Source organism: Carassius auratus, chromosome 29 (assembly GCF_003368295.1).
Source record: "Carassius auratus strain Wakin chromosome 29, ASM336829v1, whole genome shotgun sequence".
Classification (NCBI taxonomy): Eukaryota; Metazoa; Chordata; class Actinopteri; order Cypriniformes; family Cyprinidae; genus Carassius; species Carassius auratus.
Genome location: NC_039271.1, coordinates 441141 through 583913, shown reverse-complemented (window position 1 = coordinate 583913; position 142773 = coordinate 441141). Strand labels below are relative to the sequence as shown.

General features: G+C 36.7%; 12 protein-coding genes, 1 long non-coding RNA gene and 1 pseudogene across 19 annotated transcripts in view; 7 read left to right on the top strand and 7 right to left on the bottom strand.

The window, feature by feature from the left end:
* Positions 1 to 15180, top strand: part of LOC113047779 (protein shisa-like-1a) — a 17757-nt gene extending 2577 nt beyond the window's left edge. The window contains exons 1-3 of one of the 3 annotated variants that reach the window (XM_026209068.1): positions 3037 to 3521; positions 6441 to 6737; positions 13778 to 15180. In XM_026209068.1, coding sequence (XP_026064853.1) covers positions 3127 to 3521; positions 6441 to 6737; position 13778 — 693 coding nt within the window. In that variant the 5' untranslated portion in view covers positions 3037 to 3126 and the 3' untranslated portion in view covers positions 13779 to 15180. Of the gene's footprint in view, positions 1 to 3033; positions 3522 to 6440; positions 6742 to 13777 lie in introns of those variants that run through there. The other 2 variants (XM_026209069.1, XM_026209066.1) reach the window with 2 other exon arrangements.
* Positions 15181 to 21220: 6040 nt separating this feature from the next.
* Positions 21221 to 22208, bottom strand: LOC113048586 (zinc finger protein 879-like; annotated as a pseudogene).
* Positions 22209 to 24308: 2100 nt separating this feature from the next.
* LOC113047778 (aldose reductase-like) lies at positions 24309 to 28816 on the top strand. Its single transcript, XM_026209065.1, has 10 exons — positions 24309 to 24469; positions 24690 to 24857; positions 26792 to 26908; positions 27125 to 27202; positions 27320 to 27442; positions 27532 to 27638; positions 27727 to 27808; positions 28007 to 28090; positions 28214 to 28296; positions 28380 to 28816. Exons 1-10 carry the CDS (start codon positions 24407 to 24409, stop codon positions 28420 to 28422), a joined length of 948 nt encoding a protein of 315 aa, XP_026064850.1. The 5' UTR covers positions 24309 to 24406; the 3' UTR covers positions 28423 to 28816.
* On the bottom strand, positions 28605 to 33313 carry LOC113047777 (aldose reductase-like). Its single transcript, XM_026209064.1, has 10 exons — positions 33104 to 33313; positions 32169 to 32336; positions 31932 to 32048; positions 31709 to 31786; positions 31408 to 31530; positions 30511 to 30617; positions 30297 to 30378; positions 30133 to 30216; positions 29924 to 30006; positions 28605 to 29214 (listed from the first exon to the last, which is right to left on the bottom strand). The coding sequence occupies exons 1-10, from the start codon at positions 33167 to 33169 to the stop codon at positions 29172 to 29174; spliced, it is 951 nt and encodes a 316-aa protein (XP_026064849.1). The 5' UTR covers positions 33170 to 33313; the 3' UTR covers positions 28605 to 29171.
* A 103-nt stretch (positions 33314 to 33416) lies between these two features.
* LOC113047776 (PR domain zinc finger protein 4-like) lies at positions 33417 to 39932 on the bottom strand. 4 transcript variants are annotated; one of them, XM_026209061.1, is made up of 12 exons: positions 39845 to 39932; positions 39457 to 39507; positions 39250 to 39365; positions 38948 to 39136; positions 37411 to 38178; positions 37187 to 37336; positions 36486 to 36604; positions 35838 to 35923; positions 35602 to 35729; positions 35080 to 35508; positions 34600 to 34768; positions 33417 to 34108 (listed from the first exon to the last, which is right to left on the bottom strand). In XM_026209061.1, exons 3-12 carry the CDS (start codon positions 39362 to 39364, stop codon positions 33772 to 33774), a joined length of 2490 nt encoding a protein of 829 aa, XP_026064846.1. In that variant the 5' UTR covers position 39365; positions 39457 to 39507; positions 39845 to 39932; the 3' UTR covers positions 33417 to 33771. The 4 variants fall into 4 exon arrangements, with proteins under 4 accessions (XP_026064846.1, XP_026064847.1, XP_026064845.1 ...); XM_026209062.1 differs by having other exon boundaries at positions 33772 to 34108; positions 39457 to 39528; XM_026209060.1 differs by having other exon boundaries at positions 33772 to 34108; positions 39849 to 39932.
* A 2410-nt stretch (positions 39933 to 42342) lies between these two features.
* Positions 42343 to 45650, top strand: LOC113047774 (26S proteasome regulatory subunit 7). The gene is made up of 12 exons (XM_026209057.1): positions 42343 to 42508; positions 42780 to 42817; positions 42937 to 43018; positions 43114 to 43213; positions 43657 to 43788; positions 43884 to 43956; positions 44041 to 44136; positions 44246 to 44410; positions 44493 to 44580; positions 44884 to 45086; positions 45192 to 45288; positions 45387 to 45650. Exons 1-12 carry the CDS (start codon positions 42439 to 42441, stop codon positions 45542 to 45544), a joined length of 1302 nt encoding a protein of 433 aa, XP_026064842.1. The 5' UTR covers positions 42343 to 42438; the 3' UTR covers positions 45545 to 45650.
* A 309-nt stretch (positions 45651 to 45959) lies between these two features.
* On the bottom strand, positions 45960 to 58503 carry LOC113047773 (prestin-like). The gene is made up of 19 exons (XM_026209056.1): positions 58372 to 58503; positions 56559 to 56822; positions 55664 to 55803; positions 55346 to 55456; positions 53821 to 53993; positions 53094 to 53258; positions 51444 to 51596; positions 51267 to 51349; positions 51045 to 51192; positions 49934 to 50047; positions 49645 to 49722; positions 49323 to 49418; positions 49027 to 49133; positions 48659 to 48728; positions 48383 to 48475; positions 48090 to 48218; positions 47657 to 47869; positions 47233 to 47287; positions 45960 to 46648 (listed from the first exon to the last, which is right to left on the bottom strand). The coding sequence occupies exons 2-19, from the start codon at positions 56711 to 56713 to the stop codon at positions 46527 to 46529; spliced, it is 2205 nt and encodes a 734-aa protein (XP_026064841.1). The 5' UTR covers positions 56714 to 56822; positions 58372 to 58503; the 3' UTR covers positions 45960 to 46526.
* Positions 58504 to 60024: 1521 nt separating this feature from the next.
* On the top strand, positions 60025 to 64809 carry LOC113047775 (tetraspanin-33-like). The gene is made up of 8 exons (XM_026209059.1): positions 60025 to 60329; positions 62052 to 62106; positions 62640 to 62767; positions 63030 to 63104; positions 63600 to 63695; positions 63779 to 63907; positions 64137 to 64298; positions 64471 to 64809. The coding sequence occupies exons 1-8, from the start codon at positions 60246 to 60248 to the stop codon at positions 64570 to 64572; spliced, it is 831 nt and encodes a 276-aa protein (XP_026064844.1). The 5' UTR covers positions 60025 to 60245; the 3' UTR covers positions 64573 to 64809.
* Positions 64810 to 66789: 1980 nt separating this feature from the next.
* On the top strand, positions 66790 to 72561 carry LOC113047772 (smoothened homolog). The gene is made up of 12 exons (XM_026209055.1): positions 66790 to 67629; positions 68255 to 68463; positions 68539 to 68748; positions 68884 to 69056; positions 69233 to 69452; positions 69538 to 69661; positions 69756 to 69848; positions 70275 to 70383; positions 70536 to 70721; positions 70855 to 71003; positions 71154 to 71288; positions 71445 to 72561. The coding sequence occupies exons 1-12, from the start codon at positions 67365 to 67367 to the stop codon at positions 72035 to 72037; spliced, it is 2466 nt and encodes an 821-aa protein (XP_026064840.1). The 5' UTR covers positions 66790 to 67364; the 3' UTR covers positions 72038 to 72561.
* A 6788-nt stretch (positions 72562 to 79349) lies between these two features.
* On the bottom strand, positions 79350 to 88778 carry LOC113047771 (kelch domain-containing protein 10-like). 2 transcript variants are annotated; one of them, XM_026209053.1, is made up of 10 exons: positions 88489 to 88778; positions 85292 to 85384; positions 83368 to 83589; positions 82529 to 82683; positions 82296 to 82444; positions 82076 to 82160; positions 81810 to 81876; positions 81677 to 81724; positions 81455 to 81594; positions 79350 to 81306 (listed from the first exon to the last, which is right to left on the bottom strand). In XM_026209053.1, the coding sequence occupies exons 1-10, from the start codon at positions 88571 to 88573 to the stop codon at positions 81097 to 81099; spliced, it is 1254 nt and encodes a 417-aa protein (XP_026064838.1). In that variant the 5' UTR covers positions 88574 to 88778; the 3' UTR covers positions 79350 to 81096. The 2 variants fall into 2 exon arrangements, with proteins under 2 accessions (XP_026064838.1, XP_026064839.1); XM_026209054.1 differs by lacking the exon at positions 85292 to 85384.
* A 1520-nt stretch (positions 88779 to 90298) lies between these two features.
* LOC113047769 (nuclear-interacting partner of ALK-like) lies at positions 90299 to 94983 on the top strand. The gene is made up of 11 exons (XM_026209051.1): positions 90299 to 90475; positions 91112 to 91214; positions 91591 to 91741; positions 92415 to 92498; positions 92573 to 92700; positions 92781 to 92929; positions 93022 to 93274; positions 93430 to 93633; positions 93856 to 94068; positions 94159 to 94226; positions 94363 to 94983. The coding sequence occupies exons 1-11, from the start codon at positions 90342 to 90344 to the stop codon at positions 94379 to 94381; spliced, it is 1506 nt and encodes a 501-aa protein (XP_026064836.1). The 5' UTR covers positions 90299 to 90341; the 3' UTR covers positions 94382 to 94983.
* Positions 94984 to 95252: 269 nt separating this feature from the next.
* On the top strand, positions 95253 to 121735 carry LOC113047770 (ubiquitin-conjugating enzyme E2 H). Its single transcript, XM_026209052.1, has 7 exons — positions 95253 to 95563; positions 114665 to 114741; positions 115782 to 115856; positions 116272 to 116311; positions 117109 to 117161; positions 117532 to 117660; positions 118439 to 121735. The coding sequence occupies exons 1-7, from the start codon at positions 95511 to 95513 to the stop codon at positions 118561 to 118563; spliced, it is 552 nt and encodes a 183-aa protein (XP_026064837.1). The 5' UTR covers positions 95253 to 95510; the 3' UTR covers positions 118564 to 121735.
* A 4465-nt stretch (positions 121736 to 126200) lies between these two features.
* Positions 126201 to 127046, bottom strand: LOC113048588 (uncharacterized). Its single transcript, XR_003276509.1, has 3 exons — positions 127009 to 127046; positions 126629 to 126721; positions 126201 to 126356 (listed from the first exon to the last, which is right to left on the bottom strand). It is a non-coding gene; the product is annotated as an uncharacterized LOC113048588 (long non-coding RNA).
* Positions 127047 to 137076: 10030 nt separating this feature from the next.
* The window catches only part of LOC113047768 (nuclear respiratory factor 1-like), a 13662-nt gene continuing 7965 nt past the window's right edge, over positions 137077 to 142773 (bottom strand). Inside the window, exons 10-11 of the mRNA XM_026209049.1 lie at positions 142325 to 142449; positions 137077 to 138590 (exon numbers count right to left, since the gene is read on the bottom strand). Coding sequence (XP_026064834.1) covers positions 138430 to 138590; positions 142325 to 142449 — 286 coding nt within the window. The 3' untranslated portion in view covers positions 137077 to 138429. The remainder of the gene's footprint in view (positions 138591 to 142324; positions 142450 to 142773) is intronic.

Genomic DNA, 142773 nt, shown 5'->3' with positions numbered 1-142773 from the left:
TTAATGGTTTATTAGGATCGGATGATATTTGGCTGACATACACAACTATTTGAAAATCTGGAATATAAGGGTGCAAAAAAAAAAATCTAAATACTGAGAAAATCACCTTTGAATTTGTCCAAATAAATTCTTAGTAATATATATTAGTAAACAAAAATTAAGTTTTGATATATTTATGGTAGGAATTTACAAAATATCTTCACTGAACATGATATTTGGTTTTCGGCTAATGCTAAGAATATACCCCAGTGATTTAAGACTGGTTTTGTGGTCCAGGGTCACATATAGGACCAATTCATATATTGCATCAACACACATTGTGCTGAATTAAAATAATAAAAATGCTATAAATAAATAACCATGGTGTTGCTTTTTACATGCTAAAAATTGCATTAGATTTATTCATGTTTTGCTATATCGGTTTCGTTGAAGACTAATATGTTCTCATCATTTGTCATCAGACTGCTGAGGGCAGTAATTACATCACTGAATGTAATGAATATTTCACTAATGAAACTAGCACCAAACCATCATTAAGCTGGAAGCCTGTTTGCACCTTAGACTACAAAATAAAAAAGGTAATCATGAGATACAGTTAAAAAATAATAAAGTCACAACTAAGAGATAGAACGTCAAATTGCAACACAATGCCACATAAACTGAGACACTATTAAAATGCATTAAAAACAGTAATATTGTGAAATATTATTACAATTTAATTTAATTGTTTTCTATATATAATTTATTCCTGTGATTATAAAGCTGAATTTTCAGCATCATTACGCCGTCTTCAGTGGCACATGATCCTTCAGAAATCATTCAAATGTTGATTTGACGCTCAAGAAACATTTCTTTTTATTACCACTGTTGAAAACAATATTTTTGATCAAAAGATCAGCATTTACTTGAAATAGAATTTGTTTGTAACATTATAAGTATCATTACTGTCATTACTTTTGTTCAATTTAATGCATTCTCCTTACTGATGTTTTAGTGTACACACCGAAAATGGATTTTGTGGTCATATATGATTTCAAGGGTTGATGTTATGGTTTCAGATCTGTCAGATAGGTGTAGACGTCGCACATACATTCACATTTCATTCTCACTTTACTTCTGGTGAAATGAGCATGAACCAAGGTGTTGCCCATCAGCGCAGAAAGCCATATGGGTGTTGATCATGTGACATACCAAAATAAAAATAAAAAACACTTAAATATTCCTGCTGCCATGGTGGAAAATAAAAAATAAATCGCCAACAGGTGGCTTTCATTTCACACCCCGGGTTTTTCTTTTGTTCTTTATTCCCCCTTTCGAAATATTAAAGACGTGCTTATTGCCTGACTTTTTGCCTGTTTGGTTGATGGATACATAACCTGAGCACTGCCAAATAACTTCCCCTGTAATACTGGGCTCTTTATGGGGTGAAAGGTGGCACTGGAGGGCTCTTTGGCCCACGTTGCTGTCAGCGCTGATTTATTCCGATCATTACCAGTCTCTCTGTATGCTTGCATGCTCACGTAATTAGACGTTTTGGTCATTAGCGAGGGGTCAAATGTGGCAAACATTAAATAGTTTCCTGTGTCATAATATTTTTGCCTCTCTTATTCAACTTTCGATTCATAGCAGTTAACATTAAAGTTATTGTTTCTATTCCAGTTCTTGCGAGTCTTTTCCAGGCCTAAACCCCTTCTTTGCTCATTTATTGTCCTCATGTGAATCAGAATAATTGCCTTGAAATAACTGGAAGACTTAAAGAAATAGCTGAAAAATAGCTGAATATGTATTCACCCACAGCAAGATATAGACGAGTTTGTTTCTTCATCAGAACAGATTTGGAGAAATTACATTGCCTGCCATCACTTGCCAATGGATCCTCTACAGTGAATGGGTGCCGTCAGAATGAGATTTCAAACATCTGATAAAAACATTACAATAATCCAAAAGTAATCTACACAATCGATTAACATCTTGTGGAGTAAAAGCTGCATATTTGTAAAAAAAAAAAAAAAAAAAAAAAAAAGTCTATCAAAAAAGTATCATCTGAATCAGGAGAGAAATATGCACTTACAAGTTAAAAGAGTCAAAAATGGTTCTGCTGTTTGTTTGTTTTTTCACTAGGGATGCACGATATTGGATTTTGGCCGATATTCGATATGCCGATATTTTCAAAATAATTTTGGCCGATGCCGATACCGATATATATACAAATATATACTGATATATTTAAACTTTAATTTTACTGAAGAGAAATCCATGTATCTCTTCTGTACTGATTCTACCATAAATTTATTATTTTTACAAATGTAGACAGACATTCACATCTGAAAAACAGGTCAATTATTTCACTTGGAGAATATCGGTTTGGCTCATCGGCAGAAATATTCATATCGGCCGATACCGATAATGGTCATTTTAAGCTTTTATCGGCCGATACCGATATTGTGCCGATATTATCGTGCATCCCTATTTTTCACAGATATATAAATATATCACAGTGCATAAAATCTCAGCAATTTCTCCCACAACAGTACTGACACTCGGGTGTACAGTTCAGAGCAACAACACCTCTGGCACAAATATTAATACTGAAAAAACTGAAAGTGAGGTCCATCAAATTCACTGAGATCCAACTCTAGTGTTCCTGTCCATTCCACTCACCAATAGTGCATTCTCAGACTGCTCTCATCTATATGCAAATGATAGCACAGTGCTTTCTTCTTTTCCATAAAGCTCTATATGAAGCTTTAGAGAGGAGCAGGTGCACTTTAGAATCAAGTCAATGGACACTGCTGATGAGCACAGCATTTTTCATAGAAAAAAAAAAGAGGAATGGCCAAGATACTTGCTCATTTATTTGCCTTGACATTAAAATGTTTCCAAGATTCTGCAAACTTCATTATCTGAGCATTTACTGCTGCCAGGATTGTTTGACAGTGAGTAAGTTCATGAGTTGAGAGTCTGCACGAGACGAACATGTTGTTATGTCACTTATGATATTATAAACTGTCACTTTTGCAGTGCATGTGGTTCTGGAGTTGAAATCTGCCACGTGACAGACTTCTGAAAGTCAGAAAGGACGTATTAAATGAATCTGGCAGCATTTAGCAGCCAGTTACTAAAGACATGAAAGATCTGCTCTGTAAATCTCTCCCTCTGTTCCACCCCAATAAGCTCTATCTAGCACAAATCAGAAGTCATTCATCCTACCTTGAATCAGATCACGAGCTGTTTGAAATCACCCAGCTCTATCGACCCATGAATGACTTGCTTTATTCCCTCATCCTCATGTTTTATCTCTCTGCAGCTCTCTCAGCACATTTCAGAGTCTGTGAACCTTACTCCGACCACAAGGGGCGCTATCACTTTGGTTTCCACTGCCCTCGACTCTCGGACAACAAGACCTACATGTTCTGCTGTCACCATAACAACACAGCCTTCAAGTATTGCTGCAACGAAACTGAATTTCAGAGCGTGATGCAGGTCAACCTCACCACCAATTCAGACGGCTTTGCTCACAAGTGAGTAATTGTTCAGAAATAAAAGTATTTTGCTAACATGCACCTTGCTTTGGTTGAGCTTTGAACCAATTTCCCACAACCAGCATGAGGGTCCACAGACAAGCACAATTTTCTTGTAAACACATTTTAATTATTTTTGTTTTGATCAAAACCAAGGCTGACCAAAAATAAAAAAGGCAAAAATAAAATGAATCAAATGTATGAAACAAATAACTATATAAATACATTAAAAAAATATACTGTTGGCATAACATATAATGAGAAATAATTATTTTAATAGAATAAAATAATAAATAAATTCAGGAGTGTTCACATTTCATTAAATACTGATACTTGATTAAATTAATATGAAATTAATGATTATTTGGTTCAATTTACAAGGCTAATATTAGATGCCATTTGAGTAAAGCTGACTAAATGAATAAATGACATGATAAAAATATTGTCAATTACAAGGATATTTTAAAATAGATTATGAACATATTTTCTGGAAAATATTTTATATTAAGTATAACATGATTGTAAAACATGAATATCATACATGAGAGTAAAGTAAAATAATCATGATTTAATCTCTAGATTTCTAATAAAAAGAGAAGTAAAAATACTGCATTTAGCATATTCAGGTAATATATAAAAAGTTGTTAAATTGTTAAAAGTAAAGTTTAAGTTTGTCGTAATATATACTTTTTGTAAATCCCTGAATTAAATGACATTTATAGCCTCAGGTATAACTAACAACCTCTGATGCTGCTAGTGATAATCTGAGATTCTCTGAACATTTCTCATTCATATGCACTTTCTCTGGCACTTTTTATTTTATTAATTGGTAAGAGATCAAATTTAGACAGTGTAATCTACCCTCAGCACACACTTCTAAAAATGGGCCTCGATTAATCCTTCCTGCATATTCATTTGTAGCCGGTCCATCCATCCAAACCCTACCACAGCCAGTCTGCCTCGACTAAAACTTCCTCTGACAGGGTTCTGACCTGTACACTGTTTTGTGAAAGCCCTTCCTGTGCTATAACGGCCACAGAAGGTTAGCAGTGCTGTTCAGATTTTCCCACTGGCTGTTAAAATAACTGAGTCTGAAAACTGACTCCCGGTCTCCGGTGCAGTGAGCCAGACCCGAGATCAGTAGAGTGACGCCTTTCTTCTGAATATCATCACGGCTTGTTTATCCCTCCAGCTGACTGAGAGGGAGGTTAGAAAAATGGGACAATCAGATGGACTTGCTTTTTTGCGGTAGGCCTGATTTTGTCTGCCATCCTCACACATATGCAAACACCGTTCAAAATGCATTTGCAGCAGATACAAAACCACTTGCATGAGACAGAGAAAAAGAGACAGAAGAGATTAAATTCAGGTTAATTTAGGACATTTTTCATTAAATCAGGGGTTTACAAACTTTTTTAAGTCAAGGACCTTCATATATGATGACCCAATTGTGAGGGACCCACTACCTAAAATATAGAGGCAGCTATTTATTTTTGTATATAAAGATCCATTTATACTGTGTGAGAAAAATATGTGATATTATAAAAAAAATCCAATATTCAGTAATTGTAATTGACCAAAAAGACAAGAAAAAATAAATAATGCAAATAAATTATTAAGTATATTATTAAGTAAATATGAATTAAAATATTTACTTGTGATAAATATATATCATATCATATAGGAGAGATAACTTAGAAATAAGAATTTTAACAAAACATATTCATCTTTAATTCAAGTAAAAAATTATGATTTCAATAAAATAATTTGTATTATTCTACATACATACACACACACACACATACACATATATATATATTGAAAGTTGTAAATAAAAAAGATTATAATAAAAAGTTAAATACTTTGCATTGTTATAGCATATTAATATAAAATATTAATATAATAGAAATATTATAATGTATAACAGAAGGTGAGATTAATTTTTTATTCATTTTTTATTCAAGTTAAAAACTATGGTTTCGATAAAAAAAATCATTCTATAACACTAATGTCATTAAAAAATAAAGTGTGTGTGTGCGTGTGTAATCGCACTATAAAAACTGATTTTCCAAATTTGTAAATAAAAAAAGTGTATTAAAGCATGTTTTACAAGAAAACACTCTTATTTAATAAATAGTTTCTAAGTTGATAATATAATTAATTAGAAATACAAAGTATAAGTACATTTATTATGTTCTAATATATAAATTTGGTAAAATATTTTGTAAATATTAAGTGAATTAATTTTTTTCAATGACCTCCTAATCTTGAATATTTTAGCATATTCATGTCTGTAGGAAGTGACATGAATGCATTTTCAAATTATTTAAAAATAGCAGCACAATATCTTGATAAAAACAAAAGTGATGTATGATTGTATTGTTGCTGTCTGCATCAGCAGTTTCCGAAACGTCTCTGTTGATGCCTGCTGTGTGTGCAACTTCCTAATCGTTATTCCCAAGTGAACCGCGCATCCAGATCAAATTGTCTGTTCCGACGATGAAAGAATTCCTCTGACATTAAGCCTTCACAAAAGATACTGCAATATCTCACTCTGTGACAGCCTCAGGAGTACGTATAAAAAACCAAGCCCTGTTGTTTCAGTCAAGCATCTCTGTGAGAAATATCATAGTACTAATCCAAAACAAATCAATTAAACTTCAGCTCTATGATGGGAAGCAGTGACATGAAAGCAAGTCTATCACCATGCACTGATTCTGGAGAAGCATGAAAATATTATTTCAAATTGATCCCTCTATAGAATCTTTTCTTTGCATCGGTTGATTTAAATGGAGAGAAAATCAGGCCCATTCTTCCTTGTAATTGTATGATTATTCCAGTTTTCTATTACTATTATTATTATTTCTTCTTGTGGAGCAACGTCACTAACTTCCATCATTATCCTTTCTTTCACTTTAGTAACTACACCGCCCTCATCGGTGTGTGGATTTACGGATTTTTCGTCATGGTCCTCTTGGCTTTGGACTTCCTGTACTACTCGGCTATGAACTATGAGTTGTGCCGGGTCTACCTGGAGAAATGGGGGCTTGGAGGACGGTGGCTCAAACAGGCCAGGAGTCAATGGCACAGCGCGGCGGCTCAGGAGGGCGAACACAACATGGGATCAGGCCTGAGTCACCACCAACATGCACGGCACAGTTTGAGAGGAGAAGCACAGAGCCCTACACGCTTGACCTTCCAGACCTCAACAGCCTGGTGAGTCAACCAAACTAATGAATGCGAATCGACAATGAGTCGGACTTAATTCATGTCACTTCTGCATCATTTTTTTTTTTGGTTTGCATGTGATTTCTGTACTTCACATAGGAGGAAATGTGTAGAAACTGTGCAGCAGATGTCTCAACAGCTGGTAGATATTCCTAGTTCACAGTGAGCAAAGGTGATTTTCAAGTAGACTGATGTCTGATAGACACCAGGATCCACTTAAAAGACAGAATTCACCGGCTGGGCTTACATGGATAATAAAAGAATGATGTAGAGCTGACCTTTTAAAAGCCTGCAAATTCTTGGCTCAGGCAGAGGAACTATTCAGACAACACAGAAACCGTTTCAGATGAGACTGAGGGGAAGCTTCTACTAACTGCAGGTGTTGGCCACATGAGTCTCTGCTGGTTAATCTGACTCAGTATGAGGTAGCATTTGCTCTGCCATCTGTTGCATCTGTCGCTCAGTGTTTCCTGACATGACCTTGAAACGGTGACCCTTGGCATCCAACTCAAAGCCCTGCCAAACAACGCCTTTGCACCTTTGCCCATGCAATATTGTAAAAACATGACTAACACATTTGTCAAATTTAACACATTTTAAAATGTGATTTTAGCTGAAAAGCTGAAATTTCAGTGGTCATAACTTCTCTTATTATTTTATCAATGTTAAAAACAGTTTAAAAGAACAGCATTTATTTAATATAAATATTTTGTAACATTATGTTTTTAACCTCTCTCTTAATTAATGTAATGCAACCCAGATTAAATTATTAATTGCTTTTAAAAAAATTACTGACCCCAAATTTAACTGTAGTGTGTACTGTACATCATACAGTCAGAGAAAAGATATAACTGATGTCTTGTCTTAGTATTTTACCCAAGATGTCTCCTAGATCAGATTGCACAATCTGACAGAAAAGAAACATAAAAGCCCGAAGAAATTACAGCACACATCCAAATCTGGAGTTATTTTTGAAGCTAGTTAATTATTATTTTTTTTGGCCAGTCATTTTGAAATGCAAACTGAATGAGCCAATGAGCTTTCAATTCTCTCATTCTCGCCCCTCCCCTTCCACACCCGTCCTGTCATCTGAGAGCAAAACGTCTGGAGGCAGGCGAGCGGAATTTAGCGTGTAATATGATGATGATGCGTCTCGCACTTTGAAGATGCTGGAGAAAAAGAGCTCTTGCAGATAAGACAGATGGATTCATCTGTCTTTTTGACTCCAAGAGAATTTCCAAGGATAAGGTTAATTGAATATTGGCATACTTGAGATGTAATTCACATCAAAGCATTTGAATCACAGCTTCTCTCGTGACTGCGTTCATGATCGCTGTGCTAATGTGCACTTTTATTAACACCTTCAACGTGTATAACAAAATGACGGGACAAACTCAATACTCGCAAATAGTTCGATTTAAATGTTTTTCTTTCCTTTGTTGAACTGCTGAACTTCTTTAATTTTTTTTTACACCATACAATTATGTCAGTGGGGTCCAGTCTAGTTTTGGACAACACTGACTTTTATTGTATGAACAAAAACAGAAAATAACAAAAAACAAATAACAGAAATACAAACATTGCATTTGGGATCATATAGGCAGTAATAACAGTCTAAAGGAATCTAATACAAGTGGTCATCAACTTTGATAATACTGTAAAACTATGACTTAGTCATTAATGTCACAGTTTGTGATGGAACGTGATTCTGAGTGGTCAGATTAATTCTGATAGTAAGAGACAACAGTAACCGAATATCCCAGCAGGACCTGCAGACTCTGGACTACAGTTGCCAGCAAACGAAATAGCATCACTGAATAAAATGCAATTTTTTCATAGAATCGCATAAGAGATCATCCATCTGATAATAATTAAACAATTTCCCAACCAGTGAGTGAAGATAGCGGTTTCCTGTAGCTTTCCTGATAGAATTGCTTGTCTGTTTTGGAGTTTTCTAATCATGGTTCCAGATGGCATTGGAATTACGTTGGCAGATTCCATGAAAAATTAAGAAAAAAATTGGTATATTTTGAATACCCTAAAGGCTATAATGAAATTACAGACAATCATTGGGTTATGGCAAATGCATCATTACATCTTCTACAGGCATTTAATAAGAATAATGAGGCGGTAAGCTACATTAGGAGCTAGAGCCTGCACTTCTACTTTAAACACAAGCCTTTAAGCCAATTAAAAAGCCTAAAAGGCTGAGAATTTGACACACTATGCAAAGCCGACACTCAATTTTCATTATGTAATGGAGTGTAGCAGCAAGCATTGTTTTAAAATCACCAGTCAATCTGCCCTTGATATTGAGAGCCATAGTCTTCTGAAATGCAAACATATTAATTTAGCTATTTCTCTCTGTAAGGGCTACAGTTGCACAAAACTGATATTTTCATTTGAATGTCACCAACTTGGAGCACTTCCCATCAGAACGCCTCTGCCTCATCTCCCAAAACAATCATTTCTCAGGGGTTGTGGAGTGGAGGCAGGCCCAGAGGGGGCAGTTGATATTTCTATTGCACACAAAGGGCTGTGCTCATCTTGTGTAAATATCTCAGCACGAAGACTCAGCTCTCGTACGCACAGGGTTTGATTTGGATTTAGACCTTGTGTTTGGTTTAGAAGTACTGCCTTTCTTTCACATCTGTAGACATAATCAGCTGCTTCTGTCTGCCTTTCAGATCAACTTTAAAAAACTATTTTTACTATTACTGTCACAGGACTAAACAATAATGATGGCTCGGTGACATTAGGCCATTGTGAGAGAGTTTTGAGGCGAATTAATATTTTATATTAATTGATTTATTTCCATTTCCATGCCTGGCAGCTTACTCTTCTCCTGATATTATTAGCTAGTATAGATGAGGTTTTGACCAAATTTTGGCTTGCAGTGGTCTTAGAAGAAGCAGTAAGAATGGGTGGAAACCCACATAAATCCATAATGGAGTTGCAAGCAGCATCATAGCGGTATAATTTACTGGTAATTTTCTGCCAGGACATTTATTTAACAGGCATTTCCATTACCTCTAAAACAACACAAAGAAGTACATTGTCCCCTATTTTTATGAATATATTGTAACAATATATCCAGTATGTTACATTCACATTTTCTTTATTCAAATGAATAAATGTTTTTTAATGTATGCATGTGTGTGTGTGTTTTGTTTTTGTGACATATCAGGACACAACTTTGTATAATGACATGGGTATGACACCAGTATTACAAGGAGAGGGTGACTTCTCATGTCCCCATTTTTTTAAAACACTTTTAAACCATACAGAATTAATTTTTTTGAGAAAGTAAAAATGCACAAAGTTTCCTGTGAGGGTTAGGGTTAGGGTTGGTGTAGGGGCATAGAATATACAGTTTGTACAGAATAAAAACCTTTACGCTTATGGGTTGTCCCCACTTTACACAAAAACAAACGCGTGTGTGTGATTACATTAAACATCATCGTAATGCTCAAATAAGAATTTAATAATGTCTTCAACTAGCAATTAATGAAGCTGTTGACAGAACACGAAAAAAAAATGCTCCTTGAATACTTTCTAGGACGGCTGTGGTGTAAGGGAAGACCTGTGTGTGACATTTCAACTGCATGTACAGTGGTGTGTTCCTCAGAGGTGTGTTCTCCAGGACCAACAAACCTGTCTGCGCTCCTGGCCTACATTGCTTAAAAGCGTTCTGTAATGCATTATAAATGAGCATGGCGCTCTTTGCAAACACCCTCTTCTCTAAAGTAGGCACATTTGCCAAGACTAAATTTAAAAATCTGACCACGTCCAGAGGAGTGCAAGGATCAGCCAGTCGAATGGAGTCAGGCATTCATCATTACAAACAGGATTAGTTTGTGGGAACGGGTTGACGAAATGTTCTTTCTTTATCTGACATTTCCATTTATGAAGCTCACAAGTCTCACTCAAGTGGCAGTGGGACCCAAATGTTTATTCTCTTTCGAAGTAACTCAAGTCAAGTGTACCAGCAGTCAAGTGTGCGTTCATGCTCTGCCAAGAAGATGGAGGTTTGCTAAGCATCACTTCAAGAGAAAACATTTTGTTAGTTACATTTATGCATTTAGCCTTTATCCAAACCGACTAACAAAAGCAAGAAACCAACAACATTCATTCATATTATATATATATATATATATATATATATATATATATATATATTGTCACGGGAGGAGCACAAGACAGACACAGTGGGCGTGGCGTCAGGCCTCGGAGAGGCTTTTATTAACAGAAATCATAAAACAAAGGGAATAAAAGTGGCCAAAGGGGGAAAGTGTCCAAAATAACAGGGGATCTGGTGTCCTCGTCGTGCTGCAGGGCTTGTGTAGGTTGGGCAGTGTTCATTGAGGAAGGGTCCAGGCAAGGGGCGGAGTCCGGCGGCCGCACGCGCTCCCCCTCCTAGGTCCGGGGCGCGAGGGGCGGCGGCTTCTCCTAGCGGCCGCGTCTCTCTCGTTGGCCGCGGCGCTGGTAGGGGATGGACGGCCCGGCATCCTGGCCCGTCGGCCGTGTATACGGGTGCGGCTCCCATCCGGATCGCGGGTCCGGCAGCTCACGTCTTGGTGGCGCGGGAGTCCCTCAACGCACCCTTCCTGGACCCACGAGGACACCAGTGTGCATGCACGGGGAAGAGACCGGTCTCCTGAGGAGAGGCGCGTTGGGCTTTTAAACAGCGGCGGTAATGAGGCTCCACTTCCTTCAGGTGTGCCCCATCACACGCCGCCAGCCCTGACTCGTCCAGCGCCCCTCCTCTCACACACCCACTCCAGTCGGGAGCCTGGTGAAGGGCGGCGATTTAGGACGGGGTGCCGGTGACAATCAGGGAGGAGGCAGCTGACTCGTCACATTCCCCCTCCCAAGCGACATCCCCGTCCCCAGGGCGCCACCCACACGGGAGTGCTACCATCCTCAACCAGGCTCCAAACGGTCGGAGTGGGCGGGGCTTCCTCTCCGGGCGGTCCTCCCTCTCGCAGCGCACCAGAACAGGGACAGAGAAACCGGGTTTTAGTGACAGCCTCAACCAACCACAGGGTAAAATGACAATGGAACAGTCACTTACCCCTTGTGTGGCTGGGAGGCTGTCCCCAGTTTTCCTCCGTCCCAGTCTGGGTTCTCACGAACGTTTGCAAGCGAGAGGGGGTGACGTCACCAGACGTTTCCCAACTGCGCTGTCTAGGCTCCGCCTGCCCGCATTCTCCACCAGTGTCACGGGAGGAGCACAAGACAGACACAGTGGGCGTGGCGTCAGGCCTCGGAGAGGCTTTTATTAACAGAAATCATCAAACAAAGGGAATAAAAGTGGCCAAAGGGGGAAAGTGTCCAAAATAACAGGGGATCTGGTGTCCTCGTCGTGCTGCAGGGCTTGTGTAGGTTGGGCAGTGTTCATTGAGGAAGGGTCCAGGCAAGGGGCGGAGTCCGGCGGCCGCACGCGCTCCCCCTCCTAGGTCCGGGGCGCGAGGGGCGGCGGCTTCTCCTAGCGGCCGCGTCTCTCTCGTTGGCCGCGGCGCTGGTAGGGGATGGACGGCCCGGCATCCTGGCCCGTCGGCCGTGTATACGGGTGCGGCTCCCATCCGGATCGCGGGTCCGGCAGCTCACGTCTTGGTGGCGCGGGAGTCCCTCAACGCACCCTTCCTGGACCCACGAGGACACCAGTGTGCATGCACGGGGAAGAGACCGGTCTCCTGAGGAGAGGCGCGTTGGGCTTTTAAACAGCGGCGGTAATGAGGCTCCACTTCCTTCAGGTGTGCCCCATCACACGCCGCCAGCCCTGACTCGTCCAGCGCCCCTCCTCTCACACACCCACTCCAGTCGGGAGCCTGGTGAAGGGCGGCGATTTAGGACGGGGTGCCGGTGACAATCAGGGAGGAGGCAGCTGACTCGTCACAATATATATATATATATATATCAAAATGTGTCCTCCTCGGTTGATTTCTTGCTTATTTGTGTTATCAGCTTATCGGTTAACAGCTAGCCTTTTTGTTGCCCACACATATTGAGGTTTCAATGTTTTTGACAACCTGACGAAGACCGAAATTTTTATTAAACATTTTTAGAGGGCACTGTGGAGGTGTACTGTCCTTTTCTTCTTTTATCATATAAAGCAAAAATCAAGATTACAACGATGCACTTACAATGGAACTATTTGATAAAAGCATTAACATAAATTAGTGTTATTAAATAGTTTGCATTACTTGAGCTGTAAAGCTGTTCTCATCATATTAGGTTAATTTTAGAGTTTTGCTGGTTATGTTGCCATGGCAGCAAGGTGTAAAATTAGATGACTTTACAAGGAAAAGGTTAGAACGTGAGTTTTCATGCTAAAATCATGGTAACATGCATATTGTTTATGTCTTGTGGTTATACTTTTGACTTGGTAAGTATTTTAATTTACAGATTGGACACTTGAATAAGTGGCACAATCTATCCAAGATTTTAGATGAAAATAAGAAACAACATTAAATTCATTTTTGTTGCAATCAACAATATTCCACAAATGCTGTCACTTGAGATGCACTTGTATTGAAACCGCACAAGTGTGTCACATAAGCTCGTAGCTGAGGTTCCCAAAATACATTCATTTTGTTGATGAAAGTGTTGGTAAGGATCTGTGTTGTGTCAGTCTGACTTCTGTTTTGGGCATTATTAGCAATCCAAAATCTTTCAGTGTGAGGATGCTGTCTCTCTGTACAATGATGTACATCAGCGTGTAAACAGGTTGAGATTGTGAACGCAAGGCTCAATCGTGCTCGGGCTTGCCCATGGCTACAGAGCTGCTGTCTGATTATAATAAAGCATCCACAGGGCTTAATCAACACATCCGTTCCACTGGGAGATCCTGTTCTCCCTTTAAAGATCATCATACATCACTGACAGAGAATACACACTTGTATTCTAAAATTCTGCATGAATTTAATACTCTCAATAAAACCTCAAATATGGGTGTCAACAGATAAATCTTTATAATAAGATTATTTAAATGTTAATCTTGATCTCATCTCTCTACATTTCTCTAGATATCCAGCTTTGATCCCAAGGATATACTTAGTATTACAAAAGGAGGGACAGCCAGGAAATGGAGATTTTATATTCAGAGACTCTTCTGCTGGTCCCATCTACATTTAGGACACGGACTGTGCCGGCTACCTCCTGCAGCTCTGCTGGATGGCATTCTCTCCACATGCAGACGCTGATGCTGACACTGAAAGCTGCAAATGAGTTTCTCTGCCCAATCAAAAGAGGCTTGTTAAGCTGGATCTACTTTTCGACAGCTGTTGAAGGACTTTAATGAGACTGTTGTCTTTGACACCCACTATCTTGCCTTGTCATGACAGATGTTAGGACTTAGATGCAGGGAATAGGACTTTGCTAAAAGATAGAGAAGAGGCCGCTGTGTCCATAAATATCTACAGTATATGTTTGCACTGCTCTGAAGCTATTGGTTGGCTTTTCTTGAAGTAGCGAAAAAATTATCATTTGGATTTGACCCAACAGGATCAAACAAGACATTTTAAACTGCAGTTAATATAAAAAAATATATATTTCATACAGTGTGTTAAGGCACGGTCACATTTACCATTGTTCTGTGAACTTTTGTGGGCGAAATATCATGAGGGCAAGAAATATGAGTTAGGTGGATTCGCCATGTTGAAAGCACTTGACTATCGCTGAAGTACAATAGAAAGTTGTCCGCAAAATTTTACTGAAATTTCGCTGAAGTGACCGAAACATTTAGACAATTAAATATGATTTGGAATTTTCTAATTCTGGTTCCAAGAAGTGACATCACCATTTTAGAATACTTTGTTACTTCAGAAATTTTAAGCCGGGGAAATAATTTAAAAAAAAACAATAGATAAAGAAGAAGAACGTTCATTTATTGACCATAAGACCCTGAAACTTGACTTCATGGAGTGTAGATCTGAAAAGTCAAATGTCTGTGAGTTCACTTCATTGTAGAAATACAGCAACATTTTTTTTATCCCTATGTGCACTGAGTTGAAACCCACTAGACATAAGTAAAAGTATCCACTGTTAGGCTGTGAGTATTCACCTGCAATAACACACAGCGTTGTGCTGAGATGTGTTGTGTATAGAGGAGAAATTCTTGTGATCTTGTTTATATATTTAAGGTGAAACTAATAGTTTTTCTCAATGTGGAGGGAAGAGAGATGTGTTATGTTTTGGAGAAAAAGTTATAATGGTTAAAAACTGCCTTACGGTAAATCTGTAGTACATGCCTAGCACCTTGTTCTGTGATAGTGGTTGGTACCTCAGTTGAAGTGTGATATGGCCGTCCACCTGTTAAACTCTCTCTGTTTTTATTATAGGGTCAGTAGGCGGGTGGGAGTCAGCGGAGTTCTAATTGCACTTGTTAACTTTTTACTGTTATAATCTGGGAGAAATAAAGATTTATCTTTTGCAGTGTTTTTGAACGTCTATCGGATCTCTCGCTTTCTCTTCCTGATCCTAGTCAAAAGGTCATTTATACACTACTGTTCAAAAGTTTGCCATCAGTAGGATTTTCTTAAAAACCTAATGAATACTTTCATTCATTCAAGTAAATACATTTAGAATATTGCAAAAAACTTCGATTTCAAATACTGAAGTGCTGTTCTTTTGAAATTTCCATTCATAAAGGAATGCTGAAAAAATGTATTGTGATTTCCACAAATATAATACAAGCAGCATAACTGTTTTCAACACTGATAATAAGAAGAAAAATTTCATGAACACCAAATCAGAATATTAGAATAATTATGAAGGATCATGTGACTCTGAATACCTGACTAATGGCTGCTGAAAATTCCACTTTGCATAACAGGAATAAATTATATTTTAAAGTATATTAAAATAGAAAACAGTTATTTTAAATTTCCATAATATTTCACAATATTTGTGGGGTTTTTTTGTATTTTGGTGAGCATAAGACTTCTTTCATAAACGTCATCTCGACCATAAACTTGAGTAGTGCATCTATTTTATTTTATTCATATTTTATATTTTTATATCTGTCTATATATTTATATCCTTCTTTAAATTGTACATATCACTCATTTTTAAATTGGTAACTTTACAGTAAGTTACATTTCTTAAAATTAGTGTATGCATTATGTTATGCATCATTAACAAACCATGAACAAAATAATTTATGAATCTAGGTTAATATTCTTTTACTAATTAATTTATACTACTAATACATTTTAAACATTTCAAGTAAAGTATAAATGGACATGAATGTATTGTCAATGGGCACAAACTAATTAATTAAAATGCAAACAATACCATATTTATAAATTCGCTTTAAACTAGATTAATAAATCCTGTAAATATATTCAGTGTTAAGTTCATGAATACTACTGCATTAACAAATGTCAAATTTACCCTTATTGTAAAGTGTTAATTTTACTTGCATTATAAGTCTATTTATAATATTAGTTAAGACTAGAAAATTACAAACTGTCCATTTTACATCCGCTCTCTGTCTCTTAAATCCATTTTTGCTTCTGTGCCTTTAAGACAAATATGATAATGTCCTCCGAAACCTCAGAAATAGCTCAAAGGAGAATTCTGAGACTTCTTTACATTTCGTTCACAAGCCAGTCTGTCAGACAAGTGTGACTCAGCACTCTCCAAAGTTTTCCATCTCACCTTAGAACAGAGGTGCTGTTGATTACTTCTCCAGAGTGGCACCTGCCTCGGTCTCCATACCCAAAGTGTGTCTGGTGGACTTGTGGAGGGGCTCCTCCTGCTCTAATTGGTTCCAGGGCTGGAAGTTTGTCTCTGAGGGTATAACACAGCTCAAATGAGTTTGTGCAACCGGCTATTTCTGAGGCTCCCATCTGAACACAGAACCCCAGGATACTGAAGTGACACAGCCGCCACTTGCCGATTTTGGTAGTTCGGCCCTGTCTGTGTGTTTGAAAGTGAAAGGCTTATCATTAAAGCCAGAGTGATGCCAAGTGCAGAGAAACACAGGTGTGAAACTACAAAAAAAAAAAAGAGAGAGCCAAAGATAGAGAGTAAAAGAGAAACAAGGGAAGGAAGTGAGATTGAGAAAGAGCAACAGATAAACACCTTCATTTCTCACTAGTCGCCTCAGATCCGACCTCAACAACAAATCACAGAAACTGCATTAATCTATTAAAGGTCTATTTATAGTCTTGCCACCGTCTTTCGTGTCTAAAGGGGAGACTGGAAGCGATTCTTTGGTGGGTGTGAAGTTAGCATTAAACGGATTAGCTCATTTAGCAGAGGCAGGGCTCTTTATGTATGCATTCTAACTTCATCATGGTCTCAGAAGAGCTATTAAATAACACAATGGCCACTAGACACACACCAAAGTTACATTCATCTAAAATAGGCAACGACCCACATGGGACCGTGTTTGATCGTATGTGAATCCTTTCATAAACAAATGACTTCCTAAAACCGAAATGCACTGTCTGCCCCAGTTTGAGTGTCATTAAAGTGTCTTTCAGTGGTGCCCTTTAACAGCATGTCTCTATATCTTTTCTAATACAAATTTCCACAAATGGTTGTTTTGCTTTTCACAAAGGGTATTCGCTGTACCACTGCACACCTGTTCAAATGTATTTAGGATGCTCTCTGAACAAATGCAACTAGGGGTAACAATACATGTCAGAGCAACCTGATTTGAGGTGTAAAAAATACATTGATCTGATGATTAAAATTCAATGTCATAAGTTAAATAATCAATTATAAGGAAGTTAATGCTGCTTTATTTAAACTGCCTCATTTTAAAAACAATTTCCCAAACTGTGAATTCTTCAGCGTATTTTGGAATTTTTGGAGAACATAGAAATGTGTTTATTATTATAATTCTATAACACCATTTGATTTTAACATTTATATTCGCCTTGTAACACTAGTAACTGTAAGTAGCTTTGAATCAAAAATAGGATCCAGTATGGAAATCTAAATTTTTTTCATGCAACTCAATAATATCTTAATTTCCTAAAAATTAATTTATAAATATTACATAACACATACTGTACACAGATTGACTGATTCAAAGCATGTACTTAAAGGTGAAGATTACTAGTTATACTAGTGCTTGAAGAATTCGATCTCATACACACACACACCTTCTCTTCTGTCCTCACTTCTTTAGAAACAAATCCCCAGAATACCAGGTTCCATGGTAATCCGTTCTCTGAAACAAAGCAAAAACACAAACAGAGACACAGTTCGTGAGCTGTTCACACAGATTCATCGGCTGAATGCGGCAGGAGTTTGGCAGATGAGGGTCTCAGCTCTATGGAATTCGATCACCACTGGCTAATCTTGTTTATTTGGGCTTTCATGGGCGCAAAGGCAATTTCCAGCTTACTTCAGCCAGGTAATTGATTGTTTGAGATGAGAGGGTAAGAGGGTGAGAGGATAACACATATGGAGGGAGAGGAAAACCGTGCCCTTGTGTTGGCTAAAGTTCTGTAGTTAAGCTAATGAGGAGAAAACTCAAAGCAAAGTTACGGATGAGTGTCAAATTAAATTGGACAAACATTTAAATAGCCTTTCTGTCAGTTAAAAATTGGTGCCCCTTTCACTCACATCTTTAATTAAACTCATTACACTTTCAAAGAGAACTGAAGGCCTTCCGGAATTAAATCACATATAAGTTGTATCTCTCACAGTCTTGTGTTTAATTAAAGGAAAAGGGCACTTAAAAACTAAAACTTGCTTACATTTTACTCACCCCTCAGGCCATCCAAGATGTATATTTGTTAGTTTGTTTGTGGTTTGATTCTTCATCAGAACAGATTTGGAGCCTAACATCACTTGCTACATCTTGTAAAGTGAAAAGCTGCATGTTTGTAATTAATTCACCACTTAGATGTCTACACTCTGTTCATTATATTTATTTCCACATGAAGAAGTCATCTTGTCTGAAACGGGAGAGAAATATGCACAGATCAGGCACCGTTCACAAGCGAAAACAGTTCTAAATAAATATATAGGTGGATTTTGAGGACAAAAGGGCTTGGACTTTGTCACTGGAGGAAAAGTTAGTATGGATTTTTGCCAGAAGCAATGATTAAAAGTTCAAATGCATTAATGATGGATTTGTTTCCAACAAACATGCAGCTTTTCCCTGCGCAAGACATAATTGATTGACTAGATGTGTGGATTACTGTAATGTTTTTATCAGCTGTTTAGACTCTCTCATTCTGGCGGCACCCATTCACTGCAGAGGATCCTTTGGTGAGCAAGTGATGGAATGCTAAATTTGCCCATCAAGAAACAAACTCATATACACCTTGGAGCCTGATTTATAGGTTGATTTGAAAACTGCCTCTTGCAAACTAGACACTCATCAAAAAAGTATTTCAAAGTCATTTGGATCCTTATGCTTCTTTTATTAGTAAATGACTCTGTCCCTCCCGCTGTAAGAGGAAGGTCAGTGAGCAGCAGCTGGGCAGGCACCGGCCTCTCCCATCACAGCTGGACGCACTTACAGAATGAATGGACCAAGGGACTCCAAACAACCACCCACAAGTGTCTGCCCTTTGCTGCTTTGTGTTCTAATACAGCAGTATTGATTTTATGGTTTGCTGTCAGGGAAAAAATAAATAAAGGCAGGAATCTTACTTTTTGTCCATTAATGATAACTGTAGAAACCTAAAGAAAAAATAAAAATAAAAAATGGAGGGGTACTGGAGCTTTCAACTTTCAAGCTTGTAAAAGGATGCAAAAGCACCATTCAAGCATTCTCTAAATCAGTCCATGACACTCATGCACTATATTCCAAGTCTTCAAAAGCCAAGTCTTGAGGAACCAAAATGACAAGATTTTCAGATATAACGTTCAGTTAACAACTCACTGGAGGGAAAGATTAACATTAATATTACGTTAACATTCAAATTAATGACAAAGCTGGCATATGAACTCAGAAGAATTCAAATATTATTAATCATTATTACAATTTAAACATGACAACATTTCAGAAGCCATCAAATGAAAAGCACTGCTGGCATTTCTTCTGATTGGGGTCTCTGAATCACAGGGTTCACTGGGCACCGAAATGCTTTTAAGACCTAAGTTTGTTTTATTAAAGAAAACCATGCCAAATGCAACCACTGTACAACTGCACAGTTGTCTATTTAGTTTGATTATATTTTCAGCAATGCTTCTTTGCTGATCGACCACAGACATGACAGCTGAACCCAAATTAGATTTGCTGATTAGTAGGCTGTGGTTTGAGTATAACTTTTGAGTTTCAAAATCATCACATCTGCTGTTAACAATATCTAGAGCCAGAAAGTAAATAAAAATAAATAATGTTTTCGTACCAATTCCTACCTTTTTCGTTATTATTATTGAGAGCTGCTGGTGCTGCTGTACACACTGACGCAACAGGGAACACCTGGAACACATTTAAATGGCGTTGTGTTGGTGTCACCTGGCGGACAGTACAGGTAGTGCAGTGGATAAAAGGTTAATAGGCACATTAATTATATTTTTATCTTAATTTTGTTAAAAAAAATGTTTATGTATATAATGTGATTTAAACTTGTAAAACTAAATAAGACAATGGAAAGCTTTCAAGTTTACCTTCGATGCACAGTCGAGGTTCGTCTTTTATTACGTTATGTCACATTTGAGTTTGGTTGTAAGGTAATTTAACACTTATAATACATAAATAAAAGTTATAATGTGAAACGCTTAGGTAGTTACTGTTGTATGTGACCCTGGACCACAAAACCAGTCTTAATTCGCTGGGGTATAATTTTAGCAATAAAAAAAAACACATCGTGTGGGTCAAAATTATAGATTTTTCTTTTATGCCAAAAATACATTAGCATAAAGATCATGTTCCATTAAGAAAGTGTGTACATTTCCTACTGTAAATATATCAAAACCTAATTTTTATGCATTGATATGCACTGCTAAGAATAAATTTGGACAACTTTAAAGGCGATTTTTTTTTCAGTATTTAGATTTTTTTGCACCCTCATTCAGATTTTCAAATAGTTGCCAAATACTGACAGATTCTAATAAACCATACATTCATGTGTGGAAAGCTTGTTTTTTTCAGCTTTCAGATGATGTATAAATCTCAGTTTCGAAAAATGTACACTTTACTTTTGTGGTCCAGGGTCACAGATATGTAAAATTAAAATGTTTAGCATGTGCTTTTTAAGAAAACCCAACAGTTTTTTGTTATAAATCAAAAACGCATTTTTTATTGCCCTAAGATGCAACACTAAAATAAATAAACATTCATTGGACAGTCTGAACGTGTTCCTTATTACATAATTTTTACTTCTGAAAAATGGAATTAAGTACATACTCCGACTAAGGTATATTTTCACTTAATGTTGATATAAAACATAATTTGACCTACATTACAGGTTCCTGTGTGTGTATGAGAACAAATATAAAATAAATGAAAAACAATTAACGATGTGTGTCTAAACACTTATCCTTACAATACTTTATATTCCTTTTCCCCAAGTTAATCCCATCAATGAAGCATTAGACGTCCTGCTTTCAGATCTCTTTTCTACATGAGTCTGGAAGTGAACTTTAAGATAATATGACTGTTGAAATCTTTTCCCACAGTTCAAGCACTGGAAGGTTTTCTCTCCCGTGTAAATCCGCAGGTGCCTCTTAAGGCAGGAGGAACTGAAGAAGAAACTCTTGTTACACTGAGAACACGAATAAGGCCGTATACCTGTGTGGTGCCTCATGTCGACCTGCAAGTAGCAGGCTTGTTTAAAAAGAATTTTGCAGTCTGTCCGTTGGAAAGGTTAATGTCCTGTGTGGTAACGCTGGTGCTTGAGCAACTCTCCGAAGGTGAAAAAGGCCTTTCCGCAGTCTGCACAAAGGAATAGTCTTTCTCTGGTGTGTGTGAGTTTACGCCAGGTCAAGCTGACCTTGAATACGAATGGCACAAGGTGCATTGAAAAGTTTTCTCAGTGCTGTGGCTATTCGAATGCAAATAAAGAGAGTGCTCTATTTATTAGAGTTCTTCCCACAATGTGCACAAAGGCATGGTTTCTCATTGGAGTTGGTGGTCTGGTGTCACGCCAAAGTCCCTGGGAACAAAAACCCCTTCCTGAAATCCATGCAACATAATGTTTTCTTCTCCAAATGGATGTGCTGTTGAAACCAAAAGAGCACTGTGGAATGTGAACCCCTTCCCACAGGTGCAAAGGAATGGTCTCTCCGGCTGATGGATCAGCATGTGTTGCTTGCATGAGGTTGAGAAAATTAAGGTAGACTGACATTTGGTATACTTATAGGGTCATTCCTCTGTGTGGATCTGCTTGTGTCTGAGATTAGAGCTATCTTACATCTAAGGTGCTTTCCACATGCATTGCAGCGATGCACTGTTTCTTCAGGGTGATAAGAACTGCTTTTAGAACAGCCTTTTTTCTGTATTGTGGACACTATTATTTGCCACTGACCCATGTAAGTCATCAATATCCAGATATGAATTTCAATAATCTGTAGTATAATAAACAATTTTTGCTCTCTGTACCAAGTTTGTTTTAATGAAGACACTTTAGGAGTCGTACATATGTTCAAGAATATGTTCTTATATACTCTTTTGTTATATCTTATGACTGCGAGCATACTGCAACAACAATAAGCAAATCATGAGCTCGCTTGTTTTCTGAGGTACATTTGGTATCTAGATGTCCAAGGTTTTTGTAGTGCTCATGCAGTCTTTAGGTGATCTGACTGACTACTGAACTCCTGAAACAGGCAACAGTGGATCAAGCCAGGCCTAAATCTGAAACCTGACGGTTAGCAATAGCAAACTCAGGACAAATGCAATTATGTTTTGACCTAATTTAATAGAATTTTTTTTATAATTATTGTGTGGTAAAAATGTTTAATATTTAGTCATATAAAAGTGATATAAAAATGACTAAAAATGAAACTAAAATATAAAAAATAAAAGCAAATTACTAAAACAAGTCTAATAAAACTATAAAAGTTTCACACAAAAAAAAACTAAAATTACACTGTTGAAATCACAGTAATCAAAATATTCATAATATATTCCTTAAAGGTCTCCTCAGAATCAATCTAGGATAGTTTCTCACAATATTGTTTTATAATATTATACGAGATGATAAAATGGTGTTTGTGCAGGTTCAGATTGAATAATAAATAATAGATTGTAGTTCTCAAACACAATTTCTAGGAATCTGGATCAACCATGACACCCCACCTGCTGGGAGTCAGGGATTGGCAGGAAGCGCTCCAGCCTAGACCTAGAATTGAACTCCAAGTCTGCGGCTAACCAATTAAACTGCCTCTGACACCGATGAAACTAAATCTGCCAGCATCCCATACTGCATCACATCCTTCTGCTGCACTATTCTCCACATGAAGGCAGACATGAGGTGTACAGAAGGGACCAAGAAGTGCAGGCAGGACAGATGGAGAGGAATTCTGTCTGGAATTTAATCTTAAACCATTGTCAAAATAGAATAACAACCATGCACAAATCAGTCGAGTTTGGTTGAGTTTTTAGACTAAATATTAAAATAAGCAATTTTTTTGTGGCAGGCTTGGTTACACATCTAAAGATTTTAACTGTAAATAAAGAAAATTAGATGATAAATGACTTGCAGCATCCTCTCACCAAAGTGCTCTTGTTTGGGGAATTTAATGTCCATGTTCTTGAAGTTAAGAATCTCATAAGTTGCATCTCATCACTTTTTTTCAGTGTTTGGCAGATTTACCAAGATTACAATTTAGTCACTGAACGTTTCAGATTTTTGTAAACAGTGATGTGAACTCAGCTCTGACAACACTACAAAATAAAATTTCTAAATAAAAATAAAACAAAAAATGAAAAAAGTTAATTGTGCATTCATATTTTAAGTTGCTTAAGAGAAATCAAGGAGTTTATACGTTTTATTCAGTCTTTATACTGTAGACATGTAGAACATATCTGCGTTTGTGCATCAGTGTCTGTAATTTGTGCTTTTTAATTCGTATCTGACATAAAGGATCCACCACAAACACCATTAACTTAAGTGAATTATATGGCAATAATCAACAATACGCTTTTACACAAATAACTTTATTTTTGTAATGTTTCAATATGTGTTGACACAAACTACTTATTTGAATTTTTCATTGAGTTGCTAGAAAATGTTTTTTTTTTTTTTTTTTTTTGGGGGGGGGGGCTTTTTTTATTGCAAAACTTGTACAAACATACAAAAACAGGGAAGCGAGACATAAAAACACTCCAACAAGAGGCAATCATAAAAAAAATTAAATCCAAATAAATATTCTGGATTTGCATGTCAAATGTGCAAAAATAAACTATTATTATTATAAACTATTATTACTATTTAACTTTTAATTATTATTATTATTACTTTTACGTTTTAAAATTTGTACTTTTTAAACAAATAAACTCATTTTCTTTCTAAATCTCTCAGAACAACAAGCAAGCAGCTTGATGCTGGAATGATGCACCGCCTCCTTCCAAGGGGTGTTTCCAGACCTGACCAATCAAATCCACTTACAAGCCCATATAATCACACAGCTCCATAAGAATAGGCTGCTGCAGAGTGCGAAGGCTGTTGAAGTGTGCAGACTAACAAGTGGTTTATTTTTTTCTATCTAATAATTGCTTTATATTAAAATTTGCCATGTCCTTTGTAACTCTCAATAATGGAGCTAAAATGCCAATTGTAGGACTGGGAACATGGAGGGTGAGTATTCACTTTCTCTCTGTCTTTTTTCTTCAGTAGAGTATCATTCTTAATGGTTTTATTTTTTTTTCCTTAGCTGTTGCTTCTTTTGTTGTTTACCATTGAAACACTAGTCGTTGTTGTAATTAAATAATGTTTTTCAGGTTTATTTTTCATTTTAGAGATTTTATAATAATTGCAAAGTCTATCAAGATTTCATAAATGTTGAAACCTGCTCCAGTCTGCTCCAGGTGAGGTTACAGAGGCCGTGAAGGCAGCCATTCTGGCTGGCTACCGCCACATCGACGGGGCCCATGTCTATGAAAATGAGAATGAAGTTGGGGACGGAGTCGATGCCATGATTAACCAAGGAGTGGTGAAGAGAGAGGACCTATTCATAGTCAGCAAGGTACAAGCACATGTAAAGATTTGTATCTGAGGCACATGACAGGAGTTATGGTCTCACAAGGAAAATCATGTGAAATAGAATTTCACACAGCATCAAATCATGTCACAGATCATACACAGGGCATTTTTATAACATACATTATGTGTGTTGTAACGCACTGTTACATCATGCTCTGAAATTCAAGTCAAGTTACTGAAATGCAAGTCGTGGTTTACAGTATTGTTCAAAATAATAGCAGTACAATGTGACTAACCAGAATAATCAGGTTTTTAGTATATTTTTTATTGCTACGTGGCAAACAAGTTACCAGTAGGTTCAGTAGATTGTCAGAAAACAAACGAGACCCAGCATTCATGATATGCACGCTCTTAAGGCTGTGCAATTGGGCAATTAGTTGAAAGGGGTGTGTTCAAAAAAATAGCAGTGTCTACCTTTGACTGTACAAACTCAAAACTATTTTGTACAAACATTTTTTTTTTCTGGGATTTAGCAATCCTGTGAATCACTAAACTAATATTTAGTTGTATGACCACAGTTTTTTAAAACTGGCTTGACATCTGTGTGGCATGGAGTCAACCAACGTGTGGCACCTCTCAGCTGTTATTCCACTCCATGATTCTTTAACAACATTCCACAATTCATTCACATTTCTTGGTTTTGCTTCAGAAACAGCATTTTTGATATCACCCCACAAGTTCTCAATTGGATTAAGGTCTGGAGATTGGGCTGGCCACTCCATAACATTAATTTTGTTGGTTTGGAACCAAGACTTTGCCCGTTTACTAGTGTGTTTTGGGTCATTGTCTTGTTGAAACAACCATTTCAAGGGCATGTCCTCTTCAGCATAGGGCAACATGACCTCTTCAAGTATTTTAACATATGCAGACTGATCCATGATCCCTGGTATGCGATAAATAGGCCCAACACCATAGTAGGAGAAACATGCCCATATCATGATGCTTGCACCTCCATGCTTCACTGTCTTCACTGTGTACTGTGGCTTGAATTCAGAGTTTGGGGGTCGTCTCACAAACTGCCTGTGGCCCTTGGACCCAAAAAGAACAATTTTACTCTCATCAGTCCACAAAATGTTCCTCCATTTCTCTTTAGGCCAGTTGATGTGTTCTTTGGCAAATTGTAACCTCTTCTGCACATGCCTTTTTTTTAACAGAGGGACTTTGCGGGGGATTCTTGAAAATAGATTAGCTTCACACAGACGTCTTCTAACTGTCACAGTACTTACAGGTAACTCCAGACTGTCTTTGATCATCCTGGAGGTGATCATTGGCTGAGCCTTTGCCATTCTGGTTATTCTTCTATCCATTTTGATGGTTGTCTTCCGTTTTCTTCCACGTCTCTCTGGTTTTGCTCTCCATTTTAAGGCATTGGAGATCATTTTAGCTGAACAGCCTATCATTTTTTGCACCTCTTTATAGGTTTTCCCCTCTCTAATCAACTTTTTAATCAAAGTACGCTGTTCTTCTGAACAATGTCTTGAACGACCCATTTTCCTCAGCTTTCAAATGCATGTTCAACAAGTGTTGGCTTCATCCTTAAATAGGGGCCACCTGATTCACACCTGTTTCTTCACAAAATTGATGACCTCAGTGATTGAATGCCACACTGCTATTTTTTTGAACACACCCCTTTCAACTAATTCAACTAATTGCCCAATTGCACAGCCTTAAGTGCGTGCATATCATGAATGCTGGGGTCTCATTTGTTTTCTGAGAATCTACTGAACCTACTGGTAACTTGTTTGCCACGTAGCAATAAAAAAATATACGAAAAACCTTGATTATTCTGGTTAGTCACATTGTACTGCTATTATTTTGAAACAATACTGTAACTATTGAACTTGTAGAAATGTGCTTAACAAATACATCATTTGAAAGGGGCTTTGGCTGTAATTTAAAATCCTGCATTTTTTAAAGCTGTGGTGCACTTACCATGAGAAACACTTGGTAAGAGGAGCCTGTGAGAAGACCCTAAGTGACCTAAAACTGGACTACATTGATCTCTACCTAATGCACTTTCCCATGGGAACTAAGGTAGTACTAATAAGTATATAATAGTATAAAACTAATAACAGTATGATAATTGCTTGTATTTTCTGTGCTATATATATATATATATATATATGTATATATATATATATATATATATATGTATATATATATATATATATGTATATATATATATATGTATATATATATATATTATATATATATATATATATATATGTATATGTGTATCAAAATTGGCAGCCTGGAAAGGAGTTTTTCCCATTTGATAAGGATGGCAAAGTGATTCCAGACAACAGCAACTTTCTAGAAACATGGGAGGTAATATACAGTATAATAAAAACAAAATTAATTTGATACTTGTGTAACTTAAATTTGATCATGATAAAAGAAAAATTACTAATTATTAAATGTTAGTGTTCATTTCTACTCACAAAGGCAATGGAAGAGTTAGTGGATGCTGGCTTGGTCAAGGCCATCGGTGTGTCCAACTTCAACCGGGATCAGATCGAGAGAATCCTGAATAAACCAGGACTCAAATACAAACCTGCCAATAATCAGGTATTGTGTCGCTTGCAATAAATCTTGAAACAGATTAAGACTTTGTAGTTCGTTGGTGCCAAAATCTTTCTGCTGCTTCTCACGTCCAGATCGAGTGCCATCCATATCTGACTCAGGAGAAGCTGATTAGCTATTGTCAGTCCAATGGCATTACAGTCACTGCATACAGTCCTCTGGGTTCCCCAACCAGACCATGGTAAGTATTCCCATTCGATTGTTAATTAACATATATAGATATAGTGAGATGGCTATACAATATTTCATATAGATTTGACTCTCTTTAGGGCACAGGCAGGTGAGCCATCACTGCTGGAGGACCCAAAGATCAAAGCCATTGCAGATAAGCATGGTAAAACCACAGCACAGGTAGGTATAAACTTGCGTTTTTTATTAGTTAGGATTGCTGACTAAGTCCATGTTATGTATCCATCAACTTTGATGTACAATGCTTAACCTGTCGGCTGAATGCAAGATGACCCTTGTAATATTAGCTAGCTTTCATAACACACTTTTACACGCGTTCCTCCATAATGTGACATGCTAAGCATTGAACTTTCTTTCCAGGTTCTAATCCGCTTCCACATGCAGAGGAATGTTGTGGTCATTCCCAAATCTGTAAACCCTAAGAGAATCAAGGAGAATTTTGAGGTATTTCCATTTTAATTAAACCAAGTGTGTTCTACATGTTGCACAAGCTCTCCAGATAAGCTATTTTCAGATATGGTCAATATATACATATATTATTAAGATTTAGGTATTTTGTCCTTACAGGTCTTTGATTTTGAGCTGAGTAAAGAAGAGATGAACACCATACTAAGTTTTAACAGAAACTGGAGAGCTTTTATGCTGGAATGGTGAGTCACTGTTATGCAAATTTGCAGTGGACTTTGTATGCATTTATGTAATGTTTGATATCTAAATTGCCTTTTTATTGCAGGGCCTCCAATCATAAGGATTATCCATTAAATGCAGAATACTAAAGCTTTAATAAATCCAGTTTTTAACTGCAGTTTGAAGTAAATTTGATTTTCATTCAGGCATTTATTCAAGTGTAATACAGCCATTTGAGGGACTGAATGTGGTTAAATGTTTAAGTAAAGGTTAGGTGAGTTGTTAAAGACATGAGAAAGACTTTCCACACATTCAAAAACCTAAGCCAGAGTGCTGTTTGACAGAGCTTTATTTGGATTCTTAAAGCATACATCAATACAATAAACATGAGCTGCCCTTGCGAACTGGAAGTGCTTCTGTTGTCATATTATGAAAATAAGGAGTGTGTGTGTGTGTGTGTAACATTCTCAGGACCAATACTTTCTCATATTATCTGCCTAATTGTGCAAAGTATGTGACATTGTTCAAATAAAATGTTACTAGTGCATATGTTTCTCAATTTTTTTTTTTAGGATTGATTGTGTTTTGTCATTTAATGCAAGTCTTTTCACATTTGCACTGAAGAAGGAATAGCTTGAAACAGTCAAAGCATTAACAAATACTTCCATGTTTATGGGCAAAAAAAAATGAAGATTAATTTGAAGTATAGCTTCTGCTGTAACAAGACTTGCTTTACAATCCAAACCAGCAAGCCACATATCAGTTGCAGGACGTTTCTCAGTAACTGATTCATAATTGAAAATGAAGAGCCTTTTTCACATTGATCAATGGCAAAAACAACATCCTGGGAACAAGGGATTTGTTTTCTTTAAACAGCATTTTTCGTGATGTCTTCTTTTTAATACTCTTTATTAAATGGGTAGTCCTTGTGCTTCAAACCCCTGCATTGATAGAACAAAACATTACGTTAAAAGATTAATAAATTATAATTTCATAAAAATAACTTTTTTAGTAAAACCAGGGTTCCCACTCCATTTTCCAGTTGTTTGTGATTATTCTATAGAGACTGCACACAGTATCAGCTATTTCTAGTACATTAGACGAAGTAAAGAGGATTGAAGGAAATCGAGACATAAGGTTAAAGGAATGAAGTGAGTTTATGATTAAAATAAGAATATATTCAGGTGGGCACAGAAAAAAACAACTTAATTCAAATGGAAAAAAGTTTTAATACCCCATTGACAGATATCTGTTCTTGTTTCAGGCATTAACTTTATTGAATAATTTATTATTTAATACGGTTTAATTTTGTTCATGTTGTATATTTAATTTGCACCTCAAGTACATGCATCTTGCTTAAGGCTGTTTAGATATTTTTATTGGAAAAAAAAAAATACTGAAGATATTAATTTTTTCCAGTGCATGCAACTTTTAATGGCATGACGTCATCAATTTAAATCTTTCTGCTCTGATTTAAGTCATTTTAATCCTTAATTTGAGAAAGTGCAAAGTGAAAGAAAGACCTGGGAAACTCTCATTTATACTGACTATATTTCTCTGACTTTATTTTTCCAAGCATTTATTAAATTCCATAACACCTCTAAAATGCCATGCTGGCCATAACCTGGGAAGCCTGTGAAACTAACTCACCAATGCATTGGACAAGCCCTGTAGTCCTTGTTGAAGCCCAAAATGGTCTTCATGTCCTCCTCGCTCAATTCAAAATCGAAGACCTTTTGGTGTAGAAAAAATATAAAGAAAATAAATAAATAATTAATAGTTCAACATATTTAGACAGTACTAGAAACACTATGATTCCAAGACCTTACAAACAGCAAGACTTCTGCAGATGAACTTACTTGAAAGTTCTCTTGAATACGTTGAGGTGTGACAGACTTAGGGATGACGATCACATTCCTCTGAATGGGGAAGCGGATGAGGACCTGTACATTGGATGTCAAACAGACATTTTTCTATGGCTCATTAACAAGCTTTGACATATGCAGGGCAGCAGTTTCCTCACCTGGGCGGAAGTCTTTTTGTACTTCTCTGCAATGGCCTTGATGTTTGGGTCATCAAGCAGTGAGGGATCTTCAGGTTTAGCCCTAGGTTTGAGACAAGGTTCCAAGGTTGTTCATTGAAACCATATATAAAAAGTCACCAGCTGCACCTTGAACCTTCATAGCAAATAAATGTCAAATGCAACAAAGCTACAGCATGTGGGAACAGCAGCCTACCATGGTCTGTCAGGAGAACCCAGAGGACTGTATGCAGTGACCGTAATGGCTTTGGACTGACAGTAGCTAACCAGCTTCTCCTGAGTCAGATAGGGGTGGCACTCAATCTGATGAAGAAAACAACAAAAACATTCATATTTTTTCTAACTTGTTTATACACACAGAGATTAGAAATAATTGTAATGTTTTTAATGAATTGCTTATGCTCACCAAGGCTGCATTTATTTAATCAAAATATCTGAACAAAAATACAGTAAATAATAATAATTTGTAAAAAAATTATTATAATCAGTAACCGGCAAAAAAAAAAAAAAAAATGATGATCTGTCCAAAAATCCTGATTTCGTGCTCAAGAAATATTTCTTATTATTATTTATATTGAAAACAGTTGTTCTACTTATATACTTAATATTTTTGGATTTTACTTTAAATTTAAATCTTCTGTAACAATGAAAGGCCTTACAGTCACTTATGATCAATTTAATATGTCCTTGCCTTGCTGAATAAAAGTATTCATTGCTTTTCAAAACTCTTTCAGACCCCAAATAGTTATTTTACAGTAATTAAAAAAATACATTGATATAATATTTACATTTTTATTATATATAATTTCCATTCCATATTTCAGATTATTCAAACGTAAAACAAACTGCACAGCACTTCCTGTTACAAAGCATTAAGCCTGCAGATCACAATGCAAGCAGTGTCCTAATGACATTTTAATCCGACATTCAGGCGAATAAATGCATCTACTCTTGACAAGTAGCAGGAAATTAAAGGAGCAATTGAATTACATGGTTGTTGGAGGCAAAATGCTGGTCATTAGATAAATATTGACCTTTCTTGGTCCATTTGTAATTGTTAAATGAAACCACACTGATGTTATACCATTCAGACCTGATTGTTGGCTGGTTTGTACTTGAGTCCTGGTTTATTCAGGATGGCTTCGATTTGTTCTCGATTGAAGTTGGATATACCAATGGCCTTGACCAAGCCAGCATCCACTAACTCCTCCATGGCCTGCAGCACAAATATTCTGACATAATTATAGTTACTTAATTAGAGCTAAAACTATTAGCAAATATAAACTGGAATTGCAATGGAAAGCTATTATAATTCGTGCAGTAATATGTAAAACAAATTAATTAAAAAGATTATTGTGAATGCTAACTTCACAATCAAATCCATGTCCTCATACCTCCCAGGTGTCCAAGAAATTGGTGTCATCACCAATGGCTAACCCTTCACTGTCCAATGGGAACTGATCAGGCCCAGACTGAAAAGCAATGACGAATAATACATCAATGAATACAATGAGATCTAAGCTTTCATTGTGGATATCAACACTGAATGCTACCCATGAATGACAAGACAGACAAGACTTTAGAGTAGATGTTTCTAAGAAATGTCTAATAAATCACCTTAAAGCCCATTGGCCAGTGAACCAGGTAAAGATCAAGGTAGTCCAGTTTCAGGTCACTTAAAGTCTTCTGACAAGCTCCTTTCACTAAGGCCTTCTCGTGAAAGGTGCACCAGAGCTGTGAAACAAAAATACAAGCCATTCATTTGTTTTCATTCATCACAAAACTACTAAATCTGCACTTGGTCTTCCACTTCTTAAATACAAATCTTGAGCTTAATGGTGCCAGCTGACACACCTTGCTGACCACAAAGAGTTCTTCTCTTTTAACCACACCATCTTTTATCATGGCCTGAATTCCCTCTCCGACCTCGGTTTCATTGTTGTACACCGCGGCACCATCGATGTGTCTGTACCCCGCAGCGATGGCTGCCTTCACAGCCTCTGCCACTTTACCTGGAGGAGACTGGAGGGAAAACAACAGAGTATAACCACCAAAAGGGATAGGACAACAATTTGAGTGGAAAGGAAAACAGAAATGATAGGAAAGGAAAATAGGAAAAACAAGGGAAAGTAAAATAATGGAAAGATAAAAAGCACAAAAAAAAACTGAAATCAAGAGGGAAATGAAATGACAGGAAAAGAGAAGAAAATCAAAATAAATCAAATAGTTAACTGCTGAAGACAAAAACAGCTGATTTTGTGTTTTAATTTTTGCCCCACTATGATTCTACTACATATGGAAAAGAACAAAGTTCGTTCTTCATTAGTCACTTTAGTATAAATTCTCCTCTCAGAATCTCATCTTATAGATCAAACAAAGGACGTAGTGAATGTTATCAATTAATTGCCACCCTAAAGTTTGCTTACTCAGTCACTATGACCAAACTACTTAATCTAGTTTATAAATTTTTATTTATTGTTAAATAGTTTATTTATAATCAATTTAAATCGTTAAACAGCCTTTCAACTGTTCATATCCGTCTCTGCAACTTCTCTCCTCTGTCTGAACTACACCCCATGTTTCATTTCGCACTTTTTGCAGCCTCATTATTACTGTGCAACTTGAATTCACTATTTTGATAGTGTATTTTCCTTTCCTTTTACTCCTTATTTAACTTCTGTATGCATTTTAAAAACTTTTGTACAAGAATTCTCCATGCAACGTGCTAGCTAAATTAATGCACTTATGTAATATAACACGCTCACAGAAGTTACGAGACCATACGTTACCTTCCACGTGCCCAGTCCGACTATGGGCATATCTGCCCCGGTATTGAGCTTTACAGACGTTGCCATGGTGAAAGAGAGATTAAGCACGAGCTATTTCAACACAACAGTTCCAAACTCTAGTGCCTGTGTGCAGAGAATGAGGTGAAGGAGTTCACACAGGTGCTGCTCTGGATCGATTGCTCTGGCCTGAACGACGTAGCGAGTCAGCGAGTAGCGACGTATGCTGACGTCATTGAACATGTAAGAAGTGTAGCGCTTTATGACATATTAATATTTATTTAGAAGTAATTATTTACAATAAAATGATTGCGTGTAAAATGTAACATTCATTTATTTACAATATAATTACAGAGTACAGAATAGTCCTGGCTGCTGTGAACTAATAAACTGAACAAACAGGTTAAACAAAGAAGCAGCACTGTAAACAATAAATACAAAAAGGCAATGACTAATTTATAAATTTAACCGTGTATAGTGACACTTGACTTGAAAATATGTAATGCATTAATTTAAATCTAATAACATTTCTGTTGGCCCTTTGATGTAGGTATACACAAATTTTGGCTACAGGAATTAAAGTCTGAGGGGTAGAACAAGAACACACAAAAAAGGACAAATAAATAGGCTAGATTGAGTTTAACTTCATCCTGTTACATTTAAGAGTGAAGTTACATTGTTTTTTCTGAAGTATATCCTCTCATGCCTATTCCACAGTCCTCCTCGTTGGCTGGATTGATCTGTCCTTCAGCTTCCCTCTCTTCCTCTTCATCCTCTTCCTCCTCATCTTCCTCCTCCTCCCCTTCCTCACCCTGCGATGCCCCTCGACCAATCTTAGGACCCTTGCAGATTTTGAGGTGGCGTGTGAGGTGGTATTTAGTGAGAAAGCCCTTGTTGCACTTTTCACAGATGAAGTCCCGTTTCCCGTCGTGAGAGTTCAAGTGTTTTTTCAGATGGTCGGTCTTTAAGAATTGTTTGTCACACTTTGGACAAGTTATCTGGCGGTCTCTGGAATAGACGAAAGATAAGCAAAATATTTGGAGGACATGCTCTGAAAGTTAAAATTCTCAATGCATTTTATATTCATATATTACGTAAGTTATATTAAATTTAACATATTACATTTAAATAAATCTATTACATTTAAAAAAACAAATTCAATAGAAAAAAGTAGGGTTTCATTGGACTATGAAATGCTAGAATTTTATCAATAGTTACTATTATTATTTATATTAATAACATTTTCTGTTATTAGTTATATGTTATATTACATATTGTAAAATATATTAGCATATAATTTAATCATACATTTAATAAAAAAATATATATTTATTATATATATTATAAATAGTAGACTGTATTAATAATATTTATAGCAGTACTATTTTCTATTATTAGTTAATTATAATATTATATAATATAATTATTCATAGCATTTATTTATAAATTTGTAAGTAATATTTAAAATGAATTTGAATAAATATGAAATACAGCCTTACAGTGAATGTGAATACATGTGCTGTTTGAGATCTTGTTTCCTCACAAACATCTTGTCACAATGGTCACATTTAATGTTCTTGGCACCAGTGTGTATAACCATATGAGATTCCACATGTGCTTTCTGAGTAAAAGACTTCCCACATACTGTACACCTGAAGTTCTTCTGACCTGCGGAAAAAGAAAACACATGTAATTCATGAACAGACCAGTAATGATGACAGCATATTCTCTCTGGCCAATAAAGAAAGTTAATAGCAGTCCTATACTGAAAGTTCTTTCACTGAAAACAAATTAACTTCAGGTCATACACCACTTGATTTCCATAATGTAATGCATTTCCAAACAGGGTCGATTTGATCATAATGGATATGTTTAATAGATCTTAAAAAAGTAAGATCCATTTATATTTCATATGGACTTTGGAAACAGAATCAAATGCAGTTTTCACAAAAGTAAGTATGTACAACTTGCGCATTTACCTGTGTGGATTCTCAGGTGTTTTCTGAGATTGCTGGGATCACTGAAGGCTTTGCTGCAGTAGCTGCACTTATGTGGTCTCATGCCCATGTGCCCCATGAAATGCACATTTAGCTTAGTGGATGTAGTGAACGCTCGTGTGCACATGCTGCATTTAAACTTCCTCTCGCGACCGTGTCCGTGGCTGCTACTGCTGCTGGAATGTTCATGCACATCGGAGTGGCACTGCCACTGTGGGGAGGAAGCAGACTGGGACGGCTCGTTGGTCACCTTCTCCTGCGACTGGGATTGGTTGTGTGTAGCATGAGCAGGGTGGTCTTGGGTGGGGCTGTGGCTCTGGGCATGGCTGTTGAGGTGAGATTTCAGCTCTGTGAAGGAGGCACACTCTTTTCCACAATGACATATCTGGCCCTCTGGCACTCTGGGCACACCTGAAGAGACACAGCAACAGAATAATATATACGGATATACGGTACAATTATCTTCTTACAGGTTAGGGCAGATCCATGCAAGAGGAAGCCCACCCAGCTGTCTGCTGTAGTCCCTGCTGTAATAGAACAACAGCTCCTGATCTGGTAGAATCTCTCTGGACGTGCAGAAGTACAGCTTCCCGTTGCCAATATATGCCACAAGATTCTGCTCCTCACTAGTCCTGCAAACAGTGTTGATTTTAGTGTGATTGTTTTCATACATTGCATGCTTTCAATATAGATTTAACTGGCATGAAAACGTTTTTTTAAGGATAAAGTGATGTGGTTACCTTGCTTTCCGTACAAACATCATCCAGTTGCATTCATGCTCATCTGTCGTCACAATACAGAACTCTTGGATGTCATTGTGAAACATCTACATTAGATTAAATACACAGTGAATGTGACTAAAGCCATTCTTAGGATTACAACATGACATGTCAGTGTTATAGTGAATAAAATGATAGATGGTAGATTATGCCATTTATTATATGCTACCTTGAATAGTTTGGTCTGTAAAATGTTTGTATATTGTGAAATATTATTACAATTTAAAATAGCTGTTTTCTATTTGAATATATTTTTAAGATGTAATTATTCAATGTTGAAAACATTTGTAAATGAAATAAATGAAAATTGAAAACATTGCTTTATGTTTTTGTGGAAACTTCATATTTTTGTGTATTTTTTATGAATAAAAATTCAAAAGAACAGAATTTATTTGGGAAAAAAGTTGTATTCATTTTATCTTATTTAACTGTCTTTACTGTCACTTTTTAATCAATTTAATGCATCCTAGCTAAATACATATTAAGACATTAATTTTTTTTTTTTTTAAAGACTCAAAACTTCAGAACTGTGTAAGTTTTGAATGCACATTGTATATAAAAACAATAGTATGGCTGTATATCACTTGTATTAAAATATTTTTCAAGTACCTTCCATATTTGAGGAGTATCTTTATCAGACCAGTCTGTAAGTTCTACACTGCTACAGTGCTGTCCGACCATCGGCCCGAAGCAGGTCCTGGAGGGTATGGTCTCTCTAGCAAACACACCTGAAGGAAACCAAAAGTAGCTTCAGCAATCCCAACACAACAAAATCCTCCATTTTCAAAAGCAAATGGACTTTACTTCCCATTAACTACATTTAACAAGCTAACTGGTGAAGTCACTCACCCAAACAACAGTTAGACTTTGTTTTAAGATGCCCCTGTACCCTACTTACATAAGATTACTTATACCCCTACATTTAAAACTATTTATTTTATTTCTTAGTTTAAATGTATTTATTTCTTAAAATAAATATCAACAAAACCTTAATATAAATGTGTCCATAACATATAATAATAAACTATAACAACTACAGGCCACCCTTTGTTTTATGGTGTCATTATAACAGTACAATTATACAAATTAATACTATTAATATGAATTAACAATATGTACTTACTAGAAAGTTAGGGTTAGGATTAGGGTTTGGTTTAGGGTTAATTACTTGTATTTATGATATTGGATCATTAATACGAGCATAATTTAATGTTATACATTTAGTAAGTAAATGTAAAATGTTAAAAAAGGACACTGCAAAATAAAGTGTTATTTAACTATATTGTGAGAATTGTATACAATGCATTTACCAATGGGTTCATCAGCTACAGAAATGCGGAGGCACAGGGGGCGGGGCAGAGAGAGGCGGGCTCTGCTCTGAATGGGTGTGTCTGGGATGAATGTGACAGGTCCATGCTCAGGGCAGTCCGACGGATATGACCGTTCACATAAAGTGCACCCTAAAAGATGTAATAGAATACATTAGATTGGACTAAAATACTTCCACTACACAAAATCAGCATGCAAAACTTACATATGTTGAAGGCACTGGCCATGTTTTCCTTGTTAGATGTTGAGTCTTCTAGTTGCAAGGTAGAGTTCACCAGCACCAGACTGTTGTCTGGTCCAAGAGACACTTCTGCAGTGATGGGTGACACGTTAACAGACTCAAGTCCCATTCCTGAAGGTCCATGTAGAGATACTGCTTCTAGTTGAGCCTGTGATGGCATGGTCCCTGTGAGCACCACACTAACCACCCCAGAGCTCAGTTCTCCAGTGGAGTGCAAGGCTTCACTCAGCGTCCCTGGACCGCCGGCTCCTGTACTGCTGGTTCCTACTCTGCCGCCCATGTGCTCCTGCTCCATCACCACCGGGAGCTCGAGACCTGCTCCATGCAGGGGCATAACACCTCCTGAGGAGTCCACACCTGCCAAACCCTCATGAGGCTGAGGTCTGGTACCCAGCTGCTGCTGGGTTTCTGCCACCACGACACCCTCCATTGTGGCCAAATCTTCTTCCATTCCATCAGGAGACATCGGACTACTTACACGTGACTCCATGGTTAACCCGGTGGTGTCCAGCTGCACTTCGTGAGAGCCTCCCTGGTGGAGACCAGCCTGGCCTCCTACCTGTCTTGTGTCTAGAGTCACCAGGCCTTGTTCTAGAGGGCCGCCGTGGCCGCTATACGGGTCTAAGCCAGATGGGTTGTTGTTGTTGGACACGGAAAGAGTCCCATCCATGTTAAGGCTGCTGGGATGAATGTACTGGGGAGGAGGACGATCTGCCAGATATGACAGAATACCTAAAGATATAAAAACAAAACAAAAACAACAAGATATGTTTAAGGATATGTTGAAATATGTTTAAGCAGAAATTAAATATTTTATATGATATATTGTTTCTGCCAACAATACAATTAATGCTTTAGAGCTAATTAAGCAAATATTCATGTAATTTTGTATTTAAAGATTTAAATTAAATCTACATGTAAAAATTTATATGAGTGCATTAATATGAGTGCATATACTATTTTTAAAAATAAACTGAATTATTTAAAAATGTATTTAAACATTGATAAATGCTTAATTTGCTCTAAAGCTTTGATTAAATAAAATAATATATTCTATAAAAAAAAATTGTTTCTACCAAAAAAAAAATTATGAAAATGAATTTGCTCTAAAGCTTTACTTAAAATGTATTTTGACAGAAATAAAATATTTTTTTAAATATAAGATTTCTACCAATAATACATTTAACACAAATAATCTACATATCTTTTTTGTTGTTGATATGTTAATAAATTTTTATATTTTAAAATGGGTTTGAATGTTGAATGTTTCATAACATTTAATCTTGCGTGATTAATCAAACACAAATCTCTCTCTGTTTGACAATAAAGTGGAACAGTGCATCCAGGATCATTGCAAAAATATGTTTGTTATTAATATAAGATACTACACTGTATTATTAAGAAATTCTAGATTTGTGTTACATTATGGGAATCCTTGGGTTCAAAAAGATTGTAAGCCCCTGGTTTGAAGTACACCTTAACAGTTTTCCTGCAACATTACCTGGAAGGATATGTCGGAAGTAGCTGCTCTCCAGGTGAGGGTATGGAGGAGGTGGTAATGTATAATTTCTCTCTGGAAGGCCACACATAACACCTCTGTCCCCTAAATGTCCCATTGGTAACATCAGGGACAGTGCAGAAGGAAGAGGCCCAAGTGATGGACCCAAGCTGGGTATAGCGACTGGCATGCCTGAAATAAAGCCAGATAGTGTTACATATCCATAAATTAAAGTTCCCACATCATAACAAACAAACATCATGCCAACATATGTATACATATCTAAGAGGTATTCGAGTCCTGACCTGGAGTGGTGATGGGATTGTGTGTTGGAGATGTGGGGAGGCAGAGATGACTTGCACTCACAGGCGGCACACTGAGCTGGTCCATGCCCACTGGGCTGAGGTTCATATCATTCATGCTGGACAGAAGAAATGTTATTGCATTTGAAATACAACTCATATAGTGCTTGTGCTGAAACAGAAGTGAATAAATGATATGTTTTTTTTTACCTGACAGCACAGATCACTTAAGGCATTGATGTGATGGATGCATTCTAGGATCTGGAAAAGGGAAGGATTCATCTTTTAGGAATTAAAACGTATAGTTTAGATCACAATATTATGTCATCAGCCTCTTTAAGACAGTTTTTATACTCATTCTGGCTATTAATTGAATTGACAAGCTGTTTTAGTGACTTAACTGATAACGAAATTATAATAACTCATAAATATCTACAAAATATTTAAAGAAATATGTATGTGTAACAGACATCGACAAGAAAGAGCCAGTGTTTGAAGCTACTGAGTTAGCCACTTAACTCGCCTAAGAAAAATGCAATAACAGAAGGTGCTAATCTCAATGTGTTTATATTATTTAAAAGACAAACAATTAATTTACCTACAATAAAGGACCGATGTTAAACCTTCCGTGGAAGATTTGTGGTATGAAAACAAAAACATGTCTAAAGGCAAACAATGTGTGACTCTTCTTCTTCTTCTTCTTCTTCTAGTGTTTAATGGCGGTTTGGCAGACCAACTTAAATGGTGCATTTCCGCCACCTACTGATCTGGAGTGTGGAGTGTACTTGGCTTTGGAAGGAAATATATATATATAAAAAAAAAATAATAATAATAAAAAAAAAAAAAAAAAAAAAAAAAAAAATTAAATTCTTTTTACTATTCCTGTTTTATTTAGATATTTAAATAATAATTCATGAATTCTTGATTGTCTTGTCCCATTTCCTAGTAATACTTTTATTGAAATTGTATCAACTCCCATCCTTCCTAACTCTTGACTTAACTGTTGTCTCTCCCTTTCATATGCAGCACATTCTAAAAGAATATGCTGCACTGTTTCTAACTCCCCGCAATTATCACAGTTTCCTGTATCATGCTTCCCTATTTTATAAAGACTATAATTTAATGCAGTGTGACCAATTCTTAACCTTGTGATAATGACATCTTTTTTCCTATTTCCACATCTTTTCCTCTCATTTCCAACCTGTTCCTGAATTTGATAAAGATGTCTTCCTTTAGAGTCATTATTCCATATCTTTTGCCATTTTTTACTAATTTCAATTGCTATTAATCTCTTGATTTCTGATTTACTTAATGATACATTAATTTCTATTTGTGGATGCTTTAATGCTTTCTTTGCCAACTTGTCTACCTCCTCATTACCATCCACACCCACATGTGCTGGCACCCAGAGGAAGAATACCAATAGCCCTAACTGCCTTGCTCTAAATAAACCTTGCAAAACTTCAAATATTAAATCTTGCCGAGATTCCGATTTTCCACTCATAAGACTAGTGAGAGCAGCCATTGAATCCGTACATATCACAATTCTTGATGGTTGAACTTCTTCAATCCACTGTAGTGCTAATATGATAGCTAGTAATTCAGTAGTAAATACTGACACATGATCTGATAATCTTTTTGCAATTTTTATATTAAATGTAGGAATGAATACTGCTGCTGCTGTTCTACAAGACTCTGGTTCCTTTGACCCATCTGTAAATACCTGTAATACTGAATAATATTCTCGATTTACATACTGTTTAACTACTAACTTAGTTGGTATGCTTATTTGATTATTTATTTCTTTATGTATTTGTAAGTCAATTAATGGCATAGGATACATCCAAGGGGGAATTGCTGGTATTGGAACAGAAGGGGCTATTAAATATTCTTTCAATCCCAAGCTATTTGCCTCCTTCCCTACTACCCAACCAAAGCTTGCTATTTCTTTGTATTCATACTCCCAACATTCCTTCAAAAGTATTTTTACTGGATGACTTTCCAGATGTCCACATACACCAGACCAGTATCTCATCCTCAATTGAAGTCTGCGTTGTTCCAACGATAATTCTCCTAATTCAACTTGTAATGATACTACCGGAGAAGATCTAAATGCTCCACAACAAATTCGCAATGCCTGACTTTGTATTACTTGTATTTTTTTAAGTAAAGTTTTATTCGCAGAACTGTATACCATACTTCCATAGTCTATATTTGATCTAATCACTGCATAATAAATTCTTTTCAGTGACTGGCAACTTGCTCCCCAATCCGTACCTGATAAGCATCTTAAGACATTTATTCCTTTTTTACACTTTTCTATCATTTTCTGAATATGAACTCCTAAGTTTAATTTATAATCCATCCACATACCCAGAAATCTCACTACTTTGACTTGTTCCAGCTGATTACCATACATTTTAATATTTAACATAGGATTATTTTTCTTATTTGAAAAACAAATTACTTGTGTTTTTACCACAGAAAATCGAAAACCCCAGCTATTTGCCCATTTCTCCACCTCCTTCACTGCTTTTTGCATTTTATTCTCTACAAATATCCTATTACGCCCCCTTTTCCACAATGCCCCGTCGTCTGCATACAATGATCTTCCTATTCCAGTCTCAATATTACTAAATATATCATTAATCATTAAGTTGAAAAGAATAGGGCAATGTGTGACTCACAGCGGGGTTATGTTTTAAAATAAGAGTCCCTTAACATGTTCCGTCAAGCCAGACTAATTAATTGATTGATTTATGTTTGTATATATTTATTTAATGAACAATATAAACTACCATAGATAACCAATAATAGTGTAGGGAAAAAATGTAGAACGGATTAAAATACACAAATAGGTCAAATGCACTGATCTATGTAAAAATGCCAAAATTACGTACACAAAATTTCAAATAATTATTTAAAAGAAAATATATATCTATTTAATTTGTTTTATGAAAAGTTCAAATAATTTGTAAGGGTAGACATGCCTCTCTTTCCGACTGTATGACCACAAAGGCAATTTAAATCATTTTTGGGGGAACCTAACTTTTGGTTTGAAATATAATCCCAGTTTCCGGTGACCTTGCGCACAGGAACAGAAAATCGCTGTGTTCCTCTCTGAAAACCTGCTGTGTAATCTCGCTTCTATAGTCTCTAACCGAATTTACTACAAAGAAAAAAAAAGCAGTCATGCCTGATTATTTAGGAACCGAGCAACGCAAAGTAAAAGAAGAGGAGAAAGAAGACAAACCAATCCGATGTAATTTCTTCTTTGCAAGGCCGTTTGGGATTTTAAATTAGATGAATTAGCAGACAGATTAGCATTTAGTGACTAGCCGCTCTGCAGTCGGAATTTGTTTACAAAAGCCTAACCAACTTGACTAAACTTATTGTTTTCAGACTTTATTTTAACTTATTTACCCTACTGTTCATTATATGAGTAGTCAGATGTCTCAGTATTAGTTATGTCAGTGTGTAACTTATGCATATCTCATTTATTTATCTGTCTTGATCTGTGTTTTATTTCTCAGCGTTGGATGAAGGAGATATTGCACTGCTGAAAACCTATGTAAGTATTAGTACTCAAAAGATATTGGTAGTCAAAAGATGTTTTGACATGGAGTTCATTTAGTATAAATTATAGCGCAATGTTATTGTAATGAATTCACTGTTTTTTATTGTGAATAGGGTCAAAGCACGTATTCTAGGCAGATTAAACAAGTGGAAGATGATATTCAACAGCTTCTGAAGAAGATAAATGAGCTCACAGGTAAATGTGCTGTCATTGCGTTGTGGGGAATTAATGTTATGGATCACTGCTTTGTAAATCCCATGCATTGATGCTGTATTTTTTGTGTCTTGTAGGTATTAAGGAGTCTGATACAGGTCTGGCTCCTCCAGCACTATGGGATCTGGCTGCAGACAAACAGACTTTACAAAGTGAACAGCCACTGCAGGTGGCCAGGTATGAGAGGATGAGAACATTTGTTGTTAAGGGTTACCCTTAAAGGAATGGATTATTTGATTATAATATACAACCTTTTTAAAAGAAACAATGCCTTTTTTCAGAAGTGATGCATTAAATTGATTAAAAGTGGCACTAAAACATTTAGTTTTATGTTTCCACAAACAAATTAAGCCGCACAACTAGTTTCAACATTTATAATATTTAGAAATGTTTCTTGAGCAACTGTAATAAATTGTAATATTTCACAATGCTAGCTCTTCCTGTGTTTATAATTAAATAAAAGCATCCTTTGTAAGCATAAGAAAACATGAAAACATTTTTTTTTTAAAGAAATCTTACCAACACCAGACTTTTCAATGGTATTGTCGTATATTATAAAGTGGTTAAATGATATGTAGATCAGTATCAGCCATTAAAAAACTCTTTTTATTTGTTTATAGATGCACCAAGATAATCAACTCTGACTCTGAGGATCCAAAGTACATTATTAATGTGAAACAGTTTGCCAAGTTTGTGGTGGACCTGAGCGATCAGGTCGCTCCAACTGACATTGAGGAAGGAATGAGGGTTGGGTAAGCAGGAAATAAAGGATCAGACATTTCTATATTTACTCTATTAAACTTTTCAGCTTGTATCTAAAAGAGTTACATTCTGTATCTGTCGACAGGGTTGACAGGAATAAATATCAGATCCATATTCCTCTGCCACCCAAAATCGATCCTACTGTGACTATGATGCAGGTACGAAAAAGCTTAGACTGCTTGGGATCATGAATGTAAGGCGAGGCCAAACTGCAGGAATAATTATGCACTGTACATAAATAGGTGGAGGAGAAGCCTGATGTGACCTACAGTGATGTTGGAGGCTGCAAAGAGCAGATCGAGAAGCTGAGAGAAGTGGTTGAGACCCCTCTGCTCCATGTGAGTCACAACTACATCCAAAAGTACCTATTAAAAATAAACTGTAGATATTATGTGTATGAAATACTACCTCTACTTTTAAAATCAATCTCTATCTTGCTAATTCCAGCCTGAGCGCTTTGTGAACCTGGGTATTGAGCCTCCAAAGGGAGTGCTGCTGTTTGGACCCCCTGGTACAGGGAAGACCTTGTGTGCACGAGCTGTGGCTAACCGTACTGATGCCTGCTTCATCAGAGTCATCGGATCCGAGCTGGTTCAGAAGTATGTTGGAGAGGTACGTGCCTTTTCTATCAAGCTGTTAAAAAATAGTGCATTGGAAAAGTCTGTATAACAACATGTTTTTGTGTCAAATCCAGGGTGCAAGGATGGTTCGTGAACTGTTTGAGATGGCAAGGACCAAGAAAGCCTGTCTGATCTTCTTTGATGAAATTGATGCCATTGGAGGTAAAATGAATCTGGTGCTAGTCAGGGTCAGAGGATTCAGGCTTCTTTTGGCCATCTCAAACGGTGTTGCCTGAAAAGTAGGACAAAGTAGTGCAGTTCTGTGTGAATAGCCCATTATTATATTTAAAGGGGTAGTAAAGTCTAAAATGAATATTCTAGAATCATTTACTCACCCTCATATTGTTTCAAATTTGTTCTTCTGCTTAATGTTGGTAACCAACCAGATTTGTTTCACATGTGTCCCTTTTAAATGTTAGCTTTTGTTTTTGTCTAAGATTTATTATGCTTGTGCTCCTCCTACAGGTGCCCGTTTTGATGATGGAGCTGGAGGAGATAATGAAGTGCAGAGAACTATGCTGGAGCTGATCAACCAGCTGGATGGATTCGATCCCAGAGGAAACATTAAAGTCCTGATGGCCACCAACAGACCAGACACCCTGGATCCCGCTCTGATGAGACCCGGCCGGCTGGACAGAAAGATTGAGTTCAGCCTGCCTGACTTGGAAGTGAGTGTTTGCTACAGTAGCTATTTTGTCTCTAAAGATAGACATTGTATAATATCACATCCTGATAGATATTGAGATGCAAGTAACGATTTGTGCCGTTTCTAGGGACGTACTCACATCTTCAAGATCCATGCCCGCTCTATGAGTGTGGAAAGAGATATCCGCTTTGAACTTCTTGCACGTCTCTGTCCTAACAGCACAGGTGAGTTCACACAATTTAAAGAATATTTGCATTAGCCTAAACGTGGAGGCCTTTCAAGCTATAGGTTAACATCGCTCACTGTGTTTTTCTTCTCTCAGGTGCTGAGATTCGCAGCGTGTGCACAGAGGCAGGAATGTTTGCCATCAGAGCTCGTAGAAAAATCGCTACAGAGAAAGATTTTCTGGAGGCTGTGAACAAAGTCATCAAATCCTACGCTAAATTCAGCGCCACCCCTCGCTACATGACTTACAACTAAATGTTTTTCTCCACTTAAATGTTTTCTGCCTGATAATTCAAGGATTCCCATGTGTCTCGTCACTTTTCTTGTGAGATCAATGATTAAATAAAAACATTTATCCTTAGTACATGTCCTCTTTTTATTGCTTAAAAAATATTTTCCCTTCAGGTTTGGTATACTGGTATTCAATATGTAATAAACTAGTGGTAAATATAGAAAAATATATAAATGGGCACTTTAAGGAATAAACATTTAATAATTTAGAGTATTGAATTGATTTACATTTATTACACAATATCTGAAATCCACACAAATTAAAAAGACAAACTGCACCAAATTATATTCAGTTTCAACTAGGAACTTTGGGGATGTGGCGGGGGGGCATTTCTGGCGAACATTTCCTCAGAAACATCAGATTAAAGTATTCCACGAAACCGAAAGCAGCATGCTCGCCAACAGTGCAATTATGTGATCAGGTCTAAAATATATTTAACATATTAGTTCTTTTATTTACAAAATACTACAGCCAGAAAAAGTAGATTTTAAAAATATATAAAATACAGAGGAAAGAAATACTAGCACATGGTCAACAATCGTAAAACTTAATTTCTATCATAAAAATAAGTTGTAATGTCAATAAAATATTTAGACCAGTGCTAAAAAAAATAAACACTGGGCAAGAATCCATCTACAATAATTGCACTTAAAAGAACTGAACGTACAGAGTGTTTTACAGGCGTCAGTAACAAATTGTGGTGGAGCTTATGATTATGGCTACTGTAATAATACATCATATTGAGCTCAACATTTGATGGTATATTCACATTAAATAGTGTTTCCATCAAATACATTTTGGCTTGCTCACTGTTTTCCAGTCTACTCTCATTATCATGATTTCCAAAAGTGATATCCATTACAAAAGTGACTAAGGAGTAACAGTACTTGTGCTTGTTTTAGCACGACACGATCCATATTCTGCCACCTAGTTTGGTCTTTGTGCTCACTGGACGTCCTTCGAGTGCCTACAATGCAACACTGCGTCATGAATGGTGGGAAAAATGAGGTCAGGGGTCACGGGCTCACAGAAGAATTTAAGTGTCCTGAGATCAGAGAGAAGGGTCCCTGCACAACATAAACATATCAAATACGTTACAAGGACCTTAGGAAAGAATTAATAAGTTAAATGAATATATATTAACATTATAGTAAAATTATGTATTATGTATTCGTTTGACATGTCAACATGACCATTTATTAGTTCCAACTCTAGGTGGAGATGTTTCCCACATTAACCAGATATATCAGAATGAACTTTAACCTACATTATTAAGCATAGGAACTCTGGTGGAGTTTAATCATATTATAAAATGTTATATTACAGAAATGTATACATGTATAAATTAAATTAATTACTCACTACTACATCACTATTCGGTAAAAAAATATTATATTAGACACCAGCCAAATTACCTGAATAAAACCTCAGAAATAACAACAATAATAAAAATAATAATAATAACTCAAACACATGATGTGGGAAAAAATATCTATTATATTATAGGAATGTATATTATAGAATATATTATGCGTAACTTATATACATGTAAAAATTTAATTGATTACTGCTACATCCAGCAAGTCACAACTCTGATGTTCAAAAATAATTGTAAATATGTATCCATGTAAAAATGAAAGCATTTACTTACTGCTACATCCAGCAAGCACAACTTTCACGTCAACTGTTGCAAACTCCTTTATCACCTGCAGAAAAACAGAGGAGAACCCTTTCAAAACTTAGGGTGCTTTTAGGTCACTGGATCTATGGTTTTTTGTATTCATTGAGCAAATATCATGAATCAGATCACTTAAGTAATAGCACACCATTTCTCAACAAGCCATATCAAATCAATAGTGCAAAAAATAAGGGAAATTTAACATGTTGAAGTTTAATATTACAAGTTAGAAGTTTATTCAAACATCTAACCCCAAAATATGAGAAACCGTAAAAACTGAAAAAAAGCTGCTCAATTTACAACAGCACAGCATGTATTAATAATAATTATGTATTAAGCCAGATTTCCCTATTCAGTCTCTAAGTGCCTCATTTGAGAATAAATGCTGTTGACTTACTGATTTAATGGTTTTGGCTCCTACAGAGTCAATAAAGTTGACAGGAGTAAAGTCCAGTACGATGGTGTGAACGGGGGTCAGACGCTGCAGAAAGAGGTCATCCTCAGATTCAGACTCAGCGTGGTTCTCAGTCATCTGGCCATTGGTATACACATGATCCATCTGCTTTTCCGCCCCAGCCACCACCTCACGAGTGACGCCCAGCTCCACATCCTGTTGGGACACCACAGAACATCACATTGCATGGAAAGATTTCACAGAATCAACTTTAAGCTACAGTGTTTTGTTCTGAAATTTTGAGATAGCTTGCAAACTCCCAACATTGGAAATCCATGCTGAGGTTCAAATATTTGTGTAAAGGATAAAAAGACTTCACTGACAAGGTCACAGATAAAATACATTTAGATTAAAAACAACAACAACAACAACATACCAATAAGACAACTGCATTTTTCTTTACTGGAGAGCAGTGGTTTTCAGTCTTCCTCTTCCCATTGTCTTTTTTTGCATATTTTAGCTGTGATTTCCTAGCAGCGAGCAGTTGTGCAGGGTCAATTCCAGTCTGTAGTCATAAAAAGTAAAATATAAAAGCACTTTATGAAGCCAAATGCCTGCTGCTTATGGTTATCTCTCTACACAATGTATGGTTCAATAAATACTGAAGGACAGAACCATAAAACACAAAAATATTTTAAGTGAATAATAACTTTAAGCATTTGGTCTCACCTTTGCCTTGAGGGCGCTGACATATAGGTCACTGTTTGCAAAGTATATGGAAGCATTGGACTGAAAAATCTTGATCCCCGAGCATTCCTCAGCCTTGAGAAAGAGAAAAAGGGCAGATAAGAGGAAAATTAGGATTAAATCAGGCATAATTGGATGCCCGTGACTACGAAAAGCTTGTGAACAGCACATTTGGAATGGAGCAAGCTCATGTTAAGGATCTAGGTTATCGGTGATAATGTTTCGATGGTTTAATGTATTTTAAAAGAAATGTCTGACCTCTTCATACTCATTCACGTCAAAGTAAAGTCCCGTGCCTGGGATTTGTCCAAGAAGAGCATTCTTAGGGCTTAAAATAAAACAATAAGGTCTGAATTAGACATTTCCTTTGGCAAATATGAACGTAATAACAAGGTCAAAGTAATTCAAAGATGATCCATAATTCAAAAATGCATTGAATAAGAAATATGTATATAAAGAAATAAATGTATAATATGTTTCTTATTATATAGTAAAAATACTACTTTTTCAGATTTATCAATTGCCAGTAAAGTAGAACGAATGAAACACATTTGTAAATTATTTAATTGCTACTTTACTAATTATGTATTTATTTATTATCAGAGCAGTAAGAGCAGTAAGATTACCACTGTGTTCTGTAAATGACTGTGAGTATGGCAAAGCCCATGGCAACCACCAGACCATAATCCAGACCCAGGAAAACTGATGCGAAAAAGGACACCAGCCAAATTGCCTAAAGAAAACATGTCAGACATTAACAACAACAAAACCAAATTTCACTATGTCCCAAAAAATAACACAAACATATGAAGTTTTAAAAGAGAAATTTGAAGAAAGGAGATTTAATGTAATAGTTTAAAAAGATAGTAATTGGTAAAAGAAGTATGATGAACACATCAAATGAAGCGCCTCTGACACTCACCAGTTCAATCTTGCTGGTTCTCCATAATGCAGGAATGTCTTTTATTTGCCTAAACATCCCCAGGAGATTGACAAAAATGATAGCAGCCAGCACGGTCTAATGACAACACAAAGATGACCGTAATAAACACCATCTGATCTCTGACCTCTGTCGTTATGCATTAAGAATGCGTCTGTTCTGCTATGAGGGCTTGGGGTAACAAATCAGACTGTCCTTTGTGCTTTCCAAAAAAGACCAAACATTTAAAGTCAATTTATTTTATTCATTTTTGCACAAAATCAATGAGCTCCATGACAAGCATATCAGATAGCATGTCACTTACTGTAGGTAATGGCTGAAAGACAAATCCAATGGCCACCACCACCAGTAGCACAAGTAGGGACGCCAAGAGTCCTGCAATCTGCAGACAAACATTAACAATTAAATTGAGTCTTTCAGGAGGCAAGACGGTCTTATCTTATCGTTATGTTTTTATGCCGGGGATATAGCCACTAAAATGAGGACATTATGAAAGGGACACTTTCAGGAAAAGTAGTTTTGCAATCACCAACTGCATTCATATGCACATAATGTCACCAATATGGCATCTAACACAAATAAATCCCACTTACTTCAGTATGTCCTCCCGTGCTCTCCTGTACCAGGCTGCGAGACATTGAGGCGGTAACCACAAACGTGTGGAAGAATGAACTCAGAAAATTACAAAGTCCCAGAGCGATGAGCTCCTACAGTCACGATAAACACAAAATGAATTAATTAGACCATGTAGTTAGATTTCAGGTTTATAAAAAATATTAAAACTATAGTATAATTGCTGTGGCCTCAAAAACTTCGGTCCATGCAATCTGTAACCATAATAGCTCACACTGTATAGTTTATTTTACATACTCTAAATTTTAATAATAATATATTATAATATTTTAATAATATTTCACAATAGAGCTGTTTTTACAATATTTTTGATCAAATAAATGAGATTAAAAAGACTTAAAAAAATAAAAAACTTTAAACTTTAAAAAAACATTTTTAAAAAATTATTAACCAACCTTTGAAAGGTAGTGTACATGTAAATATACTGTAGATATATTTATAGGATTATGTCAGCATGCTATTCCGAACATAGCACAGATTTTTTTATATATATATAAATGGAAGGTCAAGTACTGTTGGTGTGCTCATTGAGGAACTTGGCTCCTCACACAAACGTTTGGTCCTAAACATGCAAACTAGTGAGTTAATGAGGTCACAATCCATCTCTATTACTGTTGTTCACTTAAGCATGTCACTTTACATAATGTTGTCCCATGTGAACTTTCCCTGCAATTAGTGTACTACACGTTACATTGGACAAAGGGGTCTACTAAATGGCAAGTAACTAAGTAACTGCCGGTTCTGGCTAATTTGGGCATTCAGCTGCAACTTAAAGACATAGAAACCAAAATAAAGGGCAGCAAACGAAATGTCCCTTACTCTAAAAAAAACACAGAATCAAATCACTATGACAATGAATAATGGCACGACTGAATTAGATACAGCTTAACAGCATATCTTAAGTTATATCACTTCAAAACTAACAAACTCTGTTTTGTACATTTGTTGCTTCAAAGTAAATGCCTCTTGGTTTGATTTTTTGCCTTTTAACGCAATTCATATGCAATTTTTAAGTAGGGCCAATATACAAGGTGGAACTATGACATTTGCAGAGTATATTTTATTCTCTACCTGATTTCCATCCACACTGTAGCCATGCTTAAAAGCAAAGATTTTGGCTAATGATATTGCAATTGAGAAGCCAACAACAGCTATAGCAAAGGCGTCTGGGAAGAGGTTAGGAAAGACCGAGAAGTCCGGAATCTTGGGTGGCAGCAACCTTAAAACAAAACATTAAGGAAGATGTATTAAAATGTAAACCATTTTAGTTTGAGTAAGTTTGCATGATCTTACCCAGTGGGAATTTTACCCACGACTTCAACTCCATAATTTTCAGACATAACCATCCCATATGAGATTCCAGTGGACACGATCACCTTCAAAGAACAAGAACATCCGACATTCACTCAAAGGGATTTTGAATTCATGTATTCGCACAATGTTTCTTAGGAAGGGCGTTTAAAGATTTACCACTATGATTTCTCCAGGGATGGGGATAGGTAGCTTCTTTTTGAAGCGCTCATTGAGATCTTTGATGAAGTACAGGAACACTATACACACCAGTCCAATAATAAGAGTGACAACATTAGTGCTTGCAATGTTTCTGAAGACAGCATCAAGACTCTGGGGAAAAACAAAGTAAACAAAACATAAAGCTTTACAACCACAAAAGAACGATATCACAGTATAAAGCAGTGGTCTGCAACCTATGGTTATCATTGGCCTATAATCAGTGGCATGCAAGCAATAGGGAAAACTTCATAAAGACGTAGATTTTGAGGCAATGATTTCTCATAGTCACACAGCCTGTTAGGAGCTATAAATACTATTAAAAGTGTGAGAAATAACCTGTGCTAATCTATAGATGCATGTGGCTGAAGCAAATAAATCATGCATCTACAGCTTAAATGATGCGCAATACTAGTGATCTTTTGAAAGGAGTAACTAGTATAGAATAATATTTTTTTTTTTAAGTAACAAGCTCAACACTGTTTTTAGCAATAAATAAATTACCATTATAAACACTGGGTATTTTTTAAGTCGTTGTAAAACACAATGACAGTGTGAACAACACTTCAACTTAAATATTTTATTTCAGTTTTTTGCCAAAGCCACATATGTAATTTTCATTCAAGTGTTTTAAAGGTGACATATCATGAAAACACAAGACTTTTTCCAGTTTAAAGTGCTTTGATCACAGCGCCGCCATTCTGTTTTCGCAAGCAACAGCTGTTTACCAGTCCTAACACCATGGCAAAAGTTCGAGCAAAGCATGCATCACTGGATGCACAGGCGAGAACACTTTTTAGAGTCCCAGCCTCAGACGAGACAGCAGTGGATTCATTTATTTACTATATATTACCCTGCTGCCACACAGATCTTATATAAACATGCAATCTCTTTCCCAGGTGTTTACCTTCACAGACATAACTCATGTGTTTTTAACAAAACCTCTTGTGTATTTGACAGTTTAAGCGCAATAAGACATGAAAGAGAACTTAGTATAGTACTCACATGCTTTTTGACAGCTGCTTTCTGTGCGCATGCTTCGGAAAAGACAGAAAACACTAACTTACATCAGAAGTTTAAATTAATATGACTTTAAAACGCATGATTTCAGCACGATAGACATGGTAACGATTTTTATATAAGAGTATCTGTATGAGCTGTAAAGGCACAGCCCTATTCTGGAAAAGGGGACGGGTAGCATCAGCTCATTTGCATTTAAAGATACATGCATGAAAACAGCATGTTTCTGCTTCCTCTCAAAACAGCCATTTTCAAAAATGATATGATAAATTATCCGTGGGGTGTTTTGAGCTAAAACTTGATAGACACACTCTGGGGACACCTGAGACTTATATAACATTGTAGAAAGGGGCATAATAGGTCACCTTTAAACAATTTAGTAATTTAAAGTAATTCATCAAATATTTAGTTAAAATCCAAGTAAAAAAAAAACTGGTCTTCAAAAAACCTTTATTCTTTTATGATTTAATCAATACCTTAAAACACCAATGAGAAAAAGTGAATAAGTGTTCATGAAGTAATGTGAAACATGTTTATAGGTGCAATGATAATAAACACCCTAAGGTTTCCCCAGGGTCAAAGGTTACTCACATGCACTACAGAGAGAGGCCCATTGAAGCGCGCAGTGTGCACTCCCAGCAGGTACTTGATCTGCGACACTGAGACGTGCACAGCGGCAGCCGTGGTGAAACCTCGCACCAGCGGCTCAGTCAGGTAAATCGCCAGGAAGCCAAATCTCAGCAGACCCAGAACAAACTATAGTAAGTCAGAACATAATTATGTTTCCAAACATCAACTTTGAGGAGAATCACATGAATTCATCAGCCTGAGCAGGTTTACGGTTTTCCATGAAAGGTGTCCATTATAAACAGGCCTGGAGGCCGGTTTAATATGTCTGTAATGTTTAACCTCAACCTGTTTTAATTGGTTTATGATAACATTGCAGTGCACTTCTTTCTCATAAAGTGTTTCAGTATAAAGCTGGCCATTTTAGCTGACAATATGAGCTGAATGACAGAGAAAAAGAGAACACTCTTGCACAAGAGTTTTATCTACAAAATATGGTGGTGATTACAATGATGCAATGTAACATCTGCCCATGTTGCAAAAATTAACTTGTATTCCAACCACAGACACTGGAGAATGCAGTAGATTTGATCTACTATAGTTCTAACGTGACAAACACATAATATCAGGAGAGAAATAATTAATTTTTTTCTTTAATTTCAGAAATTATGTCACCCCTAATAAAATTAAGTAAGAATTTGACTAGATTCTATGCTCATTTTGATGTGGGTATGACCAGATGGCAGCCCACCTGTATGATTCCTACTAGGGTTGTCAAAGCTACAACCACCTCCACTCTTCTGGCATCACGAGCCTCAAAATCCACAACCTGTGATGCATTAGTCCCATGGACTGCAAACATGGAGTCCGGGGCCTCCCTTACAGCAACCCCACCGATCATCAGACTGATAACTGCAAAAGTACCTAAAAAAAATAATTAATAAATTCAATAAAACTTGTCTTTTAAAGAACAAAAAACATTTAAGGAAACTGTGCTGAAGGTAAGTATGGATCACAAATTATTTTTGTGATTATGTTATAAGCTATAAGTCTTACTGGACTTATATTACTTTTTCTTTTTTTCTTCTTTTTTACAATAGCTATTGTTTTATTCAAAACCTCACAACTTTTTTGTGAAACGCTCTGCTTGAAAGGTGTGATTGGGCTACATTATATTATAATAAATGCAACTAAAAATATTAATCGGTATTTACAATCTATTATTATTGTTAACTTTTACTGCAGAATAATAATAATAAATATATCTTCAAGCACTTTAAGACCTTTAAGTGTATGCATAAAAAGATACAACATTATTTAGCAAGCCTGTTGCCACCCAAATCAGTGATGAAAAAATTACTTTTAGCATTTTCAGGTAATTTACCATAAAAAAACTGGGTTGAATAAGTCTGTATTATTATAATATAATTTATTTAATGCAATGGGATTGTTTTTACTCTTACAAAAAACTGTTTGAGAGACTAACAGGTGGTGTAAACATTCTTAGGTACACATTCAGTGTCTAAGTGTTGTTGTCCCAGGAACAGGAACTCAATCATGTGAGAAAGTAGGTCTGCCATCTAGATAAAGCCCTCTGCAACTGGGTCTGTTTGACATTGCCATTACACCTCAGAGGGACAGAGCGTGAGTGTTGTTTAAACAGGAGGCTGCATGTCTCTGTGCAGCAGAACCCTGCCAAATGTTTGGACTAGCACCAATTCTCTCGCTCTCAAGTGTAGCCACAGGGGCGGAGAAAACAACATATTGAAGCAACAATTCTGGTTTGGGTAACCTTATGACTTTTGAACCTTTAATCTACATTATTGGTGGTGTTTTTAGTATCCAGCAGGGATTTCTGAGGATTTGAAGATCCCCACATTAAACAGGAGGAAAACAACACTTCAGGGCATCTACCCACCCATAAAACAGTGATGATGTCTGCACCAAAACTAATAAGGTTCTTAGGAACACCTGCTTTTCATTTCCAGCTTACGAAAGTCATTGCAATCAGAGCAGCTTGGGAACTGCTAACCTGTACAATGGGCAGGGACAATGAAAAACTGACTTTCTGATGAGACATCACGAGAGTTCAGGAAGTGCTGCGAAAAACAGACTAGATCTAGGATTTTAGATCTTATCGAATGGAACTTGTTTAGTCTGCCAGTAATGCTTTGCTTATTAACTCTGACTTAGCAAAACTGTATAGAGGAATGTCACGTCAGGTAGTCGCACGAACATGTTAATAAAAGCCTGGAATGCATGCCAATGAGTCTCACCTATTGATATATGTTTGGAGGTACCAAAGAATGTGTATAATAGCACGGGATAAAATGATGAATATAAACCAAACACTGGAGGAATAGCTGCCAGCATTGCATAAGCAAGACCTGTTGAATGTGACAAATCAAGAAAAAGAGAAATTATCAAATAAATATGAACAACAATAATAATATTACTAATATATAGTAACATTTATTTACTATCTTTATAATAATTATTATTATGACTATTCAAATGAACAAAATTACTACTCGACTACTATTAAACATACACATTTAATTAGTAATATTAACCAGTTTTCAATAACATCTGACCTTGGGGTAGTTGCATTACACCTGTGCTGATGCCAGAAACTATGTCTCCAAACAGGTATTGCTTTAGTGGATATGATGGCAGCCATGTTAAAATGGGCAGGAAACCAAATACAACAGATCTGGCTTTCTTAGACGAACACCTGAAGAGAGAGAGAGAAAAAAAAGAGAGATTGCTATGAATGTCATATTCCCCTTCACTGTAGTTTTACATTTTAATGTGTGATTTTAATGAGCAAATAAAAATTCTGCAAACAAAATTTCTAATCCATTTTAATCATATATATATTTGATACAGACCATATTTGAATACAGGTGAACAAGAGGTAAAAGCAAAGGAGAAGACTATCAGTTAATGACCACTTAAATGATAGTCTGCCTTTGTCCATTAAAGGAAACTGAATCATCAGTTAATCCAGCTCAGGCTGGGATAAGCAGGTTCAACAAATGTAATGTCACTATTGTTGTGTAATACTAGTAGTCCTGTAATATTATATGGAGGATGTGATAAAATAAGACCATCATAAATAACAAACGGTTCTTTACTAAGTCTAATAGTTGCTTTATCAGTCCAAACTGATTTTCTGAAGTTCATATAACACTCGATCCTGATCAAATGATTATAGTTTAAGATCACAGTCACAATAATGTGAAATAGAACAACTGAAACCAGTTTACATATTTAGAGGGGTCCAAAGACCCCTTATCATCACTCTCAAAAGAACATCTTATCTAATAATTTTATCTAATTAAACAAGCTTGTATGATTTGTTCCCTATAATACAGTCCAGAATATTTCTCAATACAATCACAGACATTTGGACTCTAATATAGCTCAGAAAAAAAAACAGACATATCATAAGGAGCAAAGAAAGAGGAATGCTTTGAACTGCCCTACCGGAGATGTTCAGCTATTCTCAGTTGAATGGACTTGGGTGTCCTCTTCTTCCTATGCAAAAGCTTTGAGTCAATATAGCCTTCATTGAACACAGGACGTTCCACCTGGTACATCAGTGTAGCAGACGGTTCCTCACTAGCAGTTACGTGCTCCATAGCAGCGGTGGAAACACAGGCATGTCAGAATATGATGACCCCTGAATGCAATCGTGCTCTCGCTATACTTCCTCTTCGGGTTTTCAATGAATGGTGGAAAGAGAGGTCTCTGTGAAGAAAGAAATGGTTTAAGAATCATCTTTTAAATAATCACAAGCAACGGTGATTTAATTCAATCATGATCAGCTATTAAGTATCATAACATTTTACGTCATACTGACAGCCCCCTTAGTTTGATTTGGAGACATGCAGTGGTCAAACTCAGCTGCATGTCAAACCCCCCCCCCCAGCATTAAAACCCTAACCCTTTATTAAAACCATAACAATAATAATAATAATAAAACATTTAATATAATCAGACCAAAAAAAAGTTCACTGGAAAGTAATATGGTTTTATGAATTAATCCACACACCAGTGTCTAAAACACACAACCTGTCCTGAGGACACAGTGTGCAGCTTGAGCAATAACAACATATCCATTGATCCAGTCCATTTTATAGCACTGTCCTCTGCAAATCACAAGAGCCTAGTAAAATGAAATGCACTGGATGTGAGTGATGTCAGTGGTGTAAGCCAATGTTGACAAAGCAGTGGTATAAACATTACAAGCAACACAAGATAAACCCATGACATACAAGGGTCATTCCATGATACATCTGTGTGTAATGTAACTTTTAGGCGACTTTTTCTAAAAACTTCAAAATATTTGGTCACAAACAAAGGATTTAAGTGTTAATAAATGAGTGTGTCTTCTCAACCTGAATGTAAAAAATACAACATTAATAATGTGTTGTATGACGTCACAGGGATGACAGTATCGGAGATGGCAGTTTTACAGTTCATTTAGCCATTACTAGGCTACAAGCCATTTATTGGAAAGAAAGTTTAATGGTGAAATTTCTACAAAAGTCATGTTTACTGCTAATCAGTTGCTGACTGTACAAAATCATGGTAAAAGAACATTAGATTAAAACATTAAATTTGACCTTTTTTTTTTAAATCAAATTTATCTTATGTTTTGTTTGGTTTGTCAGGAGACGTTAACTTGTCTTTGAAATATTCACATTTATCCTGAATGGATAACATTACTATTCCATTATATTATTAATGAAATTTACACCATCTTTTTATTATTATTATTATTATTTTGTATTTAGTGCAAATTCAGAAAACGTGCATTTTTGCTTAGAAGCCTACATCCAGAAAAAAAGCAGGATTTACAGGGCTTGGGACAGACTAAATAAAATGCATTTACATAAAGCATTGTACATGGAAAAAAAAAGTTACAGGATGTGTAAAAAATGCCTATAATAAAACACAGTAAACGCTGCTTTAGCTATTCCTCGTTAAAGTCATTGTTTACATATATGTTTATGAGGAAACATGAAAACCAACCAGCATCTGACATATGCATATGTCAACAGAAGTCGTGATGTAATGACTTCCAACATCGTACGTGTCTTTCTGCCACACTCTGTGTGCCCTCACACTTTTTAAAACCAACCACAAGTAAAAAATTAAAATAATAATTGGAGAGAGTCCTCGTTCTTTTCAACTCTACGACTTAAACCTGTTAACAGGTACACTAGGTTGTAATTAAGGGGTTTTGCCCAATTATTGTAGTTTAAAGGAGGAGAAAACAGTCTAAGCATCTTACCTCTCGTCGCCTCCGTCCTGAAAATGAACCAAGGTCGGTGAACTGAGCCCATGAGCCAAGAAGAGCGCGAGCATCGACAGTCCTGTTACTGTGTAACATTAAAGCCGTCATCTGCTGCACTGATAAGGAGAGTTCTACGTACCCCATGCGTCACTAGAAGAGCAACATGGGACCTGTAGTTCTTTACTAACCCAACCGTATCAGATAAAGGAGATAAATACCGTACACAACACATAATACCATTTGATTGAAGATAGATTGCTAAACGCGTAATTTGTTTTCAAAGTTATTATGATTGGAGCAAAATTACTTTCCCAAGTACACCGGTGCTTCTCGCAAGTGCAATGTTATTCTGCCATCCTGTGTCACACATATGCAACAACAAGTTAATGTCAAGGTATCATATGGGTAATTTGACCATTAGTAGCTGGTTAAAGATAGTTATATAAATAATACACACACACAAAATATTTTTAAAAATGTAATGTGTTTTAAAATTAACTTTTAAAATGCTGCAAATGGCCTAGCACCTCACACTATAGCCTACAAATCTAGTTCACATCGACAAGAAAAATAGGAAAGGAAAGGAAAAGAAAGGAAAGGAAAGGAAAGGAAAGGAAAGGAAAGGAAAGGAAAGGAAAACATTAAAATGAAAGAATTTCAGTAATATCTGATTTCTACTGTAACTTAAAAAAAATCAATTAGTCACAATGTATCCTGAAATAATATCATGACTGGTGTCTTTTTTAGTCATTCTATGCTAGTTCAGGATGAACTTATTGATTATTTTAAGTTATATACAACATCATCATCCTCATCATCATAAAGGTGATTACGTCCCTAGCAGCCTTCAGGCTAGCCTAGAGCTTTAAACAGACAGAATCATTTGACACTTTTAAAAGTAGAAATATTATAATTGTCTTACCTTTAAAGAAAATAAAAAATATATCAGTATTTAGCCTACTGTCTTTACAGGTATATCATTACCCTGGCAACATAAAACATGAAAACAGAAATAAAACGGTGGTGCACACAAAGTATTCGTGACAAATGACAGTACATCAGTTACTCACACAAACTGCACACCCTGGAGCTTTGAAATGCCTTTTAATGGTTAGCTGTACAAGCCCACTGAATTTATTGCACGGAAATATGGAATTGCAATACTGATTATGTATTGTGTAATCGTTGTGCAGGGAGGATGCCATGCCATAAAACTTGCTCTGTCTCCTTTCCAATCCTAAAATACATTCCATTTCGATTACCAAAACTGTGACATCACTCTTAAAAATATATATGGGGTGTTCTCTGTTTTAATACAGTCTATGGGTATTCCTAATTGAACAGTTTTTAAAAGAATCGTTTGTTCTTACTGTAAATAACACTTTAATAATCTGAACCGTTTGACACTTTTATGCAAATGCTTTTATGCAATGCAAAGGTTCTATGGATGTTAAAGGTTCTTCATGGAACCGCAGACGCCGGTGATCATTTTAAAGGGTATTGGTGAGTTGTAAGGGGTCTCCAGGAGGGGTCAGCACCTGCACATCCATGTTTTGCTAAGTCTCACCTAAAAAAATATTGAAAGGCTCTCACAGGTGACTCGCATAGAAGAAAAGAAGAAAGGAAACGCCCACGTGTGCCCCTGGCGAACATGCGAGCTCATTGACTGCTAAATCAGGAAATGCCTTTTAAAACCACAAGCCCAGATTCAATTCGATGCGTTCTTTTGATTCTAGTGGTTCGAGGGTGTTTAATAATCATCGAGAGACTTGACGAGTCGTTTTAGAAAGAGCCAAACGAATGATTTGATTCTGCAGAATGAACATCTAGACAGATAAAGTTAGGTGAACGCTGAAAGTAGGTGAGACATCATGCCAAGAACGAAAAGCGACGAGTACACTTTTGTCAGTCCAGCTGTGAAATATTTACTTTTCTTCTTCAACATGATATTTTGGGTAAGTGTTGCTCATTATATTATTTTATTATATGATACATTTAATAAACAGTCATTTTAGTTTGTGTGTTTTTAAAATATAACTTTATATATAATTTACACACACACACATATATATAAGAAACAAGATAAATTATCATTTTTAACACTTTTTTTAATATACACCCTATATATTCTATTACACTATATACAATACATAAAATATAATATAATTTTTATACACTTGAGTATATATATATATATATATATATATATATATATATATATATATATATATATATATATATATAAGAACAAATAGATTAAATGCTGTTTATGTACAGTTGTTTTTGTCTCCTCTTCAGATGATGTGGTTTAATAATTAACGGTTTACCAAATGACTTTTGAAACTTCTACTTTTTAATGCAAAACCATGAAGCAAGCTTTGCATATATACAAACAGCATTAATGTACTTAGTTGTCTTCCATACTGTATGGTGGTCAAATGAGTCTAACGGTGTTCTAAAAGCAACTTGACCTGTATTCATAAAGACTGACATGCTTTCATTGAGTTTACTATGAGCAAACACTGAAAGCATCACCTATGGGCATGTCTCAACACAGATGTGTATTACTGCACCACAGGCTAGATTCTCAGAGTACCTCGAAAAACTGTGACACACAGTACAGGAAGCGAACATGTTTGATCTTGACTTGATATACAGTATATTAGAGAAACACTTGAGGAACTATATATTGGCCTGCTGTGTGATAAGATCTTGCTAGAATAACAATGAGTTTATATTAGACCTCATCAACAAAACCCTCTTTTGTGAAGTTCTTGATGCTGCCAGTTTACGTTCCCAAATTTTTTAAAACTTGTGGCTGTTGCTTAGCAGCAGGTCTCATTGATTCATATGCTGATAGAGCGATGCAGGATGTTTGGATGAGTGGGGGCCCCATGCTTGCTTTATTTGTTGCCCTGTGGCATTTACTGAATAATAGACCTAAATGAATAATGTCTCTTTAGAGGGAGAATCAGATACCCAAAATATTTAAAACACGCTTTGATACTCCAGTTGTTTGCAGAAAGGCTTCAAAATGACTGTGAACTTTCTAACAATTTATATGGACACCGAGTTGATTTAGGTTAAGGTAAGTTGATTAGAGTGCATAGCATACTTGCTGGTGCAAATATGCACATGCAAATACCTAAGGAGATTTCCTGCTGAAAGCCTCAAGAACAACTCCGTTTTAACAATAATGCAGTGCAATACTGAGCATTTGACTACTGGGTCTCAGTGCACTGTACAACAGTGTGTTGATGCACATTTGCGCTCCTTTTAGTGGTACAAAACTATATAGAAAAGCAATTTACCTTTGTGAAACTGAAAAGTAATGCGGTATTGTAGTCATTTGAATACAGGAAATGTTTAAACAAATGCAAACTTGCCCTTTAGATCAGCATACAGGAGAGATTGTTTCCTTCCTCTTATAGTGTATAGGACAGTTTGGGTTCAGAAATCATTAACGATGGAAATAAAATGATGTGGAGTTTCATAGGAACCCGATAGCTGTGTCAGTAAAAGGGGGCTACATTGTGTCAGAGTTTCCTATACTCTGTTCTTCTCATGAACTTTCACAAATACTGATGCTGTATATACTTTAAGTACATACAAACTTGGCCTTTGTTAGGTTTTTTCTGTTTTCACATACAGACTCATGGCTCATCTTTGTGTTATAGGTAATTGCACTTATCCTCATATCTATTGGAGTTTATTCCAGGATTGTTAAACATGGTAAGTGTGTTTACTTGAAAGACCACCTCAGATATCTGTATTTATATAATTTTCATCCTAGACGTTGAAGCTACTCCATATGGTGATGCTGCTAACACAGTTTTTCCACAAAGCATAAAAGAAGCAAGTAAGCTACAGAAAATGAGCTTATAAAGGTTGTATCATAGACTATCTTCATCTAATGAATATAAAAGCAAAGATTTTGTAACTTGCTTCAAGTTGAACCCATATCATCAAAGATATCCACTTGACAAATGAAGATTCAGGAAGTCTGTTATGGCAGTCACCTGGGACTCATACGGACATCTAGTGGTTGTAAAAGAGCATTATGTAAAAGCAGTTTTCAGTAACCAGTGCTTTTTTAGAGAGTCAGCCATTAATAATTTAATCCACAGTTAATATAGGGATTAAATAAATTTAATCTTTAATTGATCAAATTGTGTATATCCTGTGCTATATATATAACGATCATCTATCCATAGTGCTACAAAAACTGTCCATCTATCTGATATGTCTTTTTTGTTACTCTACAGAGACAGCGCTGGCCTGTCTGACGGTGGATCCTGCTCTGTTATTGATGATAGTGGGCATTCTCATGTTCTTCATCACGTTCTGCGGCTGTGTGGGTTCTCTGAGGGAGAACATATGCTTACTGCAGACAGTAAGTCAATAATAAAGCCAGCTGCCTGATCAGAATTGTTACATCAGGACAGGACCGTTCCAGATCATATGTGTCATTTGTGTTTTTGAATCAGCAAAGTATCTAGAATGTACCCGCTATAACAGTCCTGGTACAATTTTAGTCAGGACTGAAATGGCTCTCAGTAGAGATAAACTACAAACAGCATCACACAAGGTGCATTTTACATAGAAAATGTGAAGTACACAGCAAATCCTAATAGCAACCTTTAATTCCCTTGCAGTTCTGCATCATCTTGACTATCATCTTTCTGCTGCAGCTAGTGGCTGGTGTTCTGGGTTTTGTCTTCTCAGACAAGGTAAAAATCATCATGAATTAGATGATTCAGTATGCTAACACCAATGCTACAAGCCAAATTCTATTCATTTTGTAGAGCTAATGTGAACTTGGGTTGTATTTACTCAAGTAACCAATGCTAATTTTAATTCTAAATTCGTATTTAATTCTATAATTTGTTTTATTTATAGTATAGTGCAGGGATCCTCAAATCTGGCTCGCGAGATCCAGTTTCCTGCAGAGTTTAGCTCCGACTCTAATTAAACACGCATGAGTTTGCTAATCTCTCGCAAGCCAGATTTGAGGATCACTGGTATAGTATTTTAGTGTACTATTAATTCCCCCAGTCTTTGTGAAGGCTTTGTATAGACAGCCATAAGTAAAGAGTCTGGACATGCTGTAACAAAACGAGCAGTCACAAACTTTCTGGATTTCTAGTTGTCACTGTGCGCCCTCTACAGTCTGTCACCTGATCATTTTAATAAACCAACTTTTCAATTCAATTTGTCCTCTACAGGCACTTGGCAAAGTAACAAAAATGGTTAACAACGCCATCAAGCATTACAGGGATGATATAGATCTTCAGAACCTCATTGACTATGGCCAAAAACAGGTCAGGCTTATGTATAAATGTATAATACATCATAATATTGTGAAATAGTTGATAATGGTGTTTTTCATTTATAAAATGTTCAGTTTAACTGCTGTGGGGGGATCTCTTACTTGGATTGGTCTCAGAACATGTACTTCAACTGTTCAAAAGAGAACCCAAGCACAGAGCGCTGTTCTGTGCCCTTCTCCTGCTGCCTGATCTCCAAAGAGGAGGTGAGAAAATTCTCACATTTTTATTTTATCATGTATGTAATCTATTTAAATATCTGAAAATGTAATTGAATCATTAAATAAATAAATAATAATATTTTACTATAATGTTATAAATTATTAATTCATATATTAAATCTAATTAATAATGCCATAATTTATTATAAATATATTATTAATTTATTAAATGTCCCTTCCCCTAATACCACTTTAATTTTTTCTGTTTTGTCAGGCTGTTATAAATACCATGTGTGGTCATGGAGTGCAGCGGCTGGAATATCTCGCAGCTGGTGCCTTCATTAACACCAATGGCTGTATTGATAAAATGGTGAACTGGATCCACAGTAACCTGTTTCTATTGGGAGGCATCGCTTTGGCCTTGGCCATCCCACAGGTACCTCTTGACATGGAATAATAAGACAATCTGCTTAAAATGATGTTACACGATCTAAATAATATAAAAGGTCATTGTGGGTGACCTCAGATTTCGTCCGATCTTAAACTGGCTACTTTAAGCATCTAAATTTAGATTTAGTTTGAACAGCTTGATCTATTCTCTTTTTCAGTTGGTTGGGATCATTCTCTCTCAGATCCTTATTAATCAAATCCAGGATCAGATTAAACTACAGAATTATAACCAACAGCATCGCTCAGACCCCTGGAGCTGAAACAGTTGAGAAACAAAACTCAAAGCGGTTTTATAGAAAGCTTGGGAACTCGTTGCTGCCTGCAAGTGACTGACATGGACTGAATTCTGAATAAGAAGAACTGGTCTGAAGAACGGGCAACCAAGACACATTTTCATATGTAAGGTCATTTGTATGATATTTTAGAAACCAGAATGTTTGTAGGAATTGTGTAAGAAAAACTGAAGATCAAGAGGTCAATAAAACTATTTTGGGATATTTAATGAGGATAGAATGTGTTTTTTTTTTTTGTTTTTTGTTTTTTGCAGGATGGTGCAAACAAGTTTAATGTGATATTTATTGATTTCCAGTATGGACATTTTTAGAAACAAACTTTGTGTTGGTAGATATAACAGAATAAAGGAGAAATAATAGAATAATAGAAATAAAAGTGTTTTTATTCACCATGTATTTGCCTAAAGACATTTCACTCTAACAAATCTAAAGAGTCATGTGTGCTTCTTAATTTCCAGATTATTTCATATCAAATTATTAAGTATTATTTCAAAGAATATATTTTTTAATAGGCACAAAACATTCAAAGAGCGTTGGTTTTATTAGAAACATAACTCACTCCATGGCATTTGGCTGTCATCAACAAAACCTGATGTGTTTACTTTGCAGTTTATACTCAGACAGTGGTGAGTGTCTTCCTTCCGTTCGGACAATATCATGTTCATTAAGTGGATCTCAATGGATACAAACATAAATGGATTTGACTGTTTCTGTTGTGTTTTATTCATCCCTTTTTATAAATTTTTTAAAAATTAATAAAAATATTTTCAATATATAACTATTTGTCATTCTCATTATTATTATTATTATTAATAAATATTTATCTTTTATTTTAACAAAACAATTATGCCTATATCCAGAACCCATTTGGAAATCCAAACAGAGAGTGGCTGACACCTTTAGTTTGTAAATATTATTAAATAGCCAGAATGACAAAAAAAAATTTAAAAATTTTTTGGAGATAGATATGTATGATGAATTTTATTAACACCACAGCAGATGTAATTTATGTCAATGTATAGGAAAGCAATAGACTGTGTGTGTGTGTGTGTGCGCTTGAGTGTGTGTGTGTGTGTGTGTGTGTAGAGAGAGTGAGGGAGGTAGATGTTTTGGGCAAGGCCCCATTTAGAGCTTGAGTGTATTTGTGTGTGGTCCCTGGTCTGTGCCTCTCTCTCTCAGACTCATGTTAGACTGGCTTTTTAAGAAGCCCCTGTGTTGGGAACACACAGCATAGCTTACCAACCACATCGACACCAACAAGTGCTGCTGTCTTAATGTGATACACCAAACTATTCAAAGTTTATTCCCCTTCATTGAGAATTAGTTTCCATGGCAACAGCACTGTACTCATGGGAATAAGATTTGAAAGGATTAAATGAGATAAACTCAGTCATGAAGCACAATCACTGTAAACACGATTCAAAGTGTGCTAAAGGTCTCACCAAAACAACAGTTCAGTTTTCTGAGTTAACATGACACCACAAGGTTTTATTCCGATTGACACTGTGATATTGATTAAAGTATATTTTGCATTACTGTGCATTATTTTAAATATTGCATGCTATTTTATATTGTGCATTTTCATTACATGACTGTAGACTTTTTTTTTTTTTTTTACCATCATTACATTTGTGTATACAGTACAATGAATTGCCAACATCCTGTTCCTCTCCTCAAGCACGGGGCCCAGTTGCACCAATTGCACCCGCTGAGGACAGCCCTGCTTATGAGATAAGTCATATTTAGATGAAAAGTTAAATTATGACATAGTGTAATCAAATAATTGTGATATAAAACATGAGATGAATATATGGCATTGATATGGTTTAATTATGACTTTTTATATTATGATGCAGAAAAGGCAAACTGCCCCAAAATATCAAGAAGCGAAAGCTATATAGTAATTATGTAATTATATATTTTTTAATTAGAACATTTTTCTCATGTAGAAGAAATAAAGGCAAATATCAAAATGCAGAGGGTACATACATAAGATAAGACATGAGGGGAAGTATGAGTGAAGCATGTAAATATTCTGTACGCTGGCATGGGTTGCTTTTCCACAGCATGAGGGGGATGGGATGGGAGCAGAAGATTTTGTTATTTGTATGTGTGTGTGTGTATGTGTGTGTGTGTGCACCCCCTCCTTGTGCATACCAGAGTTTGAAAAAAAAAACTGATCCTTGTGAGAGTGAAAGACATTTTAGGATCACTGGATCTCAGGTGGTTCGATGAGCAGATAAGTTTTGAACAAATCTATTGCACTCTGGTTTTGCTGCAAACTACTACTGAATAAACTGGGGGACGCGGGGGCGCGCTCAAGGGGGACGGAGCGCGCAGCCCCGGGATCAAGTTACAGTCCCAGACTTTTCAAGGCAACATTTCTTCCTCCATCACAAAAGTGGGGGATGGTGGACAGTATTTCTTTTCTTCAAACTTTTTTAAAGTAACGAAAAAGGGAGCCGGGGTAAACTTTGTGCTGGAATTTAAAACGCAACTTTTGTTTACAACTTGTACGCAGCGCATTTGTACGATGAAGAGATTTTCAACAGTATGTGAGAGAGAAAGGAGGCATAAAAAACTTTGGAATCGGAAGAAAATACATTTCTTTTAAAGAGGAAACATGTCGAATCGGGAATCTAGGAAATATCCACACTTTGACTTGGTTTGAAACCGTCAAGCGCATCGCGAACAAGTGGAGATCGACAGTTTATTTGGAAACTTTTGATGAAACATCGCGACATTGTTGGGTCTCCAAGATGTCCTCCAAGCGACTCTGCTCCATTGTTGGAGGCTTTTGGATGCTTTGTATCTGGGCAACAACCTCTATAATCACTCAGGCGGTTATCTTGCACCCAAATGAAACGGTATTCAGCGACTTTTGTAAAAAACCGACAACTTGTGAAGTACTAAAATACAATACGTGCCTTGGTTCACCTTTGCCGTACACGCACACGTCTCTCATTCTGGCTGAAGACTCAGAAACTCAAGAGGAAGCCTTGGAGAAATTGGCCATGTGGTCTGGTATGTTTCTATTTCATTATGTAATGTATAATTATTAATAGTATTTTTGCATGTTCCCCTTTAGAGACAATTACATTATTTTAGTTACTGTAAGCCTGAATAAAATCATTGTTTTTTTTTTGTTTGTATGTTTTGTATTGTTGAATATTGCTGAATACATTATGTTTCCAATGCAATTCACATGCAAATTGGCTGGAATAAAATAAATGTTATATTGCCCTAATAATTTTGGCATTAATATTAATCAAAGTTAATTATTTATTATATGACAAAATACAGTTTTACATTACTTTTGTGTAAGTTATTGATGCCATCATGTTCTTAATTGTCACAACAGCCCCATAATGAGCAATTCTCCTCCTTTCTCTCACATTCACACATCATTCTCAAAGATTTTTGTATTGTTCCTGAAAGTCCATTGCCCATGTGCCGTTTTCTATATATATATACTACTACTGTGCAAAGTCTTTAAAAAGCCACTGGATGTAGTTTAACTTTTTAATCTGATTTAATTATATAAATATTTTTTTTACATACTTTGAGGACATTAACCAGACAGCCAATGAGAACTGGGTACTATTTTCCCAGATAATTAGTCTCTAATCTCCCAACCTCTTGCACTCAGGGTTGAGAAATGCTCCCCGCTGTTGGGCCGTCATTCAGCCGTTGTTGTGTGCTGTTTACATGCCAAAATGCGAGAATGGGAAGGTCGAACTGCCCAGCCAGCACCTGTGCCAAGCTACACGCAAACCTTGCAGTATTGTGGAGCGGGAAAGGGGCTGGCCCAACTTCCTCAAGTGTGAAAACAAGGAGCAGTTCCCTAAGGGTTGCCAGGTTAGTCATCCATTTGCATATACACCCAAAAAGTTTGGTCTGGATTGCACACGATGTGACCAATTTGACTTTCAGAATGAGGTCCAGAAGATCAAATTCAACACTTCAGGACAGTGTGAGGCTCCCTTGGTCAAAACCGACATCCAGGCAAGTTGGTACAAGGACGTGGAAGGTTGTGGGATCCAGTGCAACAATCCCCTGTTCACGGATGAGGAGCACTCAAACATGCATAACTACATTGCCATCTTCGGCTCCATCACTCTCTTATGTACCTTCTTTACGCTGGTAGGTGAACCGGTGAAGACAGGATTTCATAGTCTCAGACTGGCTGACTTCCTGGTGCGCAGTATTTCTGACAGGAAGTTGTTTATGCTGCAGTCTTTAATTTTAGATGTTATTCCTGCTTACAATTTCCCACAGGCCACGTTTCTTGCCGACTGGAAGAATTCCAACCGTTACCCCGCTGTGATCCTCTTTTACATCAACGCATGTTTCTTTATCGGGAGTATTGGATGGCTCGCTCAGTTCATGGATGGAGCCCGCAAGGAGATTGTGTGCAAAAGCGACGACACTATGCGGCTTGGAGAACCATCGTAAGTGTGAAGCCAGTAGAAAATCCACCTTGGATTATAGTAAATTAGAGTTATGCTGCATATTACAAATACAGACTGTCAGGAATATTTGATAGCCAAGAAAATTATTTGGACCAAAAAAATAATACTTTTTCAGTATGAATAATGCAGATTTTCCATGACTTATTTTTCTCTAGATCCACCGAGACGCTGTCATGCGTGATTATCTTCGTCATGGTATATTATTCTCTAATGTCTGGGGTCATTTGGTTTGTTATGCTCACTTATGCCTGGCACTCGTCGTTTAAAGCCCTGGGCACCACCCATCAGCCTCTGTCTGGAAAAACATCCTATTTTCATCTGGTCACATGGTCTATCCCTTTCATACTGACAGTTGCTATACTGGCCATTGCAGAGGTGAGTCTGCTTTTTTATTATTTGTTTGTACAGTTAATATCAGCATATTCACAGCGGTTTATGTTGACACTGAAATATTCCACAGGTGGATGGAGATTCGGTTAGCGGCATTTGCTTTGTTGGCTATAAGAACTACAGATACCGTGCAGGGTTTGTTCTGGCTCCTATCGGGGTGGTCCTTGTCGTTGGCGGTTATTTCCTGATACGAGGTGAGAGAGATATTTTCATTCTGTTTGACAGTAGCTCATGGCATGAAGAGATGGTTTTAACAGTATGGATTTATACAATCATCTTGTTTTCCAGGAGTTATGACATTGTTTTCCATTAAAAGTAACCATCCGGGGCTGCTCAGTGAAAAAGCTGCTAGTAAAATCAATGAAACCATGCTGAGGCTTGGTAAGTTTTGGATTGCTCTTTAAAATCTTTGCAAATTATTTAGCATGAAAAGCTTTTATTTACAACTAAATGAAATCCCCCCCCAACTACTGAAGTTTTTAAAATTTAAAATAAGACTCATCTGACAATAGAAATGTCAATAATAATGGTGCACAAGTACTAATACTGCAGATTTTGTAATAACATGCTATTTTATTATGATATATAGTTAATACAGTAGAAATATAGAAATACAGTATATTAATATATAAAGGTAAACATTCTCCACCAATGCATTACACGTATTAAACATCCACTAAATATAATATAGTTTGGTTGCAAATAATATTTTAAGAGATTATTCACTCTTAAAGTAAATTCTGTGAATCTTTAACTTGTTCATTTACTTAAGAATGAGCAAATTCAATGTATTTTTCAATTTCACAGGTATATTTGGATTCTTAGCCTTTGGTTTTGTTTTCATCACTTTCGGCTGCCATTTCTATGACTTTTTCAACCAAGCTGAGTGGGAAAAAAGCTTCAGGGAATATGTCCTGTGAGTCTTTTCTTCTACCATCTAGCTTTTCTAGACATTTTATGGAAATGGGGGATATGTGAGCTCACTTATCTACCATAGATTGTGTTATGGTTGTAATACTGTAGAGGGCTACCTGGACTGTCATGTAACAAATCTCGTTTTTAATACAGATGTGAGGCTAATGTCACCATAGCTCACCAGACCAACAAGCCGATCCCAGAGTGTGCCATCAAGAACAGGCCTAGTCTTCTGGTGGAGAAGATCAACCTCTTCTCCATGTTCGGTACAGGCATTGCAATGAGCACATGGGTCTGGACAAAAGCCACCATCCTTATCTGGAAACGCACCTGGTTCAGGTAGGTTACAAACATACACGTTTTTGATCAATTAAAATAATGCTATATTTTATGACATTTTATGTAGTACATAATACAAATGTAATACAAATCTATTATTAACTATTTATATAACTATTTTTCTCAATCTAAGAATCATTGGAAGAAGTGACGATGAGCCGAAACGAATTAAGAAGAGTAAAATGATTGCCAAGGCATTCTCAAAGCGAAAAGAACTGCAGAAGGATCCAGAGAAAGAGCTGTCCTTCAGCATGCACACTGTTTCTCATGAAGGACCTGTAGGTAAGCACCTCCTTCTATATTCTTAAGAACATTTTCTCAACACATAGATGGCCTCAAAGCTAAAAGGGCAATCAGTCACATTTGAAAGGGTTTTTGCTCCCTATATTAGACACAAATAACTAAAATTCTATTTTTTAACCCTTTGCACAGCGGGTATCAACTTTGACCTGAATGAGCCATCAATGGAAATGTCTTCTGCGTGGGCCCAACATGTGACCAAGATGGTAGCTAGAAGAGGGGCAATTTTACCACAGGATATCTCAGTGACGCCCACCGGAACACCTGGTTAGTACTCTAGTTCTTAAATAATAATTGATGAATATATAATCAATTGTTAACTGTACCTGATGACCAATAGTAGCAGTTCTGTATAATTTAACAACAACAATAGTAATATTAATAAACAATTTACTATAATAATTTAATGCATTTTCCCTACAGTTCCACCTCCAGAGGAAAGGAACAAACTTTGGATGGTTGAAGCAGAAATTTCTCCTGAAATGATGAAAAGAAAGAAGAAGAAAAAGAGAAGGAAGGAATTACAGCCAACGGGTCCTGCAGCGGACGAAGGGAAGACTGCCTACAGCCGGAGGGAGTTTGGCCCCAGCTCAGTCCCCCGTCTCCCAAAACTTCCAGGCCGCCAGAGTCTGGTGGCTAACCAGTGGGAGCAGCAGCGACAGCGGCAGGAGGAACAGGATATGCTACCTGGAGCCTTCCCTGAATTCAGGCCTTCGTGTCCTCTTCCTTACCAGGAGAGATATGGTGGTTTGGGATATTTACACAATAAACCCTCCAGCCTCCCTCTTGCTAATCCCCTGACGCTAAGAGATAGCATGCAAGATGATTCAGATGGCTTCCAGCAATCATCATGGCACCCTAATTGGGTTTTCCGGCACCTTGGGCAGGAGGCTTCCGTGATGGATGCTGGCAGGACTGCGGTTGTGCCACGGGCCGATGGCAGGAGGGGTATACCAATACACTCCAGAACAAATCTTATGGAGGCCGAGCTATTGGATGCTGACTCAGATTTTTAAATCTTTGGAGTTGTTGGTGCTCATTCTGCGCAGTGAAAAGTGCTGGATACTCATGCCAAACAATGAAGCAGAAGTGGGTTCCGGCCGCTGTGCCAGCTCTGCTTGTCTAAAGAATAATACTTTTTTTATGCACCTCTCATGATAATGAGACTTATGAACTGGATATATGAAACATTATTAAATAGTCATAAAGACATTTGTGCCTTGAACTTGGATTTTAAATCATCCCACATGTGACTGTGGAGACAATGCATATTGTTCAGTTTGCTAGCAGGGCTAAAATGACATAATTTAGATTCCTTTCTTTGTTTGGAACAGGTTCTTGTGTTAAGGGGCTTTATTTAAGAATGCCACATAATTCGGATCTTAGCTTAAAGGGGAATTGTGTGATTTCTGCAGCACTGGAGTTACCAAACGAAATCTGCCCATCTGTCATTGGTCAGTAAAATAGATAGCCCCACCCACAACACATGCCATTGACTGAGCCAGTGTTGCTGTGTTGGCATAATCAAAAATAAACATTTTTAAAGGGTTATTCCACCCCAAAATGAAAATTTTGTCATTAATCGCTTACCCCCATGTTGTTCCAAACCCAGAAAAGCTCCATTCGTCTTCGGAACACAATTTAAGATATTTTGGAAGAAAACCGGGAGGCTTGAGACTGTCCCATAGACTGCCAAGTAAATAACAGTTTAAAGGTCCATAAAAAGTACAACAGTCTGCATATGCTCTTCTGTGTCATCTGAGCCACAACGGTGCACTGTTTTATTTCAAATCGAAGCTAAATCCATAGAAACAGTGCATCCTTGTGGCGCGGGGGACACAGAAGAGCATACACAGCACGGTGATGGAGTGACACAGAGGAGACCGTGGACAAAGTAATTATTGAATAAAGTCGTTATTTTTGCTTTCTTAGCTTACAAAAAGTGTTCCCATCACTTCATATAACCCAGATTGCACGTCTGATGGCAGATGGAGTATTCTGATGACAACTTTTCATACCTTTTATGGACCTTTTTTTTTTATGGACCTTTTATGGGACAGTCTCAAGCCTCCAGGTTTTCATCCAAAATATCTAAAATTGTGTGCCGAAGATGAACTGAGCTTTTACGGGTTTGGATCGACATGGGGTTAAGTGAATAATGACAACATTTTCATTTTAGGGTATCCCTTTAAGATCTCTTGATCTGTAGATGGCGCTGTAACCAAATTTGGCATTTGCCTTCAGATCACCAATGAAGGGTACCAAGTTTTGTCAGTCCAATTTTGGTATGAATATTGACTGTTTTCAAACAGGTTTCCCCATCTGCTATTTGGACAGTCAAACAGACATGCCATTGATTGAGCCAATTATGCTGTGTTGGCGTTCAAACAAGCATAGTGTACGAATCAGTGTGTGAATGGCTTATTTAAAGTTGTCCCGACATATTAAACTGGGATAGGTAAAAGTATGGAGTTACATTTGCTTGTGGTGGGCCAATAGTCTATAGTATTTCCATTAGTATTGAAAGGAATTGACAAAGTCCTATTTCTTCAGAAAAATAGAATTTATTGAGCTATTATTGTTACTTTTTTGTTTGGAAAATTGCCTGGTGCAATCACAAACGAGTCCACTTCTGTCATTCAAAGAGTGAGAGAAAATAAAGGGCATTGTTTTTGTTTGTTTAAAAATTGTAGCTCAAAATGCCAGTGGTTATGTTGACAGTTCTCTCTGTACAGTGCTATTACAAAAACTATTTTTGTACTTAATTTTTTTTTCTCATCTATTTTATTTTATATTATTTTAAACTGTACATACTTTAGATCACATTTTTGTTTCTTACACCCATTGGAGTGATTTTTACTTCATACACATTTGGATTTGCTTGAATTTTGTTTGAAATGTTAAGTTTATTTACACTTTTTATTATTTTTCTTTTTTTTTTTACTTGGACCATTGATAGTATATGTGGCAATATGAACAAAAAAGCAGCTGTGCCACATTTTTCTGACAATTTGAAACTGTCCTTCAAGAATGTATTTTCAGAAAAAAAAAGTGTTTAATGAAGATGCTTGCGATCTGTGACTGCGATGGTATATGTATGTTTTTTCCATCACCGTTGCTGGTATTCCCTCACAAGAGCTGGTCTGTCCTTATCAATACTATTTTATGCCAGTATTTTCATGTGTGTTAGTGATCTTTGCTGTTTTCCTGCCAGAGTCTCATTCCATTGTATAGCCTATTTATTTTTTAATATTGACATGCCATTAATAAATAAAATCTACTGAAACTTAGAAGATTCTGATTATGTTGAAAGCTTCAATGTTATTTTCATTACACAAAAAAGAAAATAATGTTAAGTGTTACTGATAAAATTAATATGTTTCTTCGTAGAGAAACACCTCTACCCAGCACTATATGAAAAATTGTATCTTTATGTAGTAGTACATAAACAAATATTGGCCCGTATATTTTGCCCTCATTGATATTCTTGTACTCAGATTTTCTCCAGATTTGTATGAGTTTGTATGAAGCTGAATCACCGGTCACTTGACAGATGGCAGTGCTTAAAAAATATATTTAATATTTTTATGTAATTTATACGTAATTTACATAACACAAAATACATTTAATTGTGTTTGTGTTACTGTTCATTCTCCAACCAGTTAAGTCAGAACACATTTTTGTGAGATAATACATTGATTATCACTCTATATAAAATATAGTCTGACTGAGCAAGAGCAAGTTTTTCTGCTTGCGAGTATATTTACTTTTATACCACAGTTCAATATACAAGAAGCAATGATGAGTGAACTGCATTTTAGAGGCTGAAAGTCATTAAGTCTGATTTGCTCCAACAACGAAGTTTCTGAACCCAGAGCCTTATACAGTGAAAATAGTGAAAATAACCACCGAATCGCCTTCTAAGAGAATAGTCCTGTTAAGAGTTTTAATTTGAAATTCGCATTCCATTTAAATATCACATTACTGGGGTTGTTTCAACCCGTGGTAAACACATTGAAAATATATCGGTATTATTTCAATAGATAAAAAATTGTTAAACAAAGTTAAAAAAAATATAGTCTGTTAACTGTAATGCTTAACTCTCTTTTGCTCCTAGGATCACTCATCACTGCTGGTAATGTAATATATGCATTGATCTTTGGCTTGTGGATATCCCTATTTTACTTCTTGGTTAGTCTGCTGATGTTTTGCACTATTGCTAGAATCCCATATGGTATGTCAGGGTTCTTTTGGGATTCATTTTTGTTACTAGACAATTTCATTTGCACTTTGGGACTTCATTGCCATTTGAGTCTGTTCTCTCATATTCTGTGATAGGAAAAATCTGTTTGCAGCTGTTGGTTATTTCTTATGGCCATTTGGAAAGGCATTACAGAAAGTAAGTCTAAAATACATACATCTGTAGAAGTTTCCTCAAAGACATATAAGTAGCCAATTTATGTATTTTTAAAAATTCTGTCTGATTTGATCTGCAAAGCCTAGTAAAATAAGCCATTACAAACTCTGCTGTTTTCCATGTTATAATCAATTTAGGCTTCCAATAACTAATTTTCCCTGACATTTTTGTGAAATACAACAGCACTGATTTCAAATCTGAATGTAAATTCTTTTTTCAGAGCAGCAGCCTGGTGAGGAAATGTTGTGTGAAATTCCCACATTGTAGGGCCATTCCTGGTGGATGAGGTAAAGTAGTCTTCGGAGGTGAGAGTCTACACCTCTGCTGTGCTGTGTTCCCACAGAAATCCCTGTGTCAACACCGCCTCTGAAACAGGTGCGTTACTGGGTGAGACTGTTTATCTAGCTGATTGGCCATCATTATACTGTAAATCATTCTCGGGGTTTAGTCTGTGGTTGGTAAAGTTGAGGATTGTTAACCAGAATATTGTTTAGCTGTGTTGGGATACCCCCTGCTGGCTGTGGGTCACTTCCTGGCCATCTGTCCTGGATAATGGTTTTCACCATCCCTGTGTCAAAGATGAACATCAGGACCTTGAGCATCACCCTGCGTTTATGCCACCAGAGGAGGTCAATGTTCGGACTGTGAAGAAGGTTAGGACTATAGTATTTGCCATTTACATTAGTAGATCATCTCATTTAATGTTTTAATACTAATGATTGCCATGTCTTTTTTTTTCGCCACAAGGTTGTGAGACCAGAGTTGTGCTGTGCTGTTACCATGCCTTCAACTGGTAGTACTACAAATACACTGTGGATGGGATCAATGTGTTTCAATGCTGTCAGTATCCTTCATGCCTATGGCTGTTTATAAACCACTCTCATATGAAATGGTACCTTTTTCATTATTTATGGCCTATTTATATTTTTATGAGAGATACAGAGCGGAAGAAGGAAAATAATGATAAAATGGAGGCAATAATGAAAATATAATAAGATATGAAAACAAATATATAGTATAAATATAAATATATATACATTAAATAGAAGACTATAATATTTAATAAAACAAAGATTATTGGAGTACAATTTGTTTGTTTTTTTTTTGGGGGGGGGGCATTTAATTCATTGTTAATTGCTGTTTCTTTGTACTTGTTTGTGAAATTGTCTAACAATTTCTAAATGAAAATGTTTCCCCACCTTTTTTTTGGGGGGGGGGGGGGGGGTGTAAATAATACTGAAATTGAACCTTTGTTGATAATACCTTTTGTTAGCATTATTGTAGAAAAATGTTTTCTCTTTGATATGCACCATTAATTGACATTAATATCTTTAAAAAAACTTTATTCAGACCTGTTGCCGCTGGTTATTTTCTCTCTGGTGATTAGCGTGGACAGAGATAATTATTATGAGTCAGCTCTGCTCTGCTTTTCATATCAGTAGGAGGTGAGAGAACTAAATATGAACTGTTTCTAAGTAGAAAGAATTCTTTTTGACCTTTCACCTCTGTCTGACCCAGAGTTTCCGCTAGAAAAAAATGGTGCCGGAGAGGTTTCCTTTTCCGGACATTTTGATGATATGCCGGTCAAGTATCGCCTCTTAATTAGTCAAGGTGAGGAAAACTGGAGGCAGGCTATTTAACGTAAAAAATGACATAATCAGGCCGCCGAATGCAACATGTTTATTAGCCTAACTTTCAAATAGACGGAAAAAAAAAACATTTTCTACTATGGTTCATTTCTTCATTCGGATCTATTTGCGATCCATTCCATTCTAAACAAACAAAGCATATGTTTCGTCCTTGTTTCATTATAGATTAAGATAATAATTCATAAATGCACGCATAATTATCAGTGAACTTGATAAAAGTTGCAGATATGTTTTACATGCATGCACAAACAAATGCCTTTCAACTTATGTGTGCAAAATTCAGAATGAAATGAAAGTGCAGCAATTTGTACAAATAGAGATTCTAGGTCTACTATACATGTTGTAGCCATTAAATAAGCTAATTTAGTTTAATATTTGTTAAAATATTATAATGTTATTTTTTAATTTATGTTGATTATGAAAAGTGAACCGCACGAGTAAGATAAGATGCGCAATATCGAGAGACATGGAGCGGGTCAGACATGATTTTGACCACTTAATTAAGTTTTGTTTAGTAGAAATACTTTTTTGAAGTGAATTTCGTTTTGTATAAATTGTATCTTAATTTTAATAATTTTTTTTATCAACCAATTGCTTGGATTTAATACATAAGAAGCAAATATAGCAGACGACAGGCCTAATCATGCAGGCGCCCTCGCGGCCACTTAGAGCTGTAATCGGGCCTTAAAAGTTAGGCCCGACAGGACCCGAGCCCGACAGGTTTCGGCCCGAGCCCGACATTTTGATTGACAGCTTTTTTAAAGCCCGAACCCGTTTACAGCCCGACATTTTTCGAATGTGCGCACGCACACAGCTCGTTTGCCTTTTGTCAACAATGAGTAATTTATTCATGTTTTAACATAATTTACTCATAACTAACGTAGACTAGACCACTTGGAAGTTAGAATAAAGAATAAAATAAGTCCTGTGTCACATCGTAACATCTCAGCATTCTAAACATAGGCTCATTTAACCTACTATAAATAGACCAACGCACCAATAAAAACGAGTCATTTAAAAAAAAATTAAGATAAATGTTAAATTAAGATGGGTATTTGGCAATAACGAAATTAAGATAAAGGCTCCGCCGGATTTGCTTTATTTAATAAAATAATAATGCCAACATTAGCGTAAATACTCTGTCAACATTATGCATTTAAGACTCGATGAATATTTAGTTATCATTTGAAAAACCTTTACTCACAGAGATTAGGCTAGGTCTACATGTTTTTGTGGAGGATAATGATTGAATCCACTGTAGATGTCTTCAGCGCGCTCCTGCGCTCACTGATGGTGCGTCATTATTCACTCATTATTCTCATTATAAACATGGTCAAAACTTTTCCACACCTCAGAGTTTGCTTTAGTTGCTGGTGCAACCAAAACGTAATCACCAGAGGCAAGCCTCCGTTACACCTGCTCAGCATTCATTTTCGCATCTTTCTCACGCTAATCGAAACACATCACATGACCGCTCGTTTACCGCGCAAACCGGAGCGCAAGCCCGAGCCCGGCCCGAGCCCGAGCCCGAGTAAGATGATAGAAATTATTAGCCCGAAGTGAACCCGCAAAGATCTTCAGCTCTACGGCCGCATTGCTAGTGAACTGGAGTGCATCTCATCCTAATTTAACGAAACTCAGCGTAGGCCTCACAGACATGAAATATATCTTAAGAAAGCTTGAAATGTCTTTTTAACAATTTAAAGCGAATTTTTTTTTTTACCTATGCTAATTACACATTAAATTCAAGTAGGCTAATGAGTCGCTGTCCTCAGTGCCCAGAAAAGCGCTGAAACGGAGATGAAAGGGGAACCCGTTTTTATTTGGCTTATTTTAACTGGCCCATCCAGTTTTCTGGAGGCCCACCTACAATCAAAATCCTGGCGCCGCTAGTGCTTCGCAGCGGTCTGATATCAAGAAATAACAGACCGCATTCCACATTGGAATTCAACCAAGCCATGTAATAATATTTAATAACTTTCAAACGAGCCTGTTCCTTCATAACATAGCTAAAGTTCGGTGTATTTTTGCTTTATACATTTTAGGCTTAATCTCAAATTCAGATTGTGTTAGGGGGGCGGGATTATTAGGCAATTTTATTCGGACAATTTGACCGGAGAGATTTCATTTTGTCGGACATTTCATTTTTTTTCCGGCCAATGTCCGGCAATTACCGGACAACGGAAACCCTGGTCTGACCACAGTTGTTTTCGCATATTTTACATTCACACACACACAAAGTGAAAGAAATGGATGTAGCAATGAATCACAATACATTTTTTATTCCCTTCCAGTGTAAACACTAGAGATTCAACACCGCCAGTTTGAAGTTTATTAATTATTCAACAGTAAAACCCAAAACTGTTACAGGTAACCAGTAAGTACCTTGAACATTTGCTGGACAACTGAGGAATCGAAGTCCAGCGAGACCCCTCATCTCAAAAAACAAAACAAAAACACAATTGTAGGGACTCTCGTCACTCCATCCAGACTGAGTGAAAATTTTCACTGTGCTGCTGAAATCATTTCTAAAAATAAATGTGGAGTTGTCAGTCTGCACGTCGCCTGTATGACAAAGCACCACTTAAATCCTGACCCACGCAAATAGAAATCCAGTCATGCAGAAAGAAGATGGCAGAAGGTGGATGGATAGGCATATATTATGGGCATGTATGTGACCTAATACCAGAAAGAAGCTACTTTGTCAACATAAATTAAATTTAACTGGGTTTAATGGCAATTGTTAACCTTTCAACATTTTACTCAACTACATCAATTGCTGGTGCAAAAGAATTGTAACCGGTTACATAACCCAACAAGGCAAAACGCATTAACTCTGAATTCAAGATGCTGTATTTGTCATTGCGACCAGATATGTTTTGAATTCAGAGATTTTTTTTTTTTAGGTCAGCAAAGTAAAAGATGCTCCGCTACATTATTGCTAAATGACAGGAAGGTTATCTCTCCAAAATATCATTAGCATTGTGCTGACCAAACAGTTTGACATTTAAATAGTTTTATTTTTGGTAAATGCATCAAGTGCTAGAAAGCTTGAAGCTAAGTGTGCATTTTTTGCATTATAAATTCAGGTCAGCTTGTTCTAGAATAGAATTTGAGATAACTAATAATAATAAAGTGCTTTTAGCAAGGCTTTGTTAAATTTAGCACATCATGTCATGGTCAGTAAAGGCACTGTCAATGTGTCTGTTTGAACATATGAGGGATGATTTACAGAAAAACATTTTTTATTTCAGTAAAACCATTAAAAGTCATTTTAGGAGCACCTTATTCACAGTGATGTAACGATTGGTTTACAAAACTGAGTGAAACATGGGAACAGCTCTGCCGAAACATTACTTGGTCTTGGTGTTTGTGCCTTAACTGCAAATCTGAGCAACAGCATCCAACCTAAAAATCAACATTCTCTGTCAAATCCCATTTTGTTAAAACATTTAATTTTAATCAGACATCAAGAGTTCTGCGTAAGTCTGTTCAGATATCCAAACAGTTGCCTGGAAACTCAAGCTAATCGAACCCTGGTCACATCTCTGCTGATTTAATATTCACGCCGTGATGTGGTGAATCATAAAACTTAAATAATTATTTGACAGGAGAGGAAATTGAATTAAGATACATCATTAAAATCTACTCGACGTGTCCCCCAGGTCACTACTGAAGGTCAATAAATAACAATATTACAATCTCAAGAAAGAAAAAAAAAGAGTTACTTTCAGGTCACTGACCCATAGGTCTTTCTCTCTAATGGATATTTATGTTTTGTATTGATTTTCAAATCATTAAAAGGTGCATAGCAAAACAAAAAAGGCCTTCTACAGTTTTTGGTTTTAAGGCGGGCTTTGTTAGGATGGGGTTCCTTAGTTGATCCTGTTTTTGTAATCATCCACACACTGGTTTCAAGTGCTGCCCATGATCAGCTGCAAAAAAAAAAAAAGGTACACGCACAGTACGTACACAGTCTGTCTCTCACACTCACAGTCCCCTCGCCTCTTTATTTCAAGCGTTCAATGAGTTCCTGGGTGAGGCCCAAGTTTAGCAGCTGTATCGGGGTAAGTTGGGCCAGGTGTGGGAAGGCTTTGAGCAGACGCTCCCAGCACAGCTCCAGCAGACTGGGCACTACCAGCCAGATCTTAAATAAGGAACCAGTCCGCTTATTCTCATGGATGTTCACCACACCACCATGGATGTACATGCAGCCGGCCTGAGAGAAAAAGAAAAAAAAACATCTTAGATTTTTAAGTGTTAAAGATACTTTTGGAAAATTGTTAACCACAGATTAAACATGAAAAATAAATACTTAATATAAACACATAATTCAAAATATTAAAATGAACTAAGTGTGAACTGACCGGGGTAACAGCAGCACAGTGGAAGTACGCAGGTTCAGGCATCACTGCAGGTAGTTTATTCCACTGAAACGTCAGCAGGTTGATTTTCCACAGGTCGTCTAGTATTACTTCACCATTGTAACCTCCACATATAAATACATCTGCCACAAAGAACAACAGCAAATCACACACTGAGCCCTACAATGGATCATAAACTCAGCATTTACATTATTAACCCCTTACCATTTTTAATCTGCACACAACTATGACATCTCCGAGGGGCTGGGAATCCTGAAAAAAAATGCACTGATTAAGCATGTACTTTTACAGTAGGCTTTCCATTGTCAGATGTTAAGTCAAGAATTGCATTACGAACCTATTCTTTCATGAGGCTTAGTTGTGATTTCCTCCCAGGAATTTGTTTCAAGGTTATATGCATGTATCTGATACAAACATTTGTGAAAACTGTCATTACAATTTCTGAACAAAATCATTAAGACTGCAACTGATAAATTTAAGTATGAACTACATGAATGTTTTCATATTTCTTGAGCAAGGCCCATTAGCTCCAGTAAACAAACAGATGTCATGTAACACAATGAACACTGCCTTAAAAATTGCAATTGATGGAAACATTTGTACCTTGTCTAATGGGTAGGAAGTCCAGGAAGTTCCCCCTCCTAGAATATAGATCCTCTGTCTATCGTGGGCTATCTCATGCCTATATCTATACAAAACAAATTTAGAACAAAGTTTGGCATATCTGTTCACAGACTGACATTTTAGCATCAGACAAAAAGTGGTGGCATGCATAAATGTGTTCAGTGACCCTAGCTTGGTTTAAAAGGAAATCAAAGGTTACCGCTCCTCCGGCAGGTCATCTGGAGGGTTGTTGGGTTTCAGATGAATCCACTCACGTGTTGTCAGATCCAGTCTGTGAAGATCTGTGCTGTAGATGTAGCCTGTCGTACCTCCAAATACATATAGGAAGCCGTTGATTATGGCCATCGCCTTCAAACAAATTAGGGATCACTCAATTAATCAATACAAGTTAGTATGTTTACTAGTAAACATCAGAATTTAAGGCTTTTGTACCTGTCCATATATTCGATTGGGTTTCTTGCCCCTGCAGTTGAGGAGGGACCAACGTTTGTATTTAACGTTGCAGACGTGAACATCATTTCCGTTGTTTTCCCCAAACGGGATTCCGGTCCCGCCAAAAACAAGCAGGTTGTTTCCGTGCAAAACAGCTGTGTGATGTACAAATATGACGGTCAAGTGAGCGACGAGGTTTAAAATACCTGACTTACTGTTAACAGATTTGTGGCCTTTCGGCACATCCTCAAAACACAACAAAATCACGTATCAAACAACCAATAACAAGACAAAAACAAAGCCAATAAATTATTATTATTATACACATACATGTATTCATATAGCGAATCAAAATGGCTTGATAGTTTCAGTTAACATTTTTATCATTGTAGGGTGGTTGTGTCCAACCATATAAAAGTGCATTTTGCATTCAATGTCGCCTTTCAATAACACTGAATTAAGTTTTTATAATAATACAGTTCCAATACTAACTTTAAAAATCACATAAATAAAGACATTTAAATGATGGCTGTCATAAAAACCTGACGGATTCACTAATAAATAACTGATGCGCTACAGCGATCAGTCACTCCACATTAAACCGCGCCAAAATGGTTTTAATTGTTTGAATATTGTGAGAAAAATGGTCCGAATTTGAAATATGAGACTTCTATGTCAAAAGTAACAAATCACAAAGCTAATTGTGATTTACTGGAGGGAGGCGCACAATGTTCCATTCATTAACTTAAAACAGGCTAGAGTAATCGATTCTTGGGATTTAAGAATCAATATAATTTCTTAAAAAAAGAAACGATTAAGAAAGATAGAACACATTTTACCTGACATTGAAGCCAGTTCAGTAGGCATGAAACCCTCTGTGCGGATCTGTTGCCATGTTCCTGTGGCGAAGTGGAACCTCCACAGCTCCCTGAACAGAGGGTAGTCTTCATTCTCTGAGCCACCCGATTCGTCGTAGTCGGGGTTATACCCTCCAAACACATAGAGGTTGGTGTTGTCAGCCACACAGCGATGGCCGCTCCGGGCCGGGGGGGCTCTGTGACCTACAATAACAGATAGCAGCATATAGATGACAAGACCAAAGATAAACTACTACACACCTCAGTTAGTGGCGATTATGAGAGGTCCTCACTGATTCTTTTTCTTAAAAGGTAGAAGGAATGATTTAAGATGCGGAGAAAAAAAAAAAAAACGAGATCCAGTGTTTGCTGCTGGATTTGGAATGTACGGCAACAAATTATTCTGAGAAACCACAATACAATGTCAACGGGACAATTCTGGAAAGCGGGAAGGAGGTATACACATTTGAGATAGTTCTTCACAAAGTCACCTGTGAAACAAAATGACAACTGTTTTATTAGTTTATAGTTACAATAACAGTAACATATTAGCCATTCTAGTTTTATTAAAAGGTAAGCAGTTGGAAAACAAACAAACACATTTTTTTTAACTACATTTCAAACACAAACGAGTAGATCAACACTCATTTTTAATTAGTTCAGCAATAAAGTGAGCAAATCCAACCACATCAATCCTACATGAAATGCATACTTCAGGCTGCAAATAAAAACCCGAGTAAGCTCCATAATCCCCAACCAGATATATTCAGAATTTTATAACAGGATACAGATATGGAATCGACTAGATTCAGGAATCAGAGATTTAGATGAACTTCCTTCCCTTAGACAAAGCTCTAGGTCTAGTTAATTAAATGTTCATGTCAAAGAAGCTATAGCCACTCTCCCCCAAACACAATTCACTGAAACACAATCAGGAGTTCAGCTGAAACAACTCCATTTCTAAATAAATGCTATTATTTATTAATATAATAATAAAATCTGTTGTTATTATTACAAATATATATATAAATATATATATATATGTGTGTGTGTGTGTGTATTTATATATGTATGTATGTATATATATATATATTATATATAATATACACACACACACATTATTTTTTGTTTACCATGATTGTTATTTTAACAATAAAAACTTAATGTTTCATCTATAGTATTACTCCAATCAATAATACAAATACATTGATATATTGTTACTATTATTAAACATTATTAAAATGAAAACAATACATTTTTAAATATATTAATACAATTTTGAGAGTGAGAGAGAGATATTTCGAATTGAGGAATACAATTTTATAAAATGGCAATTCACAAAATATGCATACACCTTTTCTTTTCTTTTCTTTTTGTGTCCCAGTGTACAAAACTTTGATAAGGTGACACCCAACATGGTTAATTCATTCTTTGAATCTCTGAAAAGAACTGATCTGAACAGTCCAAAGGTAAACTATGATCACGGCACGTGCAAGCTAGCAACCACACCCTGGCAAATTTCCTGGCAGTGAAACCCGGATGCAGCACCTGAGTGGGATGAGCTAATAAGGATGGGAGGGAACTAAAAACAAAACTGACGCAATCAATAAAAATAAAAAGGACCAATACACATCCCTCACACACAACCAGACAAACACTTTGACCTTTCCCGTTTTTTTTTCTTTAACACCAAAGCCATCCTGCCCCAGCTTTGCCCCCACTGAAAGCGAAGCAGAAAGAGCCCTGGTCTTTTTATTTCTTTTCTTTTTTTTTCTTAACACCACAGTGATTAAGAGCAGTTTTGAAGAGAGGTAGGGTGGGGACAGCATGGGAGAAGCCTCCAGATTTGTCATGTGGGTTTTCTTTTTTGAAGTTCAGTAAAAGGCGGTCATCGCCTATTACCCACCTTCTCTTAAAAACCTGTTAGGGATCCGTAGAGTGGGGCAGGGCTGGCCAAGGAGTCTTCGAGCTTGTACCCAGGAAACTCTCTTCTTAGAGCCTGTTACCACAATTACCGCAGTCAGACAGACAAAACAACAACAAAGGGACAATGGCAAAATAAAGGAACACATAAACAGACAAACACCGTACCCAACACTCAAGGGGTCAACCAATGGGTTGTCAAATGAAAATAAAGACTAATGTACATCAAAAAGTGATCTGGTATGTCATATCCTATAGGAGAAAAACCTCCTCACTGCCACACGTCCCACAGTTTAATTAATCTGTGCAATAACAAAAAAAAAAAACATTAAAGGCCCTTGCACATTTATTTTCACACGTTAAAAAATAAATACGAGCTCACACTGAGTCAATCTCGTTTACACACTGCCTCTGAAACTTTGTCCCATCAGATATTTAAAGATTTTCTGCATTTTGAGAGGTGTTCTGATAATTTTGAGCCACCATACAAGCGAAGTGATAAAGCGATGGAACTCTCCTTGGATAAGATGATGGATCCAATATTTCCTCTTTCTTTTTCTCTTTTTAAGAAGAAAGGACAACAAAATCATCCAATTCCATTTTGTATGTGTTCAGTGTGCAAGGTTTCTAAGAGATTCATCCACATAGGCCACAATAATTAAAAGAGTACTAGCACTAATGCTCAAGCAAAACCCCTTTGGTACTAGTGCATGAACAACACATTCACAGGACAAAATCAAAAAACATGTACATTTGTACCATACTATAACACAACAATATGCTGCTGTCTGAAGAAGGGAGGAAAGTTATAACAAGAAAACAAAGGTGCAAAAAAATAGTGTTTCCACTATCAAACCAGGGAGGAAATACAGTATTTAAATTAGGATTTACTAGGATATTGAATATTAGGATATTTGGTGCTGTTACTATGGGGTCAGTTTTTATTTTATTTTTAAAGAAATTAATACTTTTATTTATGCCAGGATTATTATGATCAAAATGAGAATAAAAGACATTTACAAGGTTCAATGCTGTTCATTTGACCTTGAATTTCTACAAAAAAATATTAAATGAAATGTTTCTTGTGAATGGAGTAAGGGCTGCTGAAAGCTTTAAAATATATGAAAAAAAGAAAGCAGTTATTTTAAATAGTTATAATATTTCACTACATTAATGTTTTCCTGTATTCTAGTTATAAAAAGCAGCTTTGAACGAACATGAGAGACTTCTTAAAAAAAATATTTATCAGGGTTTCCACTCCTTTTACCACTTAATTCCCACGATTTTTCTAAGCGGTTGTGATTACTGGATAAGGAACTGGCGATTCAGAATCAACAAAATTAGAGATGAACACAAATTTATATTCACTCTATAATCTTAACAAACCTATATTATCTTGTATTAATTCCATGACTTTTCCAGGCCTCCTGATATTTACAGCTCTGTTTAATCTACTGTGTTGATACTGAATTCAATGTTTGAAAACACATGAAAACACACTGATAACTGGTTTGAGCCTACGTTGGTTTAAGCATATGCACTGGTTTCTATTGGCTCTACAGAAAGCAAATTATAGTTGCACAACAGTGATGTTTGGCAGAGTGATGCTATGCAGTTGCTAAGCGTTCTGGACCATCAGAAGTCACCCAAAGTGTAAGAACAGACAGTAAGCCCTTTCAAAAGACAACCTGAAGATGTCCTCACAAGACATGAAAACCTCTGGCCATGACAGCACATATTACTATTGCACCAAGCAAATCACCTGGTTATATTTAAGGTTTTTATGATTTACATATGCAAAAGATCATCCGAGCGCAACATTTACAATAAACCAGTTGCCTCCAGACAAGAAGCGTGTATTATGCATGTTCATGACACACATCCTCCATGTTTAGAACAACCTTTGTGTTCCATTTAACATTCTGCATTCATTTCAATCTATGAAGCCTGTTATGATGAATACATAAGATGTGCATAGTGTAGCTTTTGCACAAGTATAAATTTGAATCACTCATTATATATAGACAGGAAGGAGGATACAGATGGCTAGAGCTGCAGGCTATGAGATGGGTGGTGTGAACATCATTAAATGTCCTGAAGTCACACGGCAGTATGGTTTTAATGCATTACAGCTACAGAAACGATCACTGCGTATGTCTTGCAGATGAAAGATTAGAAAAGCAAAGCTCACAGGATATTTACACTGTGACTTTGAGTAGATCCAGACCCCAGGACGGAGACGGACTTTTATTTACTCATGGAGTTGTATTTACCCATGTGCTGATCTGTGGCACTATTTAACAGTCCAAACAAACAGCCAAGTGAAATACATCCCTGAACTATAAACATTACACTAAACACAGAGCAATTCTGTGTATGAGCCTCGGCACATTCATTCTTTTTACTGCTGGTGTGCATTAAAAATCATTTAGTCAAACATTCAAACAGATCTGAACGTTTACATTTAATATACAAATATAAATAAATACTTTAGTAACAAATTGACCCTTTTTATTTCAGTATATCACTATGCTGACGATTACAAAGTTATTCCAAACAGTTTTGTTTAAAACTTTAATCTGCAAACAAATGACAGACTTAAAGCACCGACTTTTATTATAAATTTCAATATCTAACAACTATATTGCCATCTTTTGTATTTCCTAACACTAGCAGAGCTTAAAGACAAGCTTAAACTTCACTCGACAAGCTGATCAAAGACCTGATTAAAAATAAGAAAACGTTACAAGCAGGTATAAAAGCATTTAAAAATATTCCTATCCTCTTCATTTACATCCTAAATAAATAAAATAAGTCTGACAGATGTAACGTTAGCTAAAATGCAAATGAACTTGTCAGACTCAATCTGCAAGCTAACGTTGCCAGTATTTAATAAAACTTTTTTTACAGACAGACTAACAAAACGTGACAATGCACAGCCTTTTGCCAAATATGACACGTGATAAATATAATAATTTCACATGTTCATTTATAAAGTTTGTAATCAAAACAAAGACATTAGCGACACGGCTAACGCTAAATGCTAGCAGCGCTATATGTAAAAATACAAAATAACTGTGCTTTACATTATGATAGAAATGAGATAGAAATGGATGTTTATGGAGGAAAATATTGCTATGTTTGTGCTTAATTCAAGCTGTTAACTGACTTCTCACTGACCTGCAGCTCTTAGCGGAGGCCTTCCAGACAGCTGCTCAAACTGATTGAGTCTGTCCGGGCTATGAGCTCCTTCTGCGGCAGACATCTCTCCGAGAATCACGCTGAAATCATCCAACTACAGTCACGCATTAGCAGACGACGGGGCTTCCTTCAGCAGACAGAGGCGAACCGCAGAGCAGAACTCAGCCCATGCTTCCCGCGAAGAGACGTTTGAACGAAATAGATGACCGGTCAGGAGGTCCTTTGCAATGAAAGTGAATGTAGAAACGCTGATGAAAACCAAGATGGCCACAAAAAAAAACAAAACAAAAAAAGCAATGAATATAATCAGATGGTTTTATGCCTTTCACAATAAAAGTCTTCATCGTAAACGTCAAACTTTACAACCAAATCAACTGATTTGACTTAAATACTTCAAGCTGACCTAAAACGTCCAATACAAATAAATAAATAAATACAAAATTGTTGTAGCTTGTCGCATAAATTGTATTTCGCGTTTTTCGATATTTTATGTAAAAAAAAAAAAAACATCAGAGTTTAATACTAAATGCCATGTCCTGCATTAATTTCAAAATTAATGGGGTATTTATTATTCACCAAATTAGAAAAATAGGGACTGTTTACCTAAAAAACAAATACTGAAAAATATTTTTCATGAAAGTCTCACATTTATCTAAGCAATACTGTGGTCAGTGTCTGTTAAGACTGAAGAACTACTAGACTGACCAACTATTAGTTAGGTAAGAGATAATCAGTCTCATTTTTCTGATTAAAATTTTGGCCAATCCACAATAAACAAGATTTTGCATGAGACTCACGTTTATCTAAGCAATACTGGTGCTTTATCTTTCCTATATTCATTAAGGCTGATGATACACTGGGCAATTTTTTGAGCAGTGTTTGAGCTCTTTCACATTGATAATGGGTACCAAATGTCTATTGCCTGTTGATGGCAACATTGCCCAAAAAGTTGACCTGTGTATCATCAGCCAAAGACTTATTGTTTACTAGTTAAGTCTTAAGTGAACTGTTCAATACATTTTATTATATATATATATATATTTGCACACAAACTTTTTAAAAAAAATCAAATTCCAAAATGTACCTGCTAAGTAATTGTGCTTATTGATAGCAGCTTAGAGAGGCATATATTTGAGTAAGCACTTATGAAATGTGAAATCTTTTCACAACACAAAATACAATGACAGTGCATTCTGTTCACCTCCTTCCACTGAATGTCAAAGAAGCTGTTTCATTTCAAGTCTTCACACTTCTACTTCAAAATCAATCGTGTCAAACAACAATATGAGACATGTCTTAGTGTGGTTATTTTGTTCTCAGCCCAACTCAAGAACAGCAGCTTGTATCTAAGCTATAAGTACCTACTACCTACTAAGTGACTACAGAAAAACAAATGTTATCCTTTACTGCACAAACTACCTGTTTGTTTTAAAAATGGATGTAACTACCATACAGTCTATGGTAACTATATAATGTAGCCTCACAATAAACAATTCATAATCCATGTTGTTAAACCATATAGTTTTGTATTTGTTTGTCTCTGATTAACATTACTAAGATGCTAACAAGAGGAACAGTATTTAGACGAAAACAAAACAAGGTCATGGCAGTTTGGCGTATACAAAAATACAGAATAAAATGTTGCTGCAATTCAGCTATCAGAATTTTAGTGTTAGCAATCACTGTCATCAAAATAAGAAATTTTGAAAAATGACAGAAAGCTTCTTAAACGTTTACCACGGTACATTTTTGTAATGGAAGAGGTGGAACTGTGTGTAAAAATGTTGACAATTCATATGCAGCGGGGGAGGGTTTAGAGACCGACACTGAACATGGCGGCGCCCGGCGGCTGGTTTAATCGCTCAGAAAACGGCGAGAAACAAAGCAAAAGTCCACTCGTGTCTCCCCTCAAAGTGCGAGAACTTCTCAACGAAGGGGTTGCTTCGGAAGACAACGTGTTAAATTTGTAAGAGTTTCTCTGTAATTATTTTTTTTTTTTTTTGCGAAAGGGTTAAAATGAGCGCGAAGACATCAGGACAGGAACGATTAACAATACAGCAAACCGATAATTTTTGATTGAAAATCCTTGTGGAAAATGGAACCTAACATGGTAGTTGTGTTTTGGAACATGGGGGTGATCCAAAATAAACATTAACTTACTAAACCGCTAGTAAGTCTTGGGAAATCCACCAGCTAAAGAAGACCACCAGTTAGACTTTAGACTAGAAACAAACCACGTTAACAATCTACCTGTCAACATGTATGTGGTTTCTAGCTGATGCATACTGGTATACCCTCTTTGACTAGCAACAAACAAGCTACCAGCTCGTCAAGCTGACTTTTGAAGCATGGTAGTTGGAGCTGGTCTACCACCTTGTTCCCAATCGATCTTAAAATGTATATTTCTGCAGATTGTTTGATTGTTTTTGGACCAATGCATGCATTGTATTTTTTTTTTCATTTAGGAATTAAATAAGTGCTTGCAATGCTGCAAGGTAACTTGGGATCTATTTATGGCTGAGAAAATATGGATTAACGGGAACATTTGTACCATAGTTTATGCATAATACTAGGCTGATTCACTTTCTTCTCCACATCTCAGTTCACAGCAGGATCCAAACACACTGTCTCCAGATGGCCTTGGGAAAGCTCCTTGTGAGGCAGCAAACAAAGAAGCATTTTTCAACAGAGTGGAATCCTACTCAATATCCTTTTGAAGTGTCCCTTGATGTCACAATCCAGCAACCAGTTTGTGTTGCAAAATAAACTGCATTACTGGTATAGATTAATCAAACTTAGTAGTTGGACTCTTCAGTGATTTCCAGATGTTGCATCACACATCTAGTCAATTATGATTCATCTTTGCCAGACAGTCTGTGATGAATAAAAAAAATCCTTAAAATCTGACAGCCTTAGTCACCATGAAATCAGAACTGACAGTTCTTCTTTCTTAACGAAATGTTGCAGTGTGTATTATTTATGTCTTGCCCAATGTTTTTCACTTGTTAATAAGTCAAAATATGGAAGAAAAGATGATCACTCATTGATTGCTTTTGCAAAATTCATCCTTGACATAAGCACTGTCTCAAATGGGCCGGAAAGCCCCGTGCGCTGTCGCCGCTGAGATGTGCACGGTACGGCTGGATCAATGTAGACTGTGACATGCTGAAGTGTTCTAATTGCCAGGCTTTCCTCTGTGCATCAATCCAAGCAACCTTGGACTTTCAGAAATGTAAGTTTTGGACTATATCTATCTATCTATCTATCTATATATATATATATATATATATATATATATATATATATACATATTAGTGGTGGGCCGTTATCGGGGTTAACCTGCTGTGTTAACGGGAGACTTTTATCAGGCGATTAAAAAAAATATAGCCTTTAATCTATTCTCAAAGTTGGGTTGGGAGCTGGGTCTATACTAAGTGAGCTATGATGACTTTCACCTTGATATTTTAGCGCGGATGTATGCCTAACCGAATTGCACTGTGGGGGTCGAGAACGAGTCTTTGAACCTGTGTGTATTACCACATCAAATTTGATGTGCTAACATGGATGCAGCTGAAGCCGCCGGGTTTGCTTCAGGGATTTTTTTTTTTTTAAGAAGCTTTCCAATGGAAACCTCGACAAGACGCACGCCTGTTTCACACATAATCCGTATGCAGTGTGCGTTACGTATGTGGTGCAGAAGCAGCACGGACTCATACTATTGTGCTTTCACATGCGTTTGCAGTCCGCTACTCGGTACGTAAACAATCGCTGCACTGCTGGAACTCACTGACCGACCGCAACCGCCTGAACATGGGTGCCCACCACTTATATATATATATATTATACAATGAAGACATATTTTGTATCCGCACACATCAACTTATTTAACTTCTCTTTTTTTTTAGATGAAGGACGGATTTCAGAGTTGCTTCAACAGCTTCAAACACAACATGAGAAATTCTGTTCCTGGCCAGATTTTCCATGTCCAGGTATCTTGAGAGGTCCACTAGTCTGTCTGAAATCTTAAGCAGACATTGCTAGTCAACAGTGTTGTTTTTTCCAGATCGCTTCTGGATGGTTCCTGTTAATGAGCCGACGCTATTACTCTGTGCCTTTCTAGACCGTTTCAAAAGTGCTTGCCTTCTAGAACAGCAGCTGCCTGCTATGAAACCAGAGCAACTTAAAGCCATGGTATGATATTATATTTTTAAAGGGAAGTCCAAGAATGGTTCTTCTATGCATTCATAATTGTTTTTTTTTTTCTCTCTCAGACCTTGACTGAAGATGTAATAAGTGTTCTCCTACAGCTGATTGAAGAAGAACAGGTGAAGCAGTGTGGTTCTCCTACTAAGGTCTCATCAGATCCACTCTCTGTACAGGTGGCAGCATGTATCGTAGCTCTTTGTGGTTGGGCAGCCAGGTAAAAATCCAATCAGTGACCTTTAATGAAATCTTGGCAAATTTTCTGCTAAACTTTTATTTCACGCAACTCTTTGCCGTGTTTCTATTTAGCCCGTCACTCCAAGCTATGAATCTGCCTATCCTCACTTGTTCGTACTGCATGAGAAAGGTGGGAATGTGGAGCTTTTTTCAAATGGAGACCGTTTCAGAGATCGAAAATCCTCCACAGTCTCCAACATCTTCTACTGCATTGACTCCATCTCAAGGCACAAGTGGGGAAAAGGGGATGCCCACCTCACCATCCCAGTCCCCCACTCCATGTCGAATGAAGCTGCGTAGTCAGGACCCCACACGCTCCGAGCAGGTGGGTCATATACATTTTGAAGTTGTACAGCATATGTATATAGTAAAATTTGAAATAGAAACTTTCCATGTAAACAATTATATTCCCATTAAATTCAACTGATGTTCTTTAGCCATAACCATCTAAACTTTGTCAACATTGACTCATGCATATAGATGGAGAGTACACCATCCTCACAGGTCCTCCACACCAGAAACCGGGACTCCCCTATTCCACATGAGGAGTTTCCCAGCCCCCTGTCCAGGGGCAAGAGACCCATGACTCGCAGCAGGGGCCCAGGAGAAAACCTGGCTGTGGATGTGCCCTCTAGTCCTCAGCGAAAGACAAAACGCCCACGTCTCTCCTCTACCTGTGGCTCTGTAAGGATGATCCATTATAATTGTTTTTAATATATATATATATATATATATATATCACACACACGCACAGACATGGTCTCTTACTTTTATTACTGTATATAAAGTTATTATTACTATAGAACAATATAATATTACAACATGCATTTTATGTGTTTGTTACTTACTTGGATAAAATCTATTGAGTTTTAAACACATTTAAGCACTTTTGTTTTTCTGTTATAGGAAGGGTCCATGCACAGAAATGTTTTTGACCCAGTAGCCCAGCACAGAGACTGGTGTCCTTGGGTAAGTGTGGAAAGAGAGGAGGCCAATCTAGAAGGCTCTGTCTGTGTTGGCTCTGAGGCTGAGCTTCCTCAGCCTGGCTGGAAAGCAGCGCTTACTCTGTTTCTATCTATGAAGAGAAGCCTCAGTCCAGTAGGGGCCAGTCCAGCCCAGGTGAACCAAATATGACAACTTTGTACTTGAGTATTTTGCCAAAGCAATCATTTTTCATTCATCTAATGCCCTGTTTTTTTTTCCATCCAGGGTCCTCATGACAAATCAAAAAGGGTGTTTTCGATATTCCGACAGTGGCAGGTATCTTACCCATCCCAGTAAGTTGTGTTTCAGAAGGTGGACTGGGAAACCCTGGTGATTGTTATCATAGTGGGATGCTGTCCTTTGTAAAAATGACAGTAGTTTTCCGAGTGCTTCTTGATCAAGTGAGTCTCGTTTAATGTATTGGGGTTGGTTGGGAAAGGGACAGTAAATCCACATGGATCAAGCGGCCTGTGATGAAAGACCTCGGCTTGGAGCAGGAAAGCCCTGCAGAGTTCTTCTCAGAAATTGTAACTTTACCACACTGTTTTGAATCTGGGCCCATCCAGTCGCATTAGGACATCAAGAGACTGGAGACCGACGCTCTTTACCTCACATGGGCAGCCAAATAGTCCTCCCCGCCTCACTGGACACGAGGCTTTCACAGGGTTTTAACCTACATTTAGGGAAGCTTTAGTGAAGCTCTGAGAACTAGTTTACCTGAGGAGAACCAGTGTTTTTAGGTTTTTGTGTTTTTCTGTATTGTATAAATAGGTATATTATATTTACTTCCATAAATGTGAATATGCCGAACAACATTTTTATCACTCTTTTTTTTTTTTCTTTTTTTTTTTTTAAAGGATGTTTATTACCTTTATCATCTTTTACCCACATCCCAGTGAAATATATGCCATATTTAGAAAACAGTGCCAATATAAATGATTTTGCTTTTGAATCACTTTCTCTGGAAGTGCTGCTTGGGGTGCATCATGCATGTTAATAATGTGCATGTCTGCCTAAGTTGAATAAACGCGTTCCTTTTGCTGGTTTTCATTGTTTGTGTATTTTAAATGGATTTTGAACCTTTGACTCACATGGTTTGTAAAATGCTGTACTATTTGTTATTTAGTACCAAAATTGATCATAAAAACAAATACACATGAATACAAGATAACATGTTCAACAGCCGACACAACAAAGGGTTCAGTCAGTGCCCCAACAACAATCATCCTAGACTAGAAGAACTACAATTTTACGAATATACTACAAATGCTAGTCGTCCACTGTCTATGACGTAGCCCGAAACACCGCATAGAAGAAGGGGGACACCTTTCGTCGCGTAGACAGACGTCATCGGCGGAGGGATAGATAGCTGTGAGAGACAGAACAGAGAGAGCAGTGCAGGCAGAGGACTACTAGTACTATCCGCTGCGGACAGAAAGTGGAGTGCGAAAACTCTCGAAACGACAGCTTGCCGTATGCCAATGTGCAAAATTATACAGTTTCGGTAGAGGCCAAGGGATCGAGAGTCAGTCGCAGAAGATTCGAGCTTCGGTCATCTGAAAGAGGAGTGTATAAAGATGTCGTCTCCAAGTCCGGGCAAAAGACGAATGGACACCGACGTGGTGAAGCTGTATCCTTTAAAATATAAACAACAGAATTACTGTATCGCTATAGCCGTCAGATATCTCCAGTATTCACGAAAGCAGCCCTAAAACGCGTCTTCTACTGCTTTAAACCCATTCTGGGCGCCCGTCTGGTCTGAAAAACAGTTGTCAAAGCCAGTGTAACGTTAATGGTTTATTGGATGGTGATCAGCTTTTGACGACAAAAGTGTTTTGATGGTTGTCAGCAACAAAGCCAAAATTCATAGACGTTTATTTCTCAAATAACACAACTCAACCCAGAAATGAGGTTTTTCTTGACGTGTTTCGTTCGTTGTCAGTGTTCAAAGGCAGAAATGTTGAGGATTATTTATAGCAGATATGTTGCTCTGTGTCCTTTGAGTGTTTTGTCATCGCGTTTCTCTTCAAATCCACACCAGCGCTTGACATCCGCAGGATTTAATCACATATTTGTATGGATACCGATCGGATACCGATATTTATATGATATCTGACAAAACTAGACGTGTTTTTGAGCAAAATGGTGAATGTTACTATGCATTTGGCCTGCTAGCGAGCTAGCACAACCTCTCAAGCCAGTTATTTATTTATTTGTTGATCGTTTTTGTTGCCGTTTTATAATAAATACAGACATCTGTAGGCCTTTCTAGACATTTTAACCACGGATTTTTTTCGCATTACACAAAAACATCAAGATCTTCACAGACAGATTATTAAGAAATATACGTTTTAAAATGCTCTTTAAATAATAACAAATCCCAAATGACATAAACTTCACGTTCGGCGTCATTTGATCATTTCTGTCCGAATGTGTTTTTCTCTTGCATGGAGGATCCATCTTGTTTTTCTGGCTTTTGTTAAGGTCGAATGTTCTTGTTTGGGGGTTAAATTTTTGGACAGGAAATTTAGACTGTATTTACCATCTTTCTATTTCTGATTTTAAAGCTTAAAGAACAGGAGAAGTTGTGTCGTGCTAACTAACAGTGGTTGGGTGCGGATATTTGTCTCTGTCACTAGTCCATAAGAATCTCTTTAGTTTATATGACATAACTGACACACGGCAAAAGTTTTCTGGAGTTGTTTTCCGTCTGAGTGCCATGGCTATTATGCCTGTAACATGCCTTTTATTCGTAATGTGGTTTGGCTGTACTGTCAGTATGTTTTTGTCTAAGCATCTAGAACACGCAGTTCTGTTGTTGAATTTTTTTTTTTTTTTTTTTTTTTTTTTTTTTTACGTTTGGTTGATCATTTATTAAGTGCAGTTATGTCGAGTTGCTTTGAACAAAAGAAATCCACATATATTTATTTGGAAAGTTTTCTTGCTGTGTCAGTCTTGTTTAATTTCTGTCGACGTCTACGTATTAAAAAGTGAATGATGAAACACTCTGAGATATTTGTAAAGTCAGGAACGGCTCTGGGAATCTCGTTATGTTTTTGTCTAGAGCAGTAGGAACTAGCTTTATGATTGGCCACTCTGTTACTACCCGGAAACTGCAAGTAGGTGGGATTAAACAGTGACAGTATTTCCTACTTAAAGTTGAATTTTTTTTTTTAATGTTAAAATACTTCTGTTAGATGCTTTTATCATGAAGATGTTATAAGGTTCATTGCTCTGAAAAGTGTGAACAGTCTAGCTCTGTGGTTCTGTCAAAACATTGCTCTTTGGATGAGGGACCAGCAACCAATAAAGTGCAGCGGTCGGGTTCTTAAAATAAAAATCACATTCATTTTCTCCATAGGGGAATAGGATTTTAATGGTAACTTATAAAATAAAGACAACCTTACTGTGATTTACAAGGATGTTAATGGTGTAATGGTCTTATTTAAATTATTGTTTAACAGCAGAAATCTCCACCAGTTCACATAAAGCACTGTGAATGGCATAATCGGGTCATTCTCCTACACTGTCAAATTACTTACTTTTTTGGATGGCATAATATGCATATTTTATAATTAATGCAAAATGTATTATATAATTGGCATCTTAAATTTTATAGTAACCATCGCTCTTATTTTTATTAAAATTTTATTAAAATAATTATTTTAATTATTGCATTTGTAATGCTTCCTGGGATTGTAGTTCTTTCCCTCATTAAAACTGGTAAGTGCACAATCTTGTAGCTTTGCCTTTTTGCTTAATTTTATGGGCTTAAAATCAAAGTTTGTAATGTTGTGACTCACCCTTTATAGTTTAAAAAAAAATGACCTTTTTATAATCCTTATGGGAAAAAATGAATGGGAAAAATACTTCTGGAAACAAGTTAGCTGAAAAAAAATAAATAAATGGGCAGGCACTTTTGCACCCATGTCAGTTTTGGGGTGAAGTCATCAAGGAAACCTGTTTGGTGATTCTAGTGGTGCAAAAAATACACACTTCTGGAGCCGAGGGGAGAGGTTAAAGGTGAAAGGATTTAATTACTGAGAACAGCTGATGGCAGAAGCAACTTTTTAGAGCCCTACAGGCCGGTGGCAAATATGATCTAAAGGTTTCCACTTAAAGTAATTCAAGGAAGTTTGGAGGTGGAATACATGCATACAGAGATAATTACAGTAATGATGTAATTTACCATCCTGTATTATTTTGGTCATCTGGATCCCACAAAACTTTCACTTAGAGAACATTACCACTTTAATAGTCCAGGCGGTCCAGCTGGACTACCGGTTCGGCTCATGTGAGAATTTATGTGTGGATCTAGGACAGCTATACAATAAAGCGGTGGGTGTTTTGCAATGACACTTTTGTCATTGCGAAACACATGCAAAGAAGCCCACCCTCCCCCAAAATTCACTGACATCCATGAGAAAACACAACTTAACTTAAAAACCCATTTCCCTTAAAGGGGAACCGACATGCATGTGACAACTGGGAGCAGGTTTCCAAAGTGCCACCTGTTTCTTGGGACAAGTGTTTGCAACTGGGAAGTGGAGCTTTCCATGCATAAGTTGTTTTCTAGATTATCCTTCTGAAATGCACACCTTATGAAGGGCAAGCAGCAGTGCTGTTTAGAGCGAGAGAGTTGCTGTTATGATCGGACACCATGATCCACGCTCGGTAATTTGCTGCAGGCATCAGAGAGCTGCGGATCTGGAGCACACATTTGGGAATTCACAAAATGAATGTCACAATGACCTCACTTTACCGAGCTGTCTTAAGCACTTCCTAAGCTCGAGAGAGGGAGAGAGAGATGATAACCTGACTTTGAGATCACCAGATACTTTTGAAACATGTTTAAACAGGTCAGAGCTGGCTGTTGGCTTTGCCAGGACAGCATGGAATGGCATAATGTCAATATGTTGTGTAACATCTGTTGCACTTCTTATTTCGCTTATTGTCTTTGCTGAGAGATGTAGGTCTTTTGAATTAATTTATTTATCTGGAACTCAAAGACCTACTGATTTAATCAGTGTGGGTTTCTTTTTCTCACATTACCAAACCATGTATTGATCTAATTAGTGCAACTGTAACCAAAGTGCTCTAGTTAACAAGGTCAGTTTACCTAGTCAGTGTAATTTTTTTTGTCATTATGAGATCTAAGTCATCAGTAAGATTTTATAGTTTAACTAATCTTTTTGTCATTTATTTTGATCTACATAGATCTACAGTTACCATTTAAGTAATTGAAATTTGGGCAAGCTTTAAAAAAATAATTAAAATAATAAAAACACTAAACTATTGCATATCATATGTGCTACGAATATGTGAAATATAACGTGAAATATAATTTCCACCTGCTGAATGAATAAACAGAGAAAAACGTTACATTTACTTATCCTTAAATCCTACTCTATTATGGCAAAAGTCATAATAATGATTATTTTGGTCAATACTTCAATCACGATTATTCAACATCATTTTGAGTGGGTCAAATGACCAAAACTTTTAATGAGTCATTAATTTAAAGATATCAGATATACATTTTCTGTTAATAAGGTCGAAATGACATCAACATTTTAGATACCAGATAAAATGTCACAATTCTCATTACCACTACAGAACACTAGGGTAATTTAAAAGCCCTCAAATTATTGAAAAATAAATAAACAGTCAGTAATACAATAAAAACAAAGGTCAAAAACAATAGACCATTAAGGCATGCACCTTAAGCCAAAAGTTCACTTTACTTATTGTTCTGTTCCATGTCGGAGCACATGCACAGAACAGAAGTTCTCTTTCGTTTTTTTTAAAACATAAATAAGTCTAATAATCATTAATAAATCAAACACATCCCATTTTGTGAAAGTCACGTTACATAATTTTACTGATTTGCACGTGAAGTTTGGGGTTTTATGGAGGAGGAAAAGCGCTCAACTGGAAAGGGGCAGAATGGGGCACAATAATCATTTTATCTAGATTATTGCATTTTTATTATCGTTTGAAGCCAAAATCCAAATTTAATGACAAATCTCTACGTATGCAGCTCTAATCAAGCTAGAGCAGGCAGGTTTTTGTGTAGTCTTTTTCTGTCTTTCCAAATACACATTTTACAATGCATAATCAGATATTTTAGGGATTAAATGTGTTGCTGGGACTTCTGTGTCTCAAGCTGTAAACCAAAACGAGAGAATCACTCCATGCTCTTGACTGAATAACTTTAGAAGCTTTAATAAGTATAACTGTATATATAATTCACACGTCACACTATGCAGTGTTTTATTTATTACCTTCATTTCTTTTTAGACTTGAACTACTGTTAAATAGATTCACTGTACAAAAATACAGTTTGTTTCAGTTGTATCTTTCTTGTATTCAATTTGTTTGCAATTTGCATCTTTGTACTTATGTTTAATAAATTATGTATATACTTACTGGATGAATCCAAGATACAGTTGCGTTATCTAGATCTTTTAGCTCAGCCTCACAAAATGTGGTCTGATTTCAGTCGGTCTAAAGAATTTACAGAATATTTTAAGAAGGTGAATTATGTACTTTAAAACTGACATTTTATATACACATTCCTTTTTATTTTTATTTTAAGTAAAACAACTCATTGAATCTGAACCAGCCATGATAAAAGTCTCTTATATTTAGTTTGTACAGTTTTACTGGCCCAAACTTCTGCTTGACATAGCATATTAAATATCAAATATGCTCTGATTATGCCATGTCATGCAGCATTTCAGTGTGGATAGGCAAATTATATACTGGATGTTTGTATTATGCCTGGTTAGAACATTGTATCATTCAAGTTCAGCGTTCAGAAAGCATATCTTTAAGTGGTGGTTTGATTACTTTTCTAGGTTCGAGCATAGTATATGGAGGTATGCTCTTAACACAAGTGCGGTATATCCATGACTACTTTTCTTACACGACTCCTTGATCTGCAGTCAAGGGACTTTTGCACTTTATTATTGTAAACTTGCTTTCACCTTGAGCAATTGTTTGGCAAATAAGAATCATTCAGGGCCTATTTTATAGTCTGCGCAATGGCCACTGGCATCACTGCCAGATCATACAGGTTCTTTGAATATGCGCAAACGTCTGCACCTTTAAGAAAAATATCCAGGTGTTCCCATTGAGTTGTCCTTGTTTAATCTTGACTACTAAGAAAAAAGTAGAGGATTATAAATGAAAAGCAAGTCTCCTTCAGGAATGCTTTGCGTTTCTATCCACTTGTTGAAAAAAAAAAAAAAGAGAGCGAGAGATTGACGGTAAGTTACAAAGACGATTACGCAATCCCACTTTCTCTGAGATGCCCGGTTGTCACTGTTTGTAAACAGGATTTGTTAATGGAAGTAAGCTCAGCAGTATGAATGCCCCCTGTAAGGCTGTTGCTGGTTGAATCGCTGTGCTTTTCTGCCATGTCCCCGTCATGTTTTTGGCCTAAAGGTTTGTCATAATATTTCAGTGCCATGTATGTGCTGGCGAGGGGGATGGGATTCCTAGTGTACTAGCATCCGTTGTTCAGCTCCGCTAAATTGAGGAAAGATGCAGGGAGTGGCAAAGGTTTTCCAGGGCCCATGCCAGCATGGAAAACCAGGGACATTACAAATGCCCCCTGTGGTTAGTGGAGTGTATCGGATCTCTGTGGTGCTGAGGCAGAGTCTTGTGCTGCTGCTGTGTTAGTGATTTCTGCTACAGTATAATATTCCCCATTATTCTCATACATTTTTGCTGTTATAATGTACGTGTTGAACTGAAATTGCTGAGAAAGGCTGACTCTTGGTATCAGGTTTGATTCCCAGAGAATGTTTGATGAGATGCAGGCTTGTAGCTTGAATGAACTGTAAGTTGCTTTTGTTAAAACCATAAACACAAATTTGCAAATACAAATATAAATTTGCTATCTGACATATGGCTTTAGAAAATGTAGCATGTGAGTTATTATATTATCTATATTATTTAATATATATTATTTATTATATTTTATTATTTATTAATATTATTATTATTATTATTATTATTATTATTATTATTTTTTTTTTTTTACTTTTTAAACATTAAAGCATGTCAACATATTCGGTTTCACCAACTACACAAAATAATGATATTTGAAAAAAAAAAGCATCATATGACCCCTTTAAAGTAAACGTCTCGATCATTTCGTTATCAGATAAGCTCTGTATAACTGTATTTTCCTTCAATTGTGAATGCAGTAATGGACAGCTGTTGTTTGGATTTCATGTGATTTTCTTATTGTCGTGGTGATATTATGATAACTCCGTTTCACTGGTTCAATCGATCAAAGTAATTCAAATTCATGGATTCATTTATGGCCAGCAAAGCAATTTGTGTACACCCCCAATGGACATTCTGCTAAAAATTTCCTCTTGTGTTCCTCAGATGAAAAACATTATATGATTTTTGACCAGTGTGTGGGTGAGTAGATAAATTAGGACATTACTTTCATTTTTCTATTAAATCTCTTGTATCAGTTTCTATGCTAAAACCGTATCATTTTTATAGCTTTAGATGTCACCCAGCGTTTCTGTATGCAAGCTCAATTTATCTACAAGAGTCTAAATTTAGATGAGTTTATTGACTGTAAAGGATTGTTTCTGATACAGTGGGTTTGACGGACAGGCAGGGCAAACGGTTGGGTCATGGATGTGTCTGCCCCTTGACAGTGGTAGATTTGAAGCCCTATAATCCCACAATAGCACTGCAGTTTCTTGCCGCATGGCCAACCTCAGGCTGAAAACAGACGGACTGAAGTTCCTCTTTGTCTGATGATGTTTGGGGATGCACCACATGTTCAAATCCCCCCGAGAATAGAAGGGTTGTGTTTTATAGCAGCCCAAACCACACAACGATTATGTTAGATCAAATCTAAATGCTACAGATAAATGGATGTAATCACTACTGTGAAACTACATAATCAGATTAGCTTTGATGTATAGGAATATCTTTGTGACCTATATTAGACTGTCTTGCTCTACTAATGTATAATGAATGTCAATCTTAGGTGCCCTTATTTAACAGAAGTTTGAGGTATTGCGTTTGTACGAGTCGTGTAATCAGTGCACAGGAGTTTTATAGTGTAGCTGCAGGATGTTTCAGGTGATTTGGTTGTTTGAACTATTGTGTGTTGCATGCTAATGGACCCTGCCCTTTTCAACCCACAGAAACCAGGTTGATGCACCTGGGGCTGGGGAAATTATACAAATGAAGATGCCAGCAAATCTTTTGAACGAGAAAGTTTCATTTAAGGAAAAAAAAAAGTATTACTGCCCGTTCATGCTTGTTGGATAATTTTATTCTTATTATAAATTCTTTAAAGTAGATTTTAGATTTAAATTAATGCATGGCTTTTGATATATTTATACAGTGAGTATAGAAAAGAAAGTCACATTTTGTTGCTTTGCAGCCTGAAAAGGAGGCGGACACATTTTTGGTTTTATCCAGTTGTTTTTACTCAGTGAGACTTATAACATCTAAGTGAAAGATATAACACCAGCATTTTAAAACCATAATCACAGAGTTGGAAAAAGGGATCACTCCCCCTCCTAAAAATGACTTGTAAACTCAATCAGGTGTAGTTAATCACCTTCAAACAAGAAGTGTGCCATTGAGATTAGTGAGATCTCTCACAGGAGGTTCTGCAACTCATAATAGCCGCATAGCCTTGTGATGCCTCAACCTTAAACTTTATGACCTCATTTATTAGTCATTATCATGAAATATATGGTTACTCGAAGTCGCAGCTGTGTTTGAAAGTTGTTATGAATACTGTATTCATTTGGCATGAGCATTTTAGCTCTGAAAGTACAAATCATGGTTCTTTGTGGAAATGCAGTTGAATTGTACAACAAACATTCACTGGTCTTACATGGCAATGCACAGTCTCAAGTTTTATACACCAGGGCATTCAATTTGGATTTTGCTGCCTTTGAACTGTGGGTTGAGACTGGCATTGATATGTAAAGTGTGCTGAGGCTGAGATCAGTATTCACAGACTTTATTCAGGCCTCTGGGATCAGAGTTTTCATCCTAACGGAGTGCTTCAGATTGCAGCATTCCACTCGGAATAAGAAACTTGTGATGTCGAAAGGGAGGTTAGCTGCTTTCATACAGAGAAAAATCAAAACAGATTTAGATCCTGCGCTACAGTAGATCAGAATACTTCACCTCAACATGCCGGCAAATCACAAGCCGCTAAACCCTGATGCTGTGGCGTGAATAACTGTTGATATGCTAAACGGGTTAATTGCATTTTGTAGCATTTCTTTAAGATTCCGTGTGCATGTTTTATATGTAGTTCGGTTTGTTAAAAGGAGACCAGAATGTGTGTGGTCATTCTGAAAATGACTTTTGGGAAAAATAACACTGATTCTAAGTAGCAATCATTTCAGTGAACAATAAGTGCATCTCAAATGAATTGGAATGGTAATGAAGTCAGCTGCTGGTATTAGATTAAAAATGAAGGTTTGTTGGGTCCCATCATATGGTTTCTACAAAAGAGTATTGCTACACACATGCACATCTGAAACTATTTTAACTGCAGAAAACGTGAGCCATGTTAGGTTCCATGATGTCATTTCCTTTTCCTTAAGTTTACAACAGGGAAAATCACATGCAAGACAGTCTTATTTTAGTATTGTTTATTTACTATTACTTATTTTTCAATGTGGAAATAAGCCATTTTCTGTGAATGTGCAAGATTTCCAGTTTATTATTAATAAACTGCAAAGTGCAGTTGGTAAAAGTAATATAATGCATTACATTTAATATGGTAAGACACACCAGTTTGCATTATCGAGCAGTAAAATTAGCTGTTTTGTACTGCTAAAAATAGCTGGAAGTGAATGAAACTGGAAGCCAGTCCCAATAAATTACAAATGGCCATGGCCTTTCTTATGGGAAAAATAAGGTGGATAGTATTTATTAATGTACTAATTTTTTCATTTTCATTTTAGTTTGTCATTTAATTTCAATTTCAGTGCAACTTATAACATCCAAGTGAAAGATTACACCACCATGTCAGAATAAAAAAAACAAAAAAAACGAATCACTGAGTTGGAAAAATTACTTGTAAACTCAATCAGGTGTAGCTAACCCCTCTCAATGGCACCGAAAGCCTTTTGACTTTCAACTGCTACCAGCTGTGGTCATGTTTTAGCTACGCAAGAAAAGAGTTTCCTGGAGCATTTCAGTCCTTGGTAGTGCAACTGAAGCAAACGATCAACCATGGGTGGCAAAGCATTGTCAAAAGATCCCCAGGATTGGAAGTTGTGGACAGGCACATGTCAGGAGATGGATACGACATATTATTATTATTTTTTTTTTTTATCCAAACTGGATGAAAGTTTATAGAGACAGAGATGTATCCCAACAGACTAAAGCAAAAGGTGATTTCAATAAAATTCTGATCATTCTTCCAACTCTGTGGTTCTTTTTATTTATTTATTTTCTGATATGTTGGTGTCATATATTTCACATGGATTTTACAGTATAAGTTGCACTGAGTAAGTCCAGCTGGATAAAACAAGAACTGTGTCCGCCTTCATTTCAGGCTGCAAAGCAACAAAGGGTGATTATTTTAAAGGGTGGGGGTGATTCTTTTCTATACTTACTGTGGATAAATAATTTCAAAATAAATTAAACTAAAACTTACCTGACTAGACAGCTTAATGGCTTTATGGTACAGGCCCCAGATTTCTGTGTCACACTGTGTGAAATGGCACACATGTATGTCACTTCCCTGAGCACTATTTTACAATAGCTCTTCTTATTTAGAAGGCACAGCATGCAGTTAAAGGTCAGTGTCCATTTCAGCCGCGTAAGCCAGAGGTCAACTGGACTCAGAGTCCAGCAGTGATGGTCGGCACATTCACTGTGGTTTAAGGTCACAGAACAACTTGCCAACATGTATGTATCCATTATTAGTTATCTCTATGCTCCAAAATTTTATTTTTTCAGTCAATTCAAGTCAAGTCAAGTCAATCACCAAGAAGTTATATGTTGAACACCTTTTCTATTTTGTTTGTAAATTAATTTTAAACCAATTATTTATTGCTTAGTTTATATATATATATATATATATATATATATATATATATATATATATATATATATATATATATATATATATATACAGTCTTGTTCAAAATAATAGCAGTACAATGTGACTAACCAGAATAATCAAGGTTTTTCGTATAATTTTTTATTGCTACGTGGCAAACAAGTTACCAGTAGGTTCAGTAGATTCTCAGAAAACAAATGAGACCCAGCATTCATGATATGCACGCTCTTAAGGCTGTGCAATTGGGCAATTAGTTGAATTAGTTGAAAGGGGTGTGTTCAAAAAAATAGCAGTGTGGCATTCAATCACTGAGGTCATCAATTTTGTGAAGAAACAGGTGTGAATCAGGTGACCCCTATTTAAGGATGAAGCCAACACTTGTTGAACATGCATTTGAAAGCTGAGGAAAATGGGTCGTTCAAGACATTGTTCAGAAGAACAGCGTACTTTGATTAAAAAGTTGATTAGAGAGGGGAAAACCTATAAAGAGGTGCAAAAAATGATAGGCTGTTCAGCTAAAATGATCTCCAATGCCTTAAAATGGAGAGCAAAACCAGAGAGACGTGGAAGAAAACGGAAGACAACCATCAAAATGGATAGAAGAATAACCAGAATGGCAAAGGCTCAGCCAATGATCACCTCCAGGATGATCAAAGACAGTCTGGAGTTACCTGTAAGTACTGTGACAGTTAGAAGACGTCTGTGTGAAGCTAATCTATTTTCAAGAATCCCCCGCAAAGTCCCTCTGTTAAAAAAAAGGCATATGCAGAAGAGGTTACAATTTGCCAAAGAACACATCAACTGGCCTAAAGAGAAATGGAGGAACATTTTGTGGACTGATGAGAGTAAAATTGTTCTTTTTGGGTCCAAGGGCCACAGGCAGTTTGTGAGACGACCCCCAAACTCTGAATTCAAGCCACAGTACACAGTGAAGACAGTGAAGCATGGAGGTGCAAGCATCATGATATGGGCATGTTTCTCCTACTATGGTGTTGGGCCTATTTATCGCATACCAGGGATCATGGATCAGTTTGCATATGTTAAAATACTTGAAGAGGTCATGTTGCCCTATGCTGAAGAGGACATGCCCTTGAAATGGTTGTTTCAACAAGACAATGACCCAAAACACACTAGTAAACGGGCAAAGTCTTGGTTCCAAACCAACAAAATTAATGTTATGGAGTGGCCAGCCCAATCTCCAGACCTTAATCCAATTGAGAACTTGTGGGGTGATATCAAAAATGCTGTTTCTGAAGCAAAACCAAGAAATGTGAATGAATTGTGGAATGTTGTTAAAGAATCATGGAGTGGAATAACAGCTGAGAGGTGCCACAAGTTGGTTGACTCCATGCCACACAGATGTCAAGCAGTTTTAAAAAACTGTGGTCATACAACTAAATATTAGTTTAGTGATTCACAGGATTGCTAAATCCCAGAAAAAAAAAAAGTTTGTACAAAATAGTTTTGAGTTTGTACAGTCAAAGGTAGACACTGCTATTTTTTTGAACACACCCCTTTCAACTAATTGCCCAATTGCACAGCCTTAAGAGCGTGCATATCATGAATGCTGGGTCTTGTTTGTTTTCTGACAATCTGCTGAACCTACTGGTAACTTGTTTGCCACGCAGCAATAAAAAATATACTAAAAACCTTGATTATTCTGGTTAGTCACATTGTACTGCTATTATTTTGAACAAGACTGTATATATTATATGTATGTGTGTGTATATATGTGTATGTATAAGTGTTCTGAAGAATGGATGGATGGGTCATTACGAAGTGGGTTTCAGACTGGTCTCACTTATACATACGAAGAGTTCAGATGCAAAAACCTCTAAATGCCATCTGAAATTTTCATCTAAAATTAGGATTTTTTTCAGGCTCCTATATTTATGTTCAGTTATTTCACTTTAATAGCCTGGAAAAGGACCTGCACATTGCCATTAAAGTAAAATGACTCAACCTAAGCATAGGAGCTTGATAAAAATCCTAATTTTAGATGAAAATTTCAGATGGCATTTAGAGGTTTTTGCATCTGAACTCTTCATACATACACACACATATATATATATATATATATATATATATATATGTGTATATGTATATATGTATATATGTGTATGTATGTATAAGTGAGACCAGTCTGAAACCCACTTCGTAATGACCCATCCATCCATTCTTCAGAACACTTATCCTCTGTAGTTCAGAATGACACTGATAATGTAAATGATGAGTCTCAGTAGTAATAATTTCCTGCTGTGGTTTCCTGCATTATTAGTTAATGCTATGAAGGATGGTGTGAATGAGGTTGATAATCTTGCAGGTAAATTGTCTTAGGCACCTGGTTGTGCTTTCCCAAAAGTGAATGGTAGAGCCATATTCTGCTCTCTCCCCCCACCTTCTCACTCATCCACTCCTATACACACACACACACACACAGACACACATAAAGTGGCAGCTGCTGCTCGCTTTCAAATCAACAAATGCACACTAATGGGATATGCAGGCACAGCGCATAATGTTTGTGATGTGCACGTTGGCAACGAATATGCAAGTGTGTCATAATGTTTATTCAACAGTTCTTTAGTAAAGATGGCTACGACGACTATGCCTTCAAGAGATGTCATGCAAACAGACTTATCTAGAATTGATCTAAACAGTGCACGCATCTACAACAGTCCCACAGAGCCTATATAGGTGTTTGCACTACTAGTTTATGATGCATTATACCACATCACAGCACATACTCTGAGAGTTGATGTCATGTCACAGCAGGGTGGTGTTTGTTCTGGCATAGGGTTGTTTTTGATATAGCTAGATGTTTTTTATCCATGTTAAATATTTGTATACATTGCTTTAATTGTATAGTGGTTTTTATTATTATCATCATTATTATTATTATTATTATTATTATTATTATTATTACACGGAATGGACAGTTTGAACTAATTTAAAGGAATAAATCAAACGTTCCATCTGTGTTGGCTGAAGTTTAAATGCTGTGAAGTTTAAATGACGTGCTAAATTGCAAAGAAAGACTGCCAAAGCTTTCTATTGACAGTCTTTAGGAAACATAGTTGCCAAGGAGCCATTAATGCATAAAATCAATGCCATATTCAAAATGTTACTTCATTTCATATCCCCAGCCAAATCACAACTATCTGATGAATTTTTGATGTATTGCCAGTCTTAGTCTAGAGTACAGCAGATGTCCATGAGAGATAAAGACCGTCTCATAGCTGTGCATGTGCCTGCTTATCAAATGAGAGATAATTAATTCACAAATTAAATGGAGCCCTAATGGAGCGAGTTAGGACAAGGGAACAGAGATTTTTATAGTTTTTTTTTTTTTAGGGTTTTTTTGTGTGCGTGTGTGTGGATTTTGCTATAGCCAGAAGAGAAAAATCCTTGAACTTTCATGCATGTGACTCCAGAGGTAAGCTGCACACAGCATAACTTCAGTCCTGAGCAGACTTACACAGTGAGTTATTGAGCCAGGGAGCTGGGGAAGGGTGTGATGTTACACTAGAATAGGAAGTTGTTTTAGGGGTACTGGCATTGGCCATAGATGGCGTCTGTTAAGTTTGACGTCTGCCTTTTATTACCCTGTTTTCACCTGATGCAAATCATGACCCATATTGGCTAAATGGTTGAAGGGAATCTTAAACCTCAAGGTGCGTCTTGTCTGTTTCACCATCAGTGAACCTGTGTACTTCCTCTTGGTGTCATGCATACTTAAAACTGCCACACTTCCTGTCTTTCATCTGCCCAGCATGAGCAAAATGCTGTGCTTGTGACTTCATGACAGTGATAGAGGGAAAAAAACCTTCTCGCCTTTTCACAAAAAGTCACTGTTCTGTTAGAGTGCTGTTCTAGAAGTAAAAAAATCTTTTTTTAACTTTTTTTTTAAACACAAAAAAATGAAAAAAATCTTTTTTTTACTCTTAGATCTTTTTATTTTTCTTTAATGTCCATATAAATTGACGGGTATTGTTGGTATAAGATTTTGGGAACCCATAAAACTTTACAATCTTTGATCTGCAAAATTTCACATGCGAAATCCAGTCATTTCAACTGGAATCCATGTTACCTGGTATTTCACCATGGGAATGAAAGATTTCAGATCAGATTTTGCTTAAGGTCCATGCTGGTCATGCAAATGTGCTGTGTTGACCAACAAAAAGTTACTTTGTGAGCTGTGGTTCATGCATCGCCACACCATTGCCGATTGAAACTTTTTTTGCTTTCAAGATTTTCTACGTTTTTTGCAGAATCAAGTTAAGTTGTCAAATTCTCATTGAGAACTCATATTCTCAAAATCTAGTTGAAGTTTTTGATTTGTGTTCAGGCTTGTAGCTTTGTATTAAGGATGCTCATGGAAAATTCCAGGTGGTAACTTATGCACACAATTATACCTTATTATAAGGTTTAAATAAAAATAGTTTATTTAGATTGTGAGGGCATGTTTCTGTCTGTTTTTTAGATGTGTACCACAAGCTCCAGGTCTTTCTTTATTTTTTATAACCAACATTAGTAGATTTGACACTGTTAGTGGACTGAGGTGTCTGAGAGGACTACAAAATAGAAACTCTTTGTACATATTGTCCACAGCCCTTGGCATACATATAAATATTTTAAACCACAAGGCTTTTATGTAGACACTACATGAAATGAACTGGTCTGCGGTAGAATAGTGATGTATTGTCTTTAATCAGCTGTTAGTAATGTGGTGTTTTCCACCCTGTTGGCAGTGGGTAAATATTTTGCCTGCACCCCAAGGCCAGCCGTTAGCATTAGGTGTCAGAGAACAAGATTACCTCCTCTCTGTGTTTGTCTGTAATGATGAATGAATGCGTCTCAGGAAAGAACAAGCTGCTACGCCGTTGAGCATTGGCAGTTGATGTCTACCCGCTGTGTTCATCCTTGGCAATCCAGAATAAACAGGAGGAATTTGCTCCTGTAGGGAGGGGGCAAACCTTGCTATTGTGTTTTGTGTCTTTTTCGCAAGAGACAGATTTAATTGCAATTGTACCCAGTGACTCATGCAATGATTCAGCGCAGAGACCATCGACTTTACCTGTACTAATAAAATGACAGAGAACACACTCCACCTGTCTGTTAGCCTGCATACCTGTATTTCAGTTTTGTTATGATTTTAGTTTGTATAATCATTCTCTCGAATCACACAAAGAAATGCACTGTGAAATGCATTGAGAAACGGTGAGACATGATGAATGACCAAAGACAATTTTGAAGTAGTGACGATGGAAGTATAAATTCCATGGCTGTCTTAGATGCTGGATTTTTCTGTCCAGGCTAGTATGTCATTTTCTCACAACAGACTTCTAAAAGAAAGTGAACTCCCGTGGTTTTCTTCCGCATGGTGTGAATGTTTAAAAAAAAAAAGTGTTTTTTTTTTGGTCTTTTTCTTTTACTTTTTTTTTTTTTTTTTTTTTATTCTAACCCAAATGGCACAGCAGAACAAGGTAACTTCTCTATAAGGTCATGTGCCTAGACGTATGCTTCTCTGGAGCTTTTCGTACACACAGGTTTATAAACAATTTTAATCATTTGTGCATTAGACTGCATTGTGTAACCAACCGCAGCAGCTGGTAGGAATCCATATCTAAGCGTGTGCTGTTTCAAAGTACATGAGTGTTGTTACGATCGGTGCTCGCTCTTGTTTCTTAAATGTATTTGATATTTCTAAATCTAAATGAGCTGATTGATTGAATCTCATTGGTATGATTAGATTATACGTGTGCGTAAAGGAACTCTGGCTCAAGGGTCTCCTTAGGACGGGTGGGTGTCAAGACCGTGAGAAGAGAATGGTTTTGGGTTGCTTTGTCAGCAGCCAGATTGAGCCTTGGGCAGGAGTTAAACCCTTGTTTAGGAGTATTTCACTAAAAGTTAATGCACGTTGAACAGTATCAGAGGCATCGCCAAAGCAAACACAGCGTTTCTCTTGTCTGCATGTTTGGGGGAGGGATGTATCACTGGTTTGATCAATACTATAGTTTGACAGGAACTGTAGTAAGTAGTTAACTCCGAAATTAAAATTGACACCTATGTGTTTTTAGATTTCATTTTGATTTTCAGTAAATTAGAAATTTGTAGTAAAACATGACTCAAATTTTGTCTTCCTGACTCGAAGCTGCTTCAAAAGACCTGTGTCCTGGTTTTATAGTAATTTAAATTTGAAATCTGCTAAATATCATCTTTTGTGTTCTACACTGGAAAAAAACCTCATATGTTATTGGGGTGACTTGAGGATGAGTGGATAATGACAGAACCATTTCTTTAATGCATGCAGGATTTCTGGACAGTTAATAATGATCTATTTTAAATCTGTGTCACTGATGCCTCAGAGGAGAAACACGTGCCTTTGCAGTTCTGCAGAAGGAAAATTGAATGATCAAATCAATAGAGGTTTCAATGTACATTGCTGATAAATGACTCTCAAAGGATGAAGGTGGAGAGGAATGTGACCTGTATTTTTCTCCCTTTCTAATATGAATCCATCTCTTCCTGTGTAACATCCAGAATGAGGGAAAAACAGCAGGCGTCAAAACTGCCTCTAAGGCATGAGGAATGGAGGAAAATCCCTGCAGCCTCCAGGCTTCTGCTTTTCTGTGTGTGTAGATGCTTAGCCAATTTCTTTTGTTTCTATCAAAAAGAGGCTTAATATACAGGTCGAAAAAGTAGTCCCTTGTGTCATCAGGCACAGCCAGACAGCTCAGTGTGGTGCTTCTCCTCTGGAGGTCTCATGATCACAGCAATGGGCACAGATTCTTTAACAGGTCTGCTGAAGCTCCACGCATACACTCACCCTTTTCTTTACCTCACTAGACTCGTCGAGAGCAACCTGTCCGGGCTGCCAGACAGCAGAATTACTACCTGAATGGAAACTGATCTTGTGTTAAAGAAAAAGGTGTGTGAAAATCGAGGTTGTTACACATGAGTCATCAGTCAAATCTACAGGATCACATTTTGTTCCAAGTCTCTGTGTTTGTAGAGGATAAGCAGCTAATAATGAGCCTGCTTTGTTCAGATGTGTATCGGTGAGTGTAAAAGCATGAAAGCATTGTGCAGAAATGCACTCTTACTGGGTGCTTCCTCTATTCTCTCAGCCTCTGCAGATGCTTCACAGCCTAAAATAAATCCAAGACGTTTAACACCTTGGTGACCACAGCCTCTTAGAGCTACAACTGACGAAGAAGCCAGCTGGTGTCTTGAAACCGAAAACACTATCCCTCTCTGTCATACTCAGCCTGTCAATCTGGCTCCCTTGTATCACTGTGGAAAACTAGTGCCATTTAAAAAAAAAAAAAAAAAAAAAAAATCATTCAGTTAATTGGGGGGAAAAAAATTAAACACAAAGATAGTAAAAAAAAAAATAAAAATGTGTAAATTACATAAATTAACTTATGAAAATTTTTACTGGCACTATTATTGTTCCATTTAGCACCTTTTCCATTCATGAACCGATCTTAAGTTCTGCTCCTCTCCGAGATAGATTTAAAATGGATATTAAAAGTTATTCTTCAACCTTTTGTGGTATAATATGCATTGGCTTTTCAATGTCAGATTTTTGGAGGGAAATCTCTGCGTAATTACAGTCATTCAGTTCATGCAACCTGAGACCCTTGCATCAAAAAGCCACAATAACTGATAATCTTTCAGACAGCACCTTCCCCACCTCTCCCAGGAGCCCTTCAGTCTCTCGCACCAGATGTTAAAAGGCGACCTCTTGAAACTGACAGCTCCGTTTCCCAGCAGAGCCGAGAATCATGAGTTGATACAGGCACTCAACTGGTTAAACTCTCGCACGAGTCACAGGACACATCACGGTTTCAACCGAGCGTAAACATGTTTGCCTTCGTGAGCCAGTCTGGGCAGCGTGAGTATACAGTTTGAGTCACAGTGCAGCCCACACAACAGCTGACACATGACACACACGCGATAACATCATTGGTAACTCCATCAATTAAAATACAAAGCGTGACCGTGGCAAAGTCTGCTTGAGAACTGCGTTTTGGATGCATGTTGTGTTCACACTGAGATGGCAGACTGTGTGTGTGAGTCTTTAAGAGCATCAGGTCTCCTCTCTTGGTGTGGTGGTGAGCATGTATTGTCTTGCTCTGCGAGGGTCTGACTAAAGCGCTCTCACCACCAGCAATATGAGAAGTGACAGCCTGACAACCATAGCTAATGACGGGAGTGTCGTATTGAGTTGCCTTGATGCCCTGTGTGCATCAGTCGGAGAGCTGAGGGTCAGACCCACGGATTGTGTTTTTGCTATCCGATCTGCTGAGCTGAACCTCTTGATAATTATTGATGGTCAAAGAATAGAGGCCAAGTGAGAATCTCAGTTTCTGAGGTTGATCTGTTAGTGTAAATCTGCTCTCTGTGTGGGTTGAAAGGTCATTTTAGTGGATCCTCACATTCATTCTTTTTAATGGTTACTTGTCATTTTGAATTTGATGGTGAATCTGTCCCATTTGACCCTGATTAAACTCAGCCCCCCCCCCCATTGTTATTTTGAAGTATGTTCTATCATTCAATTGTGAATTTTAATGTTTGTTTTTGATATTTGATATTTGACTTTAAAGTCAGTGTTTTTGAGTTTGCCTTAACCGTTTCTATTAGTATCGAGAGTAAACATGAAGTCACAATCCTGAGTGGACTCAATGAATTTGTAGTGAAGTTTTATGGACCACAAGGAAGTAAGTCTGATTTAATTATTTACACACATGCTAAACTGATCCTTGTGAAAACCATTCCAGGTCTCACTTCACCCCAAAATCAAAAGGGAATATATTTTACATAAAGCTAATAAATCCCTTTTTAAAACCACAATATTTCCTTCCTGTAATGATAAATAACATACTCTATATAAATAAAATTAATAAATTTGTGTGTGTATTTATATAGTGAGAGAAAATAAATGTGTGTGTGTGTGTGTGTGTATAAAATACAGTAGTTTGAATTGGGATTTATTTAATCGATAATAGAAATATATGCAAAAAAGTAAATGCTTAAATAATATGATAATATTGTCACAATTGTAATAAATAATGCAAAAAAACTATTTTCTTAAAATAATCAAATTATGCTAATTAAAATATGTATTTTTCATTACAGTATATTCTTCATTTCTTGCTTCCTTCCAATCGGGCTGAAATTAGACCTGGGCTTGTCCTTGACATGTTTCGTGATCTTCACAGAGTCTTTCTTTACCTAGCTATCACATCACAATCATGACACTTTTGCATATTTAAACATGCATCTCTTACACAACTTGGTTTGGGACATGACCTCATTGTTTACTCTGAAAAACAGCTTGAGACCCTGTTTAATGCTCTTTCCTCCCTCCTCTTTGAGAGGTAGGAGCAGGTCTTATCTAGGGCTAAGCTCTACCTTTCGTAGTTTGAGCTACTGGCCGCAAGGGTCAGATTGCAAAAGGCTATTTTGGGAGCGAGCACACATTGCACCATGCCCCATATCACACGAGGAGAACAGCACCGCTTCCCATCCACATGTGTACACACCCACACGTGTGTCATTACACACATAATTCATAATTATCTAATTAAGTATTACAGTTACTCCCACACACAGTCACTTTTGAAGACAAAGACCTCTATACTTTAGTCATTTATAATTAGCATTTATATGATTATCGCTTTTCTTTTCAAAGTCGGTTACATGCTAGAACAGATGTGAAATGTTGCTTGAAGAGTCTCTTTCTGTTTTTCCTTGTCAGCACCGTATGAAGGGGGCGTATGGAAGGTGCGAGTAGATCTTCCAGACAAATACCCCTTCAAATCGCCCTCTATAGGTAAAGTATTGCTATACATGTATCCCAAAGAAACCTAATCAGCTGAGTGCCCTTTAGAAGTCACACACGTTGGTGTGGTTGTGAAATGAGGGGTAGAGTACGTTCAAACAATCATACTCGAGGTGTGTACTGATGAAACCAGCACATAACATCCCTGTGATGTCATATTTAATGGTCTGTAAAGCCTGTGTTGTGCAATCAGCAAATGCTGTCATTTGTATCTCAGACCGTTTTAAGACCATTCAGATGTTTATGACACAATTTTCATAACAATTAAATACAGTCCCTTCCTCCCAAATTCTCATTAACGCGTAGCAAAGAAAAAAACGAATAATATCAATGCATTTAATTGATTGCAACTAAATGGAACTATCCATGTTCTCACTTTATCTTTCTTTCTTCAATCTCTCTACAGGATTTATGAATAAGATTTTTCATCCGAACATCGATGAAGCGTAAGTTTCTTTCATCTGCTTTTGCCTTCTGGTGATGCTCTGAGGAAAATGTTTGTTTTTATATTCATTTTACTCATACTTATGTCTTTCTAAAGCTGTCCTTAAAAAAAAAATGTGAAGTTGTTTTGAAAAATGTTCACACTCCTCTTTTTCGTTTGTACAAAACATACAGTGTACAGAGGCTTTCAAACTAAGTCGACCAAAGAGTGTCCAAACAAAGCCTTTCATTAGTTTTGTGAAGAAATATTTTCTTAAATCTGTCTTTCCTTTTTTCAAATCACATATTTTATTTCTACGCTCTGTGCAACTTTTGACCTAAACTACGGCAAAAAAAAAAAAACTTTTCCATTTGTTTTCAGCTGTATTTTTTTATATACTGTCATAGTTTTTTTTTTTTTGCATTTGAAATTCTTTTTAATATTTTTTTTTATTTTAGTTGAAGTTGCAGTCATTTTATGTGCTTTTGTAATAAAATTTTTATATATATATATGTATATATGTGTATATATATATATATATATATATATATATATATATATATATATATATATATATATATATATATATATATATATGTGTGTGTTATTATTATAATTATTATTTTTAATTTTTTTTTTTTTTTTTTTTTAGTTAACAATAACTGGTTTTCAGCAACAAAAAAAAAAGTCTATTCACACCAAGAGCAAAATGACAAAGAAAATAAAAATGGGAAGTTTGCATACCTCCTGCAAAATGTAAGTGGTAACACTATTCTGGAATGGAAAAGTAGAAACGATGTGTTATTTTTTTTTGTCCAGGTCAGGGACAGTGTGTTTAGATGTGATCAACCAGACATGGACCGCTCTTTATGGTACGTATTTGTGAGCGCAGTCATTGTGCTTGTGTCTGCTGTTATGAATATTGAGAATAAATGCACAGAAAACTCCATAGCTTGAATTGATTCTGCCTGAGGAGTAGAATAAAGTCTCCGGCCCTTTAGACAGGTGCACTGTAATCCTCTTACCCTCTCTGAATGAGCTGACACCTGCAAGGTCAGAAAACAGCATCAGCTCCCCAACAACCACACTAAAGCGGCCCCATTCACAACATTCAGTAGTTGAGTTGCTGCCTAGATTTGATAATAGTATTCTGAAATGCTTGATTCTGATTGGTCTGCATTTTGTGGTTGAATAGTTGTATATACATTTATTGGTTGTTGTTGTCTTTGTCTCTCCTCACAGATCTCACCAATATCTTCGAGTCCTTTTTGCCACAGTTGCTGGCCTACCCAAACCCCATCGACCCTCTGAACGGAGACGCCGCAGCCATGTACCTACACCGACCAGAGGACTACAAACAGAAAATCAAAGGTGATTAGAAGAGCTGACATCGTTTGACTTGGTGTTTTTTTTTTTTGGTTTAACATCCATCTGGCCTACGAGGTTTATATCTGTCACCTTGTTTCACATCACCATTGTACGATGTCTTCTGCCCAAAAAAAAAGAAAAGTGTGTTAGGGGTATGTTTGGATTTTACATTTTTAAAAGAAATGTTAATGGATGTCCTGAATGGCATTTTATATAGGTGTGTGTGTGTTTTGGTAAAAAAATTAATAAAAAAAGACTCCTTTATTTAATTTTATTTAGCAATCTAGATCTCTGTTCAGCAAGGATGTATTAAATTGTTCAAATGTGACAGATTTGTTTCAGATAAAACCCTGTTCTGTATTGAGCAACACAGTGGTTTTTAACATTGATCATGCATGTTTCTTTAGCACCAAATCAGCATATTAGAATGATTTCTGAAGGGTCATGTGACACTGAAGGCTGGAGTAATCAATGCAAAAAAAATCAGCTTCGTCATCACTGGAATAAATGACATTTTAAAATGCATTAAAAATCTAACTATTTCACAATATTTCTGTTGTTAATGTTGTTGTTGTTTTTTTAAGAAGAAGAAATGTGAATTTCTTTAAAAGAATAATCTATTTTAGAAACTTAAGATTTTAGTTTTTTTTTTTTTTATCCTACAGTTAAACATAAGGAGTCTATTTTGTTGGCTATATACATTTCTTGTAATATAACATTAGATTTTTATGTCTGACCATATTTTTGCCGTCCTTTTCTTTCTGTCCTCGTTTCTATTCAGAATACATCCAGAAATATGCAACAGAGGAGGCTCTGAAGGAGCAGGAGGAAGGAGCGGGCGACTCCTCTTCAGAAAGCTCCATGTCTGACTTTTCAGAGGACGAAGCTCAGGACATGGAGTTGTAGTTAAGGGTGACCGTTTCCCCCCTTTACCACAGAGACTATATTATTTCCTAACCATGCGAAGCAGACTATAAAAGATTCATATTTAAACAAGGTGAATTTTTTTTTTTTTTTTAGCATTATTATTATTATTATTATTATTACTAAACCAGGATTTGTATGGATATCTAGCGTTGATTATGAATATGGCACCCTCTGTAGGTGTTCTATCTCCACTTCTCGGTGGGTTTTTTTTCTCTCTTTCGCTCTCTCCGTCTCACCCCAACAAAAGAAAGGCTTGTAGAGTTTCCCCCCTTGATTCCATGTTGGTATCTGCGTAGCTGGAATGCATGTCATGGCCTCCCTTATCCACCTTTTTCTGAAGCAGACTGACCAGACAGAGGCCGGGGGGTGCCCTTTTTTTTTTGTGATGTTACTTAACTGTGTCCATGATGATCTGATACATGAATCCCCTCGGCTTAGACCTTTTTCCAGGACGGTCTTCAGACGGAGTTGTTGCAGATGGATCTGACACGTTTTGCCTCATTACTTCCCTCAACCGTTTGATCGATCCCAGTGCAAGTAGTTTTGAATTATAGATGCTTTCCCGGTTGTCCTAAGTTTATTTTTTTTACTTTTCATATGTTTGTTTACTCTTTAAACCGCTGTTTTAAGATAAAATCTCTTTAGAGGAATTCCTCTTCTTTTTATTTTGGTCTCACCTTGAGGGGAAAGTTTCCACGCTGTATGTTAAAGCCAAGCATCAGGATTTTACAAAACGCTGCTCACCGATCAAGCCCACGATACAGCGCCAGCGGAAAATATCAATACGACTCCCTTTAAGCTCCTTGATTTTTTTTAAGAGGATGTAGGTGTAGAGGCAAGTCCACCGAAGCTCACCTTTACTTTACTTTTCCACTAGCTCGACGTTTCTGGCTTTTGTTCCCTCTTTGTGGAAGCCCCACATCACAAAACGTGGCTCAACGCTGTGTGACCTTCACGAAACGACCAGGAAGTGACTGTCCTGCTTTACAGAGCACAAATCTTTTATTTTGTACCAACAATGTATGCATAGTGTTTTGTCTTTTTCCTCTTTTTGTCTCGCACCCTCTCTCCCACTTTACGAGCATCTTTTTTTGTACATTTGCTGTATGATGCAGAAGCGGAGTCATGTAGGACTTTGTCGGTCTAGCCGAAAAGAAACCTTAAAGAGAAAAGAGACAAAAAAAAAAGTTTTTACTTACATTTGTAGAGTTCATCATCTTTTCCTATTGCTTGTGTATAACTATGATAGCTGTTGTTTGACCTCATGTAGATCTAGTTAGTTTTACTGGGTGGTGAAATCAAAGTTAGATGTTCATATGGATCTAGGTTTTGTAACCTGCTTGTCCGATATTATACAGATATTATCCGAAGGATCCCATTTGGTAAGATCTGCCTTGTGGTTTTAGGGGAAAGTCGGGGAACATTGAAGTGGGTTTTTTCGCTGTGACTGTGGAAATGGGCAGATATCTTCTGTATAAAGAGCTTTTGAGTTTCAACCTCTGCAGATATCATCAGTGGCATGTTGGTACTACGGAGAACCAGATTTGGTTTGTGTGTGTGTGTGTGTGTTTTTGCAGTATTCTCACAGATCTCGCATTCTGAACTTGCACTTGTAGATCCATTCATCGTCCAAAATGTAAATGAAATGGGGTTGAAGTGAAGAGTACTGATGGAATGGCATATAAGGGGAAGTATTTCAAGTCGGCTCGTGTGATTTGAGCCGGAGCTGCCTATGTTTTTCCCATGGCTCTTTTTTTTTTTTTTGTTCTCTCCTTTTTTTCTTTTCGAATTAAATTGATGTTTTATAGGCAAAAAATGTGATGTTATAGCCCAAGTCAAGAATTGGCCAAATTGTGCAATGGAAAAAAGAAAAGTCTCAGTTGAACTTTTGAGTCTAAATCGTTTGATGGGGGAATTTTTTATTTTTGGAGACAAAAGAAAAAACACCACTTATATGCTACCTATAGGTATTGTATTAAGAGGAAGTTATCTTACAAGGAGGGAGACTGCATACATTTAGAGGCGGCTTTGTTTCACAGCTTTCAGACACGTATGGAAGAAAATGCTTCTCTGATGTGGTTTGGTTGCCATGCCTAGCAACACACACCCTGACAAACGCATACAAACTCAGCTTCTCGGTTTCATTTCTGCTTCATTTTTTTGAGGACTGGACTTAATAAGAGAGACAAGATACGAACATTTAGTTTGACCTATATATTTTTCCTTTTGTTTTTAATTCATGTCAAAGAGTGAAATGACTAAAGAGTCTGAGAATCTCAAATAAACATGTATAAGTGTGCTTCCATTCCAATTAGAAATTATACCTTTTTTTTTTTTTTTTTAAGAGAATTTATTTACTAATTTTTGGTTTCCTATTTCTATTTCCCCATGTCGATAACAGAGATGTCCATCCGGAGCAGGTAATACATGATGCAAAAGGTGTTGGGATTGAAGGGAGGTTTTTTTATTTTTATTTTATTTAACATATTTAGTGGGAGGGGTGGAATAAATAAGTTTGTCCTTTTTGTGTTTTGCACCCATGAGCCCCCAGTGCTTACACACACACATCCAGGGGACAGCAGTTATTAATGTTGTGGTCTCCAGCTGTATGTTTGCCTGAGAGAGAGAGAAGAAGGGGCCACAGAGGCTCCCCCTGCTGGCCTTCTCAGCTAATGCATCGCGTCCTTGCGTTTGTGTTGATGAACTCTCCAGTGCACTTTGCATGCGTCCGGTGTTGAGTCCAGTCTAGTTCAGTCCTGGCTGTCCACTCCTTTAGTCCTTTATACCTGGGCTTCAAGAGGGTGCTCAGACATGGGGCTTATGTGGGCACACAGCAAGGATTTATTTTTATTTTTTTAATAGTATCTGTATCTGATACCTTTGTGTGATCTGCTGATTAAAAAAAAAATTTTTTTTCTTTTTTTTTTTTTATTTTTATCCCAGGTATTATGTTAATTTGCCATTTTATTTCCTTATCCATTAATCTTACTCTTTATTTTTGTGATTTTTGTTTTTCTTTTGCATTGTGAAGTGGGCATGCCTGTCACAAAAGACAAATGCTCTTTATCTGTAGGATTATAATCTCTTAAATAGCTGTGTACAGTAAACTGTAATATCTTCTTTTTTTAATAAAATATTAAATGTGTACAAACTGCTTTGCATCTTTTTCTCTGAAACATTGGTCATTCTTTTTATTCAGAACCTTTTAGTGCCTAAATAACTGTCTAAATAATTGTTTCTATAATTTTCTAGATACAGGATCTTATTTTGATGAATTGAGAGATGACCCACTTTACCAGCTAGACTTGATAAAAACAGTCAATGAGTATCTGTATGAGTATCTGTCTTCTGTTGAACATAAAAGAAGATTCAAAACTTAAAGATTTAACAAAATGTGCCCCACTTTACCCGGATTCACTCTATATCTTAATACAATATATTGGATAAAATGTTAAACGCATAATAAAAATATTTTAAATTATAATTTTAATTTTGTCTTGTTTGTCACGTCCATATCCTTCTGTGGTTGCTATATTTATTTAAAACATTTAGTGTCACCATCATATAGATCTAAATACATTTGGTAAAATATTAAACTAATAAGTAAAGTATAGATTTATGACAATATCACTATTAAATGAAAACTGACTGGATATTAAACAAGTGTATGTATGTTGCTTTGTCATGTTCATGTATTTGTTTGGTTGTTATATGCTGACTTCTTAGCATGAAACTCAATTTATTTGTTAATAAAATGCAATAAAATTCAAGAATATTTTTTTAACTTTTTATTAAGAAATAGTGTAAAATAAAAAAGCTTGTTTTCCTGAGTATTTTGTTTTTAATTGGTAATAATTATGAATATTTTACGGTCTTCAATTTATTTTTCTACTCTGGTAGAACACTTGTGATGTCCCTGTAATAATCAAAGCAGTTCCTCATGATACAATCTTCCAGAATAAAAATAATAATAAATAAACCCCGGCACAAACATCAGTTAAGTATTATAAATCAGTTTTTATGAATTCTATTATGTTTTGGGTTACTATAGTTCGTCTATTTCCCTTGACCTTCCATAATATTAATTAATAATGAGCAATTAATCTTTTTAAAATAAAATATCATAACGATATTGAATATAGCCATGGGTTTGTCTAGAGCATATTTTCTCTATATTATGCTATATTAATATATTTCATAAAAATACTTTAAAAAAAAATACTTAAATTAGAACACATTTTAGAAAATACAAAGCTCAAATGATAGGCTATACTGCACGGATGACTCAAATGATATTACGATATGTTTGAATATATATTACAAATATTAAAATATATTCTGAATGCGAGTCAAAATTTAAATTCGATAAGTGGGCAAATTGTTTAACACAAACATTCCCACAACCTCGTCACTTATTTGCATGATGTTGTTACTCTGTACCACCACTAGATGACAGTCGTGTTATCGAAGTGGCCAAGAAGGAAATTATATACCTTGAAATCCAATTATATATTAAAAAATTTGGATTCGAGCAAAAAGCCTCTTCATTTGATCGCAAAAATAGACTTTATAGATTATAGCATAAAGACACAACAGAAGTAATTCATGCCATGTAAATGTTCAGAGTGGGCCTATGAATTACATCATAACTTATTATATTATATTATATTATATTATATTATATTATATTATATTATATTATATTATATTATATTATATTATTATTTGTTCTATTTTGACCACCAGGTGTGCTCTTGGCTACACAAAGTAGAATCCTAATCCAACTGTAATACCATTAGTGGCCTGCAGGGGACGACGTCACTCTCGTTTTACAAGGGAGGAAAGAATTTAGTAACATAAGGTAAATTAATATTTCAAGCAAAATGTCTCTGTCACGCAGAAATCTGCCCTCTATTGTTCTTTCAAGCTTTAGAAAAAGGTAGAATTAAAAATCAAAACAAACTGTAGGCTTTTACTCTCCTTCACCCTCCCCCCTCCTTTATCTTCCCTCTTCTATCATATGTATCTGTGCTTTTAACACTGTTAAACTGTTTTAACTGTTATACTCAATTAAGGACTCTACCAGTCTTTCCCCCATTAATATTTCCACTCAGAATCCGCCCATAAGCAGTAGAGGAGAAGGAGACATCGAGAAACGGGACAGTGCCGTTTCTCTCCAAAGTCCTGACCTCCAGTGCTGTAGAAACATGAACTCCTCAATGAAACATTTTGAGGCCTTTATCTGCAGTGCGATGGCCAAGAAGCATGCAGGCCTACATTTAAAGAATAAACGTTTCTTGAGCATCAAATTAGCATATCAGAATGATTTCTGAAAGAATATGCTGTATGCCCAGCCCGAGAAGGCCGCGGTGATTGGCTGGACTAGGAGTTTGCCGTCACGTGACCAGTCCCAGCGGTACACCGAACAGGAGAAGTGCGATACTCTTATATTCTTTAATGCCTCCATTATTTCCACTTAAAACTATTTCGGACTGCATAACCTAGAGGTAATGTGGTGGGTTTTGTTATCTCAAGAAATGATAGATGGCCCACGCAGGAAACGCAATTATAGAACGATAGAGAAAAATGGGGTTGAAAGTGATGCAGATTGAAGGACGAATAGTGTTTACTTTATCAGGACTAATAATCAAAAATAATAATCACCCATACTTTGCTCTTGTGAACTCTCATTAGTAGCCTAAGTGAGTTGCCAGTACACCCCAAGAATCATCATCATATTTCCTACCAAATCATCATGTATGAGCGCGTTATTGTACGATATATAATATAGGCCTAACAAAATAACCGTAAGCAACAGCTAAGATCACCAGCTAACATGTTACAGTGCGTCGTCTTGTGTGTGTGTGTGTGTGTGTGAAACGTCATCCTCAAGCTGACATGTGATCCAGCTGAGCGTCTCTCGTGTCGAGGACTCGGTTACTAAAGCAGCCCAACTCCGTTATTAATGGATGACCGTCTGATTAAAACAACCTCAGACAAAGACACTAATGGCAGATGCTCTGACTCACCGTTTTCATGGCGACTGATAATGCCAACTTAGTCAAATTTTGCCGATGGTAAGGTGATGACATGCAGAACGACATAAACCCCCATGACTGGAAATTACTAATCCTTTATTAGTATATTAGTTAAATATCATCGTGTTCGGGTATTTTGTAATATTCGAAATAACAGCTTTTTTTCTGAAATGTTTCTTGCCATTTAGAGTATTAATTATATTACATACCCATGCAGTCTATTAACAGCGTCTTAATATATTTTACTGCCCACTAGTATGATAAAAAAAAATGCTTTTTGACAGTGAACAATGCAATGAACATCCTTCTTTCTGTCTTTGCAGCTTGTTTTAAAGCTTTTAAGTGTTGCTGTGAAATATTCTTCAGAAATAAAACTGTAATGAATGCATTTATTTATTTACAAATAACTGACTAAATTACGAGTGACAGAAATGCTATCTAAAACATTTTTTGTTTTGGCTCCAAGAAATTGTTATTTTTGTCTAAAGGTGTTCTTTTCTTTATTTTTGTATTTTAAGTGTGAATATGTTCAAAACAATGACATTATTGCAATATTATAATGTAACATATTGAATTAACGTTTTTCTTTCTCATCAAGGATAATTATTTGTGATTATTTAAGAATTATTAAAGAATATATTTAATTACAGGTAGTATATTTGCTGTAAATAAATAATATAGTGTCTATAACTATATATCTCTATTTGCATTAAATATATCTTGTTTTATTGTAGTTAACACCTGCATCTTACCAATAAACATGTTTTTAATTTCAGAATTTATAAAAATAAAAAGGTATATGAATAAAAAAAATCATTTCAATTGTAATGCTTAAATGAAAATGCACTATGAACTCAGAATGCAAATAATTAGCTTTCCAACTAAAACATATTCTAGAGTCTATATTAGTAATTCCATATACAAAGTCTTATCCTAATTCCAAATATCCTAAAATATCCTAAAACTCAACCACAAACAGTGATTTGTATGTAGCATTATGTTGATATAAGTTTATCATACTTATAAGTGTATAATAATTCATATAACAGACGAAGTTCATGCAGTAAATGGGTGTTTGTCAATACATCAAATGCTCTGTTGGTCATCTGTAAACTATTCCGCCATGCATGCTCTTTGTTCCACGGGCCCGTATCATGTATCATTCGATGAGGGGCATCAGTCGTGCCAGAAAATTGGCCCGGTTACACCCGATACCCATCCTGGCAGGTGGGGAGGGCTTTAAACGTCATATGGACCGACAGGTAGCTGCACCGAAATGACTATTTTAAAAATTCAAAAGCTTCACTCAGATTCCCTCATACAGGTGATCTGTGGCTCGTGTTTCGTCTTTTTCAGAATTTAATCAGGTGAATGAAGAGTGGACGGGTGAAGGGACGACAACCTGGTCTGACTGGTCAACAAAGAGCCCTTGGGATAGATTTCACTCTGGCTATTTGGTTTGAATAGATGTAACCAGAGCCGCCAGACTAACACCACTGGCATAATTTAAAAATATGGAGGTTTTTTTCCACTGAGGTGTCAGTATAGACTTCAACTATCAACAGCAGGTAAGTGAACTCAGGGTTTGCAGGTAATGTGGATGGGTATATATACGAAGAGCGACCCAACGGAGAACAGCATCACTTCCAGACTCTGCAGAAGCACTTGGAGTGTGATGCACCAACTGCAATGCGGCTGCTCTAAAGAGGTCCTGATGCCTTCCAGGATGGACACCTGCATGGGGTAAACATTTATACCAGTTCAACTTGAGATCATTTTTATTTTTAGACTGCTAAAATGTTGTCCTAGACATCTAAGTGTCTGACATTTTTAATAATAGAGTGAAGTGAGTATACACATAGATTAAACAAACAGAATTAAAAAGTCAGGTTTAGACTTAATTCATAATTTTTTCAACTATTCAAGCAACACGCTGAGCACAAAGATGGACTTAGGCTGCTAACTGAGGAGGACCGTTATGTAAAAGGATGATCGCATGGTAGGACCTGCAGGCATATAGAGCAGATGAAATGGTGCGTTTGAATGCTTGTTCATTACTGGCCATCTGGATGATGTCATCTGATCCCAAAACCCAAGACCTGCGGGACACACACACAAGGAGAAAATCCTAAACCACATATTGATATGTGATATGTAGGCTGCTTGCTTTCTTGTTTCTTTCTTTTCTAATGGTCAGAAATATATTAGTTTTCAGGAAAAGGGCTAAAATGGTTTTAGATAGATTAAGATGGGCTAGCCTGCCTCTTGGCCCGGCCAAGCTGGTTTAGTTTAATTTAGCTTTAGATGGGTTAACTGACAGGTGCACAAAATTTCATTAAAACCAGTCAACAATCCTCTTTGATTAGAATGATTCAGACCAACAAACCAATGTAGTCTGGTTCTAGATGACTTTTTTTCTTCTTCAGCTGAGTTCTTTCATCCCTCTCTCTCTCTCTCTCTCTCTCTCTCTCTCTCTCAATGCAGACAGAGCCTCTTTGTCTGCCAGTAATACAGGTAAACACCTGTCCTGGCCCTCTACAGACACAACACGTCACATTTGGTCCAAAGATGTGTTTGTTTAAGAGTCTGTGGGCTCACCTGCGAAAAAGAAGGACAAATTAGACAAAACATTGCGATATTACAGAAACTGTATGTATAGCTTATATTTTGTATATTGAGATATTATGTTTGTATTTTACTGAGGCTAAAATTCTTCAAATTACTTAAATTACAGGCCTATTACAGCACTGATAAATAAAGGTCAAAACCTACCGTGTCAGAGTCACATGTTTGCTACGCAGTTCAATTAAAACGTAGGCTACAGCGTAAATCAGAGAAACGGCGTTGCGTGATAGAACACGAAAAAAAAGTTTAGGCTATTTTTGCCAAATTAATAGGTTATATGAAGACCTTAAGTCATTTTTAAATAAGTATATGCATTAGAACAACGTTTAAGTAACGACAAAGTTGGAATTTTCTCAGAATTAGTTAAATAAACATTTGCGTGATGCAACATATCAGAAATGTGTATTCGAAATCGTTAGTTTTAGCCTATGTTTAAAATGTTTTTATGATTGACGGTTAGCTAACTGCGCACAAATTATGTTGCTCAAAACGAAATCCTACTGACGGGAATTGTGTTAAAAAGATGAGCGCCTTAAAGATCAGGAAATAATTTCCACACTGCCAGAAATTATAAAATAATAATAATAATAATAAAATTAAGATGCTCTCGTTGCAATTAAAATGAGAATCGCTTCATCATATTTATATGGTAAAATTAAAGGCCGTCTCCAAAATAATTCGGGTTTGAAAATCTTTTAATCCGGAGATGAAGTAAAGCAGTGACAGCTGTACGGTCGAACTGCAGCAGAGCTCCATCAGAGAGCCTCGCCTCCCGTCAGCTCCACCTTAAAAGGACAGGGGGGAAAAAAACACCTGAGTTAGTGACATCGCAAAATGACAAAAGGAGGGTTGGATTATTCTTTCGGCACTGGGGTAAGATGCTTAACTAATTATCTTTCCATTGGCAAATCCTCACGGTTGCAGACTAAACAGCGAGCTACCTTCTGCGCATTTCAACGCATTTAAAATTGTCTGCATGTTATGGAAAGGAAAGCCAAAATTCTGAGAGTCGTCTGAGCAGCGCGCAGGTACAGCGACTCTCCAGGTGGAAGAGAGAGAGAGAGAGAGAGAGAGAGAGAGAGAATATGTAAGGGGGGAAAAATGGGCTGCATTTGTTATTTGATACTCAGGAAGTCAGTGACGACGCTTTGACTTCTTTGTCTCATTGAAAAATGCTCGATTATGCGGCGAGAGAGCTTGATAAATCCGCGTTCACTCATAGAAAAGCGAATGAGTTTAAATCTGCGGAAGTTCCACTTGCCGCGTTTGGAGTCTTTTTTTATTATTATTTTTTTATAAATCCGTTTAGTTTTTCGTCTAATCTGTGCAAATCACCATGATAATTTAATGCTTTGTGAGTGTACAGGGAAAAATAAAATAAATAAAAAATAAATAAACTAAAGGAAGAAGCCGAGCCTGAACACGTCATTCGGATTTTGAGACGTATCGCATCGCAGCAGGTAAGCTCCTGAATAATTATTTGAAATCACACTGACATTTTAGAATCATAATAAAAAATTTTTATTGTTACTATCCTCTTTTTGAAATCCCTTCAATTATTTCTACGAGTTTTATAGGCTACAGTAAGATAAATATATATATATATATATATATATATATATATATATATATATATATATATATATATATATATATGAATATATATATATATATATATATATATATATATATATATATATATATATATATAATCGGATGTTTTTAGATTTTGTGTTACATAGAATAATTGTAGCCTCAAATGCAAAAATTAAGGAGCGTGTGTGGTAGTGCATTCACAGCATCCTTCTGGAAAGATTCCTGTTTGTATGGTTGACGCAACATTTATATCAACATCATTTTGCGTTCAGATTCGTTTAGATAGGCTAAAGGGAACATGTAGCCAATGTTTTATGCCCTGTAACTGGTTGCCACGTTTAATTGGTAATTTAAACACGTTTTGCTTCCACTTCACTAATTCGCTTATTTGTATTTTTTATTTTATTGTATGGTTTTAAAAGTACAAATAATACAAAATGAACGTATGGATACCCTAATATTACAATAAACACTCAATTATAATAGCTGTAAAATAATGAGTAATTATTTTAGTTTAAAAGGGTTTTTGGAGTATCAGACCGCAGGTCATGTCAGCTTCCCAAAAGTATTTCATGCCATCAACCCATCTTGGCTACACCTTTTCCTGGGTCCAGCCAAAATCTAGCAAAAGGCAAAACTCTCTCTTTTTCTCTCTCTCTTTTTTTTTTTTTTTTTGATTTTTCAGTTTGCCCTGCGTCATTTGCATAGGCTTAAATAGATTTGTTTAGTAAGTACATGTCGTTATACTGGCAACTGCATGTGTAAAAGTCGAAGTTACTCACAATCAACCGCAAGATGAGTTATTTATATTAGTAGCTTAACTTAAGTTTATTATACAATGATACTGTGTAGCCTATAAAAACGAAAACAATGACATTAAACCATCATGAACAATAATCATCACAAATTATTAGCCTATAAAATATATTATTATTATCCTATTATTAGGCTATTATTATCAGTGTAAGGTACAAGTGCATTTTTGATATTTTTAAATTTGTCTCGCCTCACCATAACAAAAAACATGAATACATGAAAAATAAATATATTTGGAATATACATTGGTATTTATAATTAAAAGAATCGTATGTATAATTTCTACAAAATATAATAGTTTAATATTTTCAGGTAAACAATCCACGATCGCTTTGTCTTTAATCACCCTCAGAGCAGAAGTGGCTCCGGGCGTTGTCTTTTTGGGGGAGACTGAACTTGTCTGGCCAAGTCTTTCCTAAAATAGGTCTTACTAAAGTTCGAGGAGATGCTCGCTAATTAGACAAATGCGATTAACCGGGAGCTTTGAGACTGAGGTTAACAAGAGGTGACTAATGCACCCACACTCCACTTCTTAATGATGATCAAAAAAATTATGAGACTGACATTTTCTAAAAGAAAAAACACTTTGATAACTCTGAATCTAGTAAACGCAAAACAAACCATGACTATGACGCAGTGCAGGTTCGACATTAAAAGATTATTCGAAGACATGAAAAAAAACGAAACAAAACAAAAAAGTAGATATTTTGGACATTTTTATATGGTTTTACCCTTTGCACTATGGTTTCACGCTTCTGTATTTATGATTTGGGAAAATGTGATATAACATTTTGTTTCGAGCACTCTTCTTTTTAATGATGCCTTGTGTCAAAACACCCAGCAAAAATAGACCATTAAGTCATCAGGATGTTATCATATGAGATTTTTTCTTTCATTATGCAGGGGTGGGGGCAAAACAGAACCAGCCAGACCAATTTGACTATGCTGGCTTCTCAACTTGGCTTTTTAGAGTTATTGATTATTCCAGGAAATTGCAAGAGGAGTCCTGCTCTGGGAGCCATTTGGGCGTCTGAAAAATCACTTAGAACATCGTTTTTGGTCTGGAATCAATCTGGCCTCCATCTCCTGCAGGAGCAGAGGGAGCAGGAGCTAATGGCTGTTCCTGGGTCCTCCTGGGTGGGGCTGCAGGCTTTGCGTATAGGGGAGGAGGGTGCTCTAGGTCTGGTGGCTTCTTCTATAACAGATGGCGTGTAATCAGAAGATATGGGGTCTCGAAGGCACCAAGCTCTCTTGGGTGCTCTATTTGATAATGTAGTGTTGGGTTTTTTGCTTGAACCCAGCAACATGGCATCTCTCGTGTCACTTTAGTCAGTGGTGGTGATGATGTTCAGGATGATGTTGAATAATAAAGGAGCATGTTGAGGGATCTCTGCAGACTTTAGTTGCTCAGGAATTGTCTGCTGTGTTTGGAAAGACATTCATGTTTTTGTGAAGTCACTCCCACCATACTTAAACATGCATTTCACAGTAAAAAGATCATCCTTTTGGTGTAAATCCAAAACTTTGATAATCTCTAAAGATTATCTAAAGACAGTTTGCTCAGAGGAAGACATTCTCCGTTCTTATAGATGCAAGTCCTTCCCCAGGATAAAGTATTATGGTTTTGTATTTGGTGTAATCTCCTCAACAGCTAATTAAAATGTCTGGTTGAGCACAAAATGGATGATAATGTCAGCATTTTGTGTATTTTGTGATTCAGCAGATTGAAAATGTTTTTGTCTTTCCATGTGGAGAATCACTAGTGTGTCCTCTATAATCACAATGATAATCCCAAAAAAATAGCTTGGGAAAGTACTGAAGGTTTTTAAAAAACCTTCTTAAATTGGATTTGTATTATCATTCTCCATAAATTAAATGCATTATTAGAGCCTTTTTTGAAGGAATCTCAAACAGCCTGGCGATAGGTACACCAAGGGTGTCAGGGTTATGGGTTCGATTCCCATGAAATGTGTGAACTGAACTGATGTATCTTGAAATACAGTTTTCTTTAGATGAAAGCATCTAACAAAATGCAAATATATTTTCTAACTCATCTTCCTGATTTAACATTTTTCATCACATTCTGTATAGCATTCTTGACTCACTGTCTCTCTGAATTCGATTCCTTTCTCACTCTCTGTCTGTCTTTCTTTTCCCTTTAGGAAGAAGGGTTCTTCTTTACCTCCTTAACCAAATCACCCCCTCACCTTCCCTCGTGCACCCCCCTCTGTCGATCTATCATTGGTGTTGCTGGAGGATGCAGGTTGTATTAAAGGGGTGAAGCTGACAGACTCCTGTTCTGTGTATGGCACTGGTAGAATTCACTGTGAAAGCACACTATCAGTGAATTACCAAAGGGCCATAAACAGAGCAGAGAAAGAACCACGTGATGTTCGGTTTGCTTCTCTGTTGTAAGTGGGTTTGGATTCGAAACTCTCAAATGAAGCTGATGCTCTCTTGTCCCTCTTCTTTGCCTGTTTTGGCACTAGCACATTTTTGCTTTTTTATATATACGTTGAGCAATTATGTGTAGTGCCAATATGGGACAAGACAGAAATGCTGCTAAAAAATCACGTGATCACAAAGGACAGACAGCAGGCCGTTGGCCCGATTGATCCTCTCTTAGGCGGTCATGTTCTATTTTCTGTCCTGCCCAGTGTAACATAAGAAGAGACCTTTGCTGCGGAAAGCTCAAAATTCAATATCTTTTTATCTTGAAGACATTTTTTCTTTTGATCACTGCAGCTAAACCCCAGAAGAAGTATCCGCAGTGGTTTTTGCAATAAGATGATTTGCACAGATGCATTATGACACTAAAACAGTTTGTGTGAATCAGGAGCTGTGAACTGCCTTCACTGGACGACCTTCATAGATTCATCTTCTCTTGGAAGCAATTACATCTTCGATCAATGTAACATTTTTCACAAAAAGTTTGTTGTGTTTTGTGCAGTGCTATAGCTTCTGATTAAAAAGTTGTGCAGTTGAGTTTTTGTTTTATTTTTTTACTTTTTAAGGGGTTTGTCTACACACTTAAAAATAAAGGTTTTTATTGGCATTGATGGTTCCATGAAGCATCTTTAACATCCAGGGAAAGGTTCTTTCAAGTGGGGAATATTCTTCATACTTTTAAAAAACATTCTTTGGGAAACTCAGAATGGTTCTATTACACTGCTATGAAAATTCTCTTTTGGAACCTTTATTTTTAGAGTATATAAGGCCCAATTATGACCTTTGTTAATAGTTCATCTCTTATCTTTAATTCAGAATAACTTTAGTATGAAATGAAAGTGCAATGGTATTCCTGCATGTCTGTTGTGGCAAAGCACAGCCCTTTTCTCCTCTGCTACGGAGTTCAAGGAAGGTTCTCCGACGGTATTTGGCAATGGTAGAACTCACACTGGTGAGGTAGTCAGGTCCGGTGGTTCTAGACTTGCCAACTACTACCTGAGAACATCACCACTGTGAAGCGTTGGATATCAATCTCCGTAGAATTGAGAGCACAGGTTTAAAACTGCGTTTCAATGATGTCACATGCTCCGCCCCCTGAGTGAGTGACTGCGAGTAGTGTGGTTTGGGGTGAAATTCAAATATTCCCCCACTGCACACCACAGTCTCAAAGCTCCTGACGCTTCGGTCATTGATCCAAGCTGTTCGCTGACACTAGACAGCCATGTTTGGTTTTCATTCTAGTGCCATTATGAATCACATTGTGTTGGATCAGACTAGCTTATTTCTCTTTTTTTGGGCTGTGTTTGCCAAAATAGAATAATGTGTATTATAAGTTACCAATCAAAGTCTTCTGAAATCAACATGCTCGTACTCAAAATAAATAAATAAAATATCGTATGAAACACAGCTCTTTGAGAACTCTGTGGTTTGGCATTTGTGTGAAACAGCTTGTGTTTTGTCGCTTGCTAAAGGGAGAGGCCGGCCCTGTATCTGGGTCAGGGGCTGCTAATGTAGGTGAGGAGAGGATTGCTGGATTAAGTCCGCTTTATCTCCTTTTGCATAAATCTATTCATACAGAATGAATGACAATATAAAAAAAACATTAACCATCATTTATTTCTAGTGTCAGTCATTCTCTTCGGGTCTCTGGTTGATGGTGAATGGTTCTGTTGAGAAGGTACACAATCTGAACATTCACTTTAGGAGAACTATATGGAGAATTTGTTCGACAGTTTATGTTTATGCATTGTTTATCAAATGCATTATTGATCACTGAAAAACCCATTCGAATCACTATAGTGGTTGCAACCCTCACTACCCTTGAGTACCCTTCCAAATGCATTGCAACATCCCAACAAATACAGCTTTCTCTATTGTTTTTTTGTCATCACTCTGTTAGCGGGTGTTCACTTGTGTTTACCTGCCTGTGTCAGAAAAACCAAAGGAAATATGCTTATGCTAGAGAAGAAAAGGAACATTGTGTTAGACTCCTGCTGAAACTTTGGGAGAAGTAATTGCTTTGTGGGAAATCTCTGTCCATGTGGGCCTTCTCCAGATGGGCTGCCCGGGTCGGGTTACACAGCATTTTTCAGGCCCCCTCCCCTGTACCGACCTCTCTTCTCTCATTCAGTGAATAATCCCTGGTTAGGAGAAAAAGAAAGAGCATGGCTGAGACAGAGCTCGGTCTGTACTCTAATGTAAAGAGAGCATTAGTGGAATGAGATTAGGGTCCATCTCTCTTACGCACTGTCTGGTGCCGAGGTGCGTGTGATGGTGAGAACTTCACTGATGTAAGAAGGTGACCATGATGATGGTGGTGGTGGGAATAATACACCACTTACCTCAGGAATCAGCTGTGCATTTTTATTCACTCTTTTATCTTGTTTTCTAGGGAAGATTGACCAAAAGTGTAAAATAAGTATGTGTGTGTTATATATATATTTAGAAATAGATAATTCATATTTCAAATAGAGAAATAGACAGACAGACAGGTAGGTTAGGTTTAGTAGAGAAGATAATCCATTAGTTCAGAGCTACTGCTAGCATGCACGCGCGTGTGTGTGTGTGTGTGTGTGCGAGAGAGAGATGGCCAGAGGGATGTTGTGTGAATTAAGATACGATTAGTAGAGATTAAAGCTCTGCCCCAGAGTTTGTGCAGCTCCAGGCTGGAGGAACAAGCCCCCCGCATAGACTGGAGCTGTGAGCCTCGTCAGAGCCATATCCTCTCCTTTAACACAATCAATACCTCTGCACCATATTCCCCTGATGACACAATACCACCAGACATCTATTCACCATTTGTCTGCACTAATGGCAACCCTCATGAAAAAACAAAACTAATGTGGATTCCTATACATTTACAGTTCTGAGAGTGTTACTGTAACTTTGGCCTGTTCGTGTTGGCAAAGCTCTTGTAATTTCCAGTTTTCCTCTGTCAGTCCAACTGAAGTATAAGCTGATTACACAAATCTTAAAACAAAGTTAATATATGGGGAACAAGTAATGTGAATCTACTCTCAAAGAATAAATGTAAAAAAAAAAAAAAAGGGAGACAAAACCCCCCTTCTTCTTCTTAAACTACATCTACAGTACATTAATCACTGGCTAACTGAAGTGTGCACAAGGGTGTTGACTGGACCACAAATTTTCTAAATAAAGGTTAGCATGAGCAATTTTGACGCTTTTCTGAGTTATAATCATATCACCCTGTATATTCTACTAACTAGATACACTGAGAAAAAAATAAATAAAATAAATTGGTGTGGAAACAGTTTTCACTTAGAAGTTGCTAGTAAACCGCTAGTAAGTTTCACAATTAATTACAACGAAAAGCCAAGTAACACTGAATTGAACATGAAATTAAGAAGAAGAAAAATTAAATAGTATTCTCTTGTAAAAGTAGACAGTGCACTCCAATATTATGGCAACATTGGGACATATAAAATAAGAAATTCTGAAATGTATTGTTTCCCCCACCCCCAATTCAACTAATAAGCATAACATAGATAGTGAAAATATAATGAATAAAAAAATTGGTATCACTTAACAATAAATTTCAGTTAGCTTACAGTAGTTATTGCATTTGCTTTGTACTAACAACAAACAATACAGCATTTTTAAAATTGTATTTATATTTATTTATATGTCTCGATTTCAATAATTTAATGTTTTCTGAATTTCATTTATGCTTTTATTAAACTATTATATAAAATAACCTAAATTAATAACTGTTGTACAATGGAAAACTGAATGATTTTAACCTTATTGTAAACATATATATTTTGTGTATAAGGTGGTGTTGGCGCAGTGGATAAGTCGTGTGTGTGTGTATTTAATGTATTGCATTAGAAATAAAGCACCCCTTTGGACTAATTGTATTAAGGTTGCATAAGTATCTGGTATGCACATATTTGCTTATAATGGCTGCGTTCACATTATCAGTTTTTAGGATTTAACAACCGTATTCTGGTGCTGTGTGAAAGTGGCCAATGATTAAACTATACTTATCAACGGTCTATGACATCACACTTAAATAAGCTACGTAACGCTGATGTTAGAATAGAATTGTGGTTATAGATATTAGGATTAGAGCTGAACGCTGTTCTGTGAACACGGCCCGACTGAGGAACAGACTGCCCCAAGCACATAGACGGAATGAGGGCGGGGCGGGACCAGGGGCGATTCAGAAAGTCCTTTAATCTGCAGCTCACGACTGACGCACGCGTTCACTGAGCTGCTCCTGCCAGCTGCCACCATGCCCTGGAAACCACAAACACACAAGTCCTCACTCTCCTTACACACTTCCCTGACATCTCCCTCTCGTTTTGCTCTGTTCAGAACGGCTGTGGTCAAACAGTCACGCTTTAAATCTCTCTTCGATCACGCTACTCTGCGCTGATAATCTGGAAGTGGAGTGGGATGCTGGGATGCGTGCTGTGCCTGATGGATTTAGTGTTTCCCTCCCTCTGCAGAAGGACACAGGCCTTAAATCCAGGTTTTATCCAGGAGAGAGGGATCAGGGTTTATGATTCAACAAGAGCCCCATCCATTACCACAAGCTTGTGATGGGGTACGGATGTCACCATGTTTTTTTTTGGTAAAAAGGTCAGTTTTTGTGATGGGACAACTTAAATTCAAGTGAAAGATGATGTGACCTTGATCTAAATACATGTAGATTACCAAATTTATGAATCGATTTTGGGATTTATTACCTCATTAGTTTAGGACTGTAACACTCTGGCTCTGGATGCTGATTGGTCAATACCTAACTCCAACTTTGCTAAAATACACATTATAGCAATATGAACATAATTATGATGTAAAACACCTGCTGATTTATAATGGTACTGTGAATGTGCTAAAAAAAACCTGTTTCAATATTTCATTATGTAGCCTTATGTGCTCTAAAACAAAAGCACTTTCCTTGTCACCTGCGAATATTTTTGAGCAATAATCTTCAAAGACACAATTCTGAACAGTGGCCATTTTATTTTCGACACTGGATAAAAAGGGAATGATAAACTCTCCCAATGTCACAATCATTCTTTCACCGGCAACATGGGAGAGTTCAGTTTCATCAGACCTTGTATTTTACAAAATGTACATAAAAAGGATCTTGTTTTATGAGGTTTCAGTCATATAAAAATTCAATGCGACCAGGAGCAGAAAACTTGATGGGTTATGGGTGGAAGAGGTGCTTTAAAAAAAAAAAAAAAAAAAAAAAATCCATATCTGCTACACAAATTTGCATTGTAGAAACAATACACGAAGAGCTTGTGAGATGAAGGAAAATATGAAATGACGGTTCTTTCACTTTGCAATACATGGAATCACATTAGAATACATCCTCTATCATACCTCAATCTTTCAGCGTGTGATATGAGCGCACATCTAAACAAAAACATTTAGAAAAATAAATAAAAAATAAATAAAACATTTCCCCCAGCAGTTTCTTAACAGAACCAGTTCCCAAAATAATAATATACCACATGTAAAGTTCTGTTCATGTCCTGAAGTATATAAGTTGAACGATATGGAGTGCTACATCTTCAGCCTCGTCATTGGTAAGTCCTCGACATTTATAATTATAGATTAATAGTACAATTGAGTGAAAGTCTATAGATAGCACTGAGCGACTGCTCAAATTTCATAACTGTTCTGTACCGACAGGAAATGGTGGTCTCATTCAATAAACCACATAATCATTCAAGGTCATACAATTTTTTTTACATTGGAAGTTAATGTGAAATACATACATACAAAAAAAAAAAAAAATCTATATTATACAGCTTGACAAAAAAACATGCATGTCATCTCAGTAGTCAATGGGATCTAACACTATAATCGTAATGCAATTTACACATAATATATTAATGAAATAAGTCAAATATGGCACAAGATGGTTCACGATATATATAGACACAGAGACCTAGATAAAAAAAAAAAAAAAAAAAAAAAATGAAGAAATATCTAATGACCAACACAAGCCTTGTATGGGAAGAAATTGTCATTGTTAATGTTAATAACATCGTATTGTTAATAACAATAGTTTTTGAAGGCTGAAAATGTTGATTTTGTTTTCTTGTAATTGTAGAAAAACAATTAGCCTGTAATTCCTACGTATGTTCTGAATGCAATATAGTTCTCAAACAACAGCCTAAAAAATTTAATTTAACAACACTAACAAAACAAAAACAAAAAACGTTCCAACCCCCTGCAGACATGTGAACAGGTTCAAATATCATTTTTACACTATATTCCAGCAGCTACTTCACATAGGCGCTGTATGTCCTGTCCCACACACCTGCAGGGGTAGAGTATGTCACTGTTCTAGGGTCACCACTTCCACCGCCTGTCCGTCAAGCGTTACCGTGTTGTCTATTCGTGTGGCTACGGGAGCCATGGCCACCTGAACGGGTCGATTTCCCTGGGCCAAACTGGTGACGACAGTCTGATACATGCTGACTGGAATCTGGACGAGACCTGGGACGAGAAACAGACCGGTTACATTTATTCAAGACAACTTCTGATGGTACAAACTATTATTCAGAGATTTAGCTGAAGATGTTTAGCAGGCCTATGATGTCATCAGTGTAGGTGGTGGCTTAGTGGTTTGGGACATTCGTAGTTGACATTTGAGACAGCTGGAAGGAGGGGATTTTTGAAGTGCAGTTGGATGATGCCACAGAGCGTGTGTGCGATCGAGCAGCCTTGTTAAGAGTTTGCGTGCTACGTGGACAGGGCCGGCTCTAAACATCGGACAGAGGGCAGGGCTACTGCATCACACTGCAATGCGGAACAATGGAGTAATTGAGGTGGCCGCTCCCAGCTTCCATCTCTCTTTCTCTCTCTGACGCGAGGTAGACCCCTCTCTCTTTCTCAATCTACCTAGTCTGTGAGCGTAGCAGCCTGGATTACTTCTGCAGTAATTTGGGGTGGGCGAGAGGGTGGCCAATCTGTCCTGGCTGCAAACTCGTATGGCAAAGCAGAAGGTCAGAAATAACTGAGACCAGTTGTCCCATCCAGTAAGTTTCACAGTTAAGGGTAGACACCTGTCCTGTAGGCCACTGGATTTGTGCATTGCATGTTTACGATGATAAAAGCGTGCCTAAAAAATGATGCACAACCCTGTCCCAGCATCTCAAGAAATGGCTCATTTTTTAATCCAATTTGCCACTTAGCCTGTGAGTTACTTTATCTGATGAGATAAAGTATCAGATAAAGTATCAGATGAGCTTATATTCTCAGCTCAACACAAAAGCAGATTGGTTTTGACGTTAAATTCAGGTATAAAAAAGGATCGGCATCAGCAAAAAGTAATCAAATGTAAAACAGCATTGCATATCGGTCCATATTTGTCTGAATTTGTCCATTTAAACAATACTTAAGAGAGAGCTTAATATTTGCGCGTGTTCTGAAGTGCGGGTTTGCTTCAGATGAGCGCACACACAAATCTTTTCAATGCGCACACGAGCTCGCGTCCTCTGGCTCTTAAATGTTTTAACTGACAAAGCTTAAATGAGTTTAGTTTAACCACATATTAACGTGTGCTGTTCAGATCTCATCTGTGAGTGCGCGCTATCAGCACCTGGATGATGACGGAATAAATGACTGCTCATATTCCAGAATATGGGATTCGCGTTGAACAAAAGTGAATGATTTGTCCAGGGTTTTGTTTTTTCTCTCTCTCATCGCTGTTGTTGTAATGTCTGGGAAGCCAGAATGCGTATCCATCAACAGAAACACATATTAGCTGAACCCTTTTTGTTTTAGGTCTAATTGTTATTTATAGCAAACCATATTACAGGTGCTTTGACAGATCTAAGTTGAACCGTGGTCCCAGCATGTGCAGAACCGTGTGTGGTGAACCGAACGGTTGTGATTTTTTTTTTTCAGCGAACCGTGCCACCCCTATTAAATATATATATAAAAAACTTTAAACAACACAAATAATTGTGGGTGTATAAAATAATCATCAACATAAATGTTGTGTTTGTCACATCTCTGTGTGTGTGTGTGTGTGTGTGTATGTGTATATATATATATATATATATATATATATATATATATTTTTATAATGATCTTTGCACTGAAAAGAAAATCTCCCTCTTTGGAATAAATTTTTTTTTTGTGAAATCCCCCCCCTTAAAAAGAACATCAGAAAATTATTTTCTCCACATGGCATATGAGTGGCTCAGTCCAAATGCTCCGATTTCTCAATCACACCATCTCTCGATAATTGACGGGGAGTTTGGAAGCATTTTTTTTTTTTTTTGAGTGAAATGCTTACAAACCCCTCAATCACAATGACACTGAGGGGTGTCTACGAGGCATACGAAGTGAAAGAGGGGCACTGGAGCAGGAAACGTAAATCAGTCACGATTTCCTCAGACCAGCCACTTCAAAGCTGCTCCTGCACTGCCATTTCACTGATTGAATAAGCTCAATAAACGCTGGCTTCCCCTCAAGTGTCTGTTATTGACTACGCTCTCTCCCAAGCCTCCCAATGCCACAGCTTGTATTAGGTTTAATTGCTTAGTTTAAAGGTAAGGGCCTTATTTTGGGTAGGGACGGCTCTCTGGAACTTACTGCTGGTTCAGATCAGCAGTCAATGTACTCCGTTACATATGTGGGAAAAAGGACATACTAGCATTCTCTAAACATGCAACTTTTCTAGGGAAGGTCAGTACCGTCAGTATACATAGTCACAAACACAGTCAAATATATATATATATATATATATATATATATATATATGTATGTATGTACCCAGAATGGGGAGTTTTAATGCCTGCTAATCAGCTTTAATGTTTAAATACACTCCTTGCTCCTGTCTATTCTCCTAATGTAATGCGAGCGTGTGTGTGTTTTATACACTGGGCTTCCCGGTGCTGACAGCTGGCTCTGTGATTAGACTATGCACTGATAATGGAGAGGATCAAAGCCCTTTAAGAGGGTTCCTGGGGGTTAGGAGGGGGAGGAGGAGGGGCTTCACTATGGTCACTGGGGGCAATGGGGTAAGCCAGGACACTAGAGGTAAGATAGGTCACCGGGAAACGGCCACACATGATTCGGCCAAATTTGGAGTAGAACAACATTAAATTACATGGACACCATTTACTTTTCTTAATGAATGTCCCTGGTCTTACTGTTAATGAATTAATTATAATAATAAAAAAAATATTAGGGATGCACCAAATCAATTAATCATTAATGAACTTTTTCTCTTGTCATGACTTAGTACCTGATTTCTACTATATTCATACTTATGACTTTTAATATCACGATTTTAATTTAACAAATACATGTTCCAGGTCTTACTGATAATGAATAAATTATAAATAAAAAATTAAGGACGCACCATACTGATTATAGTCTCAGTAAATATTAAATATAAACTGGCCGATAATTGCTTAAATTAACATTAACACAGAATTGTTATTTGGAATTATTTTTCCAGTTAGTTCATGGAACCATATTGTAAAGTGTTTTGTTTTTTGATATTGGCCATTAGTTGAAACATAACATCAAAATATTTATTAGCTTATTGCATTGGCCAGAATTATAATATTGGTGCATACCCCCCAAAAAGTTTGTCTTTGTAATCTTTTTTTTTTTTATCAAAAAACTTCCCCTTTCTCTGCAATCATTTCCCATTTCCGCTGACATATCAAAATATGGATGTAAAATGAGCTTCAATGGGAAATGACTGGGAAGACAAAAATGCATAAATTTTTTGATGATATTCTAGCTTCCTTCAATCTAATTTCCAGTATATCATAACTAAAAGAGGAAATGTGTCATGTGCTACTTCACGATGCCTCCAGTACACATTAGCACTGTAACATGGCTTCTAATGCATGTGTAAGCACTAGTACTGGAGGCTGCTGTGCATATGCAGAGTGCTTAGTGGTTGAGGCAAAGCGAGGATTAGAGAGAAGTGTAGAGGCTGGGGTCTGTGACACCGGTCACACACACGCCATCTGTCCCACAAACACCCTGGAGATTACAGTAGACCTCCACGGACTTCCTCACACTCTAACACACCTTACAGGAGACACATACGTGCCATCACATACCTAGACGAGTGATGACGAAGGGTACATTTCTTCATGTTTGCCCATCCTAAACTTTCCTGTTTCAGCTTCATCCAGTAAGCGTCAGGAAGGTAAAGAGTGTAAATGTGGTTGCTTGTGATATAGAGAGGAGGTTCATACCACTGCCATCTGAAACGCCAGTTAAAGCTCCTACTGCGGCCGCTGTTTCTCCCGCTAACAAGATCTGGCCTCCGCCCTGAAGAGTCGCTTCTGCTAATGTCGCCACTGCGTGAGCTGCTGCTTCACTGCAACACACACACACACACACAAAATAAGGAAATAATGTCGCATTAATTTCAGAAACAACAAATGCTTTATTTAGGATTTGAAGTGCACTGATGTGGTTTGGTGTGTACTGCCCCCTAGAGCAGGAAGTCACTCAAAGACACCTGAAAATAACATAACGCTCCTATACAAGTTCTACTGCCTCTCATGATAGATGTCCAACATACATAAACCCATTTCTGTCACTTAAAAACAATTATGCTTTAGTTAATCATAATTATAACAAAATCATGCCATAATTTAGACTTTCTTAATTATAATTAAGAGAGAAAAATTCTAAATTA

Excerpts from the sequence above, each read along its gene's own strand:
- LOC113047778 (XM_026209065.1), top strand. The coding sequence starts at position 24,407 with ATGTCCTTTGTAACTCTCAATAATGGAGCTAAAATGCCAATTGTAGGA. Across the intron at positions 26,909-27,124 it reads ACTTTCCCATGGGAACTAAG|CCTGGAAAGGAGTTTTTCCC; the intron begins GTAGTACTAATA and ends CAAAATTGGCAG. Across the intron at positions 27,639-27,726 it reads GGTTCCCCAACCAGACCATG|GGCACAGGCAGGTGAGCCAT; the intron begins GTAAGTATTCCC and ends GACTCTCTTTAG.
- LOC113047777 (XM_026209064.1), bottom strand. The coding sequence starts at position 33,169 with ATGGCAACGTCTGTAAAGCTCAATACCGGGGCAGATATGCCCATAGTC. Across the intron at positions 30,379-30,510 it reads GGTTCTCCTGACAGACCATG|GGCTAAACCTGAAGATCCCT; the intron begins GTAGGCTGCTGT and ends TCTCAAACCTAG. Across the intron at positions 29,215-29,923 it reads AGGGCTTGTCCAATGCATTG|GGGTTTGAAGCACAAGGACT; the intron begins GTGAGTTAGTTT and ends CTATCAATGCAG.
- LOC113047776 (XM_026209061.1), bottom strand. The coding sequence starts at position 39,364 with ATGAATGATATGAACCTCAGCCCAGTGGGCATGGACCAGCTCAGTGTG. Across the intron at positions 37,337-37,410 it reads GGCCAGTGCCTTCAACATAT|GGTGCACTTTATGTGAACGG; the intron begins GTAAGTTTTGCA and ends TACATCTTTTAG. Across the intron at positions 36,605-37,186 it reads TGTAGCTGATGAACCCATTG|GTGTGTTTGCTAGAGAGACC; the intron begins GTAAATGCATTG and ends GGTTTCCTTCAG.
- LOC113047774 (XM_026209057.1), top strand. The coding sequence starts at position 42,439 with ATGCCTGATTATTTAGGAACCGAGCAACGCAAAGTAAAAGAAGAGGAG. Across the intron at positions 43,214-43,656 it reads CAGCCACTGCAGGTGGCCAG|ATGCACCAAGATAATCAACT; the intron begins GTATGAGAGGAT and ends ATTTGTTTATAG. Across the intron at positions 43,789-43,883 it reads GAGGAAGGAATGAGGGTTGG|GGTTGACAGGAATAAATATC; the intron begins GTAAGCAGGAAA and ends ATCTGTCGACAG.
- LOC113047773 (XM_026209056.1), bottom strand. The coding sequence starts at position 56,713 with ATGGAGCACGTAACTGCTAGTGAGGAACCGTCTGCTACACTGATGTAC. Across the intron at positions 48,476-48,658 it reads ACGTGAATGAGTATGAAGAG|GCTGAGGAATGCTCGGGGAT; the intron begins GTCAGACATTTC and ends CTCTTTCTCAAG. Across the intron at positions 47,288-47,656 it reads GAGCCAAAACCATTAAATCA|GTGATAAAGGAGTTTGCAAC; the intron begins GTAAGTCAACAG and ends GTTTTTCTGCAG.
- LOC113047775 (XM_026209059.1), top strand. The coding sequence starts at position 60,246 with ATGCCAAGAACGAAAAGCGACGAGTACACTTTTGTCAGTCCAGCTGTG. Across the intron at positions 63,696-63,778 it reads TTGACTATGGCCAAAAACAG|TTTAACTGCTGTGGGGGGAT; the intron begins GTCAGGCTTATG and ends TAAAATGTTCAG. Across the intron at positions 63,908-64,136 it reads GCCTGATCTCCAAAGAGGAG|GCTGTTATAAATACCATGTG; the intron begins GTGAGAAAATTC and ends CTGTTTTGTCAG.
- LOC113047772 (XM_026209055.1), top strand. The coding sequence starts at position 67,365 with ATGTCCTCCAAGCGACTCTGCTCCATTGTTGGAGGCTTTTGGATGCTT. Across the intron at positions 68,749-68,883 it reads TATGTACCTTCTTTACGCTG|GCCACGTTTCTTGCCGACTG; the intron begins GTAGGTGAACCG and ends AATTTCCCACAG. Across the intron at positions 71,004-71,153 it reads TTCTCATGAAGGACCTGTAG|CGGGTATCAACTTTGACCTG; the intron begins GTAAGCACCTCC and ends CCCTTTGCACAG.
- LOC113047771 (XM_026209053.1), bottom strand. The coding sequence starts at position 88,573 with ATGTCTGCCGCAGAAGGAGCTCATAGCCCGGACAGACTCAATCAGTTT. Across the intron at positions 82,684-83,367 it reads TGAACTGGCTTCAATGTCAG|CTGTTTTGCACGGAAACAAC; the intron begins GTAAAATGTGTT and ends TACATCACACAG. Across the intron at positions 81,877-82,075 it reads CTTCCTACCCATTAGACAAG|ATACATGCATATAACCTTGA; the intron begins GTACAAATGTTT and ends TGTTTGTATCAG.
- LOC113047769 (XM_026209051.1), top strand. The coding sequence starts at position 90,342 with ATGGCGGCGCCCGGCGGCTGGTTTAATCGCTCAGAAAACGGCGAGAAA. Across the intron at positions 90,476-91,111 it reads GAAGACAACGTGTTAAATTT|TTCACAGCAGGATCCAAACA; the intron begins GTAAGAGTTTCT and ends TCCACATCTCAG. Across the intron at positions 91,215-91,590 it reads ACAGAGTGGAATCCTACTCA|TGTCTCAAATGGGCCGGAAA; the intron begins ATATCCTTTTGA and ends TGACATAAGCAC.
- LOC113047770 (XM_026209052.1), top strand. The coding sequence starts at position 95,511 with ATGTCGTCTCCAAGTCCGGGCAAAAGACGAATGGACACCGACGTGGTG. Across the intron at positions 95,564-114,664 it reads GACACCGACGTGGTGAAGCT|TATCGAGAGTAAACATGAAG; the intron begins GTATCCTTTAAA and ends CGTTTCTATTAG. Across the intron at positions 117,162-117,531 it reads GACATGGACCGCTCTTTATG|ATCTCACCAATATCTTCGAG; the intron begins GTACGTATTTGT and ends CTCTCCTCACAG.